Genomic DNA, 143,657 nt, shown 5'->3' on the forward strand with positions numbered 1-143,657 from the left:
TGATATGACCAAAAAATTGGTCAAATTCACAAGATATGCTGGTGTCGAATTGAATAGGAGACACTAACTGATCTTGATATCATCTCGGGCAAAGACAAATGTAATACTGATCACATTTTCTTCTATAATGATCTTTGTAGGAAGTAGAAACACATCAACTGTAGGATCAATGTACAGAAAGCTATCCGTGGAATTTTTGCAGCTGGGGATGAAATACAAATGATAAAACCAAAATAGATGAAAACTCAGTTCATCTTGGCTAGCAATGATGATCCCAAATAACAACGGGAATAACAGTGAGAGTCGAGTCTCCCTTTTCAATGTCATCAAGGAAGCAAAAACTGATGTGAAAACAGCTTCATAATCTCAATAGTATGGTTGAAACTATTGCTAGGAATCTCAAAGAAATATTTTTAATTATCACCGACACACAGAAGGCCAAATTCAATGCTGAGATCTTAAGGAACTGAACCCTGGATCAAGTAGTCTACCTGGGGATCATCTTTATTCATACAACCGTAATGTAGTTTATCAAAGAACACTGTCATGTGACATACGGTTAAGAAGATTAGGTATTTGAAAACATACTTGCTGAGTAAACATTTATTTAACATCATGATCATAATAATTGCCTGATGAACGAAGCAATTATGTATAGTCAGCTCGACTGTCACTGTTTCACCATTTTCATTCTTCATATCTTTCTGTCTCATTGGAAATATTTGTTCAAGTCAATGATCTTTACACAGGATATTGTGGGCCTTCAGCATGCCCCAACATTGGCTAATACAAGTGTTCAAAATGCATCAACAGTTCTGATTCTGATTGAAATGGGTTTTCAGCATGCCCCAACATTTTGCTGATAAATATTCAGAATATTTCAACATTTCTGATTCTGTTTGAAAAGGGTTTTCAGCATGCCCTAATATTTGCTTCTTGTTAATCTGAGTCTTCAAAATACCCCACATGGATCTATCTGAAGTGAGCTTTAAAATGTCCCAATATTTGCTGATACAGATGTTAAAAGTGTGCTCAACATTACTTCTTGTTGAGATGAGCCTCCAAGAATGCCCAAATATTCATATTGCTGTGAGCCTTCAAAATGCCCCAATATTCTATTTCTGGTTGAAATGGGCCCTCAAGATGTCCCTCTAGATTTATCTGATTCAATCTCAATCTCTGTTTGACTGGAATGTCATGATCCCCACGAGGTCCAATTTTGACAATGAATTGTTGTAGGTACTTGTAGCTTTATTCGTGCCCCAAATCTATTTATCTTGAATACTCTCATTCTGGTGTCACTAAACAGTAGTGTTATCAAGTAACTGAAATTCTTTTCATGTTATCACAAACTTAAGAAGTATTCAATCATTCTAACAGAAACGTCTGAGATATGTGTCTTCTGAATGAGGTGACCATTTTCTATATCTAGAGGGATTTAATCAGACAGTGAAGTAAAAATAGCTTGGTAATCCATTCCAGGTTGACATAGTGGCTTATCATCTTTCAGTGAAGGCCATCTCTGAAATATACTTTTCTGTGGGAGAGAAACCAATTTATGTGAACAGTAATTTGGTGCAATAGCAAGACTACATATACAGTGGTACATGCTCTTGAAAAATCCGCACCCATGCAACATGTTGATTCTGATAACAAACTCATCTGATTATGAAGCGATCTTTCAGGATGATTTCACAGATATTGATAGTTCTTTCTGATACCGAGGAAATCATGAATTCTGATTCTGATGAGGAAAGTAAAATGTTATACTTGACAAAAATGGGATTCTCAGAGGCTGAAGCTTCAATAACCATGGAGAGATGTGGTTCAGATTCATCAATTGCAGAATTGACAGATTTTATATGTGCTGATCAAATGGCTAAAGTTACTGACGCACTTCTTATGGTAGAAAATAGGAAGCCATTATGCAATGATCCCAATTACAAGCAAAGGCGAAACTTGAGCTATGATTTGTGGAAAGGAAGAAGCAAAGGAAGTTTGAAAAGAAGCTTCTTAATGAAGACAATCATGTAGTTCACCTTTCAATTCCAATGATTGGTTATGGGATTCATACCAAACCAGATCAGATAACTCAAAGAACACTTCCAGAAGATGCTATTGGGTCTCCTTATTTTTACTATGAGCAAATTCATCTTTCAAATCCAATGATTGGTTTTGGGGTTTATACCAAACCAGATCAGATAACTCAAAGAACACTTTCAAGAGATGCTATTGAGTCTCCTCTTCCAATTCAATGATTGATTTTACCAAATCAGATCAGATAACTCAAAGAACACTTCCAGAAGATGCTATGAGCACATTCATTTGTTCCAGTTAATGTTTGGACTGGATATCACAGTACTTGTTCGATGTAAAGCCAGAATTTATAGATTCGAAGCATTTTCATGCTACTACACTGAAAAGGGCTATATTCATAATTCTGCCAATTAAGAACAGATTCTCTCTTATTCTGCTTTCTCCATGTGTTAATGCTTTTCATTGACAAAGAAATGATGGCCTTCCTGGGATCCAAGAACAAAGTTGAACTGTTTATAACCATGTACAGGAAGTGCCAAATTGATAGAAAGGATCTGTAAGGCTCTTGAAGCTTATGACAATGAATCATATTCGAATGTCCAAAAGTATGTTCTTGATGAGTGCTGAAAATGGAATCTAGTATGGGTTGGAAGGAATAAAGTTGCTCCACTTGAATCTGATGAGGTGGAAATGCTTCTAGGTTTCCCTAAAAACCATACACAATGATCTGTATAGAGACATGTTACATGGTGGTATCAATGTCCTATCTCTTTTCTCTGGGATCAATGATACAGAAGTTGCCTTCTACTGTCTTGGCATATTTTTGAAAACAGATGTGCAAGAACTGAATGATGATCGGTTGGAGCAATTGATGAGTAGATTTGTCGAATTCGACCTTGTTGTCGGTGGCATCCAGCGTAACAACCTTACTTATATAAAAGGCCTATAAGGGTAGATTCTGTTCCAATGTCTTGTTCTGTGCCCTAAGTCCTCAAATTCAAATTTAGCAATCTTCTGAAGGACATAATGGATATCATCTTGACAAAGAAAATGATCAGCCTAGGAGAAGTAGCAATGATGTATCAAAATTTGAGCCAACATCACGGTATAACCAGAGTGCAAGTAGTGACTTGTTCATTCCCATAATACATCTTACTGGGACCTATATCTCTGTGATGTAATCTGCCAGAAACATGGATTAATGGCTGGGGAAAGTAATTTGTCTGGTGATGCTTATCGACCTCAACATGAGATAAACGATAATCTTTCTTGATGAGCTATTAATAATGTGATAGGGGAGTGTCACAAGTTCAATTCCCCAGACTTTCTGACTTCTCAAACCACTTGCTTTCAAAAATGTGAAGTGCTTTATTATTCTGGCCTCGTTCATTCTTTTTTTTCTACAACAGAGGTAGAATAAGCAACAATTGCTTAAAGGATCTTCCTCATTTGAGACTGTCCTGTTTGAAAATTGTTTTTTCTCTTTTCTTTCTGAAAGAATTTTGCAAAGTATTATCCCTTTCAGGTTCACAATATAATCAAATCATAAACAATAAGTTTAATGAATATCCAATAAATCAACTACACTTTTAAATCATTCAAAAATCATAGTCCTATGGCAAGTGTCAAAATTATTGACTGATTTGAGGTGTGGGTGGATTTTGGTAAAGTAGGTTCTTTCAAGTTGGTTTAGTATGTCGCTTCGGGTTTCAACTAACTTGAAGAAATGATTGTTATGCTCATCTTGTAGAGATACTTCTTGATTCCAGAATCTCAAGAACGTTTTTTTGGGATGTGCGGTGCTTCATTAAGAGCTTAAGATCGTCTCTTATGTCGTTGTTGCACCATTCAATATTCGAGCCGCCTTTTCAGGTTTTCAACTCGAATCCTCCTTTGGTTTCAAAGATGTTTTTTTTAAAAAAATTTATATCTTGAACCCTCCTTTTATCATTTTTCATATCATGCATTAAAGATTTTAAAAACCAATTTTTGCAAATAAAAATCAATCTTGGAAGGCGGAATGAATTCTAAAGATATCATCTTTTACTTAGAAATCCATGTATGATTAGAATGGACTTTTTAGGTACGTAACGTAGGCCATGGCTTATGGTTACGAAAGAAAGGGATAAAAAGGCCCAAATAAGTGTTTAAGGGTAATCAAACCAAGGATCAATTCATTCTGATGCCATCACCTTGCCTTGCTTAACTTGGATCTGCTTTGTTGGGGATTTTTCCATCATCTGGATCCCTCTAGACTGCCAAATTTTGGATTCATTTCCATTTTCTCATATCTTCAACATTTCTTGCTTTTCTTGTTTGTATTTGATCAACCTTGTAACTTGAGGCTCACCCATCTTGATTCAATTTTTTTTCTTTTTTTTTTCTTTTTTTTCCTTTTTTCCTTTTTTTTTTCTTCTTTCTTTGCTGGATGAGTATAATACTTCAATTGCTTTGAGCATCTCCTTTTCCTTTTGCATTTTGGAGGTTTTCCATTATTCTTGATTGGATTGATCTTCAAGCACTCTGTATTTGACATACTTTGTAATTCAAAACTTTCTTGACTTCATGGAAACTTGTCTTCGTAATAAAACTGTATTGACAATCTTCATTCTTGTGAGCAAATATCCTTCACCTTGCCCCCTAATGTGGAGGGTGATCCTTGATTAGGGTTGAATCAGAAGAAAAATTATTCAGGCTCAAGTGGGGACAAAAAATGATATATTTATATATATTAAAGGATAAATGAAACAATGTCGTTCATCATCTCATACACAGAAACCTTTGTAAAAAGAGGTATCCACAGGGGGATGAATATTCAAGATTAACTTTATTTACATGAAAAAATGTAATTAATGCATGATATATTTCTTTCAATCAATCACTTTCCCCTTCTTCTTTGAGTATGCCCTAATCACTCGAAATTATCATCAATGAGTTGGTCCCTGATGCCTCATCTCGTCTCTTCTTGCAGTAAAATTCACGAATAGTTGAAAGTTTGGTTCTTTTGAGGTCTTTTGGTTTATGATGGTTTTGTGTTTGAAAAGACAAATGTATGACTTTTAAAGTCATGTATATGGTGGAATGTAGTATCATCAATCAATCGACTCTACCCGAGAAGGTAAACATTTAGTGTTTGTGTCTCAAAAACAGGTAGAGACATTTCTTCAGAGTCTCAAATAAATGTAGTGTCAGGATTTGGTTTTGGTAAAGGTCGAGTAATTGGTGTTGGATGGGATATTGAAGATATAATTTTACCACTTGCCAATAAATCTATAACTCTTGAAAAATTAAAAGAATATTTAATCTACTTGATACTCAATAATTTCAAGATTAAAATTTGATTCCTTGCTCATAACCTTAATAAGCAACACATTTATTTATTGCACAAAAAGCGGAGAAAGAAACAAAAAACAAGTTCAAACAAGATGCTGAAAATAGAAAAGTACTACAGTGGTAGATAACACTTCCACTTATTTATTTTATTATGCCTCATTACTCCTATAATGGTATGTAATAGGATCAGGGTTCTTTTCTTCATTTGCCCCCCATTTCTTGATCATTTCTTGTGTCAAAACCCCTTTGTCAACAAGCATCTCAAATTCTTTTAACAGTGGCCTACAATTGCCTGTAGAATGCCCTTTTACCCCCAAGTGGAAATTACAAACACTATCTTGATCATAGCTATGAGCAGAAGGGTTTGATGTCACTTTAGTTGGTCTTGGTGTGATGTATTGACCTTTAACCAAATGAGGATACAAATCTGAAATGGACATTTGGAATACTTTCAAAGTTTTTCTTGATCGCCTGACTTTCTTTGGTCGATCCGAATAGTTACTTGCTCTTTTTCTTTTGTAATTACTAGGACTCTGGATGCAACATTCATTCACATGATCGACTTTTGCTTTTTGATCCCTCAGGCTCATGGATGTGACTTTTGAGTTTTCTTCACTGATTACATTCTCAATTAAATCTCCACTTGTCATAAGATTTTCGAATTCGTTTGTCGAATTTGCCTGCATTAATTCGAAGAAAGGCGCTGGAAGGGAATCACGAAACATACGTGATATCTCTTCTTCTAACATGGGAGGTTGAACTTGTGCTGCCACTCCTCTCCATCTTAGGGCATATTCTTGAAATCTTTCATTGGTTTTCTTCTTTACTCTTCGAAGATCCATACGTGTTGGAGCTAAACCTTTAACATACCGATATTGTCTCAAAAATGCATCAGCTAGATCTACCCATCTCTTAATCTGTTCTTGGGTCAACTGATTGTACCAGACTACTGTTGGGCCAACAAGACTATCGTGGAAAGAGTGAATTACAGGTCATCAGAATTTAAATATCCTCCCATTTTTCTGCAAAACATTCTCAGGTGGATTAGGGGACAACTTGTGCCATCATATTTCTCAAAATCAGGCATTTTGAATTCATGGGGAATAATCAAATCTGGAACCAAGCTAAGCTCTCTTGCTTCTAATTCTTTGTAGGAAGTATCAACACATTTCATATTTTTGATTGATTCATCCATCTTCTTGAGTCTTTCCTCATATTGCGAATAATGAACAAGGCTATTATTTGGGTTCAATTGGGATGCCCCAGAGGGTTTTACCATTTTTGACTCTTCAATCTGACAGCATGGTTGCTCTTTATCAATTATCTCTTCTTTATCAGATGTCACATACTGGATAATTTGATTTGATCCATCTGGTACTGAATCTGATGTTTCTTTTCTTATATCCGGAGGTAACCCTGTCAATTGTTCTGGCCATTGGTCTTGTAGTCCCTTATAAGATTGCTCCATTGTTTTCATGATGATAGTAAAGTAATATGAATGAATAGTCTTGGTTTTTACTGTTACAGAACCTTTCATGAATTATTTACATGTTTTTATAATCAAAGTACATAATAGTACTTAAATAAAAATTTGAAAAATGCATAACTGGAAAAATAAGAATGCAAAAATGTTCATTTCATAGGCAAACATAATAGTATGAATGAAAAATGAAAAATGCAAAGATGCAAAATGAAAATGCATGTATGAAAAGGTGTTTCTCAAGAGTGATCATCTTAGAACAGATTTCATTGAACACAAAAGTTTCGGTACATCAACAAAACTTTTACATGTAGGGGACAACTTTTATTCCTAACAAAACTTTACATATAGGGAATAACTTTCCCATTTTCTTCTCTAAAACCAAGTTAGTTTATCAGCTTATGGACCATATTGCTTGTCTGAACTGCAGCTTCTTCCATGACGTTCTGATGTTCTTTCATCTCCTATGTCAATTCTTGGAGTTGATCATTTTCCTTTGTGAGAGAACATTTGTGTTCAAAAAGTTTTGGACAAGATCTTCATGTATGTTGTAACTCTTTTTCAGTTTGGTGACCCCTGCTATCCACTTTTCTGGGGTGTTTCCTATACCAGCATTTTGAAAGGCTTGACTGACCTTCTGGAAGTCTTCATGTATGGTTTCCATTTTGGTGCTCAATTTATCGTTTTCAATCTTCAAATGACGTATTTGAGCTTCAAACCTCAGTAAATCTTCTTCTCTTTGGGCACCCCTACTGATATTCTTACCTTTGAAGACTTTTGGTATTAATCTATCAGGACCCTCGGTTACCAAACTAGGTCGATCATTTACCATAAATTGTAAGGTTCCATGATCTAAAAGACTTTGGACTCGGCGTTTGAAGGCAAGACAATTCTCGATGGTATGTCCTTGAGCTCCAGCATGATATTCACAATGAACGTTGATGTCATACCAATTTGGATACGGAGGTTGGAATGGTTTTATATAATATGGATCCACTTCTCGTGCTTCAAATAGCTTCTCATACAACTCTTTATATAATATGGGGATAGTATCAAGATGAGAGCCACCTTTTGTCTTGGATTGAACCTGAGTTTTAGACATCGGGAGCAGACCAAACTTTGATGATTTCTGATTACATGATTTCTTCTCTTCTCTGGGAGCTTGTACGGTTGTCACCATTTCTTGGTATCTCCATACGATTTGTGAATACGAATGATGACTGTCTATAATTTCTCAAATTGGTTAAGAATCGAAGTCCCTTGCGTATCTGAAACTGTAGAGTTAGGTTCATTGAGCTCTCTCTCTTTCTGTGCAGGAATCTCTTCTCTTTTGGCCAAAAGATATTTTATCCATCATTTGGACATCTGCTCTCTTATTTCTCGTATCTCCTTTTGCTCTTCAATGGGCATACAATCTTTGGGTGCATAGCTCTTCTATCCTCGGAGTTTCCTCAGAATGTCTTTCTTTGGCCGCATCATATTTTGTTTGATCATAAAACTTTTTGTCCATTTACGATTTCTTTCCAATATGATGAACAGTCTTTCAAGTAAACACCTTTTGTTTGGTTATGCTTCGATCATGCAATGCAAACACAAGAAATGAAAAAAAAATAGTTAGTACCAACTAATGAAAAAAATCTATCTATCAAGGTATAAATCTTAACCTCATGCTTTCTAGTTCCATGCTTTGTTTGGAAAATTTAACCTAACCGCATGATTTTTAGTTCGCATGCATTTATTCAGGAAAAGGAAATAAAATAAATTAAAAGCTAGAGCTTATTTCTCCTTTGTGTATACCTACTGACAAAATTTCGGCATGGTTTCAGATCGGAGAGTTTCTAAGGTTTATTATATGCAGGTTTTCAGTTCTAGGAGTAAAGGTACTCGAACTGTCCTTGTTGATGCCCCCTTGGGCTGTCAACCCTCAATCCTAGTCCATTACAGACTTAAGCGGATTGAGTTCAATTCGAGGGGATACATTTCTCTATACCTGACACGGAGGATAAATTCTCACGAAGACATAGAGCATATGAACCCCGAAAGTTACTTGCTAGGTCTGACACGGAGAATAAATTCTCACGAAGACGTCGCTTTCACTTCCACTTAAAAGGGACAAACTCAATTATAGAGCTTTATGTTATGCAATGCAAGTGTTGTGTGTGAGGAGAAATATTCAAACCTCTAACAGATAAATAAAATAATTAATACCTGAATAAAAAAACAATATTAATATAAAAATAATAAATAATAAAAATTTGAAAGAAATAATTAAAAATTAAATAAATGAATTTTTCATTTCTAATTAATAGAGACAATTTATAATTAATTTTGAAGTTTGACAATCCCCAGCAGAGTCGCCAAGCTGTCGTAACCGGTTTTCGTCCGGGCACGAAATATTTATTCTCGGCGGGAAAAGTAATGTGAATAAATGGTTTTTAAAATAATTTGGGAGTCGCCATCGGCCTTTTGGGTCAGGTAGGTCAAATACCTAAAAATCATCTTTTAAAAGAGTTTTTAAGAAAACATCAGTTAAAAGATAAACTGACCTGCGTTTAACCAAAAATTCATTCTTTTTATTAATAAAAATGGATTCGTGGTCGGTTACGTTTAGGGAAGGATTAGCACCCCTACAACGCCCAAAATTGGTACTTTATTAACTATAAATTGTCTCTATTATTAGAAGAAAAAATTTCAAATATATTTAATTCATAATCCTTTAATTTCAAATTTATAATTTTAAGAAAATATATTAATAAGATATTTATTTATTTAGAAATATCAGAAAATGGCTTCTAGGTACCTTAAGACAGCTCTTTTCTTCTATATTAATAAATAAAAATGTAATAAAACTAAATTATAATTTTTATAATAATTAGTTTTAAAATACCAGAATAGGACATCCAGTTGTATTAAGACTGCCCTTTTTTTTAATATGGAAAATAAATAAACATTATTAAATAAATAAAATATATATATTTATAATAGTAAAACAATAATTAAAGTAATGATTTAAAATATATTAAAATAATAAAAATTAAGTTAAAATGTAACTAAACAATGACTAAAAATAAATAAATATAATAAATGTAAAATTATTTAAAATAATGAACATAACTTGAATCATCATAAATAAAATTACTAATAGTGTAATTAACTCTTAATTAATTAATCAGTGATTAAAATAAAATTTCAAAGTTTAAAGGCTCTATCTCGAATAAATAAAACTCTAAGTGCTAAAAATGTAATTTAGCCTTATTTAATTAATCGGGTTAAATAATGTTAATAAAATTATAAGGTACTAAATCAGTTATTTACCCTAAATATATATAAACTGATAATGACTAAAATGTAATAAAATAAAATTGAATGACATAATTAAAAGAATCAAAACTTGCTTTCAGTGACTAATTTGTAATGTTACAAACTCGAAGTGACTGCGGAAAGGGTTTAACCTTTACCAAATTACACACAGGTCCTCCCTTAAACGACGTCGTTTAAGAGAGGGTATAAATACCCTATGCTGGCTGGCCCGAAGGGCCAGCATCTCATTTCTCCTTTTTTTCTTCTCTCTCAAATTGAGAGAGAGATTTCTCTCTCGCCTCTCTCTAGGTTTCCCTCACCGGAGGGAAACCAGACATCGGCCGGCAGCTGTGCTCCGGTGCCGACCACCGCCGCCGCCCACCGCCTTCGGTGGTCAGGAAATTTTATTTTTTTACCAAAACATAGATCGGGCCGTCCTAATGACGGATCCGGTGACCGTTTTTCTTAAAAAGCTCCTGATCGGAGCAAATCCATGAAAATACCTTCGGATTTTGGTTGTTTTCGGCGACGGTTGGGGTTCTTTGATGACAGAGTAAGCTTCTTTCCTCTCTTCTCTCCTTTTTTTTTTCTTTTTTTGTTCTGGTTGTTGGTTGCTGTTCGTATCTCTCCCTGTCTTTTTTTTTCTTTTCTGTTTTGTTTGTTGTCGTTCTCTGCCCTCTGTTCTTCTGGTTTTTCTTTGCAGGTTCAGTGGTGGCTTTTATAGCCACCACAGTGTACTCCTCGGACCGGTCCCATGGGTAGCATCTTTGGTGAGTCACCAAGCTATGGCGGTGACTCACCATAGAGCACTGATTTGGTGAGGCAGCTGGCTTCTGGAAAGCTCGACGAGGCCGGCGTCGTGGCAGTACTGAAGCGTCGACAACAACTGGTTGGACCATCTGGCATCAGAGAGTCGGTCGTCGGGGTGGCTTCAGGGGTGGCGCCGCGTCTGGAAGCTAGGGTTTAGAAAACCCTAGCTGAATGTTACAAACCCTAAAGGGTTTGGGTTCTGCTGGGCCGATTGTAATTGTAATCGAGCCCCAATTTTGGGCCTTGTAATATTTATTTTTTATTTATTTAATAATAATAATAATAATACTAATATTAATAATAATAATAATAATAAAACAAAAATAATAAAAAAAATTAATGTTTACAAATAGCATGTCACATTCAGAGCCTCTGAATCATTCAGCACTTAATCATTCTGAAGTAAACAAATAGTCCCTTACTCTTTTAAGTGTCTATGTCATAAATACCGTTAAAAATATTGTTTACTAACAAGTTTCATGTTATTTTTTTTTGAAATTTTTATTTTTAAAAAAATTAAATATATAATTATTTTTTAAAAAATACCCTTTTTAAAATTGCCAAAAAAATTTAAAATCCTAATTCCTTAATTTCATACCCTATTATCAATCGTTGTCGGGCATAATCAGTCACTGTCATCATCGTTGAACGATCATCTATCCGTCGTTGTTCATCTAATGATCGACCATCGTCCTTTTCGTCTCTTAAAAAATCTCAAATACTCAAATCCCTTATTCTAAACCCAAAATCTCAAATACTCAAATCCCTTATTCTAAACCCAAAATCTCAATTTATAAAACCCTCAGTTAAATGGATGGTCTGATGCAAAGGTTAGAGACAATTAGGGATTAAAAATGGGCGAGACTGATGCAAATACATCTTCCTTCATCCTCATACCTACTTAACGTTTTCGTATCCACTACCTACCCACTACTAAAACGGGTAAAAATTTTAAATCTATATCCGCTCACGTGGGTACATTCTCAAATCTAAGCCAACACCTACTATCTAACTGGATACCCATCACTCATCCCATACCTGTGCATACTCGCCTGGCGGCAACCTTCACATATTACATAAATAACAAAATTTAGAACAAACACATCGAAGCACAGTAAAATAAACCAATGATTAATTGAGTTTATACCCTAACAATTGGTTAAATTACAAGTCATGTCCTATTAAATCTTAAGATTTATAGAATAGTCTATGAAATTATACCTAAATTTATAATGGTCCAAAATCTATATTGTGAGTAATCAATGGACGGGTAAAGTCTCATCATCTACCTATTACTCATGACGGGTATAACTTTTTATATCTACATCTGCTCACTAATCACTAAACTTATATCCATCCCTGCCCTAATTGAAGAGAATAGGATGTGAAATTCACGAAATTGTACCCGTTTATCATCTTTAAAGACGAGGGAGGGGATTGCGCGCATGAATTGGGGATGACTGGGAGGAATTTGTGCAAGGGGGATTTACGCAAGCAAGGGGAAATTACGCAGGAGGGAAAAAATAGTTTTTTAATAAAAATAATGTTTTAATATATATATATATATATATATTTTTAAAATTAAAAAAAATTAAAAAAAATAAACAAAAATATGTTAGTTAATGATTTTCTTAACTACAGTTCCGGAATAAGTACTTAAAAATAATATTTAAAATATTAAACACATACTTTAAGTGAAAAAATTTTAAACATCTAAAATTAACAAATAATACTATTCGATGACTTAATTTTTTTCCATTAAGGCATTTCGCTTTCCTTAGTCATTATTGTTATTTATTTATCTTTTAATTTTCGAAAACTCTATTTCTATGCCAATATAACCTTTGGTAGATTGGAAACATAAGTATTGAAAATTAAATGTTGAATTTAATAAGTATTAAACTTGAAATATAATAATTGTTTGCAATTTTATTAAAAATTAAATGTTGAATTTAATAAGTATTTAATTGAATTATAATTATTGTTTGATATTTTTAATAAAATTAAATGGTGAATATAAATTGATGGTTCCGATTTCAACACCATTTAATTAGTACAGTAATAATAATACATTTAATCATCAATATTTATATATTTTTATTAATTTAATCATAATTTAAATAATTCAATAATTTTTATCTTTCTTATTTGAAGATTCATTTAATTTGGTCATGGTTTTAAATCTTTGAAAGTTATAGTATTTATAAAAGTTTTAAAAAATATATAAAAGAAACCATTTAAATTAAAAAAAATTATTATTCATTGATATAATCTTAAAACTCACATTAAATGCATAATGTAATGTATGAACTTTGATTTTATGTAATTATATATAACTTTTATTTGATTCAATTTTCACAAATTAATTTGCCATTGATATATTATTTTATATTAAATGCATAATGTAATGTATGAACTTTGATTTTATGTAATTATATATATAACTTTTATTTGATTCAATTTTCACAAATTAATTTGCAATTGATATATATTATTTTATATTTACATAGTGTATGCATGTAACATCCTAAATTTGATTGGGCCTAAAGTGTCACACTGGGCTACCGAGACAACCCCTGATCCTCAAAACTTGTTCATTTTCTTTTGAAATGTACTGAATGGTATCATAATAAAACATAAACAACTGTTATAAAAACATTTTACAAAACCGGAGCTCCGTGACGCATGATCTAAATCAAAACAATACATCTTGAAGTTTACAACTAAAATACATAAGTAAGATTCTATGAATACATATGCCCACTAAAGCTAAAGTACAATACTATGTCAAAGATGTTGGAAGTCCTACGGTGATGGTGCTCCACGAACTGCTTAAGCTATAGACTTGCCAACAGAAAACATCTGAAGGCTGAGCTTACAAAGCTCAGCAGTATAATCGCTAATCTAGAGCAATATAAGAATTCCATAAACTAAAGCATGTTAGAGACATAGTACTAAGCAGTAGGTACAAGCATGATCCTAATCAGAGTTACCTACGTAAAGTCCTCCAGTTCTTTCCCTCGAATCTACGTCTCATGGTTCCCTTAGTCTTCGCTAAGGGCCTCGCCGTGAGTATACAAATACTAAGTCTTCACTAAGGGCCCTTCCATGAGTATACAAATACTAAGTTTCTAACCTCATTATCATCCTATAATGCATCACCATGTCAAACACAATGACGATACCCGATATCATAGAGACGATGATACTATCATTCAACAATAAGTAAACATCGTGGTTTAGCTCAACGTCATATAGCATCACGGAACTCACCTCTGTTTACTTAATAGAGGTACCTCGTATAGATCTGGGTCACATAACATCAGCATCTCCCAGGTATCTCAGGCGAGGTCCGAGTCACATAGCATCGACACATCCCAATACCTTAGGCTAGGTTCGGGTCACACATCATTGACACCTTATCTGGCTAGTATACTCCTTTTGAGTACTCAGAACGTGTATGGGTCACATAGCATCAGCACCACGTTCAATTAGCGACTAAAGTGTATCTTGCACTGACTTGGATATATCCGGATATCCTATGCACACAAGACGATCTTCCTACCACTAAAGTAACTCGGGTGTCCTCACCGTTTCCTAAGCTACACACAAAGGCATAAGTCTTAAGGAATTCTACCTCATAAGGCTCTTATGGTTATCACAAAATTATTATTATCTCGTTATTATTACAAGGCTCTCATCTAGAGTTACGCCTTAAAACACGTCAACTATTATCACACTGTAGCATGTAAAGTAGCTCGATCACTCGCTACTAAACTTTTGAAGTGAGGTCATATCCTCTTCACCCGAGACTATCCCACTCGCCCTCTCACCTAGTACATTATAGGAGGGGTATTAACACTTATAGGGTATTTTACTCATTTCTACCTCCGGAGAGGTCTATAAGAGTTTCACAATTTCTTGGTGATTATGGTATTTGTAGTACACTGACTGATTCATAGGTTAGCCCGATATCTGACTCGATCTCGTTACTGGCAACAACACTTTTAACGCTCTTATCGTACTTCTCCATTTTTAGTTCACTAACATTCTCAAAGCACCTCGCTCTTCATCGATATTGAATCTAACATATTTATCGTACCACTCATCAGGTATCTAATGTACTGATCCTCAATCCCAACTATTTATATACGTTCTCGATTGAAGATACTTTATTGTATTATGTTTAATATGGTTACACCCTATGTAACCTACTCCTACGAGTGTTTTTAGGTATGTTGGGTCATTTATGTCCTTCACGAACTAAGTCTTACTATTATAGATCATCCGTAGATCTTACGTACCTTAAACGATTCAAAGGAACATTCAACAACACTTAGGACCTTTAATGAATGCAACTCCATCCTTTTTCATTGAGCAAAACATATAAGGGATCGATCCTTTTCTCTAAGGGATCGATCCCTTATCTTGAGAGATCGATCCTCTCAAAAGGGGATCGACCATTTGCTGAACAAAAACTTTGGGATAGATCTCTTTGGTCGAGAGATCAATCCTTTTTCTAGGAATAACTTGCTTAAGCCCGGGAATCACTCACAAATCACCCCAAATGACATGGGTTGGTTTTTAAACTTATTCAAAAGCTTTAGTAAGTTATTTAATGTCATTAGGCATCATTAAAACATGTTATTAACACCTAAACCATGTTTGGTTAAGAAATCAAAGAGGAACCCTAAAATGTTCAATCATCCAAATCTTAGCAAACGCCAAGAATTTATGAAACTCTAATACTCCAAAGGATTAGAAATACACTACTTTTATTTTAGAAATCCGAAATGAAGTTTCTTTTTACCATGAAACATTCTCCTCTTTGACTTAATTTTCCATCATTTTCAAACACTTGAACGAAGAAAACTTGGAGAGGAGAAGTAAGAGGAGAAAAGAAGATGATGAAGAGTTGTGTAAGAGGAACCCACATCCAAAACTTTTAAAAAAAAACCCTAAAATCTCAATTAAGCCTAACGATTTAAATTAAAATTACCCCAAGGTCCAATTACCTCTTGGGTTAACTCGGAACTACTAGCCCGAAATTTGGGTTGTTACAACTCTCTCATCCTTAAAAGAAATTTCGTCCTCGAAATTTACTCGGTCCAATTAATGACACAACCTTAGTCAAACACTTAAGAACCTCGAAGCACCTAAACTCATATCGAAACTGATCTGAAGTAAAAAGCCCTCACAACATAACATGTAGCTCAGAACTCGCAAAATTGGTCTACAAATTTTCTGAAGGAGCTATTAACGTCAAACTTTAAGCAAAAACCTTTGAGAAGCTCATAATTAAAGAAATTATATTCTTTCTATCTGACACTTCATGCTTGGAACGTCCACAAGGATAACGCTACTACTGCATTCACTACGATTGCTAAGATATTTTTTGACAAACCTTACTCAATCGAGTTAACCCACTGCATAATCCAACAATCTCTTTTACTTGTTGAACATAAGCAACTCAATGTGCTATACTTTAAGATCTTATGGCACTTGGCCATATTGTAGAGATCTCATAAGGTCAAACTCTGATTAAGGGGTTCTGAGATTCTATATCTTGGAGAGCATATCTAACTCTCTTGGAGAGCACACATCACAAAGTAGAGATCTCATAAGGTCGAACTCTGACTAAGGGGTTCTGAGATTCTATAACTTGCACACGCTAACACTTATCATCGTTGAGCTAAATGATGACAGTTGACGCTAGTCATATGATGCTTAACGAACTTAGTTTTCTATAACCCAATGTACCCAAAATATGTGGTACTAAGCAACAATGCATGCTAATGAGTATGATACATAGCTCACACTCACATACCATGCAAGTACGCTACTGTCGAGGCTTGACTCAGTTAGCTAACTCACTTATCGACCGTGCACGAATGTACACTGACGAAATCAGAGAAAATCTTAGAACTGTTGTATAGAAATATACATTTGACTAACTTACTCCTCGAGGGTACTTGGAGCATTTGCGCCCAGTTAGCAACCAAAGTGCTCTAGCACTGATTGAGGCATATCTTGAAGTTTTTTACGGCAAGGCAATTGATGTATTGGTTAGGGCGACTCGGGTGTTCTTAACACTTTCATGAAGATTCTTTACCTCCAACACCAAACCAGGGATTTTAAAATTTTCTACGAGTCATTCACACAAACCATCAAAGAATATATGAGATAACGTTGCTCGTTCTGCTAAGGTCGACCCACTCGACACTTGAGTCCTTATTCTAAGATCCTCAACATGAATATTTTTCTTACTTAGCTTACTGGTCACCACAGAAGAATGCGTGAACATATGTTTACTGAAGCAACACGAAAAGTTGGGTTGTCTGGAAACATACATAGCATCACATCCACGACCTTAGCATGTCGAGTCAACTCAGAAAATACCCTAGACAGGTTCGTTGCCAACTACTCATATACCTCGAATTGAAATCATTTAAAGAACCTCTTGCACCTTAATGACTCAATCGTAACTAACTCTAGGAAATAATGTCTCAACTAAAGGAAACCTCTCTCGTACTCAAATATTGAACTATCCCCCTAAACCATCTGAGAGAACTGCATCCTCAAATCATCTATGTGCGCCTTGTTGACATACTTACCTCTAAATTTCTTTATGAGTTGATATCATACAGACAACTATAAATGTAGAGCCATTTCTATGGTATCTTACAAATCAATAGTATCGCCCTTAAGCAAAGCGGTGATGCACTCTAACTTACCCTCCGTCGTAAGGTGCAACTGCCTCATAGTAATCATGGTCTCCCTCAACCACTGATCGGTTGAAATAAGTTCATTGATGCCTGGACCATAGAATTCGAATATGTTATACCACCTTAGTCTCTACTAGAGATTATATCAGCACTGATATACCCTAAGTGGTCAGCTACACGATTTGTGCTCTAGGAATGGCGTCCACTATCTCCCTGAGAGTGGAGGTCAAGCCTCTACGACTCTTGAGCTTAATGAGACCCCATGGTCCTCTACTCTATGAATGAACTCATTGTTAACATTCTCGGGATGAGAGCTCGACTCTTCATCTAATCCTCGAGACCGCTCTCGGAACTATCAACCATTACAAGTTTCTATAACATAAACCTAAAAAGGGAGACACCATCAAGATTCCATACTTATACATGTACGTTGAGCACCTAGTGGCATGTTTCACTGACATCTTACTAAAAATGACACTAGGTTCTAGGACCGACTAAACCTAACGCTTTGATACCACTAAATATAACACCCTAAACTCGATTGGGCTTAAAGTGTTACACTGGGCTGTTAAGGCAACCCGTGATCCTCAAAACCTATTCATTTTCTTTTAAAATGTACTGAATGATATCATAATAAAACATAAACAACTGTTATAAAAATAATTTACAAAATCAGAGCTCCAAGAAGCATGATTTAAATCAAAATAATACATCTTGAAGTTTACAACTCAAATATAAGTAAGGTTCTATGAATACACATTTCCACTAAAGCTACAGTACAATACTTTGTCAGAGATGCTAGAAGTCCTGTAGTGATGGTGCTCCATGAACTGTTCAAGCTACGGACCTGCCAATGGAAAACATCCGAAGGCTGAGCTTACAAAGCTTAGTAGTATAATCAATCATCTAGATAATCTAGAGCAGCATAAGAATTCCATAAACTAAATCATGCTAGAGACATAATACTAAGCAGTAGTTGCAAGCATGATCCCAATCAGTGCTACCTACATAAAGTCCTCTAGTTCTATCCCTCGAATCTACGTCTCATGATTCCTTTAGTCTTCGTTAAGGGCCCCGCCATGAGTATACGAGTGTTAAGTCTCTAACATCATTATCATCTTATAATGCATCAACATGCCAAACAAAATGACTGTACCTGGTATCACAGAGATGTCGATACTATTATTCAACAATAAGTAAACATCGTGGCGTAGCTCGGGGTCACATAGCATCACGAATCTCACACCTCTATTTTCTTAATTGATGTACCTCGGGTATACCTGGGTCACTCAACATCAATATCTCCCAAGTATCTTAAGCGAGGTCTGGGTCACATAGCATCAACACCTCCCAATAGGCTAGGTCTGGATCCCACAACATCAGCATCTTACCTGGCTAGTCTACTCCTTTTGAGTACTCGGAACATGTTTGGGTCACATAACATCAGTACCACGTTCAACTAGCGACTAAAGTGCATCTTGAACTTACTTGGATATATCTGGATATCCTATGCACACAAGATGATCGTCCTACTACTAAAGTAACTTGGGTGTCCTCACTGTTTCCCGAGCTGCACACAAGGGCATAAGTCTTATGGAATCTCACCTCATAAGGCTATTATGGTTATCACACAATTATTATTATCTTGTTATTATTACAAGGATCTCAACTAGAGCTACGCCTTAACAATTTCAACTAATGCGACATTGCAGTAGGCGAAGTAGCTCGATCACTCGCTATTGAACTTATTGAAGTAAGGTGAGGTCATATCCCTTTCACCCGAGACTATCCCGCTCATCCTCTCGCCTAGGACGTTATGGGATGTGTATTAACACTTATAGGGTATTTTACTCATTTCTACCTCCGGAGAGGTCTCTAAGCATTTCACAATTTCCCGGTGATTATAGTGCCTACAATACACTGACTGATTCACGGGTTCACTCGATACCTAACTCGGGTTTGTTATTGGGTAACACACTCCTAACGTTTTTATCATACTTCTCCCAATACCCTTTGAAGTACTAGAATTGTGTATCCATTTTTGGTTCACTGACGTTCTTGGAGCACCATGCTCTTCGTCGATACTGAATCTGACATGTTTATCATATTGCTCATCGGGTATCTCATGTCTTAATCCTCAATACCAACTATCCATATACGTCCTCAATTGAAGATACTTTAGTGTATTACGCTTAATATGGTTACACCTAATGTAACCTACTCCTACGAGTGATTTTAGGTATGTCCCTCACTGACTAAGTCTTACTATTGCGGATTGTCCTTAGATCTTACGGACCTTATACAGTTCAAAAGAACATTCAACAACACTTAGGACCTTTAATGACTGCAACTCCATCCTTTTTTATCGAGCAAAACAGAGAAGGGATCGATTCTTTCTCCAGAGGGATCGATCCCGATCGATCCTTTGCTGAACAAAAACTTTGGGATCGATCCCTTTGGTCTAGGGATCGATCATTTTTCTGGAAATGACTTGCTTAAGCTCGGGAATCATTCAAAAATCACCCCAAACGACATGGGTTGGTTTCCAAACTTATTCAAAAGCTTTAGTAAGTTATTTCGGGTCATTAGGCATCATTAAACCATGCCATTAACACCTAAAACATTATTTGGTTGAGAAATCAAAGAAAAACCCTAAAATACTCAATCATCCAAATCTTAGCAAACACCAATAATTTATGAAACTTTAATACTCCAAAGGATTAGAAATACACTACCTTGATTTTATAAATCCGAAATGAAGCTCCTTTTTGCTATGAAACACTCTCCTCTTTGACTTGGTTGATTTTTCATCCTTTTACAACACTTGAACTAAGGAAGCTTGGAGAGGAGAAGTAAGAAGAGAAAATAAGATGATGAATAGTTGTGTGGGAGGAACCCATGTGCAAAACATAATAAAACCCTAAAATCATATTCCATTTCACTCAAGGGTCTAATTGCACCTTTGGTCCTTTGTATTTTATCTCATATTAAAAAAATCCTCTTTTTATGACTAATTGGGCTCAAATTCGATTCCAATTAAGCCCGACGATTTAAATTGAAATTACCACGGGATTCAATTACCTCTTGGGTAAACCCGAAACTACTAACCCGAAATTTGAGGTGTTACAATATACAAATAGTTATATTAATTTAATTTTTATTCAATAATAAATAAATAAATGATTTTTCAAAAATAATTAATTAAATTAAAATTAAAATTTTATATAATTGAATTAAAATCAACATTTATTTGATAAAATCAAAATTTAAGTACCCATTATAGATTCTGTGATTTTATTTAATATCACACGTAGGACATGAAGGGTAATTAAATTTAGAAGCCACCTGTCCATGAATCCTTTCCTCCTCATTTAAGATTACAATTGTTGAGTTGTACACATTATTTTAATATTGAAAAATAGGGTTGATGTGGTGTTTTCTACCGATAATTACATGTTGGAACAAATTAAATAATACGAAGCCGATGGATTTTATTTTCTGCATAACCTAATCTTCTTTAAACATAAAATTAAAATTACTTCGGTAATAAAGAAATTGTTTATATTCATTGAAATATCGAGTTTGAGTACAAAAAATATTAGAGTATGAACGTTCAATGTCATATGATTAAGAGTTATATTGAACACATACTACTTTATCCTTATCCCAGATTATTTTCTTACATGGGATCATATTGCATCCAGGAAAAATTAAGGATTAAGTTGTAGTTTAAAGTTAATGTCAGAGATTAAAACATATACTAATTCTCTACGCAAGTGGAGAAAGATTTGGTTTTCAAATTTTAAGAAAACATATAGAAAAGCATATTTAGAATAAGGGTAATTTGAAAATTTATCCCTGAATTATTTTAGTTTTACAAAAATATCCATAATTAGTATTTTATCTAATTTTAAGAGTTTAAATAAGTATTATATATTTTATTAATGTTTCATGTCATCAAATTAACTATATTTAACGTCCCAATGATTAAAAATTAATAAAGCGATAATGTAAGAGACTAAAACTTAACTTTTTTGAATTTGGTGGGCATAAAAGTATAAATATAAAAGGCAATTGACCATTTCGGTAGTTTACCCTTCAACTTTTAAGGTACTATTTAGTTAAATTAGCAGCGAATTTTATCCAAATTCCATAAAAGTAGCGCGATGGCGAATCTGTCCATCATCACCAGCATCAGCTCAGTCCCTCTGCGTTCCCCGATCAGTCGGGCATCCTTCAGTCATCTACACGTGACTACACCGGCGGTCGGTGCATTCTCCGACCACCTATCTCACAGGAAAACGAGAGGGCTCCTTCTTTATCCCCCGATCGCAATTACATTCGTCAGGCATCTCCACACGCACATTCCGGCGTCTTTTGCATTCTTCGACGACCTAACTAAGTGGAAAAGGAGAGGATTACAAGTGGTGACACGTGCGGGTGCTAACGCCAACAGCTATGCGTTAGCGGCGGTGTTACCGCTCTCTCTCCTGGCCGTTACCATCTTCACTTCTATCAAGATTGCTGATAAGCTCGACAAGGACTTCCTTGAAGATGTAAGCATATAAAAAAACAATTTCCCCTGGTTATCTAAAGCATCTAAAAAACAATTTCCCCCTGGTTAGCATGTGGGTTTTTCGAATTATCCTACTTTATCTTTGAATTGAATGCTTACTTCTTCGGAAATTTTGAGTTTTTCTTAAAGCAGAAATATTAATTGGATTGCTTAAAATATGGATTCTTTTTATTCAATTTCGTTGGTTGGGGAAAACTGGATTTCTTAGGAGCATGTTATTGTGCTCACCAGGTGTTTGATAAAAGTGCGCAATGTATTGTTTTGGCATTAAAATCACAATCTTCTTGTATTTGGTATGATACATATTGTAATTATTAGCTCTACTCATAATAATATCCTTAAATCTTAATCTCGCATTTCATGGTTTTGTGTTGCAGCTCGCTGTAAATCAGGCTGTAAGGGAAGCAGAGGAAGATGATGAGGGTGATGATGCTATTTCATTGGACGAAATAGTGCAAGAACCTGTGTTTCCACGTAATCGAAACCGGCCCAAGAGGGAAGTATAGGCACCCAGTTCCTTAATTTGCTTCATTTATAATTTGTATCAGTTGTATAATTCTTTATGAGAGCGTAGATAAACTCATGGAAAGAGCCATCGAACAATGTAAATTTGCTTTTTGGAAGAAAAAAAAAGTAAAACAAAGAAGGGTCTCATTGAGCTGATTTTGTTTTGGTCTTGGGAATCATGTGGGATAGCTAGTGAATGAACCATGATAGAAAATTGTAACCATTTGGTGACAAAAATTACAACTCCTTGACTAAATGGTTGTGAGTGAAGAGAGGAATATTGCAATATATGATTTGGTTATGCTTGATAAGTGATGTACTCTATCTTCGAGAAAGGAGCATGAAGCTTTGGAGGTGGATGACGCCGATGAAGGGATTATGGTTGAATTTGTTGATCAAGTGGTGGAGGAACAGAACTGCCTCGCCATGAAGATTCTAGCTTGGAAGTACCATGGGCGTGGGAATCCACAAACAGTTCGGGCTATGAATTGTCTCATTGAAAAAAGAGATCCTAATGCCGTTTTCTTGTGTGAAAATATGGTTTCTCAGTGTGATAGAGTATGGATTGGAGACAATTTGTGATAAGATGCATGGCGGTAGACTGTGACGATCAAAATGGGTTTGTACAATGCTATGGAAGGAAGGCTTTCAGCCGAACTTGCTATCCTTCTCGTCTGATCATATAAATATGTAACTGATGTAGAATGGATTGGAAACGAGAAGGATTTCAAGTTTTTGTGGGAATTGTGATAATAGGTATGGGCAGGCATCCTAGGCATTAGTTTGGGACTAAAGTTATCTTGGATGGATTTTGGTGATTTCAATGAGATTAGGGAGAAGGGTGGGATGTCGGACCTTTAGGAGACCTTAGATGAAAACATGCTCATGGATTTAGGTTTGATTACGGGTTGTTTACCTAGGCACTAGTCTACGTAATACGTATAAGGGTGTGCTTGATGTGGTGATGTAAAGTCACTGAAAAATTTGTGGCTAACAGGGGGGATAGCTCAAAAGGTAATGCTAATGGAAGTTTTGATTGCTTATGTACCACTTAGAAAATGTTTTCAACTTTTATCTTAATCATTTCGCATGCTGTTTCTCATTATGTTTTAGCATTAAACTTCGTATTACTTTGATCCAAATTACCAAAGTTGAACCAACCTAATGTGTCTATACTAACGTTGCCTTTATGATGATGGTGACGAGTTTCCATAGCATAGCTGCCATGTTAATGATGTCATGTAGATGCTTGCCTGTCTGGCATGTAATTTTTGGTATCTGAAACTGAATATTTTGCCCTTTCTTGGCTTATCTTTTTAAATGTTCAGAAGCAGATAAAGCATGCACGTGAAATGTTCTCTTATGGTATATTACTATTATATTGGATCTTTTACTAGGTGGGGTTATCAAAGAAGGGGGGGAAATGCATAGTTGAAATTCAACTTCTCTTGCATTGCTGCAAATGTTGTGTTAGAGCATCGTGCTAATAACATGAATGTATTGTCCTTTCATTGTGCCGTTACATTGAATAGTGAGGCATTGGTAAGATTTTGTCCCTCGACTTCGGAGAAAGCCTGTAGGATGACTTAGTACCTGAATAGGAGAATCCATGACCGTTGAAGACCACTCTTTAACGGTCATGGTTTCGCCTATTGAGACGCTAAGATCGTCCCTAAGCTGTCCAATGGTCATGGTTCGTCTGTCGTCAATCACCGGCGACTCGTGTTACAGTTGAGCTTTCCTTGGGTTATGATCACTAAGATTGTTGCATTTACAATGGAGAACTAATCACTTGCATTGTTGGATTACAAAATGAAAAGATCCTCTGAGACTTTCTTTCTGTCAAACTTTCTAGGAAAATTACCTGAGGTGAGAAAGGACAAGGTACAATTGGGTTGGGGGAAAACGTTAGTCATGATAATTAATGCTGGGAAAGAATTGGTGATACTGAACAACACCATGTGAAACAATCTGAAATAAGTGCAAAGCACTGGCCTACATTTTGGGGATTGCCAAAGGTGTTTGTAAAAATTATAATTTCTCTTATAATTCGGTATAGTATATGATTTATTGGTCATCTAACCCGGATCGAGTACTATAATATCTACTAAAGAACAATTCTCCCAACTCATTTTTTTCCTTTATCATGCCAACGTTTTCTCATATCATTCAAGTTGGAGTATGGTCTTTGAACAAAGATTTACAAGGCCTAGATGGCCAAATTTTCATAGATAATATTAATCAACAAGAGAGAAACAGTAGTAAAGATGTTATTCACGTATATGGAATTTGGGTGAACTCATACATATGTGCATCTTGATTCACTTCATAAGAACTCTGGCTATTATATTGGTGAGGAGGTTGAGAAATGATAGTTAAAGTAATAATTTTTTTTGGGTGTGATTTGAAAGAAAATAACATTCACAAGGAAAGCATTGAGCCCTGGATTGCTTGGTAGGCCTTTCTTATTCCCCGTGATGGAAACCTAAACACTCAAAATAGCATCAATTAGTAACTCACATGCATTGTCACTCAATTCTTTATATCATTTATATATAGAGAGAGATGATCTACTTATATTGTATAAAACTCTTTTAATTTTACATCTTTTTAGGATCGTTGGATTGAAAGAATCAATGGTTGAGATTATCTCCTTGTTTTTTTCCATTAAACATCTTCTCATTTTCTACTCTTAATCTTAGCCTTTAATTTCTCTTATCCAATGAATCTAAAAAGATGTAAAAACTAAAAGAGTCTTACATAGTGTATTTAAATCTTGCCCCTATATATATATATATATATATATATGATACCATGATAAAATTATGATTAAATATTGAAGGAGATCGAATCATTAAATTCTAATTTAACAGAAGGGATAAGACTAATGTCTAAAATGATAGGGACTTAAAATAAATTAGACCCAAAAAGTTGAATGGCTAAGGTAGAGATACGATTACGGGATTGTCTCCGGAAAGATGGACTAATATACGGCTAATATACGACGTTACCGGATACATTAAAAGATATTTGACAAATTCGGTTTAGCGCTACCGGAAATATTGAGTAATAATAATGTAATAGGTGAAAATCATGAAGAAATATTAAAAAATTTGACAACCGACAAACTTAGTTTGTCAGTTTATGTCGATACTTTATAAAAATATATTGATTCATAATTATAACAAGTAAAAAAATGACAAAACCGGTCTATAAATGACAAAACAGGTAAAGCGCTACCGGATATATTGAAAGTGCCGATACTTTATAAAAATGTATTTATCCATAACAATATAACAGATAAAAAAATGACAAAACCAATCTATAAATGACAAAACAGGTAAAGCGCTACCGGATATATTGAAAGTGTTGATACTCTATAAAAATGTATCGATCCATAACAATATAACAGGTAAAAAAATGACAAACCGGTCTATAAATGACAAAACAGGTAAAGCGCTACCGGATATATTGAAAGTGCCGATACTTTATAAAAATGTATTTATCCATAACAATATAACAGATAAAAAAATGACAAAACCAATCTATAAATGACAAAACAGGTAAAGCGCTACCGGATATATTGAAAGTGTCGATATTCTATAAAAATGTATCGATCCATAACAATATAACAGGTAAAAAAATGACAAACCGGTCTATAAATGACAAAACAGGTAAAGCGCTACCGGATATGTTGATAGTGTCGATACTTTATAAAAATGTATCGATCCATAACAATAAAACAAGTAAAAAAATGACAAAACCGGTCTATAAATGACAAAACAGGTAAAGCGCTACCGGATATATTGAAAGTGCCGATACTTTATAAAAATGTATTTATCCATAACAATATAACAGATAAAAAAATGACAAAACCAATCTATAAATGACAAAACAGGTAAAGCGCTACCGGATATATTGAAAGTGTTGATACTCTATAAAAATGTATCGATCCATAACAATATAACAGGTAAAAAAATGACAAACCGGTCTATAAATGACAAAACAGGTAAAGCGCTACCGGATATGTTGATAGTGTCGATACTTTATAAAAATGTATCGATCCATAACAATAAAACAAGTAAAAAAATGACAAAACCGGTCTATAAATGACAAAACAGGTAAAGCGCTACCGGATATGTTGATAGTGTCGATACTTTATTATAAGTATCGACACTTTTGGAATTTAAAAGAGAATAAATTATAGTGCTAATAAAGTGTTGATACATGTGTAATTTGTGTCGATACATTTTTTCCATAATGAATGCCCAACGAGGTGCAAGAATAAAGTGTCGATACATTTAAAATTGTATCGATCCCAAAAACATCGAAACGAAAATTACAATGTTATAGGTAAATTTACAATGTACCCTGTATAAATATACCAGTTTTATGAGAAAATAAGTCTAAATAATGTATCGACACCTTTATAGTTTGTGTCGATACTTTTTTCCAGAATGAATTAGGAATGCCCAACGAGGTGCAAGTATAAAGTGTCGATACATTTAAAATTGTATCGATCCAAAAAACAACGAAACCAATAATTATAATGCAATAGGTAAATTTGCAATGCTACCGGTATAAATATACCGGTTAAATGTCTATTTAATTATATAAGCACTACCTATTACATTATATAAGTACTACCTAATATGTTATTGTGCTTGATAATATTTCCGGTTAAATGATATAACATAACCGGTCTAAATTTTAACCGATCACTTCTGGATATCAAACGGACGGTGATTGACGCGCCAAAAAGTTGGGGCAAGGCAACTTTTAGTCCTTAAATTTGATATTTTTTCTAATTTGGTCACGATACTTTTGTTTATATTACTCTAAACTTGATCTTTTAATCGTTTTGATGATGCAACATTTTGAGTATATATCATGTGCTACAATATTAGAATAGCATATTATCAAAATGAGTACAAATTATAAAAGTTAGGAATTAAATTGAAAATAATTATCAAATTCGATGATTAAAATTTTAAAATACTTACGAGATTTGTCTGACATTAGCTGGCCTATTATTTTATACTAAATCTTATGCACCGAGTGTGATGACACATACATAAGGACATGAAGTGAGGCAGGGGAATTTTATTCCCATATTATCATATTTCACTGAAAATATGAGTAAGCAGATGTCTACTCTTCATATGAATCTCCTACCAGCTTCTATAAAAAGAATCATTATAAAAGATGATTTTAAAAAAGTGGATTCTTAAGACATGGAGAGAGCTTCTGCCCCATTAGAGTCTCACATACCGACTCTGAAATTACAATGGCTTGGGATAACTCTCTACGTGCTCCTCATCGGGCGGTGGCACCGACAAGTTCATGGCCAAGGGAACAATAATGGAAGGAATTAAGGATCCTCAAATCATGCCCCAATCAAGCACCTTAAATTCTGTTCCCAAAATCCCTTCAATCTTGCAGAAGGGTGTTAATGTACAAGAGTCAGGAATGTTTTGCATCACAATTAAATGGGCAGAGCTACCCATTGGGCCTAATCTAGACCACAATACAGGTTTTGATACCCATATGTCATTTGTTGAAGAGGACAACAATTGCTAATGCTGAAGTTTCTAAGCATGCACGTGTGACAACTCCCTCACCTGGATTTCAAGTCATTACAGATTTGAATGGTGACTCTTCTAATACATCGGCCGGCCTATCTCAACAGGCCGCCGTCAACAGTGAAAATAATATGCTGAAGAGTATTCGTCCCCATGTTTTGCTTCTGATGGAAACAAAACTTTCTGGAACTAAAATGGCAACTATTCGTGGGAAACGTGGTTTTCTTCACGGGTTTGATGTAGGAGCAATTGGCTTGAAAGGAGGTTTATCATTTGCTTGGTCTCATGATGTTTCGGTCTCTCTCCGTAGCTTCTCTATCAATCACATTAGTGTAGATGTTTCTGATGCTCTAAATTCAATGGTCAGGCGGTTCACAGGCTTTTATGGTAATCCAGAAGAGAACCAACGCACAACTTGATGGAATTTGTTACGCTCCCTACATGCTAATCAGAAGTCACAGTGGATGGTAGCGGGAGATTTTTTTAATGTTTCTTCCATAAAAGGGCTCCAGTTAGGCCCTACCAAACCCATTAACCGTTAACCGACTAAACCCAAAATTAACCGACCAAAATTTCGGTTCTGTTGGTTAATTCGGTTTTAACAGAACAGTGAACTCCCCTACCAATTCAGGCCCATCTCTTTGTGCAACGTTCTCTACAAGTTTATAGCAAAGGCAATTGTTAATCGAATTTGCGGGTTATTGGATGCGTGTATCGACCAAACCCAAGGTGCATTTGTTCCAGGTAGGCACATTACTGACAATGTGCTTATTGCCTACGAGGTACTTCATATGCTAAAATTAAAGAGACTGGGACGTAAAGGCTCTTTTGCACTGAAGGAACATCAACCGGAAAAAGGGATCCTGCAAGCCTGCAACAGCATTATCCAACCTCGCACTTTACAGGGCTAACAAAACGAATGTCGTGGTTGCCGGGGCAGTTCCGTTGCTTATTGAACTGTTGGTGGATGACAAAGCAGGCATAACAGACGATGCCTTGGGAGTTTTGGCTCTGCTTTTGAGTTGTCATCAAGGGCTTGAATATACTAAAAAGAGGAGAGCTTTAGTGCCTCTTCTCATCGATCTCTTAAGATTCGGATCATCCTAATTGAAGGAGAATTCGATAACGCTTTTGCTGGGGCTGTGCAAAGACAGCGGAGAGGAAGTCGTGAGACGAATTTTGATAAATCCGTGAAGCATACCTTCGCTCCAAAGCTTGGCTGCCGACGGACCTCCGAAAGCTCAAAGAAAGGCTAATGCACTCCTCCATTACTTAACAGGTGCTGCTCACAGTCTCACAATCCCGTTGGATAACATGTAACGAACTTCTCGGAGTGTAAATTGTCGATTTCGGATGAACAACAGAGTGCAAAAGGAAGGAAACAAAAAAGAATACATCCTACTGTAAATGATTAGTTTGATTAAAATCACCTTGATTTTTCTATAAGCATAACGGCAAACCGGTTTGATTATACGATGGAAAACAATAGACTAAAACTATAGTCAAGTTTCTGAAATCTACAGATGCTAGAATAGAAGTCGATGCATCTAATTATTAATATTGTTATCTAACACGTGTTACACGTATAAAATTTCAAAATTTATTTTATTTAAAAAAAATTAATATTATAATTAAGAAAAACTCAAATTTTACATTTTCTATAGTCGATCGGCCACCGTTGGTCCATGACAGTCACCGTCACCGTTGACAGCATCAAAACCGTCTCACCGCCACAATCAACACCCAGTCCCCCACCCACCGTGTAACTGCGCCAATCGTTGTGAAAAACGCCGCCAAGGATTGACGAATTTTTAGGTTTTTCATTTATGTTTTCTGAAGATTTCGATGGCTACAGCCGTTCGTGCGTTACATGGCCGCCATCATTGTATTCCTCATCGTGCTCCGAATAAAATTCGACCGTTGGTGACCGTTCGTTGTCGGAGGTGGGACGACAGGAGGGAGAGGGTTGACGCGCGAGGGGGGAAAGGTTAGTAACCGTCCCATGTAATAATATTGTCGACAAAGTTCAAACATAATCTTAATATTATTTTTCATATATTTTTGTTCTTTCTAAAGTTTTCGTCTTCAGTAGATTAACTGTTGCGAGTTAAGTATAATTCTTTGGCGACTCACAACAGAACAATACAAAACCAAGGAAAATCATATGAGCAAAAACAAGGAAGAGTACAATTTATTCAAGAAACAGAACAATTCGCCAACACGTATGGATAAAAAAACATTGTTAAGACAAAAGAATCTTTCATTTAGAGTCGAAAGACAAATCAATAGTGTGTTGGGGCAGGGCAATGAGCCGATCGGAAAGCCAATGGCCCGGCAGCATAGATCACAACATCATAATCCTTCCTATACAGCCTCTTGCTCTCGTACCGCAGCGGCGAGCCATAGAGTCCATAGTTGACGTTCGACATCACGTTGCAGCTCTCGAGGGGCGATCCGACGAGCTTGACTACGCATGATTGGAGAGGGTGGTCCAGGAGAGAGTGACTCATTTCAAACCCTTCGAGGTCGGCGAAGAAGTAACCCTTGGCGTCCGTTTCAAACGCCCTGTAGAAGCTGACTTGGCCCCTTTGGTTCTTGCAGACGACGCTAACTTTAGCTGACGCGATGGGCTCGGCTTTCGACAATGACCATGACCCGTAGGCGTCGCAGCTTTGGCAGTACACCATCCCTTCGACGACTACCTCGGTTTTCTTCTCTTGCGGGACGGTTTCGTATGCGGCTAAGGCTAATGGGAGAAGCAGCAATGATGAGATCAAAAGTGCCAGGAGAGTGGTAGCCATTTTTGAAGGGAGACTTTGGGGAAAACAAGGTTGTAATGTAAGAAAATTTGGGTGGAGATGTACTTCATGAAATGGTATATATATATATATATATATATATTGAGGAATGTTTTGAAACATCGATAGACGTGGAGGCTACTGTGTTCCAAACATATATATATATTGACGAATGTTTTGAAACATCGATAGACGTGGAGGCTACTATGTTCCATCCATGCTCAACATGCGCTTGTGTATTCATTTACGTGAAGGCCGCTTTTGAATTAACAATGAACCTGGAATAATAAAAAAATATTGTGTACGGGGATTTGCTTTGTAGGATCCTTTGGCTTTCGATCATTCCATAGTCGTCTCGAACAATTTAAGGTATTGAGCGAAGCTAAAATATAAACCTTTATAAAACAAAAATATATTCTATTATTTTGAATAATTAATTTAATATTATATTAATAAATCGTAGAAAATGATTAAATTAAGTGCTTAAACTATAAAAGTAAAAAGTATGATTGAAAAAATTAAGAACCTCAATTATAAAGGTAAAAAGTGAGGTTAAAAAAATTAGGGCCGTTAATTTTAAAGGTAAAAAGTGAGATTTAAAAATTAGGGGGCTAAATTATATAAGTCAAAATGGGATTGAAAAATTAGGTGCATCAATTATAAAAGAAAAAAAGTGAGATTAAAACATTAGGGGCCTCAATTTTAAAAATAAAAAACGAGATTGAAAAAATTAGGAGTTCAATTATAAAGACACAAAGTGGGATTGAAAAACTTAGTGTTATCAATTATAAATGTAAAAAAGTGGGATTGAAAAAAAAGGTGCATCAGTTATAAATATAAAAATTAGAATTACAAAAAGTTAGGGGTCTCAATTATAAAGATAAAAATAAAATGGCTTAATATCAAAATAAGTGCCCAAACTATATCGCTTTTTCCAAATAGGTGCCTAACTAGTTTTTGACTCATCCAAGTGCCTAATTTTACAAATGTTACTCATTTAGGTCCTCAGATCGTCAACGGTTTTAAATTTCTTCCTTCAGTGACACGTGTCACAATCTGGTAATTTTAAATTTTATTTTTGAAAAATATTAAAAATATTATGATATTTATTAAATAACACTAACATTTGCTATATTATAAAACAACCCAAAATCCCAAATTCTAACCTTAATATGTCGATGTCACTCTTTATGATCACGACCCCTGCCATTGACGTAGTCCTTACCATCCTCCTACTCATACGCCGTCGTAGTTTTCAACGATTGGTCGTCGGAATCGCGTGGGATCACAATTTTAATCCTAGGGTTTGCAGGATATAGAATGTTGATTCGTCGTCGATAGATCGTCGATCGGTCACGATTTCATGGGGCTTTTGGTCGGCGGGGGGAGGGGAGGTCGGGTGGAGCTTCATCGACTGCAAAAGGCGGTAGTCGGCGTGGATTTAGAGGTTGAAATGAAGGTTTTCAAAATTTTGGGTTTATTTCAAAATTTGTGTTTTATGTTTTTAATATATATATATATATATATTAATTTCAAATAAAATTTTAAAATGATAAGGTTGTGACACGCGCCACTTAACGGGGAAATTAACACCGTTGACTGTCCGAGCACCTAAACGGGTAACGTTTGTAACGTTAGGTACCTAGATGAGTCAAAAAATAGTTTAGGCTCCTATTTGGGAAAAGAGATTTAGTTTGGACACTTATTTTAATACAAAGAGGTTTAGTTTGGACATTTTAGTATTAAGCCAAATAAAATTTAAAAATAAAATAAAAACACTCAATTATAAATATAAAAAAAAAAGATTACGAATCCTATAAAAGATGGGGGCTGAGTGGCTGCTCAGGTACACCCCTAATAGTTGGCCCTGCCATCAAACTTATTTAGGGTATGGTGAATTTAATTTGAAATTTTTAATTTTTTTATAATTTTTTTGAGTTAATTTAATTTTTGAGTTTGTATTTATAAAATTGAATAACCTAAAAACAGAAAATTAAAACGATGTCATTTTAGTTTATAGCTTAGTGTTTTGATTGTTTTACGATTTGGTTCATATTTCAATTCCATCTTAGTTTTTTTTTTTCAATTTCATCCATCAACTTTAAATTCAAGCTGATCCTCTGACTGTAACTCTTTGCAAATTCTTCTTTTCCGATCAATGAAAAACAATAACTCTTTTTTTTTCAAAATCTCTTGGAAATAAAAAAAAAAAACCTTCAATACAAGCATGAAAGATTGCAAAACTGTCAGCAATCAATTCAAAGTTGCATGAATGAATGTAACAATGAATAATCAGAATGGCAAGATTCCCCAGATTTTTGCTGGCCATCTCAAGTATATACGTTACTACGGCAGAGTTTCCATTAGCCTATTAATAAGTACAACCATTACTAGTTAAATACTTCCGAGAGTTGCCTTCCTGTGGCCGTTCACCGGTTAGTCTATGCTTAGACCGTTAAACGGATAAACAGAGACACTTGAGGTACACACCAATAAAGTACGACCATTACCGACCTGCATAAGATCGATAAAACGTTTAAAATCTCACCACCTCTTAGCTTGCTTCAGCAGACATAATCTCAAGCTCAGCCCACCAAAGAGGAGAAAGTTTTGGTGTGGCACCATCAGGTGTAATTGCAGTGATCTCTCTCAACCTATTACTAACTTCTCTCATATTCGGTCTTTGTCCAGGTTCAGGGTGAACACAAGCTTTTATGACCTCACCAATGTCCTCAACTTGCTTCTTGTCAAAAGATTTTAGGGTAGGATCGATCGTCTCCACGAGGGCTTGCTCGTTTCTCAAATAGTGTGACGCCCAGTCATCGAATGAGCCATTGTCCACCATGTAAGGCATCCTACCTGTGACCATTTCGAATAGTAATACACCAAATGTGTAGACATTGCTTCCTAGTGTAGCTGGTGGGGTATCAGACAGGTTGGTGAAACATGGGTCTGAGATTTTGGCTGCATAGTCCTCTGTTAGAACAACAGCTGAGGACGAGAGGTTTTTTTGCGGTATCGGTGGGTTCAGCTGGTGCATGTGCTCGAGGCAGTAAGCCATCCCCAATATGATTCTCAGCCTCATCATCCAGTCTAAGTGCTCAGATTCTTGAACTGCAATATCAAGGCTACAATGTTAACAAACACCAAAGGGAAAGGTAAATGGCAAATGCCTGCAACCATTAGGTACTTACTGTGTAAATGCTCAAAGAGAGTGCCACTAGGGGCGTATTCAAAGACCATCATCCTAGTAAAAGGCTCATTTTCCTCGCAATATCCGAGAAGGTTGACAAAATTTTTGTGGTTCACTTTCGACAATGTGTCAATCTGAGAACATTAACCAAGAAATAGTTAAATCAAACCATAAGAACACATCAATGGAGTGTATCTACATGGATTCTAGCAGTACGATACCTTGTTTCTGAACTGTGTTTCCAAGTTCTTTGACCAATCTTTGGCAGATTTCGCTGGGAAAGAGGCCACTGCTATTTCAACCCCATTGGACAGTGTCCCTTTGTAGACAGTGCCAATTGTTGAAGAACATATTACATTGCTGAAATCTTCACAGGCTGCTTCCAGCTCTGATCTCTTCAGCTTCGGTACACCTGAAAATGAGTGCAATTTGATCATACATAATAAGGTGCAATCAACCCTTGAAATAACGTTGTCTAGCTTATAGTTTTGCAACGGAGTAGAAGAATTACCAGTCACAAATGCTTTCTGAAGCTTTCCACTTAACCCTGTTTTCCAAGGTTTCACAGGAGACACCTTGGATGTTTTAAAGAGATAAGCAATGGCTATTAATATCAGAAGACATATGGTACCCCCTATGGCTCCAGCCAGTATTGCAGTTTGATGATGTGAATTTGAATGGGATGGAGCAGAAGCATCAGGTGATACTTTCTTATCTGAAGGAGAAGGAGACCGAGCCAGAGTAGTGGACCATTGTTTCTTCTGAGGACCTCTTGCCAATGTACGATTTGCAGAAGGCTTAGAAGTTGAGGGAGCATCTCTTGCCGATGTACGATTTGCGGAAGACTTCAAAGATGGAGGAGAATTTCGACCTCGACGTGCAGCAGAATGTTCATTGAATAAAAGGTGTGATTTTGGTGGCATTGCAGGAATTGCCGGCATTTTCTGCACTAGTTTCCTTTTTGCAACATATTTAGATTCGCCTAGCTCCCTATCAGATAAATCAACAAGGTTTAAACAAAATCGATACATACTATAATACGAACACGACACAAGTACACGAGTTATTCTCAAATATGATGGCACACCTTTGGTTGCAAGTGGATTTAGTAGCCTCCAATGGTTGATCTAGAAGCTCATTATTGTCTACTAAGCTGCAACAATATGCAGAAAAAGTCATTAAAACTGATTTTGGCTTAGAAAATCTCCTTGAATCGAGGATTGAATTGTTCGAAATCGCCGACTTACAGAACTGTTAGTGACAAAGTGGAACCAAGTTGAAGTGGAATTAGTCCACTCAAGTTATTATATCCCAAGTCTAACACCTCTAATTCCTTCAGTTCTCCAATTCCTTCTGGGATTTTCCCAGTAAAACGGTTGTTCCTTAAATTTCTGGGGAAAATAAAATCACACTTCTGAATTGAAGAAAGTAAAAGCATGGACCTTGTTTTTGGTATATGTTATTCGGAAATGCGAGTGTCGAATACAAGTATGTATCAAACATGGATATAGTTATATTTTTTCCAAAGTTTTTTCATGTATTCAGAGATATGAGTAAAAATGAAGTCATAGGTACTTACATAGACTTGATGTGAGCTAGGTTTCCAAGCTCAGGTGCTAATGTTCCTTCAAGATAAAGATCTTTCAAGTTCCTGCATTTCAATCCCATCCATCAATTTTTTTCCTTTCTTTTCTTAGTAACCAAACACGAAAAGGGAAAGAAATACTTACAAAACAACAACTTTGCCATCATCAGAGCATTGGACACCAAACCAGGAACAATGGTCAACTTCTCCTTCTTCTTTCTTCCAATCCCACAAAGCACCAAATGGATCATTCACCACTTTCTCTTTCAGTCTCAACAAAGCCAACCCTGCATCCATCAACAGAACATCTTTTTTTCAACCATTTTCTCGAGAAACAAACAAAACCCAGAACTTAAAAAGAAAATAAGAAGAAGAGCAAGAAGAAGAAGAAAAGTTACCATCTTCACTCAACGACCAGCAACCCAAAGTTTGACATAGGAAAAACAGCACGATAACAACTCCAAAATCTTGTTTTAATCTTACAAACTTCCAGGTCTTGTTCACAATCATCTTCTTTCCTTGTTGTTTTGATATGGAAGCTTAATTCAAACACTGAGATGGAAGATATTAACGCAACCGAGAGAGTAGAAAACGCGTGCTGGTACACTAAAAGACTGTAGTGAATTGAAAGCTTTTCTCTTTGAAATTTCCAAAGGTTTCCTATTAACAGAGGCAAAGGCAGAAGTGATTGCCGGAAGAGAAGCTGGTAAAAATGAAAGGAAAAGCTGGCAAATTATCAATGGACAGTTGGGTTAAGTCATGACTGGTGGTCCATGGATGACTTGACTTGTATTCTATTTTAAATTAAAGAATAAATAAATTGATAGGTTAAAATGAAATATACAATGAATCACTACGAACTGGAGTGTTAAAAATCTAAAAATAATAATAAAAACTTGGAATATTGATTGAATTAGACTAAAAGGTTAATTATTAAAATTTATTATATATTATTATTTAATTATAATCATTTATAATTTATAATAAAAAGGAATGTTATTTTTTTCTTATAATTATAATTTCTTATCATTAAAGTGTGATATTCATATACATGTATATATCTTAACTATATTCAATTATTTTATTTAATAAATTCAAACATTAAATATGTGTTAATAATGATTATTTTATAATTTATGCGATAAATTATGCTTTAGTTCCTAATTTTTTTATTTTATTTTAGTTAGACTACAAAAGTTATAACATTAAAATTTTAATTAACGGTAAACTTTGTTACATATCAACATTAATAATGATATTTTAATATTAAAATTATGCATTTTATTAAAGTAATATAAATTCATATACAATAAATTTCTTGTAGTCTTAAATAAAAAAATATTATATATTTAAATACATTCAAAATTATTATTTTTATAATAAAAGAGATAATAATAATTGAAGTAAGACTCAATTGGGTATAATTTTCATTAGAAAGAGACAGGAAGATTTTATTAACCAACGGGATTGGTTCAAGTGGTTAGTAGCTTGATATCACTTAAGTAATGTTTCGGGTTCGAGTTTTTGTGTATGCAGAAAATCTCCGCTGAGAGACTCACCCACTAAAACCAGGTGTATAACTCGATTCAATCTAGATTAGTTAAGGTAAAACCTTAGAACCAAAGGGAAACCTTTACTTGTAAATTGCTTCATTAAATGCATATATAATAATCTAACACCTTATTATTTGTTATCGTACGTATATTATCAACTACTTACTAATTTTGTGTTAATGCAGCGTCATGACTTTCATAAAACTGTAAAAGTTTATTAAATTAACCAGTAATGTTATTATATATATGACATTGTCATACGTTCATTCATTGCATATGTGTACATATTAAACGTGAAATTAGATTTATTCGTATTTTAAATGCATATATTTTAACTAAAATTTAAAAATTATATATTTTTATTACCTAAACTTTTTAAAAATAAAATAAATGGAGTGAAAAGAGGGAAACATTGAAGGATTGAATGAAATAGTTTGGTGGTGCTTGGCTGGAATCTTTACTAAATCACATGCATACTTGAGAGGTTCATGTTCAAGTCAATTAATAAAATAAAGGGTAAACTAAGCATTTATGAGAGGTTCATGTTCAAGTCAATTAATAAAATAAAGGGTAAACTAAGCATTTAGTACATAAATTATAAGCTTTGATCCTTTTTAATATCTAAATTTTTAAAATTTCCAAAACAATACTTAATGTTTAGTTTTTTCTCCAAAATAATATACAACAACAACAACAAAACCCAATTCCCATATGCAATGGGGTAAGGGGGAGGTAGGGTAGTAGGCTGCCCCCAACGCCAGGTTGAGAGTACCTTCCGTGGAAGACCTCCGGCAGTCAGAAAATTAAAAATATAGATAAAATGCAATGCATGTATAAATAAATACATAGTTAAACAGTATTCATATGCAGTCATTAATATCATTAATATCATATGCGCGTCTGTAATGGGAAGTAATCCCTGCAAATAAATCCCTGCGAAAAAATATCTGCATATAGACAGAAACATAAGACCCGACTAAATTTAATAGTGAAGAGAATGATACACAGAAGTCAACGATAGGAAGCCCAGTTCTAAGCCTTCATAAATACCGATACAGAAACGTATAAAAAATAGAAGTCATGGAAATTACTACAAAGGCATTAAAAAAAGACAGAGATGATACACCCTATAGATGTGACCCACACTACTCGACTACCCTAATCTTAAGTCTCCATACTTTCCTATCAGAGGTCATGTCCTCGGTAAGGGCTAAATCCATCAAATAAGATCTCAAGCAGTCTTCCCACTTCCGCCTTGGTCGTCATCTCCTTCTGGCACCGTCGACTGTAATCGACTCTACCCTCCTGACCGCATCCGACGGTAGTCGCCTAAGGACATGCCCAAACCACCGTAGTCTTCCCTCCCTCAATTTTTCGGAAACAGACACCACCCTTAAGGATATCCTAATAGCAGAGTTTGTTTCCATATCCCACAGAGTCCTACCACATGTCCATCGAAGCATTCTCATTTCTGCGGCCTCTATCCTCCTTACGTGATCCTTCTTGATTGCCCAACATTCTGATCCATACAACAGCGCTGGTCTTATTGCCATTCTATAAAATTTTCCCTTAAGTTTTAGAGGCACCTTCTTGTCACACAAAACTCCAGTTGCAGCCCTCCACTTTAGCTATCCCGCCTTTATACGGTGTGTAACGTCATCATCTACACCCCATCTTTATGTATCATAGACCCTAGGTACTTGAAACAATCGTTTGAGGGGAGAACGTGTCCTTCTATGCATACTTCTACATCTTCATCATTTTGGTCCCCACTGAAGTTTGAACATAAATACTTTGTCTTTTCAATATTGATCCTTAGACCTTTTTCTTCCAAAGCAGTCTTCCAGGTAGCCAGTCTACTATTCAACTCAGATTTTGTTTCAGCAACTAAGACAATGTCGTCAGCGAAAAGCATACACCATGGTACACCGTCTGGTGTCGCACAATAGATGTCGTCCATAATCAAGGCGAAGATGTAAGGGCTAAGAGCCGACCCCTGGTGGAGTCCGATTTCAACCAGGAATGCCTCGGTATCGCCAACTGTAGTCCTGACGTATGTAGTAGATCTACAGTCCATATCACGAATCGCCCGGATATAAGCAGTTGAGATTCGTCTCGTTTCCAAAGTCTTCCAGATCGTATCGCGGGGAACACTATCATAAGCCTTCTCAAGGTCAATGAACACCAAAATAATATGATTTTTCAAATATATATATATATATATATATAATATTATTAATTTATCAAAATTTCATTTTCAGGACCATTTATAATAATTCAGAAATTTTAATGACAATTTTATAATATTTTAAATTTAGATGACCGTTTTATAATTTGGGAGATTTATAATAAAGATAATTATCTTAATTTGATTTACTCTTCATAATATTAAGATACGAGCATATTATTTAAAAAATCTAATATTCCACCCGATTAAATTAACATGTAAAATGAGTTCATTTGAAACGAAGTGTGGATTAATATTATTTTCAATTCTATCTTAGGGAGAGGAAGAAAATATTTTCAAGTCCTTTATAAATATAGAATTACAGATTGATACAATGATAAAATTACATTTTAATTTCCTCCTAAAACGTATAATTGAGTTTGAGAATTGATATCCATTTTTAGACATGGTCTAGTGCCTTTGGGAATTAAAGTCCAACAGCTATCCCCAGTTTAAAAGGCCAATTTCAAAACAACAAAATGAACACATTTTAGCCAGAGATCGGTGACAGCCATGGGAGAGGTCAATTTCAACCGGAAAAACCCTCTCAGTTGAGCCATGGGAAAGATCAGCTTGATTCTATCCGATTTCTTGAATTTTTCGGATTGAATTTGTTTCGGTTCTCGATTTTTTCGTATTAACTCTTGGTTTTCACGTTAGGACAATGCTATCTTCAATCACATATAAGACTTTGACAAGTAAATGGTCATTTGCTCATTGACAATGTGCATTCATAGAAACTTCAAATGAACCCTACTTGTGATTAGGTTCTAGTCCTTCTCAATATTATTTCGAGCTATCGGATAACTCTGCAGAGCATTTAACAGAAGAAAACAGTCATTAATGTCGATAGATCGACACAAAGCTTCTAAACTACTCATAAAACTTGCAAGCAAAATCTCTCAAACGCTTATACTACGGGTACAGGCCCCTATAGATCGACCCTCTGATACCGAAAGCAAGCAGCGACTTTTATCTCGGATTTCATGCAGCAGCTCCCTCGTGGAGGAGCATCTGATCAAAGTGCCACACCCCTGAACATACAAATTATCCAATGACCAAATAAGTTTACCGAACAAGTAACAAATTGTGAGACGGCGACAACAACAACAAAGAGAAGTTCAGTTTCATACCATGTCCTTTGCCAACTCTTCTCAACTGAGCCACATATTCTGATATTTTCTTGATGGCCTCCACCTGCATAGAAAGCAAGATCATGACCATCTGTTCTGATTTCGGCGATCGTGAACGAAAAAGGTCGAGAGTTGCATGCATACCTGCTCGGCTAAGTACTCGCTTTCAACGAAATGCGTCAGCTGCACATCATGGTTCCTCTCAGCCACCTGTTTCAGCAATGTGTTGGCCAATCAGCTCATTGACTTCATACTCCAAATCAATTAGATCTTAGAGTTTATCAACAGGTTGAGAAATCAAAAAGCTCGACCGGAACCGGATGGTTAATAGCAAAAGAGGGAAAAGTCTTACACCGTGCAAGTTCAATAGCTTTTCATTCGTTAGTTTCTCCAGGGACAAGGCAAGCTCCATTGCTGAACCAAGTAATTGAAACCGACTTATTAGACGTTATCACAACAAAATCTACAGTTCTGAGGAAGTAACAACAGCCTAACGCATCGTTTCAGTTTCTAACATATGTAACAAACATCGAATATACAAATTTCCATACATATATGGTTGCAAACATGAATCCACAGTTCATTGTTTTGTTTATGTATGCATAACATCATAGAGTAACAGCAACCGAAATCGACTTATCAGACAGATAGACACTATCATGCAGTCCGATTAGGCATTAACAGTGCATGTTGACACGATGACTTATAATAAACACATCAGACATCCAAATTCAACTCACCATATAAGGCATCTCCTTTCTCTACATGATAAAACTCCGAGAAGGGCATCAGTATGGACTGCAGCTTCACTTTTCCGCCTCGCTTATTCTGTGAAAATAGAAGGAGAATAAGGAAATGATATTACATGATAAAGAATAACAACACCGACAACAGCATAGACAAATAACCTGGTATTCCATCAATTTCTCAGCATGTTCTCTCTCTTCTAGGCTAGATTCCTTAAAGAACCTATTCAAAGAAAACCTATAATTAGCTCAGTTCCACCAAAAAGGGTACCAAAACTGAGAAATTTCAGCAAGAATTACTTGGCAAGGCCTCTGAGCGCAACGTTGTCCCTGTCGAAGTAAGCGAACATAGCATGGTACACATAGGAAACATTGTACTCCACACTGTCATTTCATAAACAAATACAAATTGTGTAAGATTTAAGACCAAACATAAACGCGCATACCATAATCCACGATAAAAGAAACATGAATTGAAGATCAAATCATAAAAAAGAAAAAGAGAAGCCAACTTGATTTGTTCATTGATGGCGGCTTCACATTCATCCGAATACTTTTGACGAGCCAGGGACACTTGAGGCTGAGATGGGACCAGATCAAACTCCTTCTTCACTTCCTCAAAGGGCTCGAAAATGACACCGGTTAATGGGTTGCTGTTGGCTCCTTTGGTCGCACAAACAACGGAACCGAACCCAGACCCAGACCTGTTTTTTGGACAAGATAGAGAGGAAAACAGGAGTACCCGATTCTCCACAGTCGGATTCTTCAACAAAGAAAAAGCAGGGGAAGCTTTCAACAACATGGCTAACAGAAAAGGAAGCTTTTTGATGAAAAGGGTGAATAAAAACAGAGACTTTAAAACAAACAATTGAAGGAGAAGGAGATGGGTGCATGAGGGACGGCGGATCAGCAGAGGAATAAAAAGGATGGGTAGGGATGGTAACGCCATTGGATGGAAGACACGTGGACGATGAAGATGAGGAGGTGGAAGGTGGGAGTGTGGCAGGCTCGTGGAGATATCCCATTTGTGATCTTAATGGCTGCTTGTAACTATTTACCGTTTGATTCTTAGTCTGATTGTCCTTTTGCCCTCAAAAGTTAAAGAAAAGGACAAAGAAGATGGAATATTGTTAATGATGCAATTCTCTCTCTCTCTCTTTCATTTATAAATCATCCTTTTCAAAGAGATTGTTATTAAAAATTGCTCTTTTATTTATGCTATTGTGATCAATTTTAAAAAATAAGGATAGAATATGTCGAAAATGATTATTTAATTGTGTAGGAGTATTTGACAAATAGATGTCCCTTTTAAAAAAATTAAGGATGGAATAGATCTAATTTCTCTTACATTAATGTTCTTTATATGATAATTGAATAATCTTAACACATTGAAAGTTGTTTTCACTTAAATCAGAAAATTATCTAGCATCGTTTCCCCCTTTTCTGTTGCTGTTTTCAATGGATACCATAATTTAGGGGAGTAAAACTTGACTCAATTCGAAGATTTGAATTTTTTCGATTCGACTCGAATTGACTTCGAGTTGTAATTTCATAAAGTCGACTCGACTCGAAAATTTTCAAGTTCAAATTAAGTTGTAAAATAAAATTCGAATAATTCAAAATTTTTAGCAATTAGTTGACTAAATTTTAAGTTTAAATCGAGTCCTCAAATTTGTGATATGTATCGCATATGAAAAAAATGAAAAAAATACATGTGTATATATGGTTATAAAAACCCATTTAAATTGTAATAAAATAATATCATAATATTATAAATATTTACAATTAAATTTTAAATAGTAACTCAAAAACTTGACTCGATTTGAATTTTTTTTAAATCAACTTGAATTATTAAATAAAACTCATTAACTCGAATGACTTGACTCGACTCAACCATACCATGGTTAATTATTTGTTTTTTAAATGGTGAGATGTGTTGGAAAAGAAAGGCATCCCAAGAAAAGTGATGGGGAAAGTATCTTTCAGAAGTAGAGGGCGTGGCAAATGTCTATTAGACTAACATTTTCATTATGTTGATAAGTGGAGGCCTTTCACTTTTCACTAAGATGTGTGGATTTTTTGGGCTCCATAAATATTTATTTATTACAGATTTGACATCATAATTGAGGACTTACGACGGACTCCGGCTGTCCCGTATGCCAGAATAGTACACGGATAACCTATTACATTCTTCGGGATTGCTCCACCACCCGTATGGTGTCGGTGTGGACGCAAATCATCCCGCCTCATCTGACAGGGAGTTTCTTTTCCCTTAATTTTCTCCATTGGTTGAAATCTAATCTAAATCCTTCGTTGACTTTCAGGTTGATGTGTATTATTGGATTATGCTGTGGAGACTATGGAAGCAACGTCGCAGCTTTGTGTTCGAAGGCGAGATCTGGACCACCCAGGCCATTATCCGCTTCGTAAAGTCTAGGGTTCAATCCATCAAAGCGAGGCACTCGTCTACCCTTCCAGGTGCCAACCATAGGAACAATAATCAGGTCTGGAAGCCCCCCGGTTCATAGAACAGTCAAGCTTAACACCGACTGAACCGTGAACCAAGCCAAGATGGAAAAACCCGAAGGCGGCATATTTCTCAATTTGGATGGAGTTTGTCTCTCCGGATATTGTCCCAGCTTTGTCATTGTTCTATTCTCCACGCCGAGGGTTCAAACGTATAACAGTTGAGATGGACAACAAAGAAGTTGTCTGGATTCTGTCATCTCCCGTGTCCTCCTTCGCCATTGGCAGATCACCTTTAAATATATCCAGCGTGAAACGAACGACGCTGCTGACGATAGCTCATCTAAATCATATGTCCCCTCTTGACCGGTCGGACTTTGACTACCCGTTTGCCAATATTCATCGCCTACTCCACCTGGACATGGACTAGTGGAGAAGGAAGACTCTTTGCTATTAACTCAGCCTTCATTTGTAAAAAAATCATGTGTAGTCATAGACAAGTTGTAGAATCACATATTATGTATACAACAATAGATAAGTTGTATAATCCCAAATTAAGTATTTAGTAATAGACAAGTTTAACTCTAGCATATTGGCCTTGGTTCCCAAAGTACCTAATCCATGTATGTAGTCATATCTTGGTCGGCTAGCTTTTCGCAGATTATGCATATTGCTCATCTCTACTTTTTATTGTCGAATCAAATTGAAACCGATTGAATTCAAATCAAATATTCATCTTAACAAGAACTTCATTGTAAACACGCCAGTGTAGCCCATTTGATGCATAGACCTTGTCCAAAAGTTATCCTACAACCTTAGGAATGCTTCAAAGTTCCAATGATTGTCAAAAGTATTTGGGCTGCTTCCTTAACCTTTTGGTCTATTTTATTAGGGCTTCATTTGAGCCGACATTACTTTCACATTCAATTTGAGGCTTTATATGCCCAATTATGGCACATTTCCATTGTCATTTTGTCAAAATAATCAATTACTACACATTGAAATACCCCTTAGTTGCATAAATCAAGTAGCCTATGTGGTAAAAGAATTATTGTTATTATTTGAGAATTTAGGTTCAAGCACTATAAATGCCTTGTGTGTAAACGTTCAATCTCAAAAGGTTGCGAGTTATCTTTAAACAGATATTATCTTATATTTACTATAGATTAATTAAAAAAAATACTCTTTAGTTTTCTTATTTCTCTTCTATCTTATGAGGTTATTTTTCTTTATTGTTTAAAAGGTTGATATCATCAATCACTACACCAATGACTACTATGCTTTGCTATAACCTTTTTGTATTCTTTTAGTTTATTTTCTCTTTAAGATTGGATTAGTTATAGTCTCTTCGATAAATATTTATTAAATTTTATTCCTTATTTCTAAAAAGAATCCTATTTCTTTTCTAAAATCCTATTTTGATTGTATAAAATTCAAATTAAATTACAGAATAAATTAAAATATCTGTAATAATATTAATAATATAATAATTAATATATATTATATATAAATATATAAATAAAATATGCGTTATATCTATAACTAATTACATACTTCATAGTTATATCTATAACTAAGAATTATTTGATTTATTAGTGAACAAGGAAAATATCATCTAGGCAAGTAAATAGATTGATATTAAAACAACGATTAATTACTATTGCTATAAAACAAGCTCGTATTTTTATCTTCGTTACCCTTTCTTAATAATGAGAAACAATTTGAAAGAAGTGAGTCAACCGCTATAACTACTGCTCTTAGAACCATAAATAAATAGGCTTACCCCTTAAATTAATTCAAAAGTATAAACATAGGTTGATGCTTTATTCAAAAAATATGATAATCAAAATTGCTGTGTCTTAAGAAAAAATAAATAAATAAATAAATAAAAGAATCGAATCCGGTTAGAGAAGAAAAAGAAATCATTTTTTATTGAGCGTTTTCACTCATCTTGTTTTGATGACTTTATCAGAATTTTTTTTATCATATTAATTTATACTCTTCCTTCCCCGAGTTCATTCTCTAGGGAACCTATTTCATTTAAAGCATTTCGTTGGATTCCTTCTGATATCCTTATTTTATAATCTAGTTGGAAATCATATAAAGACAATTCCTATTTGAGATAGCTATTTGTGCAAGTATTTTACTATTAAGAAGCAATTGTTTCATGTACAAATTGTGTATCAATCTACTATAGCTATAGGATACCCATATTTCGCGAATTACTACATTTATTCGAGTAATCCACAAACACGAAAATCTCTTTTTTTTCTATCTCTATCCCGATGAGCTGAAACCAAAGCTCGTATTCTTTGTTGAGTAATAGTTCGAGTAAGTCTTGAATGAGCCCTCGAAAGCTTGATGCAAATTCAATTTTAACCATCTAATTTAATAAACTTGTAATTCAACCCCAATTCAATATTAAATTCCAAAAATCGGCAAACCAATACAAATTTCCAGCATTACCATAATTTACACAAATGATACTCTTACATTTAATAACTTGTAAACAAGTCCCCTATTTTCTTGGACTTTTTGAATTCCACCCCAAATTTTACCAAATTTTGAAATTTGATTCTAAATAACTTTCCAATCTTAATTTTCCAGCATCTCAATATTAAAAATTAACATTGAACACACCAAAACTCATATTTAAACAACCATGTCCCCCAATTCTTAAAACTTGTAAAATAGCCCTTTTACATTTTCAAGGTTCCAAATTGATCCAAATCAATCTCCAATTCACAAAGAATACTTCTAATATCATTTCTAACCGATCGGAAATTTTTCAATAACCCCCCCCAATTTCTTCCCTATGGTCGAATGCTTCATGTCACCTAAGGGGGGTTGTTTGTTCAATTTCAAGTATGAATTCAACCTCCTATGATTAAATTTGTGCATTTCCAATCATCACAACATCAAATTGAATCAAAATCCCATCATTCTCACAAACCCTAGTATGTCCAAACCTTATATATGCATGTACAAATAATTTTAATCATTATACATACTTTAAAAATAATCACCAAACCCTCCCTAAACCCTAATCATCTAATCTCAACACACAAGCGTCTTCACCTAACAATATTGGTACCAAATGATAGAGAATTTCATGTCAGTTAATTTTTTTGAAAGATGATACTTTGTATTAAGAAATGATACAAAGTACACCACCACCATGTCCTCATTAAAAAACCTCTCTATCCCTAAATGGAGGAAAAAGAGTAAACTATGGGGTGGTAAAGAAATTGACACACGAATACTTACAGTAAACAAACCAACCCCCTGCCTACCACAATCCTCAATCCAACATGATAGAAAATCAGACTTCACATCCCAAATAAAACATAACGACTACACGAACAAGGAACAACTTCCTGTACTTAATCACTAGCCAGCACTCAGAAATGGGAGTGCTCAGTTGCTGCAACATAACCGAATAAGAATGTTTGGCATCACGCACATCAATCCAAAAAGCATCCAGAATATAGGTTCGAATTCAACAGGATCACACAATGCATCCAAAGAAGATATCACCCTTACTACAGAAGGATCCTCCGGCCTCAAGCACGGACATAAACATAAACCAGGTAGTGGACTACTCGAGTCAAACAAGCTATCCCAATACCACCAGAATTGAAGTTTACTGAGACTGAAGACATATCATGAAGCATCAGCGCCGAACCAGTGAGAAGACAGTAGATTTTGGAGCGACCAAGCGAACTAAATCATGAAACTATCGAATCCAGTAAATACCACATGCATAGTCATAAATCTCGCCCACAGATACCAAAATCAGGACAGCTCACGAAATCAAGAACATTGGGAACCAGTGACGGCCATCAGAACTTAGCCCAAAACCCAACCACTACTGAAAACTCCTCGCATATCTAAAGAGAGCAGAATCGGCGAACATAGATATTCTGCATGAGAAATAAGGAGAAAGACAGCACTGAACTATCGAAACCAGACACAATACTGAAAATTGAATAAAATTAGCCCGAGATAATGGAATCTGGAGTACGCACAAAATCAATCACGTGAGGAACCAGAGACGGCCATAAAATCTTAGCCCAAAACCCGACCTGCAATAACACCAGATTGAAAATCCTATCAGCTGTGAAAGAATCGCCATTGAACCTAGACTTATTCCTACACATAGTGGAGGGATCAAAAGAATAATTTGACTAATTTTTAATCTACACAACAGAGAGAAGTTATGGAGAATGTTGTAAGACAAGATTAAGATGATATGGTCAACTCTAGCAATTGAGAAGTGAAGTAAACAAGAGTTTTCCTTAATTACACAACATTAATAAAATATATTCGAATTATAGAATTATATCGGCTTCAGCTCATGGCAGCAACACCACAAATCAATAAGCAGCGGCGGATGTAAATTGTTTTCGGGGTAAGTTTGTGTTTACCTTGAAATCTGAATTTTCTTCGATTACTTATTGTTTTTATTGAATATGCTCACCCTGAAATTTTATTTGTGTCCACTCTGTATAAAAATCTTGTAATATTAATATATGTATGTCACCCTAAAAAATATTTTTGTATCCACCCGTATCAATAAATCGTTGCTTTTATTTGTCATGACTGAGTTTTGTTCTATTACATCCATTTTAGCACACATTTCATTCTCTTAAAACGGATGTATTAGCCCAAATCTTTGACAAAGTATCATTCCATGATAAAAAAAAATTTAAACGTTTAGGGGGCGACTACCCCACATGCCCCCTCAGTTCATCCTTACTTTTATGATACCATATTTTCATTCTAATTTTTCATATAAAAATCACACATTACTATGAGTAATGCTATAGCTTTAAAATTCAAATTCATTCATTTTAAAATTATATTTGACACTCGTAAGGCATGGTAGGTTTAACAATAAGTTTGTTTTATTTAACGTTTCACACATGACAAACAACACGATGTATGCATTTTTATTGTGAAATCCCCTAACTAATTTTGTTCTATGTGACTACAGTTATTTTATCACGTGGCAAGAAGACTTTGCATTATACATAATATAAAATATTTATCGAATTATGTGGCCGTCCAATAAAATTTTGACACATTGACGGGTCATGGTGCAATGAGATTCCTATATAAGCGCATGGTTCTATAATGTTTCTCACCTCTCAAAACCATCAAAGCAAACTCATCGGCCGAATCATGTCTGTCCAGTCCGACGACCCCCACCCGCCCTTCGATCATCAAAGCCGTCCGTTCCCATCTCCTACCCAATCAAGACCCTTCAAGAACTTGACTCTCGCTCTTACTTCTCTTCTTTTCATTACCCTTTTAACAAGTCAAGTGTTCCTCTCGACCAAACTCAGCTTCGACTCAGAGGCCTAGGGTTTTGGTTTGCCATGACATGAAAGGCGGTTACTGGACGACAAGTGGGTCCAGGGTGGAGATAACGCCGATGCCTATGCTATAGCTTTAAAATTCAAATTCATTCATTTTAAAATTATATTTGACACTCGTAAGGCATGGTAGGTTTAACAATAAGTTTGTTTTATTTAACGTTTCACACATGACAAACAACACGATGTATGCATATTTTTATTGTGAAAAATCCCCTAACTAATTTTGTTCTTATGTGACTACAGTTATTTTATCACGTGGCAAGAAGACTTTGCATTATACATAATATAAAATATTTATCGAATTATGTGGCCGTCCAATAAAATTTTGACACATTGACGGGTCATGGTGCAATGAGATTCCTATATAAGCCGCATGGTTCTATAATGTTTCTCCACCTCTCAAAACCATCAAAGCAAACTCATCGGCCGAATCATGTCTGTCCAGTCCGACGACCCCACACCGCCCTTCGATCCATCAAAGCCGTCCGTTCCCATCTCCTACCCAATCAAGACCCTTCAAGAACTTGACTCTCGCTCTTACTTCTCTTCTTTTCATTACCCTTTTAACAAGTCAAGTGTTCCTCTCCGACCAAACTCAGCTTCGACTCAGAGGCCTAGGGTTTTGGTTTGCCATGACATGAAAGGCGGTTACCTGGACGACAAGTGGGTCCAGGGTGGAGATAACGCCGATGCCTATGCCATATGGCACTGGTTTTTGATGGATGTTTTTGTTTATTTCTCTCACTATTTGGTCACCTTGCCTCCGCCTTGTTGGACCAACGCTGCTCACAGGCATGGAGTTAAGGTCAGTTGCTAAATTACCTTTTTAATAATTCAAAAAACTAAGTTGGATGATGTATATGTGTGTGTATATATATATCAAATCTGGTTATTAATCTTTATGCTATTTTCACATTCAATTATTTAATTTCGTATTATTTGAATTTTAAAATTTTAGTTATGATTAAAACATAATGACCTAATCTAATCAACATGGAAAACGAAAATTAAATATACGACTTATGCATAGTACATGAACTAATAATGAAAATTGATTCACTTAACGACTATAGTTGAATCAAAGTTAAAGTTTGAAAAATATATAAGAATGACCAAATTAGTTATAGGGACTAAATTCATAAATTACCCAAAGTATAAGAGATGGTGAGAAAATTTAACCCTTTTTACATGTTACTATTAATGAATGACATGAACAGTGATGACACATAAAAAATGAAACTAAATTACCTTTATTTTTAAATTATATCTGGTTTATTTGAACTAAATAAAATTATGACATCAAATATAAATGGTACGAGAATAAATTTAACTTTTAACGTTTATGTTTTTTTTAACAAATTAGTTCTTATTATTTTTCTAAAGAAAAACGTTAACTACAACGTTAAATTTTTCATATTTTTGAAAGTGACAATCCACACAATTATTTATCTTATATATCACGCATTAAACAATTATAATATAAAATGTTAAAATTAAAAAAAATTTAAAATATTACAAGAAGAATATTTTTTTTAATGAGATTCATGGTATATAAATGCATTGTCATGTGAGTTCTAAGTCAATGACATTAAAATTTTAATTTTTTAATTAGTATTTTTATATGAAAAAAATGATGAAGTGGTTTATTATTAGAAAAATAATTAAAATTTGTTTTTGTCATTTCCTTTTTTATTGTATAATAAACTTTTTATAGAAATATATTTTAAATATTTTGAAATAATTTTAAATTATTCATATATAAGTTTTGAGATCAGTTCTTTTTCCCCCTTTTAATTATTTACTTTTGTATGTTAATAATTTATTTTACATAAAACCTTATAAATAATGGTGACTGATTAATTTTAAATAAAATCAATTTAATTTCAAGATATATATATATATATATATATATATATATATATATATAAAAGAATTACCAAGTTTAAAAATTATTAATTTTACTTGAAATTAATGTTTATATGTTAGTAAATTTATTTCTTGCATTATGATGTGTTGAAGACTAATGGAGCTTTCTATATATCACATTGCCTATGGCTCTGGAAACTAAGGTATTAGGGACGTTTATCACCGGAGATCCGGACGGGTATGCTATCTGCCACGAAATGCTGTCGACCAAGGAGTCTGCTCACAAGTATGCTGAGCGCTTGACAGAGCTTGCTGTTGCTTTGGGCTTTGATGGCTGGCTGGTATGCGAAACCCTAAACCTGAAGTCCTAAATCTTGAGCTCGTTAAATGCGAACCTCAAACATTTTGGACAACAGAAATGTTTAATGCTTTGTCCTATGTCACTAGATAATCTTGTAATGCTTACTTGCAGCTCAACATAGAGAATAACATTGACGTCAACCAAATCCCGAATCTGAAAGAATTTATCAGCCATTTAACTGAGACCATGCACTCCTCGGTTCCTGGTTCATTGGTTATATGGTTCGAGAATCCAAACTCAAATCATGCAAATATGTTTTGGAACATATGTTGTCACTTTTATTTGATTAATGTTGTTGGTTGCTCAGGTATGATACCGTTGCAATGGATGGTTACATTAGCTATCAGAATCAACTGAACGAAGTGAATAAACCTTTCTTTGATGTTTGTGATGGAATCTTTACCAACTATTGGTGGCAGGTATTGCTGTTTAAGCTATCGGAAACGTAAGTCTACTTGTTGCTGTATATATGAACTTTTCTGTAAATTGCAGGAGGACTATCCGGAGAAGTCCGCAAAGGTGGCCGGAGATAGAAAGTTCGATGTCTACATGGGGATCGACGTATTCGGAAGGGGAACGTATGGTGGGGGAGGATGGCATGTACGTTTCATGCGAATCTTACGCCATATTTTTTATGCCATTGTGAATTTGTGATGTATATATATATCTTCCTCCGACAGACAAATGATGCACTTGATGCAATAGTAAAGGGTGATGTCTCGGCTGCCATATTTGCTCCCGGATGGGTTTATGAAACAAACCAGCCCCCAAACTTTCAGACTGCACAAAACCAGTATGATTTTTTCCCCTACGTGTGCTTTGCTCATATGATGTTTTGGATTATCTTAACAGATATGGCTTTTCGCAGTTGGTGGGGTCTGGTAGAGCAATCGATGGGAAATGTTGTGCAGAAATATCCTGATGCACTACCATTCTTTTCGAACTTTGATCAGGTTGCAACCAACTCGAATTCATCTCGCTCGAATTCTGATCGCCTGCGTATTGACCATGTTTTGAATTGTTCAGGGCCGTAGTAATCATATTTCCGCCGACGGAGTACTAGTGTCAAGCACTAAGTGGAATAACATTTCTTCACAAACCTTTCAGCCTTTCGTGGTGTATGCAGATGATTCTACTCCGAATACTATTGATGTTCTTGTGGAGTAAGTTTACACGATCCATTGCATCGACACCATTTCTTCATGTATATATGAAGTTTGTACTTACGTATATAGATGATATAATGGTAGTTTCATGGAAGCGTCCTTCGGCGGAGGAGGAAACCTCACCTTTCGAGGAACTCTCAAAGCCGATGCCACGTTCTCGACTAGACTATTTTTGGGACAAGTTGTTATGGATGGCTTGCCGGTTCACTTCACATACTCTGTAAGCTATCTTCACTTATTGCTTTGCATTGTGACTAAATATTTTGATAATGGTATTGTTTTGTATTCCTCTGCGTCAGGTAAAATCACAAGGTAACTCTGTATTGGGGCTTTCTCTTACATTCTCTTCGGAAGCGGGAGGAGAAACGACTTTGGTTGTTGCATCCCGGGGAACGAACAGATTCTCGAGCGAATTTAGTGACATGATCGTGCCACATCGACTTACAAAGCCAGACAATGCTCTGGGATGGGACATAGAAGAGTTCACCATTGCAATGAACGGACACACTTTGAAAGAAATCCGGGCTGTATGCTTCACTGACCAGCCTGGAAACACGAATCCGGTCGAATACCTTGCGGTTCTCGGGCATATTAAGATTTCAACTTCGGACAAGCCTACTGAGTTCCCTCCGTCTACTTCCTGGATCGTCGACGGACAATACATCGAATGGGGAGGTTCTCCAGGTTCCAAAACACTTAGTCTGAAAATTAGTTGGAAACTGAAAGATGGAAAGAACCCTCCTTACCAGACATACAATATCTACGTCGAGAAACAACCGAAACAGTCGATCCGAGCTCCGGGAAGAAAGGTTGAAGGTGAACGAGAGTACATCGGAGTTGCACATGTAGAAGCCTTCTATGTATCTCAACTTGCCATCCCTTCAGGTACTTCCAGCCTCAAATTTATCATTCAAGTGTGCGATGTTGATGGTGGTAGCCAGAAGCTCGAAGATGCTCCATTTTTTCAACTCAATGTTTGAAGCTCAATAAAGGGTGCCACTTTGGCTTACCTATGAATGTAAGCAGCTGTATCCTTATAATAAACTATAAATAAATGGCTTACCTATGAATGTAAGCAGCTGTATCCTTATAATAAACTAAGAATAAATGGCTTACCTATGAATGTAAGCAGTTGTATCCTTATAATAAACTATAAATAAATGGCTTACCTATGAATGTAAGCCATTGGATCATAAATGTATTCTATTTATTAAGTAATTCTAAGACCTTTGAACATCACACACACGTACATATATGATCAGGTTTCTACAATGATTGTTTAGATATCATTATCATAAGTTAGAAGCTCAGGATTGATATATGTCTTCTCTCGATGGCGACTTCTCGGCGGTTAAGGGGTAAAAAGTCTCATTATTAGTAGATAACAGAGACATGCATCTTAACTCGTTTGATCAATTAATGTAGTGAAATTGTTTTTCACTTCAAAATATAGTTGATGCAACTCTTTGAGTGTGGTGGCATAGATGCTTGATAGAGGTGCTAACCAATTTTTCCGTTCATATGTTTGGGTCGTTGCTTTGACTTTGGTTGCTTCAAGTCTGAATTAGGGGTAAGTGAAGAGGGCATGCTTCGTGAAAGAAATGCCCTGAATGACAGCACCTTCCCGTCTCTAATGCTCGTTGGAAGAGTAATCCAATTGTGAGAAGAGCACATCATGTTGTTTGCACCGCCTTTTGAGGGGTCTTCGATCGTACATGTAAGCTCTACAACTCGATCTATAGGTTCCAAAAAGAGACTTGTTGAGAACATGGCATCGGCTTCGAGACTCCCTCGAAAGGTAATGGGATCGTTTTTCAGTAGTTTCACGGATGCATCATTCTGCGGCAGAGAATTACCCGTCCAGCTTAGTTGGTAAGAGCGCAAGGCTCTTAATCTTGTGGTCGTGGGCAATTCATAATTCTGATTGTCGGAGGTCTCCCACGAAAGTTGCTCTCAACCTGACGTAAGGGGCAGCCTACTATCCTACCTTCCCTTACCCCATTACATATGGGAATAGAGTCAGCTAATTTTTTTTATGGGTGGCTTGCCGGTTCACTTCACATACTTTGTAAGCTATCTTCTCTTATTGTTTTACTTCGTGACCAAATATTTCATAATGTAACCATTAATGGTATTGTTTGGTAATTCTTTGAGTCAGGTAAAATCATAAGGTAACTCTCAATTGGGGCTTTCTCTTACGTTCTCTTCCGAAGCGAAAGGAGAAAGAACTCTGCTTCTTACTTCCCGGGGAACGAACCGAATCTCGAGCTAATTTAGTGACGTGATCGTGCCACATCGACTTACAAAGCCGGACAATGCTCTGGGATGGGACATAGAAGAACTCACCATTGTAATGAACGGATACACATTGACAGAAATACGTGTTGTATGCTTCTCTTATCAGCCTGGAAACACGAATCCGGTCAAATGCCTTGTGGTGCTCGGCCATGTTAAGATTTCAACTTCGGACAAGCCTACTTAGTTCTTTCTATCTGCTTCCTGGATTGTTAACAGACAAGACATCGAATAGGGAGATTCTCAAGGTTCCAAAACACTTAGTCTGAAGATTAGTTTGAAACTGAAAGATGGAACCTTCCTTATGAGACATACAATATCTTAGTCGAGAAACAATTGAAACGTTCGATCCGAGCTACGGGAAGAGACGTAGAAGGCAAACGAGAATACATCGGAGTAGCACACGTAGAAGCCTTCTATGTATCTCAACTTGCCATCCCTTCGGGTCCTTGCTGCCCAATTTCCTCGTTTTGAACCGAGAATTAATGTTAAACATAATTTATATTATTCCGTTAATCAGAATTGATGAATTAGGATATTAACTCAACATCATATATTCCATGGCTTTTGATTGTAATACGTTCACGGAGTGGCTTCTTCTTCTTCGAGAGAAGATTAAATTGAAAATTTTAATTTAATTAATATTATTTTAATCATATATTGATATAATTATAATAATAATAAATTTCATATCATACATAAATATTAATAAAATAAGTCATGGTGATTAAAATAAGAGCAATTCAAAAGTTGAGTGATTAAATTGAAATCTTTTAAAATTTAGTGACAAAAATAGAATAGAGAATATAGCTGAGTGATGAATTTATTGACAAAAATAGAAAAGACATGATGGTTGAATGATTAATTGTATAATTTACCCAATTTATAACAGCATGAATTAACGAAGCCGTTGGTCAATGAAGGAAAACATTGGTCAAATGACCACTTTAGATTTTTTTTTGAATTGGAGAGCCACATTAGTTTTTTTGAAAGTATAGAGACTTTGCATGCCCTTTTGTCAACTTTGAATTGTTATTGTACCAACTCACACCGTTATTCTAATATACTCCATACTAAACAACCCAGGATCTATTTATAATAATATCATAATCGAGTGATTTAGAAGAAAAGCAATATGTCTGTTGTTGAACCGATAGTTAAGTGACCTTGAGTGTAATTTTTCCAAAGAGAAGAAAAACGTGTTTTTCCTGGCAAACTCGTGTGTCACACTTGCTATCGCCACTTGCATCATTATCTTGTTCTTCTTTATTGCACATCAGTTTCTGGTTGGTTTGCTATTTATTCGTTATATGTGAAATCATGGTTTTATCGGGGGACTTTTGCAGTAACCACAAAAATGAGCTGACCCTTATTTTTATATATAATGAGGTAAGGACAAATAGGATAGTAGACTGTCCTCAATGCCAGGTTAAAAGCAGTTTTCGTGGAAAACCTCCGATCTGTAGGACTCGATCCTACGACCACAAGATTAAAAACCTTGCGTGCTACCAACTGAGCTGGCCGATCATTTTAGCGGCAACCACACAAAACTAATATTTATTAATACACATGGCATTGAAACTATTGGTGGGGCATATAAAGAGGGATAGAAGATTTTGTTGTTAGCATGGTTTTCATAACCGAATCGGTTAACGAACCGATCATGCTATCGGTTAACGAACCGGTTATGTTATCGGTTTACTGGTTTAATCGATCGAACCGGTCCGACTGGTCGGAAGAACCGGACGACATCATAATTATTTAAAAAATTAAATAAAAATACCAAAAATATTTAATAAAATTTTTTTATATCACAAGTCATATTCAAAGCAAGTCATAACATATATAAGTTAAAAACCATAAAATCAAGTGAAACAAAATGATTCAAATTAACTACAACATAATATTTAAGGTAAAACATATTAAATAATAAATATAATTATATAACTATAATTAAAAAATAAATTTGGGGCTAAAAAAATCATAACAAAATGATATTATTTGGTTTAATTTTTTAAAAAAATAATCTCACATGGCTAAGAAACATAGAAGAGCATCCCAAAAGTCTAAAGAGTAAAAATATGAGAACAAAACAATCTCACATGGCTAAGAAACATAGAAGAGCATCCAAATTAACTTCAATAAATAATAGAGGTAATTTGACATTCAAAATCATGGAGCCTTTTGGTGAGCATTGAGTGAAATATTTTTTCACTTCAATCAAGCTCGAATTTTAGGTTTCAATCGAACTTCTAATTTTTTTTGAGTTCAAGCATTTTCGAGTTCAAGTTTCAATATTATATTTCGAGTTCGAGTTGAACTTGATAATTTTTAGCTCGTGAGTTTGAGTCGAGTTGAGCTTACTTTTAAAGTTTTCAAGTTCGAGTCGAGCTCAGCAATACTCAAGTTCGACTTGGCTCGTTTAACAAACGACGTTGTTTGGTTTAATTTTTTTTATAAAAAAACAAAATTGGCGGTTTTTTTTGGTTTTTTTCGATTTTTTCGGTTTTCAGCCAGTCCGGTTCGAACGGTTCAACGGTTCTGGCCGGTTCACTAGTAACGGTTCAATCGGTGTAGATTGAACCGGACTAGGCAGTGGTTCCCGGTTAAACCGGTTGAACCAGCCGGTACGGTCTGGTTTTCAAAACACTGGTTGTTAGGTTGTTATTAGGGTGAGTAAAACTAGACTACTCTAAAATTTAATTCTATTCAATTTAAAAATTCAACTCGAATTGATTTAGAGTTGTAATTTCATAAATTCGATTTGATTCGAAAAAATTTCAAATTCAAATCGAGTCGTACGATGCAACTCGAATAACTCAAAATTTTTAGTAATTAGTAGATCTATTTTCAAGTTTGAGTCGAGTTCTTAGATTTCGTATAATATATTTATATCACGTATGAAAAAATAAAGAAATATATTTATATTATATATATGATTATAAAAGTAGCTTAAATTATAATCAAATAATATTATAATATTATAAATATTTACAATTAAATTTAAACATAAACTTGAAAAATCAACTCAACTCGAAAAATTTAAAGTTAAATCTGAATTGTAAAATAAGATTTATAAACTCAAATAAATCAAAAAAATTTTACTCGACTATATCTGACACTCACCCACAGTTGTTATTAGACATTAAATGTAAACTCGACTCGACTCAAAAACTCGCGAGCCTAAAATTTTCAAACTCGACTCGAACTCGAAAGATAATATTGAAACTCGACTCAAACTCGAAAAGGCTCGAACTCAAAAAAAATTCAAGAGCTCAATTGAAGCTCAAGGCTCGAACTCGATTCATGCTCGAATTTGAGCTCGATTCAAGCTCGAGTTTGAGCTTAATTCAAGTTCGAGTTTGAGCTCGATTCAAGCTCAAGCTATTATGAAAGGTTCTCACCCTCAAAAATAAATTTCATATCGTATGAGCCATTAGCCTACGTATCAGATATTATGCTAATAAACACACACTACACTTATCTTAGCCAAAAGGCCGAGAAAGATATACTTAAGTTCTTAACATAGGCGTTAGTCCACTCCTTTTATAACTGCTCTCCAGCGCTCTAACTCTCTTCAACGTCCGGTGTAGGATATAAATTCAAAAGGCTTTAGACTAACAAGGAGCCTTTTTCTGCGCAATAATGCCACCTTGTCTTTCCAGCCATGGAGCATCTTTTACTTTTCCTTTCTTTCTCTCCTTTATGCTCTGTAAATATTTAAATTTATAAACTCCGAGTTGCATTCAAGATCAATCAATAAATCATATGCTTTTCTTGAAATTTTCTGTCAATAAGAGTATTTTGTTGCTCATTTCCTTTTTCTGCAATGACCGCTAAATCGATCGAGGAGGTGCTAAAGCTACAATCGAAACTGTAGATGATAATGTTAGAAGGTGCTAAAGCTACAACCGAAACTGTATATGCATTGAGAACTGGAGCAGCTGTAATGAAGGCAATACAGAAAGCAATGAACATAGATGATGTCGACAAAACAATGGACGAGATCAACGAACAAACCGAAAACATGAAAATTCAAGAAGCACTGTCAACCCCTATTGGAGCTGCAGCTGATTTTGACGAGGTTATTACTTTTAGTCGCATTCTCTCATCTTCTCTTATCATCTCCTACTATGTATCCATGTTTAAATATATCATGTCTACCATTTATACATATCGAGCAATGAGTCGAAAACTTTTGATGCTGTAGGATGAATTGGAGGTAGAACTGGAAGAACTCGAAGGTGCTGAGTTGGAAGAACAACTTCTCCAACTCACAACAGCTCCTGCAGCACCGGTGCAGGTGCCTGCTGGCAGGCAACCGGCTCGTCCCATTCCTCAAAAGCGCACGGTCGAGGAAGATGAACTTGCGACATTGCAGGCTGAGATGGCACTTTGAGGTAATCTTCTAATTCAGCCTGTTATATTTGTAATCTTCTAATTTCGTCATTAACCAAGGTTTACGTTTTTATGATTCGGGTTAATTTATTTTTATTTTATGTTTTGATCACCGTTTATTTTGATAATGGACCTATTGATTGATTTGACCAAGTGTGATTTATTAGTTTATCTAAATATAAACCCTTGTTAATTTCATTTTGCATAATTTGTATGTTACCTTCATGTGCATAACTTAACCCCTATAATATAATCAGATTAAGGGTTTAGGGCTTAGGGCTTAGGGTTTGGGATTAGTGTTTAGGGTGTAATCTAACATGCTTAATTAAATGAGATTTTATTTTTCTTTTAGTACACTATCACATAATTGGATTAAATGGTTTAGGGTTTAGAGTTTAGGGCGTATGATTTAGGGTTTAGGGTGTAATATAACATGTACTTAATTAAATGAGTTTTTATTTTTCTTTTAGTAATATACAATGTAACAATTGTACTTTGGTTGCTTAATTAAAAAAATTAAAATTTGAGGGTAGTTGTATTATAGAATTTTTAATATATTTTTAAAATTTTATAATTATCAATAATGTATTTTTAATAATTTTTTTATAATGTAATTTTAAAAAATATAAAATTATATTATAACATTTTTTCGAGCTACTCACGAGCTTTTCGAGTCGAGTATCGAGTAGCTCGTTTCGGCTCGTTAAGAACTCGAGTCGAGCTCGAGCTCGAGTCGAGTCCATTCGATCCGAGTATTTATCGAGCCTTAATCGAGTCGATCTCGAGTAGCTCGCGATCTGTCTCGTCTCATTTACAGCCCTAGTTGTTATGGTGAGTGGTGCCAGTTGTGCCAGCTGGAAGGAGGCATGGTCTTTTATATTTTCTTTATTATCACACCTTCTACTCGTCATAACAAAGTAACTACCCCTCAACAACCTCTTTACTCCAGCTTTTACTCCGATAATTTAAGACACGGTCTTCACAATAAGAGTAGAATACTATATATTCATCATCAATGTCCCGCACCACTCATCATACACAAAGTGACTACCCCTCAACAAATTCTTTACACCAGCTTTTACTCCAATCTAAATATCCCGCAGACGCGATCTCAGCCTGAAATGAATCCCTCCAGCGTGGAGAGCGTCGTCACCTTGAAACAGGAATGGCACAAGGCCGCCACTGATGGCGACGCCGAAGCACTCAAAAGTTTCCAAGGGCCACTCGATTCCTTGTTGACCCCAAACCGAAACACTCTTCTCCATGTTCATTTGGCCACCCCAATTATTACTTTCAAAACAATTGGCTGTGCCTGTGTTCCGTATTTGTATTCCCTTTTTTTAAAGAGAAAAATAGCCGCTAATCAGATATCCACCGAATTTGTACAACAAATGCTTGACAAGTGCCCATCACTACTAAAGAAACCCAATGCCAAAGGTGAAACCCCACTACACGTCGCTGCCAGGTTTGGGCATGATAACATAGTTCAACTTCTAGTCGAAACTGCAAAAGCCCAAGAGAAAGACCTAGAGAATGGTATCGACCCGGAAAAGCAGATGGTCGGACTTGTTGTGAAATTCGGGTTAATTTCCACCAATAACAGATTCACCTTGAAAACTATTATCTAGGTGACTAGTGTGAAAAAGATTGTACTAAAAATCACCCCAAGGTAGATTCCCAGGAAAGAGGAGGGGTCACAATGGTCCCTCTTAAAACCCACTTTCCTTAGACAGAACTACCAAGACAAGTAATTTTAATAGGACAATAATTGACAACAACTATACCCAACAATAGCTATTAAATAGACATAAAAGAGAACACCAAAATATTTCACTAATAGAGGAAATATTACAAAGAGAGAAAGAATACAAATAGCCTTTAAAATAGAAGAAGGCTTATATTTGTGGGATGATTAACTAAGGAGGAGGAGGGCTTTATTTATAACAAAAGAATTTCCCCTCCTCCTTATACACAACCAATGTGAGACTTTTGCCAAAAACCAACAAATCTCCATCTTGGCAAATTCCACACACATCTCTAAAAAAAACAATCTTTTAATTTGTAACAATATTGACCAAATCTAAACAATGTTTAAACTTGACCGCAGTTACCACTTTTGTCAACATATCAGCAGGATTCTCAGTGGTCCGAATCTTCTGGATTATGACTCCACCTTCTTCTAGAATCTCTCGTACAAAGTGATATCGAACATCGATGTGCTTCGTCCTTGCATGGTAAACATGGTTCTTTGCTAAATGAATAGCACTCTGACTGTCACAGTGCACTTTGATGTGCTTTTGTTCCATTCCCAATTCACCAAGCAACCCTTGAAGCCAAATTGCCTCCTTCACAGCCTCTGTAACTGCCATATACTCTGCCTCTGTAGTAGACAAAGCCACTGTTGACTGTAAGGTGGACTTCCAACTGACTGGTGCCTTTGTAAATGTAAACACATAACCAGTAGTTGATCGACGCTTGTCCAAATCACCTACATAGTCTGAATCACAATACCCAACTACACACTGACCATCTTGTTTGTCCTGCTGAAAGACCAAACCAACATCTACGGTGTTCAGAATATACCGTAGAATCCATTTCACAGCTTGCCAATGCCTTTCCAGGATCATGCATATACCTGCTCACAACCCAATTGCCTGTGAAATATCGGGTCTCGTACACACCATTGCATACATCAAGCTACCAACAGCACTTGCATACGGAACCTTTGACATGTATTCCCGTTCTGCATCATCCTTAGGTGACATGGATGCACCGAGCTTGAAATGAGGAGCAAGAGGTGTACTAACTGGTTTTGACATCTCATTTATGCCAAAACGTTTTAGTACCTTCCTCAGATATTCTTTCTGAGACAAACAAAGCCTCCCCAATTTCTTATCCCTTGATATCTCCATGACTAGAATCTTCTTCGCTTCACCAAGATCCTTCATCTCAAACTCCCTGTTCAATTGAGTCTTTAGTTTCGCAATTTCTGTCTGACTCCTGGAAGCTATCAGCATATCATCAACATAAAGAAGAAGATATATAGGATCCGTCTTCTAGCTCGCGTAAATACACACAATGATCATATTTGCTTCTTGTGTACTGCCCTATTATAACTTGTCAAATCGCTTGTACCACTGCCTTGGAGATTGCTTCAATCCGTACAGCGATTTTTCTAATTTGCACACCATCTCTTCTTTTTCAGCAACTTTGAATCCATCTGGCTGAGTCATGTAGATTTCCTCATCCAAGTCTCCATGTAAAAATGCAGTTTTTACATCCATCTGAACTAGTTCCAAATCCAACTGCGCTACCAAAGCCAACAAAATTCTGATGGAGGAATGTTTTACAACTGGAGAAAATACTTCATTATAATCAACTCTCTCCGTTTGAGCCTTTAGCCACCATTGCTTGTAGCGGATGTTATTCTTGTCAGGAAATCCATCTTTCTTTGCATATACCCACTTGCACCCAATTGCCTTCTTTCCCTTCGGAAGACTAGCTAGTTTCCACGTCTGATTCTTTTGAAGGGATTGCATTTCTTCATTCATGGCAATCCTCCACTTTTTATGTTCTAAACTTTGAATTGCTTCATTAAAAGTGGCAGGAATGTCATCAATTGCAATTGGTGATGCAAAAGAGACCATATCAGCATAACGAGCAGGTTGTCTAATGGTCCTCTTTCCCTTTCTGAGTGCAATTGATTCATGTTGCTGTGAAGGTTCTTGGGTCTGAACCTCTTCTTCATCTGACTCTTCTTCTACCATAGGAGAGTCAACATCATTTTCTTTACTGGTTGGGACAAATTTGCTTCCTTCAAACTCCACCTTTTTGGGAGTTCCATCTATCTGCTCCAATTTTTCTGAAGTCACCTTTCTCAACATGGTAGATTCATCAAAGGTAACATCCCTGCTGAAGATTATTTTCTTTGTTTCTGGACACCAAAGACGATAGCCTTTCACACCAGAGGTGATCCCCATAAAAATCACCTTCTTTGCTCTTGGATCCAGCTTTGACTCCTTAACATGGTAGTATGCAGTGGAACCAAAACATGTAAGGAATCATAATCTAGCAGGTACTCCAAACCATTCTCTAATGGTGTTTTACCACCAATAGCAGTCGATGGTAAGCGGTTGACAAGGTGACAAGCATAGACCAAAGCCTCAGCCCAAAATTCTTTGCCTAACCCAGCATTAGACAACATACACCGAACCTTCTCCACTAATGTCCGGTTCATACGCTCTGCCACTCCATTCTGTTGTGGTGTACCTCTGACAGTGAAGTGCCTAACAATACCTTCTTCACAGACTTTCAGAAATGGATCATTTTTATACTCTCCACCATTGTCTGTACGGAGACGTTTGATTTTTCTGCCTGTTTGAGTCTCCATCATCTTTTTCCATTTAGGAAAAATCCTAGCACCTCATCCTTTGTCTTCATTGGATACACCCAAACTCTCCGGGAAAATCATCAACAAAGGTGACATAATAGTGTGTTCCTCCCAATGAAGTTGTCTTGGAAGGCCCCCATACATGAATGAACATAATCCAAAATACCTTTAGTATCATGGATTGCTGTTCCAAATTTCACCCTCGTCGTCTTTTCCTTTGATGCAATGCTCACAAAAAGCTAATTTGCAAGCCCGAGCACCCTTCAATAATCCTTGATCTATCAGTAATTTCAAGGATTTTTCACCAACATGCCCCAAGCGCATATGCCATAACCTGGTTGCTTCTGACTCCTGTTCATCAGTAGAAGCTGCCACTGCTGCTGTCCCAACAATTGTACTACCCAGAAAGTAATACACATTGTTTCTTTTTCGGATTCCCTTCATCACCAGTGCACCAGAGATATCCTCATATCCCATCTTTTGCCCTCACTTCTAAACCTTTTGACTCTAAGGTTCCCACAGAGATGGGATTTCTCATTAAATCTGGTACATAATGGACACCTGTTAAGGTTCTGATTGATCCATCCTGATTCCTCAAGCGAATTGAACCAATCCCAAGTGTGTCAAGAGGGGAATTATTTGCTGTGTAGACAATTCCACCTTTTAGTTCTTTAAAATCAAAGAACCATTCTCTATTGGGGGTCATATGGTGGCTACAAGCTGAATCTAACAGCCATGAACTGGAACAGCTGGTTGATGGCGTAGCAGCGAATGCGAAATCTGAATCTCCATCATCATACTCGACCACATTTGATTCTGAGACAGCCTTCCCCCTTTCAGGTTTGCCTTTATTCTTTAGCCTGTGACATTCTTTCTTCCAGTGCCCTTTTTCTCGACAAAAGGCACATTCATCTTTGCTCAATCTGGACTTTGACTTCGATCTCCCTCTGCTTCCTTTATTCTGACTCTTGGAACGGCCCTCTAACAAGAGCTTCTGCTTCGACACTTGTGTTTTCTTGTTTGTCTTTCTTTCTCAATTCATAACTATACAAGGCAGCAGTTACTTCACTGAGAGACACATCAACCTTCCCAGAAGTAGAGTAGTTTCAAGATACTCAAACTCATCAGGAAGTGATCCCATCAACATCAGAGCCAGATCTTCGTCTTCAAAAGTCACGTCCATATTCATCAGATCAGTCACCAGCTGATTAAAGGTACATAGTTGAAGCGGAACAGTCTCTTTTTCATGTAGAGTTTGTTCTGACCGCTTTTCTTCAAAAATTTCTCCTCCAGTGCCTTCCACAATTTACTTGCAGAAGTTTCCTTAGAAAATGCATACTCTGCTCTCTAGAAAGACACGATCAAATAGTACCACATGCCATTCTATTGATCCTCTTCCATTCTTTCTCCTCAACATCATCTGGTTTCTCTCCTTCAATAGCAATGTCTAGACCCTGCTGAAATAGGGCATCTAGAACCTCGCTTTGTCACATGCCGAAATGACCGGTGCCATCAAAATCTCCACTGCAAATAATATTTGTCACAGCATTTCTTGCCAAAATTGAAGATGAAGAAGCGTCTGCCATTTCTGCTACAAATTCTATTTAATAGCTGCCAATGCAGAATGTCAATTATCCCAAGGAAATTTTTTCTGATGTGGAAGATCAGCCTAAGCCGCAACCACAGAGCATACTAAAATAAACCAAGAGCTCTGATACCAATTGTTGTGAAATTCGGGTTAATTTCCACCAATAACAGATTCACCTTGAAAACTATTATCTATGTGACTAGTGTGAAAACGATTGTACTAAAAATCACCCCAAGGTAGATTCCCAGGAAAGAGGAGGGGTCACAATGGTCCCTCTTAAAACCCACTTTCCTTAGACAGAACTACCAAGACAAGTAATTTTAATAGGACAATAATTGACAACAACTATACCCGACAATAGCTATTAAATAGACATAAAAGAGAACACCAAAATATTTCACTAATAGAGGAAATATTACAAAGAGAGAAAGAATACAAATAGCCTTTAAAATAGAAGAAGGCTTATATTTGTGGGATGATTAACTAAGGAGGAGGAGGGCTTTATTTATAACAAAAGAATTTCCCCTCCTCCTTATACACAACCAATGTGGGACTTTTGCCAAAAACCAACAGGACTGACGGACAACGAGGGAGATACGGCCCTGCACATAGCAGTTCGATACGGTCATGTTGATGTGGTCCATGAATTGCTTCGAGCAGACCCTCAACTCTCTCATATTGCGTCAATAGTAGCCAAGAGACGCCAATGTACATTTCAGCTAGGAGAGGATATCATATCTTGGTGGCCATCGTATTAGATAAATCCGTCGTGGCGGATCATATTCATCGAGGCCCCTGTGGTAGAACTGCTCTGCACGCTGCAGCTTTGGCTGCCACTGGTAAACCATGAAAGTTAAATTTATATAATTTTAATGCTTTACTCATTTTTCTACTTTTCCCACACAAACCCTACTTTTATATGAATCTTATTCATATCAATAACATATATTTATCATGCCACATGAAGGGAAATCTCGAACTACAAGGGTAATATTAAGGAAGGGAAAGAATTTGGTAAAATCTAGAGATGAGAATGGACGGACTCCCCTCCACTATGCTGCACATTTGGGTTGCACTCGAATGGTAGAGCTGTTGTTGGAATGCGATGAATCAGCGGCCTTTGAAATTGATGAAGATGAAATGACAGCCCTTCATATGGCTGCTAGGCAAGGCCATTTACAGGTAATGTGGAAGATTATCAGATATTGTCCACAATGCTGCGAAATTGTGGACAAAAGAGGATGGAACTTTCTTCACTTTGCGGTTACTTCTTTACCTCTGTTAACTCTACCACGATTCCTCGGAGTTGACCGTTTTAGAAAACTTTTACATGAAAAATACAACTATGGAAACACCCCTCTCCAGGTGTTGGCTGTTTCTCGCAAATTTTATTCTGATATGGCACTTATCTTTAACGATGATGGAGAAACGGTTAGATTGGAGAACTTGGATTCCAAGAAAGAGGTACCTATATGACTACATCATACTATACACATTCCATATTCGTTCGTTTTAAGATCTATGTTGGTAGGTTTTTATTATATATACAAATGAATGCTTCTGTGCATTATTTATTCAAAGGACATAGAATTTGATGTAGGAACAAATCTTAAAATTATTAGAGAAAGTGGGACATGGAGAAGTAGCTGGTTTACCGGTTAATCCCGCTCGTCAGAACAATTTTGACGAAGAGAAATTTGATAAAGCAATAGAAAATCGTGTAGTGGTGGCAGGACTCGTCGCCACCGTAGCATTTGCTGCAGGACTTACCCTACCCGGTGGTTACAAGAGTGATAAAAGCGATCAAGACCGGGGCTCGGCAATTCTGAGTAATGAGCAGGCTTTCGTAGCATTTGTTATTGCAGATAGCGTTGCCATGATCTCCGCCTTGTTAGCTATCAACTTCAACTATCTGTCCACTTTGGCAACCGCAATTGGAGCACGAAGAACAGTCAAAATCAGAATGAATTATTTAACGCTGACGTTCAACCTTCTTGCACAGGTAGCGTTGGTGGTGGCTTTCATCACTGGCTTATATGCGGTGTTAAAACCTGCTCACACACTTGCTATCGCCATTTGCATCACTGTGGTGCTTCTTTATATCTTTTTTCAGGTGTTTTCCCTTGTACATTATTTCAACATACGTAATGTGTTTCAGTAATGTGTTTCAACATTGAAACACATTACGTTACACGCTGGGCTGGAAGTTTAAATGAATTTTAAGGTTATTTTGTTTCTCAAATATTTTTCGGAAAATATTTTTCGTAAAACGAATTATATTTAAAAAAAAATATTTTCTGGAAAATATTTTACTGTATTTGAACAAGGTTATGATAAATCATTTCCACTAGTTGATAAATTTTTTAGAAATTATTTATTACAAATATTAAATACAATAAATCATATTATTTATCATAAAAACTTAATATAATAATTTTTAAAATATTAGAACAATTTATTCATTATTAATAAAATATTATTTATATAATTTTTAAATAAAAATAGTAATATTTGTACATTCTACTGAAATAAAAATATTATAAATTATATTAATTATTTATAAAAGTAAGAGTAACATATTATACTTTGAAAATTATTAATTAATATATTTTAAATATCTATACTAAATATTATTATACTATTATATTATTATTAAATACATAAATAATATTATTCATTATTAACAATTTAATAATATTATTTCTATGAAATTAATAAATAATATTTAATTTTTTATATAATATTAAAATAAAAATATAATATCTTATATTATTATAATATAATTAAGTATATTATTATAATATCAAAAAATATTATATTATTAGAAATATTAAAAATATATTTTAAATATTTTGATAATTAACATTTTGATTAAAATGATATTAAAATATTATATTAATATTAAATACATAAAATAAATTTATTTTGAAAAATTATTCTTTAAAGTGAAAAGTTTGGAAAATAACTTACGAAAAATTAGACCGTAAGTCATTTTCCAAAAAATGCAAAGGAAATTTTGTTAACCAGGAAAATGTTTTGCATTAGCCAATCAATTTTCCTCTAACGAAACACTGAAAATTGAGGAAAACGTTTTCCAGAAAATATTTTATGTAAATGTGAAGATCTTAGAAGTACAAAGGTAGAAGATAAATGAGAAGAGGAAAAAACAAGAGGAGAGGCAAAACTTTCTCTTTCATTTATTAAAACTTGTGTAACATCTCCAAAGGGAACCAACCCTTACACACAATGAATCTCTTGAGTTAGTTAGAAAACGGTCTAACAACTATAACCGTTTCTTACTTCATTTGAGGGTACATACTCTAACATTCGCCTTGCAACATCAATTTCTTCTTGAAAACAAAAACAACACTAAAACAATCAAGAAATACAATAAAACTATGTAAATGTGAAGATCTTAGAAGTACAAAGGTAGAAGATAAATGAGAAGAGGAAAAAACAAGAGGAGAGGCAAAACTTTCTCTTTCATTTATTAAAACTTGTGTAACATCTCCAAAGGGAACCAACCCTTACACACAATGAATCTCTTGAGTTAGTTAGAAAACGGTCTAACAACTATAACCGTTTCTTACTTCATTTGAGGGTACATACTCTAACATTCGCCTTGCAACATCAATTTCTTCTTGAAAACAAAAACAACACTAAAACAATCAAGAAATAACAATAAAAAACAGTGGTAAAAGTGTGAGGCCTACAAAACTGGTGAACATACAATTGATTTTTCTTCAGCAAGTGGCACATGAACAACATACAATTTTTCTCGATGCATATGAAATGAAGTAGATGACAATGACTTGGTGAAAACATCTACCACTTGCTCATATGCAGGGATCTCATTCACTTGTAGCTTTTTGGCATCAACCTGTTCATGAAAAAAAAACATATTCAATTTCCACATGTTTAAACTTCGAGTACAGAATTGGATTGGATGACACTGCTACCGCACTAGTATTGCCACACTATGGAACATGTACCCTTTCAGACTTTACTCCTAGCTCACTCGACAAAGACTGAAGCCAGATTATTTCTGTCGCAACACATGCAACACTATGATACTCAGCTTCTGCTGTCGACCTAGCAACTTATTGTTTACAGGACCCTCATGAAACATGATTACCACAAAAGAAAATGCAGTATCCTCTTGTAGACATATGTCGTCTGGGTCACTTCCCCAATTAGCATCAGCAAAGCCTGTAATAGTTGAACATTGATGAGGTAAAAACTTACAACAAATGTTATTTTCAGGTCGAGTGATTACAGTGTAGTGAAGAGTCCCCCAACAATACTTCTGAACTCCATAGCATCCTCAATTGGACTTCCATCATTCAAAGACAACATGCAACTGGTGATCATGGGTTTAGGAAGACTCTTAGCATTGTCAAACCCGTATATTCTTAACAAGTCAAGAATATATTTCCTGTGACTTATGTGCAACCCCACATTAGGCTTATACTAAGATCTTTGAGTGTGAAAGCTTTATTCAACTTAGTGATAACATGTTGAAATTCAATAATTTTATCTTTAGTAACGATGATATCATCCTGATTAGTGCTTGGATTTGATTTCTTTAAAACGCTAATTCATTCATTTTACAAACTTATCACTATTGAATTGGGATGTTTTTATTTATTTTATGTGCAGTGATCAGCTTACTAGAATTAGAAGAAAAATGATGTAGTCTGCACTTTTTTTTTATTTTTTGGTCATAGCTGGAGATATGGGCATGACGCAGAGCTGATGTAACAGTGTCTGGAAGGCGTTGGAAGATTCTGAAAACATGTTCATTGAGCACGACTCTGGAGAGAGTTTTTAGGATTTTCAATTTCTTTGAAATGAATTTAAAACATTTGAATTGTAATTATACTTAGGATTATTTACATTTTTTATTTTGAGAAATCAATCATTACTTTTGTTTTTGCCTTTTTTTTACTTTCAATTGAAGTTTCTTTTTCTTACTCTCTTTATCTTCAAAATTATTTTTATTTTGCAAAATATGCCAATTCTGATCAATTATATCATGTTTAGCTAATTTCTTTTAAGTCAAGAGCTAGTAATGAATCAATTCTATGCATTAGAATTGAAAATTACTTAATTCCCTTAGGGATACATTCTATTTCTTCTGGTTTATTATTTTGGCAAACGATCTTACAAATTTTAAAAGCTTTCAAACCAAAAAGAACTCGTTGGTATAGACGTTTAAATATATAGTTGGGAGGAAGAATCATCTTTCCCAGGCCATTATCCGCTTTGTAAAGTCTTGGGCTAAATCCATCAAAGCGAGGCACTCGTCTACCCTTCCAAGTGCCAACCATAGAAACAATAATCAGGTCTGGAAGCCCTCGGTTCATGTAACAGTCAAGCTTAACACCGACTGAACCATGAACCAAGCCAAGATAGAAAAACCGAAGGTGGCATATTTCACAATTTGGATGGAGTTTGGCTCTCCGGATATTGTCCCAGCTTTGTCATTGTTCTATTCTCCACGCCGAGTTATGGGAGCTCATTGACGGTTTAAATGTCGCTTGGAACCAAGGGTTCAAACGTATAACAGTTGAGATGGATAACAAAGAAGTTGTCTGGATTCTGTCATCTCCCGTGTTCTCTTTCGAACTAACCTTGATCTATAGTATCCGGGAACTCCTCCTTCGCCATTGGCAGATCACCTTTAAACATATCCAGCGTGAAACGAACGACGCTGCTGATGCGATAGCTCATCTAAATCGTATGTCCCCTCTTGACCGGTCGGACTTTGACTACCCGTTTGCCAATATTCATCGCCTACTCCACCTGGACATGCACAAGTGGAGAAGGAGGACTCTTTGCTATTAACACAACCCTTCGTTTGTAAAAAAATCATGTGTAGTCATAGACAAGTTGTAGAATCACATATTATGTATACAACAATAGATAAGTTGTATAATCCCATATTAAGTATTTAGTAATAGACAAGTTTAACTCTAGCATATTGGCCTTGGTTCCCAAAGTACCTAATCCATGTATGTAGTCATATCTTGGTCGGCTAGTGATAACTCCGTAAAAAGGTCATATTTGAGTCATTTTCGCTTAAGTTATTGACTGTCTAAAAACTCATTTATGATCATATAGATGCATTTAGGAGCATATAGTTGCATGTGGTGAAATTCTGTTTGCCACGATATTTTATTTTGTAATCAGTAGTGCGTTTTGGGGAAGGTGTTTTGTTTAATGATGTGCAGAATTTGGGAGCAAGGAAAAGCAAAAGGGAAATACCATGACATAAGGAGACTGCTGAGCAGAATGCAAATGCCGAACCAGTTGGCATTTCGAGAATGATCAAAACGAAAGAAAAATATTTTTAGTAAGAGCCAGTTGTCATGGCATAAAAAGTGATTTTTGTAATCAGCATTAAAGGAGGGGCCAATTATCATCTTTGCACCAAATCTCACATAAAAGGAATGAACTTTAAGGTGCAAGTATAATTTTAACACAAAACCCTAGGTTCATTCTCCCCTATAAATAGAAGATGAAGCATGACTTTTTAAGGAGACTTGGAGATTTTTAGACAGCCTCCAAGAGCCTAAAAATTCGGAGAAAAAGTTCTCTCTTTTTCCGTCAATCGTTTTTACCGTGGCATTTCTCCGCTGACAAACTATAGGGAGTGATGAACTACGAGTCCGAGAGGAGCTAGATCGCTGGGACTATTCGTGGTGGCTGAGGGAAGCTCCGACAATGCACATCGAAGGCTTTTCCTCATTCTTTTTGCTCTTTGCTTTCATATTTTATCTTTTGGGTTGTAAGGAACAAATTAACTTACTTTGTGCTTGCTTATTTCGAACCCTACCATGAACTAATCCTATTTGGTGGGAGTTTATTTTGGATATTTAAGATTTGCTTTAATGAATGGTTATTTTTCTATGTTATATTCTATTTTGTTTATGAAGCTTAACGCCTTAAGGTTGTAGGAGCTACGAGAGTAGACGTTCCTTAGGAGATTACTTAGTGTTCGAGAGAATGCCTTATTAGCATATCCTTAGTATTCGAAAGAAACTAGGGAGGAACCACATAAGCAAGGGGTTCTAGATAGTAACTAGGCCTAATCCACATTAGAGATAAGACTAGGATTTCATTCGACTAAAAAGAGTTGTATATGAGCGATAGGTTAGATGATAATGCTGCCGCAAAAAGGTATTGCCGAGACATATCCTGTTATCTGGACCAATAGGATCACTGCAGTAGCTAACGCCAATCAGTTTTTTCAAGGCATCTTCAATCTGTCGAGTCCCTTAACTAGAGATAGCATAGGGCACCCTTAGTAAACTCTGTCGGGCAGATAAGGCATAGAAGTAAGACCATTCTGAGAAGTAGACTTAGATTTTCCTTAGTGACTCCCATCACTCATTCCCATAGTAGCTTGTCGTGTGAGGAGTCTAAAGTCCTTATAATCAAATCCAGTATTTACAATTTATTTTGCCTTTATATTTTTATTTGATTGCACTACACACAATCTATTTTGCCACAACATATCCATTTGCTACCACATTGCCATCGTTCCATTTCCATACCATCCATTCACATTCATTTTGCCACAACATTATCATTTGTATATATACCATCTCTAACTTTACTTAGGTGACAGAGTAAAGTGCCGTGACAAACTTATTTGATTTCCCCCAATCCCTGTGGAGAACGATACTCACTCATCACTTTATTACTTGTTCGATTGTGTATACTTACATACATATCTGCACCATTTATAGTACTCACAAAGAGCGGACAAGTTTTTGGCGTCGTTGTCGGGGATTGGCAACTGGAAGTTAATTTGTTTTGTCATAGCATTTTTATTTTACGTGTTTATTGTTCTTTTTTTAGATAGCTTTACTTTTTATTTTCTTATCTTTTTCAGGTTATTATCGGTGTATGACTAGAAGACACTCGAACGAGCCATTAAAACCGGTTGAACCTGAGATCGAGAGGCTTTTTAGACAAAGAAGACGTGCTCAACGTGCAAATATGTATCAAATCAGAAATCAAGCCATTGGTCATGAGGAAGATTAGAATGTAGGGGCAATTCCAAATGCTGAGAATGCAGTCAGACCTCGAGCCATTCGTGATGTAATACCCCAAAATTTTAGATAATGACCAAAATGAAAATTTTGAAAGTTTGAAGGTCAAAGTAGAAAATTGGGAAAAAAGTTTAGGGAATTAAGTTATAAATTTTCTAAAAAGAATTTTATTCCATAAATATATGGTTTACTCTTGAGATTGGAGTTTTATGGAAATCATATTGTTGGATTTGGAATTTAGTAAAGAAAGGGTTAAAGCTGGTAAGGAATCGGTATTTTCCGATCGAATTGGAATTTTAAAAAAATTTGAAGGATGTTATAAAATGGTTGGAAATATTATTGTAATATTTTAGATCAGAGAAAGTTGGTTTGGAAATGTGCAATTTTTCAGATTTAACCGAAACAGTGGAATTTAGTGACTAAACCGCAAGATTTGAAAATTTAGGGGAAATTTCGGATATAAAAGTCAAAATAATTTATATTTGACTTTGTAATAGGTTAATAATCAGATGGCTTGGTTTGATGGTGAATAAGAAGATTCATTAAGGGTGTTTTGCTCTTATCACAATTAAATGAATAATATATTCATTTAAAGTGGAATGAAATGTAAATTAAGATGACATTTCAACTAAATGTGTTCATCTTATCCTCCAAAAGCTGCGTGGGTTTCTTCAAAGGTAAGAGATCTTCAACTCATTTTCAAGCAATTTCTTTAGGATTATGAGTATGATGAAAATAGAAAATAGTTATTTACGAAAAACGCTATCATTTGGTATCAATATTGCATGATAATATAGCTTGATTTCAAATATCCCAAAATTTGGAAATTTGGGTTTATACTATGGTTGTTGAAATTGATGATGATTATTGATGATTTTTGTGTTCGTTGTCGACCGATGAACAAAACCCCTTAAACCTTTCGTCATGAATCGTCTTCGTTCGTCATTAATTTTAGTCGGAAGTATCGTCGGTTTTAACTTAATTTTCGTTGGTTTTTTGTCGATTCACATTGATCAGGCCACCCGTTTTCGACACCTCCCACACCATCGTGTTCCTTGCATCGTTCCAGGACCACCGGTGATCTTCGTGTCTCCGTCATCACTGGCTCGTTAAGGGGTAAGAAAGTCAAAGTTTTCGATCTTTTAGAATCGAGCTATCCGCCGTTCAAAATTGTAAACCGAGCTTGGTAAGTGTTTTAAAATGTCATAAAATAATTTTTTCAAATTTTTTCCAGGATTTTTAGGGGCTCCGAGGATGCCGCACGCGCCGCCCCTGCGCAGTAAAGAAGAAAAAAAACTCGGGTGCTAGTTTTGTAAATATTTTTGAAATGGTGCCTAATTTGTAATTAATTTCTGTTAGGGTGATATTTGTGTAAAACCGTTGACCGACCTTGACCAGAACTTTGATCGGCGTTGATTGGGCGTTAACTTTAACTTGATGTTTTTCGACGTCCTGAGTTTGATTTCGCAGTCCGATTTTTGAAATTTGGACCCGAAGGCCTCGAAATTCTAGTCAAACCGTTTGACTTTGAGCGAAAAGTCAAAATTTTTGAAAGTCATATTTTATGTTTTTCGAAGTCCTAAATCCGAATCCGAAGTCCGTTTCGCCAAATTTGAAACCAGTAAGCTGGTTTTCACTGATTTATCATTGATTCGATCCGTTTTTCAGAAATTAAGCTCCGTTTTTATATAATTTCTGTTGATATGTATCTAAGGAATTATTGGAAGTTGATTTCAAGATCGAGGGTGTTCGAATGGAATTTTATGGTCAATCAGTATGGCACAGAAATCGAGGTAATACTTTACTACCTCTTTATGCTTTATGGAACATGTTGATATTGTAAATGCATGAATAAGTTATTGTTTGGTCTCGTTTATGTAGTTAATTAATTTCTACACTCAATCCGAAAACGGTAAAAATTCGGTAGCTGAATATAGTTCAGATGACTTATATAAGAAATTAAGGGATTGTAAGAATTAAAATTACAAGTTCTGTGTTTAGTGATAAAGGAATCAGCTTGGATCTGTATCATATAATTTATTTCATCAAAGGTACTTGGATGGAAAATTATGATAATACTCTAGTATGGTAAAATTACGAAAATACCCTTATGATGTAAGATGACAAGAATTGACCCTGGAAGTTGGTTAATAACTCTGAAAAGACATATTGATCTGGTAAAATTTTAGATGTGCATAAGAAATGCTAGTTTGCTTAGAAGATTTGGATAACTGCTTTTTAACCCCTTGAGGGTTTGTGCAAGATACTAGAAGTCTGTTAAGGGAATCATTTCAAGATCAGAGTGTTCGGGAAATCAATTAACCATAGGATCTATAAATTATATTATTTTCGTTAAGAGATAATATCAAAATTATTTGGTTAAAAAATTACAAAAATGCCCTTGAGAGGTAAAAATAGTATGAGTTAACCCTGAATGAGAAAGTACTTTGAGGATTCGTACTTAACTCGATAAATTATAGATTTAATGGTTAAGATCCGTCTTTGTACAGAAAATTCCTTATAACATGTTTGTAAAATCTGAGAAGGCACTTGACCCGAAAATATCCGAGTTATGAGTAAATACTTGAAGAATAATTTATCGTGGGTGTTCTTTTGTCAGAATTGTTCGAAAGGACTGAAATAAATGATAAGTTTGAATTTAATAATAAGATCGGACGGAAGGAAATGATTGAAATACACTGGATTTGTAAAATGAACAAAATACCCCTGAAATAGAAATGACTCAGGAATATCACCAAGCCCAAGAATGAATGAATATCCTCAAGCTTTGAAATAAATAAAAAAACATTGAGCACCAAAATAACCAAAATACCTTTATGGTCTAGACTAAGTAAATGTCTTGGATTAATTAAGGAAATCCAAATAAACATGGGTATGGTACTACTCATAAAAGTTATGGATCACATATTAAGCCGAGCAACCAATGCTAGTGTAATATCAGTACAAGAACGACATAGATGTCCCTTGAATACATGTTCGACTTTTTAAGTTTAGCTCAATTATAATTTTGGAAGTATTTAGCTCAGCTAAACTCTAGAGCATATTCGGTACTAAGAAGTGGATATTCGTGAGACAAATCAACCACGAATACCAGAAAGACTTTATTATATGACTAAATTAAACTGAAAGGAAGTACAAAATATAGCTGAAATTCAAAAATGTTGGAATTAATCTGGAAAACTCTGAAGTAACTGCATATACTTGATTGCTAAACGAATTGAGTAACCTCAATGAATGAGGATTAAATAGGTGATTGGATGAGTTTGGAAACACGGTTGAACTTACATGACAAATTGTCCTTATGGGTCATGAACTATGAATCAAGTATGTCAGTAATTCCTGATATCGTTGAGACATGGAAATGAAATAAAGATCATTGGAAGATTTATTCAGTGGTGATTACGAAGATGATTTATGGATAAGAATTGTTAGTATTTAAGAGTGAATACCCTTAAAAGGCAATAAATTGATGAATCGACATGCATTAGTTCTGAGAGTTGTTCAGTTCGATAAACCGATTGATCAACATAGATGGTAAATGTCTTGAATCTCCGTTCCTCCTTTAATAGCTCAAATCACTTCAGACATTTGTGAACATTTTCTTGATGCATATGAAAACATAGTGGGTTCTAAAGTATCAACCTTAAATATCTGATTAGAACGGTTAGTAATCGATTCTCTTCAATAAGACCTCGTTATTGGAATTTGATCAAATTGCATAAGTTTTCTGTTATCCATACTGATGACTTCAAAATGTCTCTGAAAAATACTTGGATTCTCTAGTGTGTTCCCTATATATTAATAAATTATTTTAACATGTGGTACACTAAAATCTATGGTTACTATTTTATGGATGCACTGACTTAATGGTGATTGCTTATGGATTTGTATCACTCAATAAATTGTATCTTAGAGATACTGATTTGTAAAGTACAACTCTGATCAAGATGGAAAATTTTTATGGACCTAATGTGCTCTTAGGTAGGCTCTGTGGCCTTGAGATCATTCTCGGGTAGGCCCTGCATTCCTAAGATATGTTCTTAGGTAGGCCCCGTGGCCCCAAACTTTCTTGGGTAGGCTCTCAAGCCCTAAGATATTCCCTTAGGTTAACTCTTTATACGATGGTTTTAAAATACAAGTTTAAAAAGCTCCACTACAATATGATTTCTGAGATTTACTGAACTGTCATTTGATTAATGTACCTATTATGATTTTATCGTACTGTTGGAACACACTAGACATCCTATTCGATCTTATGAAAACGTGATACCATGAATGCTTCTTATGAACTGAGATCTTTATAGCTTCTATTTGATGAACCACCAGTAGAACCTTTGATTATCCCGAAAATTTGTATACGTCTGATTGAATAAGGAAATTATGGCTTTCCATTTATCTGCATGTCATGTAGCATCATCTGGTAGTTCTGTGTTACTGAGCTTTCCGAAGCTCACTCTATTACTCACCATGGCAGGTTAAAAGAATTGTACCAGTACAACTATCGACATCAATAAGGGAGTTCTTCCAGCGTTGCTTGCAGAGTGGTACATGTGATTAGGGGCATGTAATTGTATTTTGTTTTATATTTGTGTCTGAAAATCTGTTTTATTTCTGAATATGAATAAATCATTTTATGATTTTACATGTTTTAATAAAAGTTTTAAATTTTCCGCTATTTTTACGGTGAGTTACTCTAGTGGCCCTAATGTGACATGTCAGATCAGATCGGGCTATCCGCATCGATCTGAGGGGATTACATTTAGTTGCAGCAAAGGGCAGATGCGATGAGCATTTTGGTGTATGAAGCAAAGGCAAGGGCGAGAGACCCGGTTTATGGATGTGTAGGGGCCATATCTTATTTACATAATCAAGTTTCTGAGCTTCAAATGCAGCTAATGGTGGCTCAAGATACTCATAACTTTAATTGAAATACCAACAAATCAATCATTATCCTATACAAACTAAATCCCATAGAACTACCCAAACATTGTGCCAAAATATAAACCCTGCAGACCGCAACCCAAACTTATATCAACAAAAAACCAATGCCTGCAAAACACACTCAATACTGACGCTTAATTCTCATTTGCAACTGCTGAAATCAAATTCAAAATGGATGATTAGTAGTAGAACCAGACTTGACAGATGGTTTGGTGAAGCAAAAAGATTCGTTAAACCACGTTGGATTGTAACTTTGCTATATAACTGTACTATCCTTTAACACCCCCTATAATTCCACCAGCGTTTCCATCACAATTTCGTATCCCCTTCGACATTAAATTTCCAAATTGATATCTTTAACCTATTTTTCACAGCCCGTCCAGATTAAATTTCTAAATTGATATGTCTAACCTACTTTTCATAGCCCCATCGAGATTAAATTTCAAAATTGATATGATCTTTAATCTACTTTTCATTGCCCCGTCGACATTAAATTTCAAAATTGATATGATCTTTTAGTCATTGTTTGGGATGAAATTAGAATATTCAAAAGTTTATTGACCAATTTAAAATAAGGATAATAGTTTGGGGATATATGATGCAATTAACTTCAAAAAAATTAGATCCTTACCTTAACATACTTGAAAATTTTAGTCTCTTGTTGGATTTTTTTTTGAATTGTTAGATTTTTATTTAAAGCAAATTTAAAATCTTTAGACCTTTTTCCATTATCTTAAAAGATTAAACACATAAGCATTGTTTAAAAAGTTACACTTATTTAAACTTCACAATCTCAATTTAAACTTCTACCCATTTTAATTGGGATCGTTTAGAGTGAATGCATCGATATCCTTGCCGTGGGATTTCAAAATTTTCTATAAACCATTTTATCGAGGGACAAATGCAGGATTTTATGTTAGAGAATGAACTTAAACTTGGGAGTTAACTAAAATTTCAGGGGTCGAAACAGATTTTCAATAGAAATTATATAAAAAAAATATAAAATATATGATAATTTTAAATGTTTAGGGTAACTACCCCACACGCTCCCAGACCATCTTTGCTTTTATCATACCATATTTTCATTCTAATTTTTCATATAAAAATCACACATTACTATGAGTAATGCTATAACTTTAAAATTCAAATTCATTCATTTTAAACTTATATTTGACACTCGTAAGACAAGGTAGGTTTAACAATAAGTTTGTTTTATTTAATGTTTCACACATAACAAACAACACGATGCATGCATATTTTTATTGTGAAAATTCCCCTAACTAATTTTGTTCTTATGTGACTACATTTATTTTATCACGTGGCAAGAAGACTTTGCATTATACATAATATAAAATATTTATCAAATTATGTGTTCGTCCAATAAAATTTTGACACATGGACGTGTCATGGTGCAATGCTATTCCTATATAAGCGGCATGGTTCTAAAATGTTTCTCCACCACTCAAAACCATCAAAGCAAACTCATCGGCCGAATCATGTCTGCCCAGTCCGACGACCCCACTCCCCCCTTCGATCCATCAAAGCCGTCCGTTCCCATCTCCTACCCAATCAAGACCCTTCAAGAACTTGACTCTCGCTCTTGCTTCTCTTCTTTTCATTACCCTTTTAACAAGTCAAGTGTTCCTCTCCGACCAAACTCAGCTTCGACTCAGAGGTCTAGGTTTTGGTTTGCCATGACATGAAAGGCGGTTACGTGGACGACAAGTGGGTCCAGGGTGGTTTTTGATGGATATTTTTGTTTATTTCTCTCACAATTTGGTCACCTTTCCTCCGCCTTGTTGGACCAACGCTGCTCACAGGCATGGAGTTAAGGTCAGTTGCTAAATTACCTTTTTAATAATTCAAAGAACTAAGTTGGATGATATATATGTGTGTGTATATATATATATATATCAAATCTGGTTATTAATCCTTATGCTATTTTCACGTTCAATTATTTAATTTTTTATTATTTGAATTTTAAAATTTTAGTTATGATTAAAACATACATAATGACCTAATCTAATCAACATGGAAAACGAAAATTAAGTATACGAGTTATGCATAGTACATGAACTAATAATGAAAATTGAATCACTTAAAGACTATAGTTTGAATCAAAGTTAAAGTTTGAAAAATATATAAGAATGACCAAATTAGTTATAGGGACTAAATTCATAATTTACCCAAAGTTTAAGAGATAGTGAGAAAAATTAACCCTTTTTACATGTTACTAAAGAAAAACATTAACTACAACGTTAAATTTTTCATATTTTTGAAGTGACAATCCACACAAAATTATTTATCTTATATATCACGCATTAAACAATTATAATATAAAATGTTAAAATTTAAAAAAAAATTAAAATATTACAAGAAGAATATATTTTTTTAAAGAGATCCATGGTGTATAGATGCATTGTCATGTGAGTTCTAAGTCAATGACATTAAAATTTTATTTTTTTAATTAGTATTTTTATATGAAAAAAATGATGACGTGGTCCCTTTTAAACAAACTAATGGTCAGATAACAATATGTAAAATTTGAGGGATGATTTTATTATTGTACTAATATAAACCTATAAGATAATCACATATTAGACACTTAACTATATTGGATTATATTAGATCCATTGTTTTTGTTATATTTCTTTATTTTTTTATTAGTCTAGAGTGAATACAATTTAAGGGTGCTTAATGAGTTGAGCAACTCAAACTTGACTCGGTCAAAATTCGGTAAAAGCTCTACTCAGGTTGACTCGACTTGAACTCAACTCGAGACCTTAATGAGTTGAGTCGAGCAAAGTCCAACTCGACTCGATAAGTTCGCGAGCAGCTTGTTAATTTTTTATAATTTTTTAGTAGTTATTTTAAAAACTATTTCATTCAAAAACTACTAATTTACTAATAGATAATGAAAACATGATAAATGACTAATATATTATTTTATAGCATTAGTAGATTTTAACTATAGTTAAAAAATAAGATAGAAATTTCAATGAGCTTAACGAGCAACAAGCAAAGCAACAAACTTAACGAGCAACAAGCAAAACAACAAACTTAACGAGCAACGAGCTTAACAAGAACGAGTCGAGCAATAAATTTTTTCAACGAGCACGAGTAGAGCAAAATTTTAACGACCTCAGCGAGTAACGAGTGGAGTTGAGCAACAAAATTATTTTAACGAGCATAAGTCGAGCAACAAGTTTTTTTTAACGAGCACGAGTAAAACAAAATTTTAACAAGCTCAATGAGTAACGAGTCAAGACGAGCAACAAAATTTTTTTAATGATAATGAGTCGAGCACTACCCAACTCGCGATCGACTTGCTCGATAAGCACCCCTAATACATTATAATATATATTCAAAAATTCAACCATTTGACAATGAATGCTCATAAAACCTATATATGTCGTACTTGAATTCAAGACCTCAAAGCATAATAATAATCTCATAATCACTAAGATCATTTTGTTTTTATCATTAAAATATATTTTTAAACTAAGTATATATTAAATATAATGCATATTTTCAATTAATACAAGTTTATTATTAGAAAAATAATTAAATTTTCTTTTTTGTTATTTCCTTTTTTATTGTTTAATAGAAATATAGTTTAAATATTTTGAAATAATTTTAATTTATTCATATATAAGTTTTGAGATCAGTTCTTTTTTCTCCTTTTAATTATTTACTTTTGTATGTTAATAATTTATTTTACATAAAAACCTAATAAATAATGGTGACTGATTAATTTTAAATAAAATCAATTTAATTTCAAGGTATATATATATATATATATATATATATATAAAAGAATTACCAAGTTTAAAAATTATTAATTTTACTGGAAATTAATGTTTATATGTTAGTACTTTTATTTCTTGGATTATGATGTGTTGAAGACTAATGGAGCTTTCTATATATCACATTACCTATGGCTCTGGAAACTAAGGTATTAGGGACGTTTATCACCGAAGGATCGGACGGGTATGCTATCTGCCACGAAATGCTGTCGACCAAGGAGTCTGCTCACAACTATGCTGAGCGCTTGACAGAGCTTGCTGTTGCTTTGGGCTTTGATGGCTGGCTGGTATGATAAACCCTAAACCTTAAGTCCTCAATCTTGAACTCGTTAAATGCGAACCTCAAACATTTTGGACAACAGAAATGTTTAATGCTTTGTCCTATGTCACTATATAATCTTGTAATGCTTACTTGCAGCTCAACATAGAGAATGACATTGACGTCAACCAAATCCCGAATCTGAAAGAATTTATCAGCCATTTAACTGAGACCATGCACTCCTCGGTTCCTGGTTCTTTGGTTATATGGTTCGAGAATCCAAAAAGTCAAATCATGCAAATATGTTTTGGAACATATGTTGTCACTTTTATTTGATTAACGTTGTTGGTTGCTCAGGTATGATAGCGTTACAATTAATGGTTACATTAGCTATCAGAATCAACTGAACGAAGTGAATAAACCTTTCTTTGATGTTTGTGATGGAATCTTTACCAACTATTGGTGGCAGGTATTGCTGTTTAAGCTATCGGAAACGTAAGTCTACTTGTTGCTGTATATATGAACTTTTCTGTAAATTGCAGGAGGACTATCCGGAGAAGTCAGCAAAGGTGGCCGGAGATAGAAAGTTCGATGTCTACATGGGGATCGACGTATTCGGAAGGGGAACGTATGGTGAGGGAGGATGGAAAGTACGTTTCATACTAATCTTATGCCATATTTTTTATGCCATTGTGAATTTGTGATGTATATATATCATCTTCCTCCGACAGACAAATGTTGCACTTGATGCAATAGTAAAGGGTGATGTCTCGGCTGCCATATTTGCTCCCGGATGGGTTTATGAAACAAACCAACCCCCAAACTTTCAGACTGCACAAAACCAGTAATGATTTTTTCCCTACGTGTGCTTTGCTCATATGATGTTTTGGATTATCTTAACCGAATGGCTTTTCGCAGTTGGTGGGGTCTGGTAGAGCAATCGATGGGAAATGTTGTGCAGAAGTATCCTGATGCACTACCATTCTTTTCGAACTTTGATCAGGTTACAACCAACTCGAATTCATCTCGCTCGAATTCTGATCGCCTGCGTATTGACCGTGTTTTTTGAATTGTTCAGGGCCGTGGTAATCATATTTCCGTCGACGGAGTACGAGTGTCTAGCACTAAGTGGAATAACATTTCTTCACAAACCTTTCAGCCTTTCGTGGTGTATGCAGATGATTCTACTCCGAATACTATTGATGTTCTTGTGGAGTAAGTTTACACGATCCATTGCATTGACACCATTTCTTCATGTATATTTGAAGTTTGTACTTATATATATAGATGATATAATGGTAGTTTCATGGAAGGGTCCTTCGGCGGAGGAGGAAACCTCACCTTTCGAGGAACTCTCAAAGCCGATGCCACGTTCTCGACTAGACTATTTTTGGGACAAGTTGTTATGGATGGCTTGCCGGTTCACTTCACATACTCTGTAAGCTATCTTCACTTATTGCTTTGCATTGTGACTAAATATTTTTGATAATGGTATTGTTTTGTATTCCTCTCCGTCAGGTAAAATCACAAGGTAACTCTGTATTGGGGCTTTCTCTTACATTCTCTTCGGAAGCGGGAGGAGAAACGACTTTGGTTGTTGCATCCCGGGGAACGAACAGATTCTCGAGCGAATTTAGTGACGTGATCGTGCCACATAGACTTACAAAGCCAGACAATGCTCCGGGATGGGACATAGAAGAGTTCACCATTGCAATGAACGGATACACTTTGAAAGAAATCCGGGCTGTATGCTTCACTGACCAGCCTGGAAACACGAATCCGGTCGAATACCTTGCGGTTCTCGGGCATATTAAGATTTCAACTTCGGACAAGCCTACTGAGTTCCCTCCGTCTACTTCCTGGATCGTCGACGGACAATACATCGAATGGGGAGGTTCTCCAGGTTCCAAAACACTTAGTCTGAAAATTAGTTGGAAACTGAAAGATGGAAAGAACCCTCCTTACCAGACATACAATATCTACGTCGAGAAACAACCAAAACAGTCGATCCGAGCTCCGGGAAGAAAGGTAGAAGGTGAACGAGAGTACATCGGAGTTGCACATGTAGAAGCCTTCTATGTATCTCAACTTGCCATCCCTTCAGGTACTTCCAGCCTCAAATTTATCATTCAAGTGTGCGATGTTGATGGTGCTAGCCAGAAGCTCGAAGATGCTCCGTTTTTTCAACTCAATGTTTGAAGCTCAATGAAGGGTTCCACTTTGGTTCCTTTGCCTTGGTCTTTAGGCAAACAAATCATAATAGCTTACATATGAATATAAGCATGCAGCTGAATCCTTATAATAAACTACAAATAAATGGCTTACCTATGAATGTAAGCAGCTGTATCCTTTATAATAAACTATAAATAAATGGCTTACCTATGAATGTAAGCCATTGGATCATAAATGTATTCTATTTATTAAGTAATTCTAAGACCTTTGAACATCACACACACGTACATATATGATCAGGTTTCTACAATGATTGTTTAGATATCATTATAATTAAAGAAAAATTGACAAATATAACCGAGACATCTTCGTCTTAGTAGAAGCGTTAAGGTAGCCTTTCTTTTGTTAGGACAACATAATCGCGATTCTCATTAAGATACAGAGAAGAAACACAAATTGCAAGAGCGGAGGCAACTCAACCCCTTAAGTAAATTCATAAGTTAGAAGCTCAGGATTGATATATGTCTTCTCTCGATGGAAACATCTCGACGGTTACGGGGTAAAAAGTCTGATTATTAGTAGATAACAGAGGCATGCATCTTAACTCGTTTGATCAATTAATGTAGTGAAATTGTTTTTCACTTCAAAATTATAGTTGATGCAACTCTTTGAGTGTGGTGGCATAGATGCTTGATAGAGGTGCTAACCAATTTTTCCGTTCATATGTTTGGGTCGTTGCTTTGACTTTGGTTGCTTCAAGTCTGAATTAGGGGTAAGTGAAGAGGGCATGCTTCGTGAAAGCAATGCCCTGAATGACATCACCTTCCCGTCTCTAATGCTCGTTGGAAGAGTAATCCAATTGTGAGAAGAGCACATCATGTTGTTTGCACTGCCTTTTGAGGGGTCTTCGGTCGTACATGTAAGCTCTACAACTCGATCTATAGGTTCTAGCTAGCCAAAAGTAACCAAGTACGTCAGTGAGGATTTTAGGAAGAGGTTGAGGTGATATTGGCTATTTTAGTTTTAGGGGTGCATGTCGACTGATTCACTTTCTCTCTGTATTTCACGTTTGTACATTAATTGTTAATGGAAACAAATGAGTTGTCAATTATTGACCTCTTATGATTTGAACTGAGAATCGTAATTGATAGTGATAGAACTTTTGGTCCGTGTTTGGATCCTCTGTCTCCATTAGGAGAGAGGAGGAATCCGTAAGAACGAGTTCCATATCTTTCTCTCAGTATTGTTCAAGAAGTTCTAAAAATTGGGGATTTTGGATCAATTTAAATTAAAATGAAAAGGGAGTCGCCATCGACCTTTGGGTTAGGTAGGTCGAATACCTAAAAACGTCTTTTAAAATTTTTTTTAAGAAAAATCGTTTTTAAGAAGAAAAAAAACTGATATGCGTTTACAAAGATTCGATTAAAACGGGTTCGGGAGTCGGTTACGCATGGGGAAAGATTAGCACCCCACATCGCCCAAAATTGGTACTGTGTCGCTTACACATTGTTATAATGGTGGAAATTATAAATCGAATATAAAGTTAAATTACGATTAATTTATTGAAATATAATTAATTTACTTCAAAATTAATTAATTAATTAAAGAAAATCCTTTAACTTGATAAAAAATCTTGAAATTAACAATCCTTCGTTGGAAAAGCTATTTCAACTATTTTTCATTGTTAAAGAATATTTCGTCCTCGAATATGTAAAAGATGCATATCAAATATAAATAGCAATTTGACAGTTACGAAAAATAAAATAAAATACATAACTTGCATTGTTCAGTGTAAAATAAAAATGAATTAACAATTAAAAAAAACTAAAAATTGATTTATTTCAAGTTCCATTTAGTTCAAACATCGTATTAGATTGTACCACTTCGATCAAGTGATACTTTCTACGTCCGTTCTATAAATACGAGTTCTTAACAATCTTCGAATAAGTTACTAAAATATTGGCAAATAGAAAATTTTATAAATTAAAATAAATCACATTGAATAAAATAGAATAAACATTAATAATACATTTTCATTCATGAATATACAAAGGCAGAAAATTAAACTTAATAAATAAGTATATAATTACATATGATACAACATGTGCATGAAATAAAATAAAAATAAATTAGTATATGCATAAATACATTTGAAACATGATATATGTACATAAATATTATAACATAGGTTAAAATGTAAACATGCAAATATGACATACCATAACACAAATAACATAAAATAAATAATCTTTATACACAAGTGACTAAAATGCATAAATCGAAAATACAGTATCAGAGTCAAAAAATAAAAAACAGAATCAATCAGTGGCTAAAATGAAAAAGAATAAAATCGGTAGTCAATTTCAGAACAGGCAGAATATCATACATAGTGACCAAATTGAAACAAGATAAAACAGAATGTCAAAATTAGAACAAACAAAGAAAACAAGCCTCTTGTTGACTATAATATAAAACATGGTAAAGATATAGGTATCTAAATCATTATTAACCCATAAACCAGTGCCCAAAATGCAATAACAGAAAAATGACTAAAATAAATTAATATAAACATGTATTGCATAAATATAAATAATCTAAAATACAATGATCTAGGCCCAAATATAAACATAAAAGCATTCAAAGGCAATAAAGGATAAAATTACAATAAAAATAAAATAAGAACTCGAAATACAAAGAAATAAAATTTTCATTGACTGATGAAAATGGAAATCTTACTAACTATAGGGATCAAATGTGGTATTAACCTCGAACACCCAGAACACGCGAGGTAAGATTACACAATCACAAGGACCAAATATGCCATTATCCCCTTTCACGGACGCACAAACTCCCTTGATATAAAGTGACGCCGTTTCACACGTGGATTATAAGACCCAATAAGTGTTTTGAAACCCTATTTTCATTTTGTTTTCCTCTCTCAGCCACTCTCCTCTCTCTCTCTATAATCTCCCATTTCACTCTTAAATCCTCCCCACCGAGAAGAACATAACACCAAGGGATCCCTGGCCACCGTAGATCGGTGGCCATAGAGAGCATACAAACCCCAAAGCTCAACAGTTCATGACCCTAACGATGTAAAATCTCACCCCTCCTCTCTCTATCTTTTTTTCTTTTTTTTTGTTCTCACTGAGTGCCTCCCCCCCCCCCTTTTTGGTTTGCTTGCATGTGATTTTAATGGATTTTCTGGTGAGATGATGAAGTCTATGATAGAGGGTATGGGCTTCACTAATCAGGATAGGTTGAATCCCGAATTTTCGGGATTCAAGTATGGTTTTCTGAATTTGGTTGGTTGAATCATTGTTTTGGGTATATTTGAATTGTAGATGATATTTTTGGGGCTGATTTGTTCCGTTTAGTTCACTATAAATGATGATGGTGGCATGGGAATGTATGGGGGACAAAAATTGGTTATTACAGCTGCCTCTCTTTGCTCATTGCTGTGAAAACAGGAATAGAGCAAAGACATAAAACATCAATTTTTGGACCGTCAACAAGTCTCAAGCTCCGAATTCTTCTTATTATGAACTCTTCTCTCTCTTTTTAAAGGTATCGGTTAAGGTTAAAAATGACGCTGCTCATTTATATTGAAGAGATCTGACCACTTTCAAAATTATTTGTTGAAGATAACACTGTTCCTTCTTGTGGAGAAATTCTGGTCAATTTGGAGATAATTTAGGAACAATACGATTCCTTCATGATGAGGAAGTCTAATTGTCTGAAGATGACACTGCTCCTTCGCATTGAGGAGATCGGGTCAATTTGATGTTGAAGACGACACTGCTCATCCGTGTTGAAGAGATCGGGTCGTCTTTAGGAAGTATGATAACACGGTTCCACTCTGCTGGAGACGACTGGTTATCTGAGGTTGACACGGTTCCACTCTGCTGGGGAAATCTGGTCAGGGGATGACACTGCTCATACATGATGAAGAGTTCTTGGACATCTTTAGGAATGATGATAACACGATTCCACTTTGCTGGGGACGGTTGGTTATCTAAGATTGACACGGTTATACTTTGTTGGGGAAATCTGGTCGGGGGATGACACTGCTCATACGTGATGAAGAGTTCTGATCGTCTAAGGGTGACACGACTCCTACGTGAAGAGGAGGTCTGGTCGAGGGATGACACTGCTCATACACGATGAAGAGTTCTTGGCCATCTTTAGGAATGATGATAACTCGGTTCCTACGCGATGAGGATGACTGGTTATCTATAGGTGACACGGCTCCTACGTGATGAGGAGGTCTGGTCGGGGAATGGCACGGCTCATACATGATGAAGAGTTTTGACCATGTTTAGGGATTATGGTTACAAGAGAAACTAACTCAAAGATTTGTTTTAAAAGAAATAGACTCAAAGATAATGGCGTTTCAAAAGAAGCGACTTAAATATGGATTTGTTTCAAGAGAAACAGACTCAATGATATTATGTTTATAAAGAAACTGCCTCAAGGGAGACAAAATTTGTTTAAATAGAAATGATCTCAAAGATAGGTGTTTTCAAAAGAAATTTTCTTGAGAGACAAAATTTTGTTTCAAAAGAAACAAACTCAAAGATTTTTTTCCACAGAAATTGTCTCAAGAGACAAAAATTTTGTTTTCAGAGAAACGGACTCAAATATTTTTGTTCTTATAGAAATGACTCAAAGATTTTTTTACAAAAAATTATCTCAAGAGAGACAAAACTTTGTTTCAAAAGAAAAACACTCAAAGATGGGTTTTGTTTCAAGGGAAACATACTCACAGATGATAAATGTTGTTCCAAATAAACATACTCAAAGGTTTTTCAAAAGAAACTTTCTCAAAAGAGAAAAAAAATTTGTTTCCAAAGAAACATACTCAAAGATGGGTTACGTCTTAAGTGAGAAGGAATTTATTTCAAAGGAAACAATCTTCAAGGTTGGTTTTTTCATTAGAAATTGTCTTAAGAGAGACAAAATTTATTTTTAAAGATATAGACTCAAAGATGATTTTGTTAGTAGAATTAAAAAGGAACAAACTCAAAGATTTGTTTCAAGAGAAACTATCTCAAGAGAGACAAAATCCATTTTAAGAGAAAAAGATTAAAAGATTATCGATTTCGTTTCTAGGGAAACAATCCCAAATGTGTTTGTTCATAGGAGAAATTGAATCATACGAGAAGAATAGATTTTGAAAAACTCAAGTGAGATTAATTTTGTTTCAAGTACAACAAAATTAAATTTGTATCTTAGAGAAAAATGTCTCAAACGAGACGAAATTTGTTTTGAGAGAAATTGTCTCCAGCGAGACAAAATTTGTTTTTAGAAAAGTTGTCTCAAGCGAGATAAAGGTTGTTTTTGAGAAAGCGATCTCAAGTGAAATCAACTTTGTTTAATGTGAAGCAAATTCAAAATTTGTATCTCAAAGGGAAAATGTCTCAAGCGAGACAAAATTTTATTTCAAAGGAAACAAACACAAATATTTTTTTCTAAAGAAATTATCTCAAGAGAGACAAAAATTTGTTTCCAGAAAAATGACTCAAAGGACACTGATAATCTTATTGTTCCTGCTGGTGGAGGAAATGTCTTAAGTTTGACTTTAGGAAGTCAAATCATTGCTTCTTCAAGTTAGAGACATCTGGTAATTTCCGAGCTTTGATTTCGTGAGAGATTAAAATGATGTATTTTTGACTGACTATCTTGGATGTTATGATGTATGTCAAGATGAAAATTATTTGATCTTTTTATTGAATTTGTCCTCAAGTGAAGAGAAAAATGTCTTTAATGCACATGATGATAAATGTTTGATGCAAAATTTATGTATCATGTATGTATATATGTGTATGTATGTATATATGTTTGTATGTATGTATATATATATGTTTTCTTGATCTGGAAGAAGAATAGTTGCGAGATCAGTCTTCACTCTATCATTGATTTAGCTTGTCTTTATTTCCACCAGAGTGTACTCTTGCAAACCTCGACCTGAGAAAATTTGTTTTCATTGCCCCATCAAATTTTTGCCCCAAAAAATTTAACTTCTCTTGCCCCAGCTTCGATTTTGAGCTTCGGAGAGATATTTGTTGAATTCCAAGATATGCCTCCAATATTCGATGTTGAATCTCCAAAGATGCCCCAACATTCATCATTTATTGCTTCAGCACTGATTCTAAGAGTGAGCTTGGTGTATGAGAGTCACATGTCAACTATCCATATCCATTCCAGAGAGATTGTCTTTTTTGAAAAACGTTTTTCTTCTTTTATTTTCAAAAAGTATGAAAATATCAATTAAAAGAGTTTTGAAAAATATTTAATCAAAAATATTTCCCCTTTTGAGGTTTCACATGTGACAAATCATAAAACAAGAGTTCACTGGATATCAAATAATTAATTACACTGTTAATCCTTCAATAAATTATAGTTATTTGACAAGTGTCAAGATTAATGCTATCTTTGAGAAATGGTTAAGTAAGGAGGTATAAAAAAGTCTCAAGGGGTTATTTTTAGTCAAAGGTATGGTGTTCTCATTTATTTGTTGTTCACTGATCTGATAGAGTAGCTTCTGTACTCATTTATTGGAAGTGTTCTCTGACTCCCAGCTCTCACGTTCTCATTCATGTTGTGCGATGCCTCATCAAGGGATTTGTGTGATCGCCTCTATGCAATAATTGCACTGTCTTCATATTCGAGCCACCTTTTCAGGTTTTCGACTCGAATCCTCCTTTGGTTTCAAGGCGTTATTCAGAATTTATGTCTTGAACCCTCCTTTGTTATTTTTTTCTCTATCATACATGAAAGATTTTAGAAAACCTTTTTTTGTAAATAAAAGATTAATCCTGATGGGCGGGATGAAATCTGAAGATAGTCTCTTCTGTTTAGAAATCCATGTATGATTAAAATGGACTTTTAAGGAACGTAATGTAGGCCATGGTTCATAGTTATGAAAGAAATGGATAAATATGCTCAAACAAGTGTTTAAGGGTAGTTAAAGCAATGATCAATTCGTTCTGATGCCTTCAATCTTGTCTTGCTCAATTTGAATTTGCTCGTATGAGTTCTTTATTTTCTCTTGATGTTCCATGATATTTGAGTGAAGTGATTCTGCTTGATTAATTTCACGGTTTAAAGCTCGATGCGTCATTTGAGTCGAGAGGCTCATTGCCTGTGCTCTTTGTCATCTTTTTGTTCTTTGCTCTTTCTTTGTTTTTGCTTTTCTTTTTTTTTTTGCTCTTTTGTTTTTTCTTTGCTTCTTTTCTCTTTGTTTTTCTGTTCTCTTCGCTTTGATATGATCTTTGCACTCGGTATTTGGTTCACCTTTTGGTATCTTTTGAATTATGTTTCGATATAACAAATTTAAAGGCAAAATGTTTTTTGGACTTGAATTTAATTTATTCAAGGTTTTAAAAATGTTTTAAAAATAATTCAAAGTCCATGCACTCCATTTCGAATGCAATTAGTGCATCGATGCATCCTGCTGTGCATCGATGCATTTTGCTGTGCATCCATGCACCAAGGCTGCAACGACTAGTAACGACTAGTTTATTTGAATTTAATGAAGGGGTATCAATGTACCTTGATAGTGCACCAATGCACCATGTTATGGGCAGCATTTTTGAGTAAAACAAATCATCCCCAAACGGCTCCAAAACATCCCCAATGGTTATATACAACATCAAACACATTCCAAGCTATAGATACAAGCTAAAGACACTTGAAGAAGTATGAGAACAACTATCCAAGCAATCAAACACAAGAGAAGAGTTTTTCAATCTTATTTCATCTTTCTCTTGTAAATATTTTGTTCTTATGAGCTTAATCTTGTAAACACCTACCTTAGAGAGGTTTTCTTGTTTACTTATTTTATCCTTTTGTAAAGGGGAAAGGTTCTAGCTTATCCCGCGTAAAAGCTAGGGAAAGGTTATAGTTTAGCCCAAAAATTAGGGAGTTGTAAGGTTATCTCTTTGTCCTCAAAAGAAAGAACAAATTAGTGAATTTGTTGGAAAATGCTTGGTGAGGAGCTAAGGTAGTGGACGTAGACTTTGGTTTAGAAAGTCGAACCACACTAAATCGCTATGCAATTTTCTATCTTTCAATCTTCTTACTCCCTAAACTCAAAAATCGTTCTGACCCCTCTTTGAAAACCATTCCGGTTATCGAATTGAGCTTCCGAAAATCCCAACAGTATCTCATCTGAATCAATGTTTTCACTCATGCGAGCAGATTTCCTCCAACTTTCCCCCCAATGTGTGGAGCGTGATCCTTGGTTAGGGTTGAATTAGAAGAAAATATCATTTAGGATCAAATGGGGACACAAGGTATATATTTTCTCTTTTTACGAAGGGACAAAGAAAGAATGCCATTCATCATTTCATACACAAAAAGACTTTACAGAAGAGATATCCCCAGGGGGTAGATTTTCAGGATTAATTTTATTTATATGAAAAAATGTAATTAATGCATGATAGAATTATTTTGAACTAATTTCTTTTTTCTTCTTCTTGCTTTCAGCATGTCTCAATTGCTCAGGCTCGTCCTCAGAAGATTGCTTCGGGATGGCCCACATTGTTTCTTCTTGTAGGAAATTTCATGTTCAACTGAACAGTGTACTCAATGTCTGTAGGTCTTATTGGTATAAAAAGTTAGTTTGACGTTTAAGAAGACGATGGTATGAATTTATTGGCTCAATGAAAGATAAGGGTATGACTTTTTATGTCTCGAAAAAAAATAAAGGCAATGTTTAAAAGTCTCAAAGAAAAGGAATGTCAAAATTTGGTTCTTTGGCAGTGGCCATGAATTATTTTGGGTAAAGAATCGAGAGATTTTATTTTGGGGTTGGACATGAGAAGAAAGGTATAATCTTGTCATATATAAAAAATATATAATTCTTGAAGAATTAAAAGAATCCGTAATTCATTTTATATTAAAAGAACTCAAGATTAAAACTCGTTCAATTATTTAAACTTAGAAGGTAGCATAAATTCAGTCATCAAAGATTAAAAATATTTAATCAAATATTAAAGAAAGAACAAAAACGATTTCAAACAAAATAATCTCTATGGATGCAAATGATAGATGTAATGCCCCGAATCGATCAGATCTTGGACCTTGCACTTTAATGCCCTACAGTTCTTAGTGGTGTGCCCTGAGCTCCCATTGTGATAGTTGCATATGGCGTTTATATCATGACCTTTAGGATATGGGGCCTCTCTTCATTTAGATTGAACCGGAGTCACAAGGTTTTTCTCAACTAGCGTTTGGAGCAATTTCTCATACGTCATTGGGATTGGATTGATACGAGTCTTTTCACGAAAGACATTATGAGGCCTAGTCCCCAGACTAGCTAGATGAGATCCTACGATGTTAATATCAGCTTTTTACTCATAGTCGGTATGGCTAGTGCCACCTATCTGGCCATTCTTGACTGCTCTTTTTATCATTTCTCCACACATGACGATATCAGAGAAACTCTTGGTGGCAGCTCCTATCAAGTAGTCGATATATGGAGACTTCAATGTGTCAATAAATAGAGTGATGAATTCTCTTTCAGTCATCAGTGGATGCACTTGAGATGCAATATCCCTCCATCGTTGTGCGTATTTTCGGAAGCTTTCATCACTCCTCATCTCCATATTCTGAAGTGTTGTTCGATCTGGGGCCATATCAGTCATGTATTTGTATTGGTCCAGAAATGCACGAGCCAAATCTTTCCAAGAGCGAATATGAGCATGAATCAGTTGATTATACCACTTAGAAGCATGTCCAATCAAACTATCTTGGAAGCAGTGAATCAACATTTGATCGTTGTTAGTGTATCCAATCATCATTCGAATAAACATCGTGAGATGAGCATTAGGGTAACTGGTTCCTTTGTACTTCTCAAAATAGGTCATCTTAAATTTAAGTGGGAGCACCAAGTCGGGAACTAAGACTAGTTATGTTGCATCCATTTCATTGTGAGAGCTATGTCCTCTCGTTCCCTTGAATGTCTCTCTGCACCACTTTTTCAAGTTCTCATGGATCTCATTGTTGGCTCTTTTCATTTGTTGACTTGGAAGCTTATGGGACGAAATGAGTAGTTGTGAATTATCATGTGCCATCACACATTCAGAGGCTTCTTTGGTCGAGGAAATCTTCTATTTTCCTCTTTCTTGGTTGAGCCCAGTCAATTTTTTCTACCATTTGATCCATTAGGTTGCTTTGATTTTGCAAGATACGATCCATAGTGGCCTTTTTTTCTCTTGCTCCATTTCGGCTTCCCACTCTGCTTGCATCTTTTGCAAATTCTCTTCAAATTCTTTCTTTAGTTGCTCAAATTTTGCATCCATTCTCAGTACTGTATAAATGCAGTATCACAGTTAGAACTACTTCCGCAGAGTTCCCCACAAGATATGATATATGCATGTAAAATGCTTAAATGAATGCTATGCAAAATGCAATGATGCAAATGCAAATGCAGAAATGTTGATCCCAACGTTGGATATTTAAGAATAATTTTCACCAGAGATAAAAGCTTTCACATTACAAGATAGTCAACTTTACAGACATGCCTTTGCTTAGATGTTGAGTCTGAAGTGGATCAATACTTCATCTATGATTTTTTTCCTCGAAAATGATGCCCCTCAAGCGTTCTGTAACCTAACTCGGTTGATGCCCCTGTGGTGGTAAAGTCGGTGCGTCGCTCCTTGATAAATAGCGATGAAATAATTGTAGATGAGAATCTACTGCTGGATTACTCTTCGGCTTAATAAACCCTCCTTTCAGTCTCGAATGTTGCACAATCTTCGAGTAATTCTCGTTCTTGCACTCTAGACTCCTTTTAGCCTTCGGCGCATGTCTGTGTATGTGACTGCTTGATTGAAAACTTTCACCTCTTCTTGTAAAAATTTCTCTCGAATATCAACTTGATGATCAACATTTTCGCATTATATTATGACGATTCAATGCAATGTAAAGAATGATGAAAAAATGATACAAAAAAAAAGTTAGTGTACATAAACAAAAGAGAAAAACAAGTTAGTACATATAAAATAATTAATACAGATAAAAATGTTATTCAGAGATGAATATAACACCTACCCCGTCATGATATCTACCCGAAGATGCTTTCAATAGATAGCAATCCTACCCGAACACATGCTTTCTACCCATAATGATCTATTTTCAAGAAATTGGTCCTAACCGCATGATATCTAGTTCGCATGTTGTTATTCAACAGAAATTAAAGCAAAAAAAGGAAAGGTTCAAAAACGTTCCTCCTTTGTGTACACTTAATTTGGGTACCTACTGAATGACAGAGGTTTGGTATATCTATACCTAGGGTGACCGCTCTACGGTTCACTATATGCATGGCTTCGGCTCTAACTGGAAAAGGGAACTCGAATTGTCCTTAATGTCGGTGTCCCCTTGGGCTGCCAGACCCTCGATCCTCACCCATTACAGGTTTCGAACGAAACAAGTTCAATTCGAGGGGATTCACTGCCTTATACACATACGAGGAATAAATCCCTACGAAGGTATAAGGTATGTATCCCATGGGTTAATTGCTAAAACTCATACGAAGAATAAATTCTTACAAGAGTAAAGCAATCACCCTGACTAATTTGGATCGAAGCTCATGTCTAGAACTCATGTTATGCAGATGCACGTGATGTGTGTGAGGAGAAGCGTATACACCTTTAACTCAAAAGATGAACAAACAAATAAAAACTCTCAAAAAAACTTGGATAGAACTGAAAGTAAAAATTAAAATGTTAGTATGACAATAAAAAAATGAAGCAATTAAAAACTTCAATAAAAAGATCATAGATTAACTAAAGACTCGAAATCATAAATTTGACCACAACGACAATGTGTAAGTGACCTACAACTTTACTCTCTAAAAGTCATCCTCAGCGGAGTCGCCAAGCTGTCATAGCCATTTTTCGTAAAAACAATTAAACATTATTTTAAAAACAGTTATGACTTTTATTTTGAAAAATTGAGGATTTTGGATTAATTTCAATTAAAATGAAAAGGGAGTCTCCATCGACCTTTGGGTTAGGTAGGTCGAATACCTAAAAACGTCTTTTAAAAACAATTTTAAGAAAAATTGTTTTTAAGAAAAAAAACTGATATACGCTTACAAAGATTCGATTAAAACGGGTTCGGGTGTCGGTTAGGTGGGGGTCGGTTACGCGTGGGATAGGATTAGCACCCCCACATCGCCCAAAATTAGTACTGTGTCGCTTACACATTGTTATAATGGTAGAAATTATAAATAGAATATAAAGTTAAATTACGATTCATTTATTGAAATATAATTAATTTACTTCAAAATTAATTAATTAAAGAAAATCCTTTAACTTGATAAAAAATCTTGAAATTAACAATCCTTCGTTGGGAAAACTATTTCAACTATTTTTCATTGTTAAAGAATATTTCGTCCTCGAATATGTAAAAGATGCATATCGAATATAAATATCAATTTGACAGTTGCGAAAAATAAAATAAAATACATAACTTGCATTGTTCAGTGTAAAATAAAAATGAATTAACAATTAAAAAACTAAAAATTGATTTATTTCAAGTTCCATTTAGTTCAAACATCGTATTAGATTGTACCACTTCGATCAAGTGATACTTTCTACGCCCGTTCTATAAATACGAGTTCTTAACAATCTTCGAATAAGTTATTAAAAATATTGGCAAATAGAAAATTTTATAAATTAAAATAAATCACATTGAATAAAATATAATAAACATTAATAATACATTTTCATTCATGAATATACAAAGACAAAAAATTAAACTTAATAAATAAGTATATAATTACATATGATACAACATGTGCATGAAATAAAATAAAAATAAATTAGTATATGCATAAATACATTTGAAACATGATATATGTACATAAATATTTTAACATAGGTTAAAATGTAAACATGCAAATATGACATACCATAACACAAATAACATAAAATAAATAATCTTTATACACAAGTGACTAAAATGCATAAATCGAAAATACAGTATCAGAGTCAAAAAATAAAAAACAGAATCAATCAGTGGCTAAAATGAAAAAGAATAAAATCGGTAGTCAATTTCAGAACAAGCAGAATAGCTTACATAGTGACCAAATTGAAACAAGATAAAACAGAATGTCAAAATCAGAACAAACAAAAAAAACAAGCCTCCTGATGACTATAATATAAAACATGGTAAAGATATAGGTATCTAAATCATTATTAACCCATAAGCCAGTGGCAAAATGCAATAACAGAAAGAATGACAAATAAATTAATATAAACATGTACTGCATAAATATAAATAATCTAAAATACAATTATAGAGGGTATGGGCTTCTCTAATTAGGATAGGTTTTCGGGATTCAAGCATGGTTTTCTGACTTTGGTTGGTTGAATCACTGTTTTGGGTACATTTGAACTGTAGATGATATTTTTGGGGCTGATTTGTTCGGTTTAGTTCACTGTAGATGATGATGGTGGCGTGGGAATGTGTATGGGGGACAAAAATTGGTTATTTCACTTGTGGAGTAAGTTTACATGAATTCAAATGCATTTGAAACCATTGTTCATATACACATGAAATTCAGATAGTGGTAGTTTCACGGAAGCATCGTTCGGCTGCAGAGGAAACCTTACCTTTCGAGGGACTCTCGAAGCTGATGCCATGTTCTCGACAAGACTCTTTTTTGGGACAACTTATTATGGGTGGCTTGCCGGTTCACTTCACATACTCTGTAACCTATCTTCTCTTATTGTTTTACTTCGTGACCAAATATTTCATAATGTAACCACTAATGGTATTGTTTGGTAATTCTTTGCGTCAGGTAAAATCAGAATGTAACTCTCAATTGGGCTTTCTCTTACATTCAATTCTGAAGCGAAAGGAGAAAAGACTGCTTCTTACATCCCGGAGAACGAACTGAATCTCGAGCGAATTTAGTGACGTGATCGTGCCGCATCGACTTACAAAGACGGACAATGCTCTGGGATGGGACATAGAAGAACTCACCATTGTAATGAACGGATACACATTGACAGAAATATGTGTTGTATGTTTCCCTTATCAGCCTGGAAACACGAATCCGGTCAAATGCCATGTGGTGCTCGGGCATGTTAAGATTACAACTTCGGACAAGCCTACTTAGTTCTTTCTATCTACTTCCTGGATTGTTGTCGGACAAGGCATCGAATAGGGAGATTCTCAAGGTTCCAAAACACCTAGTCTGAAGATTAGTTGGAAACTGAAAGATGGAACCCTTCTTATGAGACATTCAATATCTTAGTCGAGAAACAATCGAAACGTTCGATCCGAGCTCCAGGAAGAGACGTAGAAGGCAAACGAGAATACATCGGAGTAGCACATGTAGAAGCCTTCTATATTTCTCAACTTACCATCCCTCCGGGTACTTGCTGCTCAATTTCCTCGTTTTGAACCGATAATTAATATTAAACATCATTTATATTATTCTGTTATTTAGAATTGATGAATTAGGATATTAACTCAACATCATATATTCCATGGCTTTTGATTGTAAAAACTTTTAGAATTTAGTGACAAAAATAGAATAGAGAATATAGTTGAGTGATGAATTTAGTGACAAAAGTAGAAAAGAAATGATGGTTGAGTGATGAATTGTATAATTTACCTAATTTATAACAGCATGAATTAACGAAGTCGTTGGTCAATGACGAAAAACGTTGGTCAAATGATCACTTTAGATTTTTTTTTTGGAATTGGATGGCCACATTGATTTTTTTGAAAGTATAGAGACTTTGTGTGCCCTTTTGTCAACTTTGAATTGTTATTGTACCAACTCACACCATTATTCTAATATACTCCAGATTAGACAACCCATGATCTATTTATAATAATATCTTAATCGAGTGATATGTTTATAACATTTAGAAGAAAAGCAATCTGTTTGTTGTTGAACCCATAGTTAAGTGACCTTGAGTGTAATTTTCCAAAAGAGAAGAAAAACGTGTTTTTCCTCGCAATCTCGTGTGTCACACTCCTATATATAAGCCCTTTATCTACAGAACAAAGGTGTAGGCATAGATTATTTGCTTGTGTGTTTAAAAAATGCAGGAATCTCAAATTTATTAAAGAAAAGAGAGTGAATAAGTCCTTTAAAGAAGCTCAAGGAAGGAATTACTTATGGCATGGCTCTTTGGTCCTTCAACTATATAAGTTGGACAACACAGTGATGATGAATAGTAAAATACTCCCAACTTTTATTGCCAAACTTGTCTTGAAATATCCTCAAATGAACCCTCAAGCGTGGAGAGCGTCGTCACCTTGAAACAGAAATGGCACAAGGCCGCCACTGATGGTGACGCCGAAGCATTCAATAGTTTCCAAGGGCCACTCGATTCCTTGTTGACCCCAAACCGAAACACTCTTCTCCATGTTCATTTGGCCACCCCAATTTTTACTTTCAAAACCATTGGCTGTGTTCCATTTGTATTACGTTTTTTTAAAGAGAAAAAAAGCCGCTAATCAGATATCCACCGAATTTGTACAACAAATTCTTGACAAGTGCCCATCACTACTAAAGAAACCCAATGCCAAAGGTGAAATCCCACTACACGTCGCTGCCAGGTTTGGTCATGGTAACATAGTTCAACTTCTTATCGAAACTGCAAAAGCCGAAGAGAAAGGCCTAGAGAATGGTATCGACCCGGAAAAGCAGATGGTGAGACTGACGGACAACGAGGGGGATACGGCCCTGCACAAAGCAGTTCGATACGGTCATGTTGATGTGGTCCGTGAATTGCTTCGAGCAGACCCTCAACCCTCATCTTGCGTCAATAGTGACCAAGACGCCACTGTACATTGCAGCTAGGCGAGGAAATCATAAGTTGGTGGCTTTGGTATTAGATAAATCCGACGCGGCAGTTCATATTCATCGAGGCCCCTGTGGGAGAACTGCTCTGCATGCTGCAGCTATGGCTCTTAAAAGTAATTTTGTTTATATAAATTTTTAATGCTTTACTCTCTCTTTTTTTCTTCTATTTTTCCCACACAAACCCTATTTTTATATGAAGCTTATTCATATCAATAACATATATTTATCATGCCAGATGAATGGATTTCTCGAACTACAAGGGTAATATTAAGGAAGGGAAAGAATTTGGTAAAATCGAGAGATGAGAATGGACGGACTCCCCTCCACTATGCTGCACATTTGGGTTGCACTCGAATGGTAGAGCTGTTGTTGGAATGCGATGAATCAGCGGCCTGTGAAATTGATGAAGATGAAATGACAGCCCTTCATATGGCAGCCAGGAAAGGCCATTTACAGGTAATGTGGAAGATTATCAGTTATTGTCCAGAATGCTGCGAAATTGTGGACAAAAGAGGATGGAACTTTCTTCACTTTGCGGTTGTTTCTTTACCTCGGGTAACTCTACCCCGATTCCTAAGAGCTGACCGTTTTAGAAGATTTTTACATGAAAAAGACATCCGTGGAAACACCCCTCTCCAGGTGTTGGCTGCTTCTCGCCAATTTAATTCTAAAATGGCACTCATCTTTAACGATGATAGAGAAACGGTTAGATCGGAGAACTTGGATTCCAAGAAAAAGGTACCTATATGATTATATCATATTATACGCATCCTATATTCGTTCGTTTTAGGATCTAAGTTGGTTGGTTACTTGGTTTTATATTATGTATACAAATGAATGCTTATGCGTATTGTTTATTGAAAGGATAAGGAATTTGATGTAGGAACATATCTTAGAATTATTAAAAGAAGTGGGCCATGGAGAAGTAGCTGGTTCATCGGTTCATCCCGTCCGTCAGAATAAGTTTGACGACGAGTCAACTGTTAAAGCAAGAGAGGTTCATGCAGTGGTGTCAGCACTCGTCGCCACCACAGCATTCGCAGCAGCATTTGCCCTACCCGGTGGTTACAAGAGTGATAAAGGTGATCATGACCGGGGCTCGGCAACTCTGAGTCATGAGCGGGCTTTCGTAGCATTTGTTATTGCAGATAGCGTTGCCATGATCTCCGCCTTGTTAGCTATGAGCTTCAACTATTTTCTCCGCAATTGCTAAGGCAAAGGGAGCAGAAACAACTTACAAATGGTTAACATTTAGGCTCATGGTGTACTCTGGCTTGCTGGGACAGGTAGCGTTGGTGGTGGCTTTCGTCACTGGCTTATATGCGGTGTTAAAGTCTCCTCTCACACTTGCTATCGCCACTTGCATCATTGTCTTGTTCTTCTTTATTGCTCATTATTTTTTGGGTTTTTTCCTATTTAACCGTTATGGGATTTAGCCGCGGGGGGACTTTAGGGGCAACCGAAAGAAAACTAATATTTATGGTTAAATAATATTTATTAATACACATGGCATTGAAACTATTGGTGGGGCATATACAGGGGCAGAAGATTTTGTTATGGTGTTATTAGTGGAGAGTAAAATTAGACTCAATTTTAAAATTTGATTCGATTTGGCTTAAAAAAATCGACTCAAATTGATTTCGAGTTACAATTTTAGAAACTTGATTTGACACGAAATTTTTTTAAATTCAAATCGAGTTGTAAAATACAACTCGAATAACTCAATTTTTTTAGTAATTACTGGATGATGATTTGTATGATATATTATATCACGAATGAAAAAATAAAGAAATATATTTGTATTGTATATATGATCAATGTTATTAAAACTTGACCGGACCGGCCGATTCAATCGGTTGAACCGTAAACCAGTGGCCTGTCTGGTCCGATTAACCCCCAAAATCGGATGAGCACAAAACCGGCTGAAAACCGGTAGAATCGGCTGAAAACCGGTAAAATCTGGGTGAACCGGCTGAAAACTGGAAAAACCGGTTTGAACCGCCGGTTCACTTTTTTTTTTTAATTAAACTAAACGACGTCGTTTGTTCAACGAGCCAAGTCAAATTCGAGTATTGTTGAGCTCGACTCGAACTCAAAAACTTTAAAAGTAAGCTCAACTCAACTAAAAAACTCACGAGCTAAAAATTATCAAGTTCTACTCGAACTCAAAATATAATATTAAAATTTGAACTCGAAAAGGCTCGAATTTAAAAAAAAATTAGAAGTTCGATTGAAGCCTAAAATTTGAGCTCAATTGAAGCGAAAGAATAGTTCGCTATGTGCTCACCAAAAGGCTCCATGATTATGAATGTCAAATTACCTCTATTATTTATAGGAGTAAGTTGGGATGCTCTTCTATGTTTCTTAGCTATGTAGGATTGTTTTATTCTCATATTTTTACTCTTTAAATTTTTGTGATGCTCTTCTATGTTTCTTAGCCATGTGTGATTGTTTTTAAAAAAAAATTAAACCAAATGACATCATTTGTTATGATTTTTTTAAGCCCAAATTTATTTTTTATTATAATTATATAATTATATTTATTATTTAATATGTTTTACCTTAAATATTATGTTGTAGTTGATTTGAATCATTTTGTTTCACTTGATTTTATGGTTTTTAATTATATATGTTATGACTTTGATTTATAATTTTTACATTGTAAACTTAAAAAAAGTGTTACATATATATTAATATTGCTTTGAATATTATGTAAAATTAAAAAAATATTATTTTATATAAAATCCGGTTCAACCGCGGTTGAATCCGGTTGAATCAGTGAATCAGTACCTTCACCGGTTCAATGTTCGATCCGATTTTAAAAACATTGTATATGATTATAGAAAATCACTTAAATTATAATTAAATAATTTTATAATATTATAAATATTTATAATTAAATTTAAACATAAACTCGAAAAATCGATTCGACTCAACTTAAAAAACTTTCAAGTTAAATATGAGTTGTAAAATATGACTTATCAATTCGAATAACTTAAAAAAAATTTTGTGACTATACTCAATCTATCAACTCTAGTTATTTCGGTGAGTGATGCCAGCTGTGCCAGCTGGAAGGAGGCATGGTCTTTTATATTTTCTATTGTCACACCTTCCACCCGTCATAACAAAGTAACTACCCCTCAACAAATTCTTTACACCAGCTTTTACTCCGATCTAAATATCCCGCAGACGCGATCTCAGCCTGAAATGAATCCCTCAAGTGTGGAGAGCGTCGTCACCTTGAAACAGGAATGGCACAAGGCCGCCACTGATGGCGACGCCGATGCATTCAATAGTTTTCAAGGGCCACTCGATTCCTTGTTGACCCCAAACCGAAACACTCTTCTGTTACGAAAGACGGCTATCGAATAGAGTAAAATCACAACTGATAATTTTAGAAAATAAAAATGAAGATAAAATAGACACAAAATTTACGTGGAAAACCCCTAAATAATATAAGATAAAAATTACGGGCAACGGTAGAAGAATTTCACTATGAGAAAATAGGAATTACAACTTCTCTCGATCTACCAAGGAGAAAACAATGATAATTCTCTCTTGATAAAAAAAAGAAAATAACTCTCAAGAAACTCTCTAAATTCTCTAGTATTGGAAGAAAGCTAGAATGTTTTGGGATGGTTTTGAAGCTAAATGAGTTAGGGTATTTATAATTAAAACTTAAGGACTAATCTTGTAAATACCCTAAAGTCTAATGACTAAAATTAATTTTTCCATTCAAAATATTCAACACCTAATTCATGTCTACCATTCCTTTTTTCAAAGTAAATTTATCAGCGTTGATCGCATTCTTCATGAAATCTGTTATGTTGTCTTTGGTATGAATATTCTGCATATCTATCGTCCATTCTTCCACCTTTTCACGAATGAAATGGTTCTGAACTCGTATGTGCTTTGTCATTGAATGAAATGTAAGGCACTTTGACTATCACAAAACAGAGAGACATACTCTCTTGATTGTGCCCAAGCTCCTCTAATAGCATCTTCAACCAAATTGCTTCTTTACTAGCTTGTGTAACTGCTACATATTCTGCCTCTGTTGTTGATGTTGCCACAACTGACTGCAATTTTGAAACCCAGCTTACAACTCCACCAGCAACTTTGAACGCATACCCTGTAGTAGATTTGCTTTTATCTAAATCCCCTGCATAGTCAGAATCGACATACCCATTTATAAGTAAGTTTGATCCTTCGTAATATAATGCAACATTTGAGGTCCCTTTGATGTATCTCAGGATCCTGTTTACTGTATTCCAATGCTCTTTGCCTGGATTCTCCATGTACAGACTAACCACTCCCACTGCTTGTGCAATGTTTGGTCTTGTGCATATTATAGCGAACATTAAACTTCCCACTGCTGATGCATACGATACTCGAGACATCTCCATCCTCTCTTCTTCACTGCTAGGACTCATACTGGATGATAATTTGAAGTTAATAGGAACAGGGATAGAAATTGGCTTACAATCTTGCATGTTGAATCGTGACAAGATCTTTTCAAGTAATTCTTTTGTGAAAGCTAAATCTTCCTATTACTTCTGTCTCGGTGAATTTGCATTCCTAAAATCTTGTTTGCTGATCCCAAGTCCTTTATTTCAAATTCCCTAGCCAGTTGTGCCTTCAATTCTTCAATATGATCTTTGTTTGGTCCTACAACCAACATGTCATTCACATACAATAGCAATATAACAAAATCGTTATCGCCAGTCCTCTTGAAATAAGCACAAGGGTCTTCATTAAGTCTGTTGTATCCAAGGCACATAATGAAGGAATCAAATCTCTCTTATACCAACACCTTGGCGCCTGCTTTAGACCGTACAGAGATTTATTCAACTTGCAAACCAAGTTCGTCTTTTCTTTTTCTTCAAAACCTTCAGGCTTGAGCATGAAAATTTCTTCTTCAAGATTTTTATGAAGAAAAGTTGTTTTAACATCTAGTTGCTCTAGGTGTAAGTTCAATGTAGCACACATTGCCAAAACTTCTTTTTGAGCATATCCTTTGACCACCAGTCTTGCACGATACTTCTCCACTTGATAATCACTATTTTGCTTAATTTTGAAGACCCATTTGTTACCAATTGACTTCCTTCATTGTGATAGTGGCACAAGGTCCCATGTATTATTTTTATGAAGGGATTCAATTTCTTCTTGCATCGCCATCATCCACAGTGAAGCATCTGAGCTGTTATTGCCTGGTATGTTGATGGCTCACCGTCATCTGTTAAAAGGCAATATGCAATATTAACTTCTATAACATAATCTGAGTGCCAATTGGGATGTCTTCTCACACGATCTGATTGGTGAGTTGTTGGAGCTTCAGAACTCTCTGGTTCTTGTTCATCATGTGTTGGTTCTGCTTTAGAAGAATCTCCTTGTTCAACCTCCTTGTCTACATGTATCTTTGTAGTATCTGACTTTTCAGCGCTATCATCGTCTTCTTTTCTTTGTAGTTTATCTTCTACAAAGATAACATCCCTGCTAATGATCACTTTGCAGGCAGTGGGATCCTACAAGCGATACCCCTTTACTCCATCAACATACCCCAAGAATTTTTATTTCCTGGGTTTTGGATCCAACTTTGAAATTTCTTGGGAGTTGTACATTACGTACACAATACTTCCAAATACATGGAGGTTTGAATAATCAGCTGGTTTACCATTCCACATCTCCATTGGTGTCTTCAGCTTTATTGCAGTTGATGGAGCTCGACAGGCGGTATTGAATGTTTCTACCCAGAATGATTTTTCTAGGCTTGCATCCCTCAACATTGCTCTTGTTCTTTCTAAAAAGGTTATGTTCATCCGCTCTGCCACTCCATTTTGTTGAGGAGTGTTCGCTACTGTGAACTGTCTTTTGATGCATTCTTTCCTGCAAAAGTCATCAAATTCTTCGCTTGTGTATTCTCCTCCATTATCTGTTCTGAAACACTTGATCTTATTTCCAGAATCAAGTTCCACCCGCGCTTTGAAGTTTTTGAAAGTTGAAAACACGTCTGACTTCTTCTTAATAGGGTACACCCAACATCTCTAGGAGTAGTCATCAATAAATGAGACAAAGTATTTTGCTCCGCCTAGGGATATAACTGGTGCTTTCCATACGTCAGAGTGAACCAAATCTAGATCACTTTTGCCTCTAGAATTTGACGTTTTGAATTTCAACCGGTGCTGCTTACTTGTTATGCAATGCTCACACAAAGTAGCGATACTTTTGTTAAGTCTGGAAGTAGTTTTTTTCTCCACAAAGACTTTCATTACTTGTTCTGACATGTGTCCAAGTTTCTGATGTCATAGCATTGCAGAATCTGAACTACATGAGGCAACAGAAGCTTCTGTTTCTAGCAAAGTCTCTCCCTTCAGCATGTACAAGTTTGCAGTTATATTTTAGCCTTTCAGCACCACAAGCGCTCCACGGAACACCTTCATGATTCTTTTTCGTGTTTCAATCTTGCTTGCATTATTATCCAACAATCCATAGGATAATAAATTTTTCTTCAGTCATTTCACGTCCTGCACATCTCGAACAATTTTAATTGTTCCATCATACATCTTCAATTTGATGGTTCCCACGCCAACGATCTCTAAGGTATGATCATTACAACTATACACAGATCCTCCTGAGACAGGTTCATAATGATGGAACCATTCTCTTCTTGAGGTCATGTGATATGTTGCTCCCGAATCAATGAGCCATATATCTGCATATCTCTTTCTACCTTCCACGGTGGTTGACGCTTCACAGCATAGAGCATCTCCATCATCTGAAGTGTTTGCGGTATTGCCTTGTGGATTGGAGTTTTTATTTAGACTCCAACAATCCTTCTTCAAGTGACCCTTTTTTCCACAGTTATAGCACTTTAAATTTTTCTTGCTTCTTGACTTTGATCTACCATGTTTATGACTGCTGCTTTGGCCACGTTCCGTTGATCTCCCTCTCATCGTTGTCAATGCTTCTGCTTGTTGCAGATTTACTTGTTTGTCTTCCTTGTTTTTGCGCTGATTTTCTTCTTATAGAACAGCAACTGCAACGTCATCGAAGACTAGACTGGTGACATTACTGTTTGTCAAGTTGATGATGAGTTGATCATACGAATCAGGTAGACTGAAGTAGAAGTTCAGCAGTTGTCCTATTGTACATCTTAAAGATGTAAGATGAGAAAATAACGTGTTCAGTGTGTTTAAGTGCTCCGTCACTGAAGTAGGTTCTGACATACAGAGAGTATACAATTTCCTCTTAAGGAAAATTTTATTGTGCAACGATGTGGCCTCGTACAATTTGGTGAGATGATCCCATATCTCCTTAACTGTCTTCTTTTCCTCGATGCTTGACAATACTTCATATGCTAATGCTAGATAAAAGTTTGCCATAGCATTCCCATCCATCTCGATCAATTTGTTGTCATCTGTGAAATCTACCAGCCTTTCACTGATAGCCGCTAGACACCCGTCTTTCCTCAGGATAACCTTCATCTTCAATTTCCACAATGAGAAATTTCTCCCATTGAATTTTTCAATATCAAATTTCGTTGCAATAGCTTCTATTACGGATAGCTCCCACTATTTCACTACCGTGAATAGTTCTCTAGAACCTTCAAAGAATGTGTAATAACTTCTTATTTTCTTATGTTGGAGGATCCACCTTTTGGTGGCAACCACAAAGACAATAAGCAGATATTACACACTCAAATCTGGCTCGAATACTAATTGTTGCGGAAGACGGCTATCGAATAGAGCAAAATCACAACTGATAATTTTAGAAAATAAAAATGAAGATAAAAGAGACACATAATTTACGTAGAAAACCCCTAAATAATATAGGGTAAAAACCACGGGCAACGGTAGAAGAATTTCACTATGAGAAAATAGGAATTACAACTTCTCTCGATCTACCAAGGAGAAAACAATGATAATTATCTCTTGATAAAAAGGAGAAAACAACTCTCAATAAACTTTCTAAATTCTCTAGTATTAAAAGAAAGCTAAAATACTTTGGGATGATTTTGAAACTAAATGAGCTAATGTATTTATAGTTAAAACTTAAGGACTAATCTTGTAAATATTCTAAAATCTAATGACTAAAATTAATTTTTCCATTCAAAATATTCAACACCTAATTTATGCCTACCATTCTCTTTTTTAAAGTTTTAGGTGGAATTGATTTTTCCAATTCCAACTTTCGGTGAAAATTTTGGACACCCCAATTTTTACTTTCCAAACCATTGGCTGTGTTCCGTATTTGTATTGCGGTTTTTCAAAGAGAAAAAAAAGCCGCTAATCAGATATCCACCGAATTTGTACAACAAATTCTTGGCAAGTGCCCATCACTACTAAAGAAACCCAATGCCAAAGGTGAAATTCCACTACACATTGCTGCCAGGTTTGGGCATGGTAACATAGTTCAACTTCTTGTCCAAACTGCAGAAGCCCAAGAGAAAGACCTAGAGAATGGTATCGACCCGGCAAAGCAGATGGTCGGACTGACGGACAACGAGGGAGATACGGCCCTGCACATAGCAGTTCGATACGGTCATGTTGATGTGGTCCGTGAATTGCTTCGAGCAGATCCTCAACTCTCATATTGCGTCAATAGTAGCCAAGAGACGCCAATGATTGCAGCTAGGAGAGGAATCATATCTTGGTGGCCATCATATTAGATAAATCCGTCGTGGCGGATCATATTCATCGAGGCCCCTGTGGTAGAACTGCTCTGCATGCTGCAGCTTTGGCTGCCGCTACTTACCCATGTAAGTTAAATTTATATAAGTTTTAATGCTTTACTCATTTTTTTCTACTTTTCCCACACAAAACCTATTTTTATACGAAGCTTATTCAAATCTATAACATATATTTATCATGCCAGAGGAAGTGGGTTCTCGAACTACAGAGGTAATCTTGAGGAAGGGAAAGAATTTGGTAAAAGCGAGAGATGAGAATGGACGGACTCCCCTCCACTATGCTGCACATTTTGGTCGCCCTCGAATGGTAGAGGTGTTGTTGGAATGCGATGAATCAGCAGCCTGTGAAATTGATGAAGATGAAATGACAGCCATTAGATTGGAAAAGACATCCATGGAAACACCCCTCTCCAGGTGTTGGCTGCTTCTCGCGAATCTGATTCTGATATGGTACTCATTTTTAACGATGATAGAGTAACCGTTAGATTGGAGAACTTGGATTCCAAGAAAGAGGTACCTATAGAATTTAAAATCTAATTGCTTTGGGTTATTGAATCAACCGAAACTCCTCTCAGCAATCATGAGCCATGAGTGGGCTTTCGTAGCATTTGTTATTGCAGATAGCGTTGCCATGATCTCCACCTTGTTAGCTGTCAACTTCAACTATTTGTCCTACGGTAACCGGAGCACGAAGAGTATACAAGCTTTCCGCATTTAACCTCATGATTATGCTCGGCCTTCTTGCAGAGGCAGCGTTGGTGGTGGCTTTCGTCACTGGCTTGTATGCGGTGTTAAACCCTGCTCTCACACTTGCTATCGCCACTTGCATCATTATCTTGTGCTTCTTTATAGCTTTTTTTTTCTTTAAACCTAACGATTATGTTGTGTGTCACTGCATCACTAAATGAACATGTTTTAACACTGGTAGCGAATGGACAGACCCCATGATATGGTATATGATGACTGTGAGATGATGATATGGTATATGCATGTTGCTTATATGATAACTATAGCTGAAGGTGTGCTAAATTTTTAAAGATGAGTGACCAAAACATAAATTAAGTGTGATTTAATATAAATAATAGTTATATGATCAAAATAAAAAGTAAATAATTTATGAGTGACTCAATAAGTAATTTCCCCTTTTTTGGGCATGGTGTCCCCTGAACTGAACCAAATGAATAAACCTTTCTTTGATCTTTGTCATAGGATCTTTATCAACTATTACCGATCAGTTTCAAAGAAAGATTTTTCTCTTAATTATTATTATATCCCATTCATTGGATTATCATAGATAAGGCAGGCAAAGAAACAAAAGTGATAATGTTCATTGAGCTTCAAACATTGAGTTGAAAAAATGGAGCGTCATCGAGCTTCTGGCTAGCACCATCGACATCACAAACTTGAACGATAAATTTGATGCCGGAAGTACCTGAAGGGACGGCGAGTTTAGATACATAGAAGGCTTCTACGTGTGCTACCCCGACATACTCTCCTACGCTGTCTACCTTTCTTCCCGGACTTCGGATCGATTGTTTGCTTAATTTCTCCACATAGATGTTGTACCTCGGGTAAGGGGGGTTCTTTCCATCTTTCAGTTTCCAGCTGATCTTCAGACTAAGGGTTTTGGAACCTTGCGAACCTCCCCATTCGACGTCTTGGCCGTCGATGATCCAGGAAGTAGATGGAGGGAACTCCGTATTCTTGTCCGAAGTTGAAATCTTAATATGTCCAAGCACGGCAAAGTATTCTGTTGCGTTTGTATTTCCAGGCTGTTCAATGTAGCATACAACATGGATTTCTGTTAATGTGTATCCATGCATTGCTATGCTAACCTCTTGTACGACCCATCCCGGGGCATCCTCCGGTGTCGTAAGTTGATGCGGCACGATCACTTCACTAGATTCGCTCAAGAATGCGACTGTTCCTTGTGATGCAAGAAACAAATTCTTTTTTCCTTCCATTTCAGAAGAGAATTCAAGATACAGGCCCACTCTAGAGCTCCCTTTTGATTTGACCTGCAGCAAGGGTTACCGAACACTATGATTGAAGATCGCATTCTCGGACTTGTAGGATATTCCATTCTGGAAATATTCGGTTACAATGTAAAGCACTAAGTCAAGACAGCTTACAGAGTATATGAAGTGAAGTGGTAAGCTACCCATCAGAAGCTGTCCTGAAAAGAGTCTGGTCGAGAAAGTGGCCTTGGCTTCAAGAGTTCCACGAAAGGTGAGGTTTCCCCCTCCGCTATACGATGCTTCCTTGAAACTACCATTTATCGACCGATTCTAAGATCATTGAACAGTATATATGTATGACTGAATTGTTTCAAATACAATTATTCATGCGAACTTACTCAACACGGACATCAATGGTTTTCGAAGCGGAATCATTGGCATACTCCAGGAAAGGCTGAAACAACCAGGGACCATGACATGTAAGTATATGCATTCTTCTCTAGGAAAAAAAAGCAACTTAGAATGAAACTGACAAGCTTGAAAACCTGAAAATTTTGTAATGAAATGTTGTTCCATTGAATGCTTAATATTTGCGCTCCGTCGACGGAAATATGATTACCATGGCCCTGAACAGTTATGCAGACATGGAATGCAAATATACATACTATGAATGGACATATAATAAGTATAGCAAAACAAAGAATTCGAGGTGGTTGCAACCTGATCGAAATTTGAAAAGAATGGTAATGCTTTCGGATAATTTTGATCGAATCCCCATGATTTCTCGACCAGTCCCCACCAACTGCAAAATCCAGACTGTATTATCCTACTGTTTGTAATTATGGTTATGCTTCTCTGTTTAATAAGCAGAGGAACCTACGGCATCCGAATCATAAGGGGAAATCAGGGCATGTTATCGGTAACGAAAGAAGTCCATTACCGGTTTTGAGCAGTCTGAAAGTCGGGGGGTTGTTTCGTTTCATAGACCCATCCGGGAGCGTATATGGCAGCCGAGACATCACCCTTTATAATCACATCAAGTGCTACATTTGTCTGTCAAGGAAAGAATTGTTATATTACGCCACTACGACGTAAAAATCATCATAAGATTAGTATGAATCGTACATTCCATCCTCCACCACCGTATGTTCCCCTTCCGAATACGTCTATCCCCATGTAGACATCAAACTTTCTATCGCCGGCGACCTCTGCCGATTGTTTCGGATAGTTGTCCTGCGCAACGTACATAAAAGTTTATATATACAACAACAAAAAAGGTAAACTTAGGTTCTTGAAATGAATCAAATGGCAATACCTCCCACCAATAGTTGGCAAAGATTCCATCACTAATATCAAAGAAAGGTTTATTTTGTTCATTCAATTGATTCTGATAGCTAATTGTTCCGTCGACCGTAACGCTATCGTACCTGAGCAACCGGCACCGACAATCAGATAAATGTTACAAAACATGCTTCAAATGTATGTTTGCTTAATCAGAGGATGGCCTCTTCTTTTACGAACCATATAACTAAAGAACCAGGGACCGAGGAGTGCATTGTTTGAGTTAAATGGCTGATAAATTCTTTCAGATTCGGGATTTGGCCGATGTCGAGGTTGACCTCCATATTGAGCTGCAGGTAAGCATTACAAGGTTACGGTGACCGGAGACAAAACATGAAACATTGTTTTAACTAGTTTTATATAATGAAGTACCAGCCAGCCATCAAAGCCCAAAGCAACAGCTAGCTCTGCCAAGAGATCGGCATACTTGTGAGCAGACTCCTTTGTGGACAGCAGCTTATTGCAAATAGTTGTTCCTTGATCCCCTTCAGTGATAAATGTCCCCAATACCTGCATTCACAACCAGAAAAAATCATCATACTTTGGGTTTCAATAATTAAAAGGGACAAGCTTTACTACACTAAAATATTCGGAAACTAACCTTAACTCCATGTCTATGAGCAGTATTGGTCCAGCAAGGAGGAGGCAAGGTGACCAAATAGTGAGAGAAATAAACAAAAACATCGATCAAATACCAGTGCCAGATGGCATAAGCGCCGGCGTTATCTCCACCCTGGACCCACTTATCGTCCACGTAACCACCTTGCATGTCATGGCAAACCAAAACCCTAGGCCTCTGAGCCAAACCCGAGTCTGGTGGGAGAGGAACACTGGACCTGTTAAAAGGGTAATGAAAAGAAGAGAAGTAGGAGCGGGAGTCAAGGTCTTCAAGGGTCTGGATTGGGTAGGAGATGGGAATGGACGGCTTTGATGGATCGGAGGGTGGTGTCGGGTCGTTGGATCGGTCTGACATCATTCTATTTTCCGAGGAGTTCGCTTGTGATGATTTCGAGGATGGAGAAACATGTTAAGAGATTGGTGGGGTTATAAAGGAACGGAGAAAGCTACGAGTAAGAAGAAGTCAAGCAATGAGTCATGAAACCACACTTGGAAGTTGTTTAACTTGTTTTTTGCCTTGGATTGTCTGTTAACTACCGGTACCATTTTTAAACAATGAAATAAGATTCTTCTTGACGCTGATGACAGGTAAAACCAAACAAAGATTGAGCTCGTCAAGTTTTGCTATAATGTATTATACGCAAATATCATGTGAGGATCATGTCTTGTCCAGACTTATCTAGGTCTAAAATTAAGTACAGACAGGGTATGCATCCGCCTGTTTATGTATTATAATAATTGATTTTAATAAAAATTATTTGATTGAATTTACCATACACAATATATTGATTTATTCCATTTTTCCAATCCGTAGAAAAAGGTTCATGCAGACTTGACTTGACTTGATTTTTATATTTATTTATTGGGTCGCTGAATAAAGCACATGCGAAGTTGGAATTTTATTTCCAATTTCCAGAATCGACCATTTTTTGGTCTTTGTATTATTAAATTATTATTATTATTATTATTATTATTATTATTTTCAGAAGTTTAAGTTTAAGCATTAGAATATGAAACTGTAAAGGTTATCAAATTATTGATGATTTTTATAACATATGATATCTTGTTATCGGAAAATTATTAGATGGACCTAGTTCACTGCATCATCTGTGGTTCCAACCAATAAGGTTCATCTACATCATTTTTTTAAGTTAAATCTTTACATCTTTCGTACATATAAAAAAAGAGTAGGTAGTTATTTAGAAGTTACCTTGAGATGGATGAACCTTATTGGTTGAGATCACGGATAACGTAGTGAGTCGGGTCCATCAAATAATTTCTCCTCATTATCACCCTATATTAATAAAAAGAAGGGTAAATTATAAAATCTGGTAACTGAACTTTATTCTTTATCCTATTTCATTCGATGTACTTTAAATATTTTCAATTTGTTCACTGAACTTAATAAATTTAATTTTTTTAGTCGTTCATCATTCTTTAGAATTTTATATATTAAAGGTTTTGGTAAGTAAGATGAGGGAATTGAACCTAATTTATTAAGTATAGTGAGGGAATTGAAAATAATTAAAGTTCAGTGAATAGAGAGCAAATTTTAGCAAAGAAATTTTTAATTTTCTGATGTAATTTACCCGCAAAGCTGCGTGAAAAACTTTGGCGGGGTATCACACCACAGCTATAAAACTAATCAAATTATAATTATTGAAAATACAAGATGTGATTGTGCAATTAATTCAAAGTTTAAATTTTCTCTCTTGGATGCACGAAGAAGCTTATTATTTCTGCTTGTCCCTCTCGGTCCAGCTTTGTATTCGGATTACTCTTTAGCCTTTAGTGTTTCAAAGAAATTAGAGAATTATTAATAGTTTTTTGAGCTAATAAAAATGATAATGGGAAATGAATCTCGGAGATTGCTTCTTCTCGTAATTTTTCTCTTGGCGATTCAACTCCGAGTTAACCCAGTTGTCGGGATCTGCGAACACAGCTTCATTGACCGCAACAAGCTCTACAACTTCACCTTGGCTTCTCCACTGCCTAGTTTCCCATGGCGTCCTCAGCGAAGACGGGTAACACACTCAACTTCGTTTTTTTCCCTGATCTAACTATCTCTGATTTCTTCTAAATTACTTTTTTTTTTAAAATTGAAGTCAGGTATAAAATGATGTATTATATACACACATGTAGGTATATGTTGTTAGATTTTAGTAAACGAGGTTGTTGAAAATTTATATAATTCCTTTTTTCATGTATATACTATACTAATTTAGAATGTTGCAACTCGGTAGAATTAACTTATCAAGGAGTGAAATTCATATTTTCTGCGATTGGATTACTTACAAACAAGTTCGGTGTTCTATTTAAAGAGAATTTATTACGAATTTGGTTGAGAAGAAAACGGTGTGTGTTAGATTTGCTTCCTGTTCGATTAGTTTAGTTCTGTAGTTGAACTTTAGACCTGTTTGGAGTGTTAAAATTTTGTTGTTTTGAAAATTGTGTTGTATTGCACATTATATTCATATGATTGGAAGCCTTCATATCTCAGTTGGGTAACTTGGGTTATTTTTTTCTTCCTTAATCGAAATGCCTTTTATTTTGTTTAACTGTGTTGGGTTTTATAAGGTGGCTGTGAATGAGACTGCTTTGGTTTCAGGTTGGCTCTATCAGGTTACAGTTTATTACTTTGTTTTAAGTAATTCTGTTTTCTTTAGGTTTTCTTTTGAAGCATGAACTTCTTATGCGGATTCTGATGTGGTTAATTACTACTCAAGTATGCTTTTAAATTCTTGCTTGTTGTTTTTCCTCTCAATAAAATGTATGGGTTTAATTACTGAACTTGTAACCAATAAGAAGAAGCTATAGTCTTTAGAAGCAAGTTTATATGACTTCTTTACCTATAAACTTAGCTTATTTTCTTGTTGGCTTTCTGTTCATTGATACAATGGAGCAGCTTTGCGGTGGAATGATTTTTAGCCACGATCCACCTGGATGTGCTGAGTGCTCGGTAATTGCTTGCGGAATTTATCCATGTTTTATTGTTTACATGCTAACTATGAAAGGATCCAGAATACGATGCAAGTCATCATTGACGAATTTTTCCTCTTTTATTTGATTGTCTTATGATACTTCAGGATTGTGGAGACCCATCACGCAGTGGAATGGAATGTAGTGCATTAGTGGCTAAAAGTTCTGGAGGTAAACATTTTTGCTGATTTTCTTGCTTTTAGTTAGTATTTCCTTTGTTTACTAGTTTATAACCGGTGCTATTCTTCAATATGATAAATTTTCAACATCATAATTACTGGTTATTGACAAGTAACTATTCAATCATGATCAGATGTAATTGCATTTTTATTATTGAGTTCTTTAAATAAGGTATCCTTGTTTATTGTTTAGTTTCTGTGTTTTGACATTCTCACTTAATTCCCAATTGTCTTTTTTTATACTTTAGCCTATTAGAGTCTGACAAAAAAGTGTTAGAAATATGTGTAAATTTTTCTCTTTGTAGCACATTGCTTCTTCACATTTGCATTACTTGAAATTTAAAATATAACTTTTCCTCATTCATGCAAGTGGTTATAAAGTTGTAGTATTTTTCTACATGTGCATTATTAGCAGCATGGTACAGACTTTCATATGCATATAGTTGGAAAGGAAAATAAATGCAGTACGTTGAATTATCAAATTCTATATGAATCTATGTGGTTTATGCAGGTTATCACGTATGCACTAAGCCACTACTATTGGACAAGTTTCAAGTACAGATGTTAGAATCCTTGGTAAGTCAAAAATGCATTTTATTTCTAAGGGACTTTCTAGTATGACCTAGACATTAGTAAATAAGAGAAACACTCCAACTCCGCCTCTCAAAGTGGCAATTCTTTCTGATGGTAAGCCTTGGATGCTTCACATTTATTGAACATAGCTTTTAGTGGCAGTTTCCCTTTGTGTGTTTGATTGCTTTCTTTTTCCGTGGTGCCATGCTGTGAGGAGACAGTCGATTTCGCTCTTTTTTTGTATAAATGCAGTTTGGTGATAGTGTCTGTTATACTACGTTATACATGACAGACGAGCTGAATCCTTTCAAAGGTGTCATTGTTAGAATGTCAAGCAGTGGAAAAGGGCACAATTGTTCACTGTCTCAATCCTTTGCGATTCAACTGGAGCTCAAGTAAGAGCATTTACCACAATGTTTAATATGCTAGATATGATCAAATAAAAATTCTCTGGAGTTGCAAAATATCTAATTATGATATAAACCTAATATACCATTCTTCTGAACAGGGGCCAGATTCAATGGAGAAACTGGGGACTTGTGACTATGTAAGTTTCAGTCTGTTTCTTACATTGATATCCTTGAAAACATTTTTAACCAAACATCATGTATATGTTGAGTATGCTTATGCCTGAATACACATGCATGTGCATTACAGGATGTCCGTTATGTTGATAACTTTTCTGTTTTCTCATATTTGACAAGTGGATTATCTTGGTGTTTCAAAGTTCCTTTTGTTAATTTTGATAGGCCACAACGCTACGACATCCTTCTGAGTGTGCAACAATCATATCCATTCATGGGAAAGGTTTTGGTTGGTTTGGTACCTTGCTGATCCTGTAAGGGTTTTAACATCTTAGGTCATAATGATGATGATGATAAAATATCTGTAACAGCTCTTGATTGACGGGTTTTTTTTCCTCTAGTATCATATGCCTCCTTGGAGCCTATATGTTTGCTGGTACTGTTTATCGATATTTTTTCCTCGGAGTTCACGGTATAGAAGTAAGTTTTTCTCTGAAGTTATCCTTTCTTTCTATGTGAAAGTTGTGATTTTGGCTTGCCTCGACTGACAGACCATTCTCTTACCTTTTTTTATGTCCTTGCTATGCTTTCTTCAGGCAGTTCCGAACTTGGATTTCTGGGTCAGCTTACCGCATAGAACGCAGGTACCCTGTTGTTAGTCGGTAATGAAATGAGGCAAAACCTACTAATCACACAATCATATATGTTACCATTTTTGCAGATGTATGTATCTTCTTTGGTGCGGCAGTTTAGGGGACCTTCAGCCAGTCAAGGAGGCTCCTATTCTCAAGTAAATTTTTGAGCAGCTGCAATTTTGTTCTATGGCAGTCTGTAGCATGCAAAACCGCGAATGGTTGTGCCGGGAACGATTTTCCGATGATCCGTTCTTCCATATAACACTGCCTCTCTCCCACTTCATCATTCTGATTCCATTTTACATTTTTTCATCAAAACTAAGTAGAAAAGGTCTTATTGGCGATAAATATTTATATCAACTCAAGTATTCCATGAGTACTTAACTAATTAGGTAGAAAATGAACATCTGTATGTATATGGGACCTGTTTTAGTTGACCCATTCCAATTGTGTTGCTCATCATCAGCTGAATAACACTAAACACCTAATTTATTGGCGAGGATTGGAGTAAGAAACAAACCATTGAAATCCCAACAAAATGGAGGTTGAAATGCTACCAAATCTTCACCAAGATCGAATCCATTTTTTACCCTTCCCAAGTCATTGTAATAATGGGGCAGTTTTAGCTTACAAGCCAAGGCAAATGTTATCCACTTTCCTTACAAAAACAAAATATTAACTAATGCTACGTTTATTAAATATTTGTTCACTCAAATAATTACAAAAACAAAATTATAAACAAAGCCTCCAAAACTGCAAACTCAGAAGTCAGAAAGTAACAATCGAATCAGAAAGATATGACCCGGTGATTATATGCAACCAATCGTGTTTATCATGTCAATCGACCCCTTAGTTCAACGAATTGATACGTTAAATCTCTTAAATAAGATCGAGAATTTAATTTATAATGTTTATAAATAAAGCAAACCGAGTTAAAAGGATCGTTTCCATAATGAGTCCTCAGAGAATCCAATATGAAATAGCTGATCAATAAATCAAATACTAACAAAAAAAAATATAAAAAATAAAATATTATAATAAAGGGACTAAAACAATAATTTTCCAATTTGTTTTAACAATTCAACCTTTTTATGCATAGTTCCCAACAATATTTAATTATTGGCGAATACGAAAACCTCGACCTTCCTATAAACTTTTAAACCTTTTGAAGATTATTTAGAATCTTGGAAGAAATCCTAAAGGGAAAGAAAAGAGTTTCTTCTTCTGATGTAATTTTATAAGAGAAAAAGATGGGGAACATGAAGGCACCGCCACTTTCTTCTTCTTCGTCTTCATCTGGCGTTCTTCGGAAAGGTCGTCTCTCTACTTATCTCTACACCCTCTTAGCTTTCATTCTTCTTGTAGCTATCGTCCATGGAGAATATTTCGCTTACATTTTTGGCGGGCTTGAACCGACCCGGCCCACCCGAGTTGCCTCCCCAAAACCAGGTGAGTTTGACCCTATCATTGACTCGGTCACTCAATTCGATTCGACCTCTCTCTTTTGACTCGGTTTTGGTCTGGTTGCGGGGTTAGTGAAGAAAAGGGAGGATTACAAGGTGCCGCCGTTTGCAGTGGGGAAGGGACAAGAGGGGTGCGATGTATTCAGCGGGAGGTGGGTTAGGGACGAGTTGACTCGGCCTCAGTATGAAGAATCGGAGTGCCCCTACATACAGCCGCAGTTGACGTGTCAAGAACATGGGAGACCGGACACCGAGTATCAGAAATGGCGATGGCAACCACATGGCTGCGATCTTCCCAGGTATCTCCCGAAACTCCTTTGATTTTTTTTTTAAATTTTTTATGATTTTACGGCCTTTTATTTGTCTGTTTCCGACCGATGAAAAATGTCGGAATCTTACGACCAATTTTGTATTTGCAATGATGATGTCCCTTAATATCTTACCTAATCACACTGTCTGAGCATCTTAATGAGTTTTATGATTCAAAGATTAATCATTTATGAGATTAATTAAATGTGATTAAAAATAATGACGTTTGGTTTAGTAGTCGGTAAATATGAGCTAAAAATAACGGTTCGGGTGGGGTAAAAGGTCACGGGCCGGCGGTCCACTATGTGTGGTTGTACCAAACCGAATGGATCCTTTCGGCCATAGGAATAAGCAAATTGTCGGTGTTGTGTTACTATGAAATAATATTGAGTAGCTGGGACCCCTTGCTCTCTTTAATTCCACGTGTCTGCTGATGTGGTCGGACTGTGTCGCTCGTCATTATGCCACGTAGTACTACTCAGGTGTTGAGTTGGGAACACGTGCAAATAATATTTTGCAAACGTAGTTGTTCCGGTTTAAGACTTCTAAGGATAATAACACTCTTTTTACCGTTAAGTTTGTTTGATGGGTTCTGTCGTTTTGTCTTTAAATATATATATATATATATATATATATATAATAGAGATTTATTAATATTTTATATGAACAAAAAAATCATTATGACTAATTTTATTGTGGAAATCATTTTATTTATTGTGAAAATAATATAAATTATGAGATTAGATTTTGGCATTCAACAGATTCAATGCCACATTAATGCTAGAGAGTCTAAGAGGGAAGAGAATGATGTTTGTGGGTGACTCATTGAACCGTGGCCAGTATGTATCCATGATCTGCCTTCTTCATAGACTCATCCCTCAACACAAAAAATCTATGGAGACCTACAACAATGATGCCCTCACTGTCTTCCGAGCCAAGGTAATTTATGATCTCACCCGAAAAGAACTCTAGCCTCAACCTCGTGATCTAATTTAAGAAACCCGAATCTAGGGACGAAGTTAGAATCCAACTCGGGTTATTAATATTTGTATCGTGTTGCGTAGGATTACAATGCCACCATCGAGTTCTACTGGGCTCCGTTCCTTTTGGAATCGAACTCGGACAATGCTGTAGTTCACAGAGTATCGGATAGGATAGTGAGGAAAGGTTCGATAAACAAGCACGGGAAGCATTGGAAGGGCGTCGACATTTTGGTTTTCAATACGTATCTGTGGTGGGTGACCGGGCAGGACATGAAGATCTTGTACGTATCCCGATTCCATGTTGTATTTTTGTTTCGGGAGGAACATATGTGTGAGGAGATGTGTGTGCTTTGTTTGGACAGGAAAGGGTCGTTCGAGGACGTTGAGAAAGAAATAATAGAGTTGTCGACGGAGGATGCATATCGTATGGCGATGAAGAGCATGTTGAAATGGGTGACTCGAAATATGGACCGCACCAAGACGATGGTTTTTTTCACCAGCATGTCCCCCACACATTCTAAGTAAGTTCAAAACAATAGAGATTTATTGGTAAATTAGGACAAGTGTAACACTGCACGAATTGGCAGGGGCGACTGGGGTGGAGAGCCTGGGGGGAACTGCTACAACCAAACAACATTGATCCAAGATCCAAGCTACTGGGGTACCGATAGCAGGAAAAGCATAATGAAGGTGATCGGGGAAGAGTTTGGTAAATCCGAGTTCCCGATCACGTTCCTCAACATCACTCAGCTCTCGAGTTATCGGAAAGACGCCCACACGTCGATCTACAAGAAGCAATGGAATCCGTTGTCGCCAGAGCAGCTAGCCAACCCCGCTAGCTATGCCGATTGCACGCATTGGTGCTTGCCTGGACTTCAAGATACTTGGAATGAGCTTCTCTTTGCCAAGCTCTTCTATCCTAATTCAGCCTAACTTCCATACCATGAATTCTTACGTACCAAATTAATCTTCTTTCTAATTGGTTTTGGTTATGGCGTCTAATTTAATATTTTTTTACCATTAATACGCAAAATCCATAAACTATAAATATCATAATAATTAATTTCTTTCATCGGTTAAAATCATCAATTTAAGCATTATGTGTCCGTTTGGACTAAATTATAATCCTACATGCACTTATCACATAGAGAACATGAAATTAATGTCAAAATAAATAAATGCTATCCTTAATTTTTTATAAAAAATATTATTTTTTATTTTTAACATGTTAAACTCAAATTTGTTCATATATTAAGTGTACATGTATTAATGAAAGTGCTTAATTAATATTAAAATCAATAGTGGTGGAACATAAGTAGGGCTAGTGGGGGTCATGGCCCCCAAAATTTTAAAAAAATTATAATTTAGGCCCTTTGAATTTTCAAAAAATTTAATTTGGTCCCCAAAATTTTTAACTTTAAAATTATTTATTGACATAATATATGTGAAGTATTATTTAAATTGTTATATTAATATTATAAAAGACTGAGTAAACTATATCATTGATCACTCAATTATTTAGTTCTTTTACTTTTGCCATCGATCATTCAATTTTGTCAATCAGGCCACTTGCCGTTAACAATTGACGGAAGTGTTGATGTAGCGGTTAAAAAAATTTGTATAACTATACATTTAGTCCTCAAAACTTATATATTATGTGAATTTAATCCTAATTTTAATTTAATTAATTTAATCCTCTAATCAACACATGTCACAACAAGAATGGAAGGCATTTTATATTTTAAGTATTTTATTTTTTAGGGTTTGAACATATGCAATATTGGTTCTCAAACCAACGCCTAAACCACCAAAGCTAGGTAGAAAGATTTGTGTTGAAGTGCAACACAAAATATATAACGTTAACATATATATATATATATATATATATATATATATATATCATTAAATTTATTTTTGTAACTTAAGTAATAATTTTAATTTTCTTACTAATAATTTCATATATATAAATTGATTTAATTGTATTAAAATGTTTATGAAATTATTTAAAAAATAAATTATTTGATAGAGTTAACAATAATTGTTGTCAATTTGTAAAATTATACATTTAGTCCTCAATACTTATATATTATGTGGCCTAATTGACAACAATTAAATAGTTAAGTGGTCTGATTGATAAAATCGAAATATCGATTGGAAAAGTAAAAGGATTAAATAGTTGAGTGGTCGATAGTATAGTTTACCCTAAAAGATTTAACAGTAATTTTCAAATAAATGGTTGGCCCAACTTTTAGAAGCTCGGCTCTCACCAAATAGGTAATAAAGTGGAAGGGTCGGTTTCGAGAAATACTGACCCCATAATTCCGTGTTGAAAGGTGACTGTAACATTGATTATTATGTATTAAATAGCGTTGCATTTATTCATGATTTTACTCACCTTATTATGAAAAGGAAAAAGTTTTATTTTATTTAATTAATATTTTTTATTTGATCCTTTTCTTTTAGTATTTATTTATTTCACCAAGTTGCTGAACATGAAAGCTGTAACGTCCTAATCCAGTAAGGTGCACCATTGGATTTCCAAGTAACTTTCGTATTTTCTTAAGGAGTTTTCACTTTGATAACTGAATTTTTAGAATTTTTATTGTGATCATTAAATATTTAATTTATTTTTGTTATAGTTGGTATCTCGAGTTGTCGTTAAAAATGCTGATATAGTATGTCAAAATATTCTTTCTCAGAAAATCATGAGATTTTTAATTGGCTACCAATGTAAAGATCAAGTTTTCGATGAATGAAACGGTCAACTGTCAATTTTGACAACGAAAAAAATTTCATTTAGTCAAGAAATTAATATAGTTATCTTTCAAAGCTAATCCAACGATTGACACTGACGAGTTGAAAGAAAGAAATAGAAAATGAATAGTTAGACGATTTTTTTTTAAAATAAACCGTCGAACGATGATAGAAATAAGGATGGAAAGAGTGGATTATGTCCTTTTTAAAAAGTTTTACGTGCTAGGTTAACTGTCGTTAATGGTTCCCATTGATTTAAATGAAATAATGACTCTAATAAAAGTTTTTCGATTTTGATGACCAAAATAAAAGTGTTCTAAAATTTCAGTCACCATTAGTATAATTTACCCATTGAAAGGAGTACTTTAATTAAATAATTAAATTTTAGGTGGGACTAAAATATTTTTTTCTCTTTAGCCAAAGGTTCAATGAAATTTATCCATCAATCGAGTGGGGTAAGATGTTAGGGTTTATCCTAGTCCTTGATATCGCCCCATCAACAAAACGATGATACAAGTCAAGCAGATATTTGCACAGAATAGCCATGAAGGTGTTTTTTTAGAAAATGATATCGTTTGAGACGTTCTAATGTTTATTGGTGTTATATTTTTTAATTTTTAGCTCTTTAAAGAAAAATGATTAATGTCGATCTCCACCATATCTCATTTTAAACTAGCGTGTGGAGTTATTATGGTGTACGCGACCTTTTCTTATACTCATGTGGGACTTGTGCAAACATTGAGACCAAGTAGATGGTATAATATCTCTATAGGAGAAATATCGAAGGATAGTTTGATGCCTATGGGTCCCACACTATGCTCATGGTTTAGAAGTGAGATTCGATTCTAACTTTTGTTAGGTCCCGTGAGATCTTTTATTTAAGAGTGTTTGTGGCTTTGAGATCATATTATGGTTTGTAGACTAATACATGACTTGTTTATTTGGACATGTTACTTTAAATTTGACAAGAAAATTAAAGAAATGTCTCTTTATCAAGTATCACATAGCTTTATGAAGGGGTAGATCATGACATAAATTACTAACGATAAGATTAACTTATTTAAAAAGGGTTTCATTCAAATGACGTATGAGATAACAACTGTGTCAAGATGTTATATTTGTGATACAAGATATTTGCATTTTTTCAGGGATGGATGGAGAGAGTATTGAGGGATGTGGTCGTTCACTTAAAAATTTTAAATTTCCTTATATTATTTTTTTATTTTATATTTATTATTTAATTTCGCAACTTTAAATTTTTAATATAATTTTTTAAGTTTGTACTTCCTAACATAATGTTCCGTATCTGTCTCTACCTACTTCATGGCTTCGGTTCAGGCGTATTTCACCATACAAATTCATTTAAAAATATGTTTAGAGCTTATAATAATTTGAATACTATATGAAAGAGATTATGAACCACAAAATCATATTAAATAAAATTCAATTTTATGAACCACATGATTATATTGAAAGAAATTTATGATCATATATCAACCAATATCACCAATATTTTAGAACTTAATTAACATTTATGGAAACAGTATTTATATTAGTTTCTTTGGGGTTTGATATTTTATGCTTTTTTTAAAATTATAATTGAATTATGTATTTATATTTATTGTAAATAATAATATATAGTTCTACATACAATTGATTAAATCGATCGATTTATTCAATTTTTAATTTAATTAATCATTTCATATGGTAATTGTAATAATTTTTTTTTTGCTCAGCAAAAAACCAGAAATTTTATTACTCTTAGCACAAGCAATCTCATCCTCAACTAAGAGCCTCATTAAAAAACCCCCTAATCCTATATGGGGGAAAAGAGTGCTCCATAGTTAAGGGATATTACAACCGACCTGCAGAAAACATGAACAAACAAGGACCTAAATTACAACTCCTACTAAACAATCAAGCATAAACCAAACCAGTCCACAACACAAACAATAAAGTTCAACCTGCTAATTTACCAAGTAGCTTTAAACATAACATTTCTACTCAATCCAACTTTGGCAAGTTGATCAGCCATGTTGTTTCTTAACCTCGGCGTGAAGTAAAACTTAACATCTTTAATCTTTAATACCATCGCATCAATTTCTTCAAAGGTAGCTCCCCACCTCCAAGGACGACAGGAGCAAGAATGTATCCAATTTAATACTACAGAAGAATCGGATTCAATAATCAAATTAACCTTCCTCAGCCACTTAGATCCACAAAATAATTCTAATGCAAATTTTACTGCAACCAGCTTAGCAAATTCAACATTAACCAGTGAAACAGGCCAGAAAAACATAGCCACCACATGTCCTTCAGAATTCCTTAACACTCCACCGCACCCCGCTGCCTCTTTGTTAGCCGATCCATCCACATTAAACTTCATAATCCCCAATCCTGGAGGCTGCCAAATCAAATTCTGCCTTCTCAGTTATTCACAGGTATCCACACTAGACCCCGGACACACCCACCAACGATTTTCATCCAGATCATTAAACTCCTTGAGTGCCTTACACCAAACCAAAGCACGCATTTTGACTATACATACAACATCTTTAAGTTTTGTTTTTTTCTCCCTGAAAACGAAATCGTTTCTGACCATCCAAATGCTCCACAAAGCTGTCGCAAAGCTAACTTGCCATGCTAAAATTCTTGGCACAGACCAACGAACCTGGAACCCAAATTCAAGCAGCTCACCTATAGTTGACGCGCTACTCCCTCCTATTTGCCACCACCTGCAAAAAGACATCCAGAAAGACGCCATATATATGCAAGAAACAAACATGATTCGAATCTTCTTCAGCATCGCCACACCATGGACATAAGCATTGATTCTCATTTAGCTTAATTCCTCTACCTATGAGAAACGCTTTTGTTGGTACTCTATTTTGTATTAGCATCCATAAGAAGCATTTCACCTTCGGGGGAACCTTGAGGCTCCATATTTTATCATATTTAGGCTGATCTACTTCAATGATATTATCATTCCTAAGCAACAAATCAGTCAATTTTTTGACCGAGAACTTCCCATCCTTCTCGTGAATCCAAATAATACGATCAGCTACGCCCGGTTTGATTTGAGCTTCACCTACTTCTCTTTTAATTACATTGAGTATGCTTCTTTCTCTATCCAAGAGCTATCTATCAAATATAACTGAAGAATCTCGCCACTCACTTTCCTTTAACACCTCTGAAAATGTCCTAAATTTTATTGAAACTAGCCTGTAAATTCGAGGGAACCTATTCATAAATGATTTCTCACCCGGTAATTGTAATAATTAAAGGGTAACCTATGCATTTGGTATCTAAACTATAAGTTTTAGTCTATTTTACTACCTAAACTTTCAATTTTTTTAAAATCATATCTAAAGTTTAGTTTTTGTTTCATTTTAATACTCTGCCGTTAAAAGCTTAAAGCATTTAGTTCCTAAACTATCAGTTATGATCCGTTTTAATACCTAAACTTTCAATTTTTTTCCAAAAAGTTAACACTAAATTTTAAACAGGGGTATTAAAATGAAACAAAAACTAAACTTTAGATATAATTTTGAAAAAATTAAAAATTTATGTACTAAACATACCAAAACTAATAGTTTGAATAATAAACGCATAATTTACCCTTATTAAACCTAACTCAAACCTAACTCAGCTTGCAATAAAAGGGTAATGAAATAAAAGAACATTAGAGAGGCGTTAAGGGTCAAATCAACAGGTAGGGAAGAGAAAAGAAAGAAATGGGTGACGTTTGTTCCGTTTTGTTTATGTAGACAACGTGAAAACATTAGAAGCCAACTTGCATTCCAACTTGCTTAAACAACACATACATACTGTAATAATAGACATATGGGACAATATACTTAATTAGACCACGACTAACATCAACTTGCTTTCATTTTCTACATCAACTTGCAGGTTATTAAAATTCTGATCCAACTTCCAATTTGCATCGATTCTTCTTCTCTCTGGAAACATCTAGATCTCTTCTTTTTACACATGTATATATTTTCATACTTATAAGATAATTCTAAACCTTTGACATTAAACGTTCACATTCCTGACATATATAGTGCTTAAACTCGAGTCTTTGAGAAATAATAAAAAATTCTTTATCACATAGACCACTTAGTTTGTGCAATATACTTATCACACTTAATGTTGTTCAATATTCTTTGTTGTTATGTATAAATTGTATTTATCCACGTATACTTGCATTGGTTAATAAATTGGGATCTCATTTGTGATATATTCATTATAGTGTGAATGATGTTGGGTGAGATACTTGTTCCATGGTTGATAAAGAAAAGCATATAATAAGAAGGAATCAAGGACAAACAAAGAAGATAAACTAGGTAGAATTCACAAGATTAATTACTATAGATGATACACTTTTGTGAAACACATTCATAATTACAGGGAGAAAGGAAGAGAAAAAAAAAAGAAAATGGGGTGATATCGTCAAAGCTAGAATCTTCAACTTCACCGAGGCCTCTATTTGATCTATGGATTCCCACATCGAAAACGAAAGAGTTAAAGAGAAATAGATTGAATGATTAAGGGGATGAGGAGTTCTGTGTTTTAGCCATATTTGCAGTCATTTGAGCCAAAGATTGAAGGTTGCAACGTACAATTGTATCAACAAAACTACACGTATCCTCTCTAGTATTACCCGGCGGTACATCGACGACGAATGATTCGACGGCAACCGTGCCTTTACCATCCGGGGAAGCATGTAAGGTTGTGACCGACCTGTAGTTTCTCAACCGGTGATCGCCTCCCACCACGCTAAAGCTAAGCACGTGACGCTCATCGTCAAGGATCTCCAGCCTCTCCGTGCTTGAGCCTGCTGGGAGGCCGGACACCACGTGGACTTCACGAAGACTACCCACGTTTCCGTCGCCGGCGATCACGTTGCAGCTCTTGAGGAAGTGTTTGTAAGCTTGGGGGTTATCAAAGCGACGAACGAAAGACCAGACTGTCTCCACGGGGGCTTCGATGGCTTGGACCACCGCGGAACAACACTGGTTCGGTCTCAGGGTGTGGACGTGGTACGGAGGGACCGTTTCCGGCAGCAAGACACAGTGAGGAAGAGGGAGACACCGCGTGAGTGTTTGTTGTTTGTGGTGGCAGCCGCCGCTGAAGGTGGTGGTGGTGGAGCGGTGGAGGTGCAAGGAGGAAGGCATGTTGTTTTGTGGGTTAGCTAAGGAGGTGATGAATATTTTGGGTTTTGGTTAGAAAATATAAAACAAGAATTGCGCTCTAGAGTTGGAATAGCTTTCCATTTTTCATATGCAAATGCAACGACCTACGCTGTACACTGCAAGTGGATGGCCAAGTTGCACATCTTTTGGACTTAGTTATTGTAAGATTATCCAATTATTTTATACAAACTACGACATTGCCACTTTCTCTCTTAATTAATTATTTCCCTTTACTTTCCCTAATAATTAATACTCAATTATGAGTCGGATTTACGGGTTTTGAAGCTCTCACTATTATATTTTTCATTGCTTTCAACAATTTGACTAACGTTTATGTTTTTAGTATTAAAGTTGAAATTGTTAGAAATTACAATAATCTTTAAGGTAATTTGGTTTGTGTATTATATATATATATATAATAATTTTTTATAGAAATAATTAATTTTATTCAAAATATGAAATATCCTAAATTATAATAAAGATTTATAATCACAATCGTAACTTAAACACATAATTAGAAAAATTTTCTATAATCATTGAAATAAAATTAACAACTTAAGATCATATAAAGACCATACAAAAAAAATTAAATCTAACAAAGAAACTCAAACAAATATAAATACAAACAAATTTAAGTGTGTCGGTAAATGAACAACACAAGAGGAACATGCTATTGAAAAACCACCTACTTAAGATTCAGGGTTTTCCTATATGTTTTCTCGTCTCTTTTCTCGAACATAAGTCCATTGGAAACATGTCTTGAAATCTCTACTGTTGCTGAAAACCACGCAGAACGCAAATGCAATGGACGCTCCCCCTGCAGTTTGTGTTCATTTTGAATAAAACCCAGAGCTACAATGCCATCTTCCCCAACCCAAACCATTCAGACACCGTCCTTTCCACCTTAATGCTTCAAATAATCTTATCTGTCGTCCTCACTCGGGCTCTCCATGTTATTCTCAGATCGTTAAACCAATCTAAAATTGTCTGCAGTATCTTGGTAGGTTTCTATTTTGTTCTTAACATGCACAGACATGGAGATTCTTAATTTCTCATCCTTACTTTCGTTGTTTTACTGGCCGGAGTGATCCTCGGGCCTTCGGTTCTGGGACGGAACAAAATATACACAGATAAAATGTTCGGACCAAAAGAGATGCTGGTGTTTTACACCGTGTCAACCCTGGCGGCATATTAGTATGTCTTCATCGTACGTATCAAAATGGATGTAGCAATGATAACCAGAGCAGCCCGACATACTCGGAAACTCGCCCTCTTTTCTCTAATTCTTCCTTTTGCATTCGTTGTGTTATTAACGAACGGGGTAGGAAAATTCATGCCCGGAAGAGGTGCCGGTAGTGGCTTGCCGATCCATTTCTGTTTCGTTTATTCGATAAGTTACTTCATCGTTGTTACTCAAGCCCTGGACGAACTCAATCTCTTAAGTTCCGAGTTAGGACAACTGTTCTCATCCTTCACCATGATCAATGAATTCGTCCCGCCGTCTTTATAATTATCGGAGTTGCTACGGAGCAGAAAGGAACGAGAAATGCGATTTATTTTGCCCTTTCTCTTTGTTCATTAATTCTGGTTACGGTCTTTCTTATACGACCGATATTACGTCGGATTATCAACAGGACACCGAAAGGGAAACCTATGCAGGAACCTTATGTTATAGCCGTAATACTTATGACATTCATCATGGGATTCATCACCGACTTTATAGGAGCGTCCTATGGAACTGCATTTATGATCATGGGATTCACTGTACCGGACGGACCACTAGGAACGACAATCGTACGGAAATACGAACTGATTGTCTTCAATGTCTTACTTCCATTGTTCTTCTTTTGAATTGGTTATCACACCGATTTTTCGGCGATACGAGATTAGAAGGAGTTAGTGATCTTTGGAGCACTAGTTGTGGTGGAGTACTTGGGGAGGCTAATAGCATGTCTCTTGTTTTCCTCCTCTTTGAAGATGAAGAAACGTAAAGCCGTCTTGCTTAGCCTTATTTTAAGTTTACAGGGCATTGTTCAAATGTTTCAAGCCATTCGCTGGAACCAACAAAAGCTCATAGATGACAAGACATATGCGTCAACTGTGGTGGGAATCGTTGTGGTGAATGCCATTATAACCCCGATAATAAAGGTGTTCTACAAGCCTGTGGTACAAGATTTCGATTAGTCTACCACCGTGAGACATCGCAGTAGGTCGCTCGGGATGATTTCGATCTTCGGAGAGTTACCTATCATTACTTGCATCCAAGATGAAGACAACGTCCCAAGTATTATTAACCTTGTCGAAGCAATGAACCCCGAAAAGGTAGCCCCGTCTGCGCCTACATCATCCATCTGCTTGCCATCACTAGCAAAAGTGTTCCCACATTAGCCCCTTACAAGAATCACTTGAAGAAGTTTAGCAATCCGAGCAGCTCTGATGACATCATTCGAGCATTTCTCAACTACGCAGAGCAATCACAGGGTCAGGTTCAAATCGAGCCCTTCACAATGTTTTCGCCCTATAAGTACATGCATGAAACCATTTTCAGGTTTGGTGAAAAGATGCATACACCACTTATTATAGTGCCGTTTTTCAATTCCGAAGAAGCTCATGGCGCGGATGGAACCCTGCGGATTTTCAACACTAACATCCAAGCCTTTGCAAAGTGCACGGTCGGTCTTCTAGTCGATAGAGGGTTCCGGAACCCCGTCAATTCGACTAAGTCCTTCTCTTACAACATGACGGTAATCTTCCTCGGAGGAGCCGACGACTGCGAGGCGTTAGCTTTGGCAACTCGTGCTTCGCGCTATCCTAACATTACAATCATGGTGTCGAGGATCAATATGAAAGGGCGACTCTCCTAATCTAATTTACTATTAAATTAATATATTAATGTTTGAAAAGACAATTACTTATACTATTAAATTAATAACAATACTTAATGTATTACCAATATGTTTTATGTAGGGATATATGTTTAACTAGTGATATAAATTCTTATTTAATATTTAATTTAATTTAAAAGATTAAGTTGATAAAATTATAAAGTTAAGGGATAAAATAATCTAAAAACGGATAATTTTTATGGGGATGTAACATTATCTAACAATTAAGAGACAATGAGATTACCTGCTGTATTCTCAAACAATGTCAAATGTTGAGAATCTTATATTATCACAGTCAAATAATGTTACTAAATCAAATAATATAATTTTATTTAGTCAAAAAATAATAGGATAAATTACACGTTTAGTACTTAAACTATCAGTTTTGGTCCGTTTTAATATCTAAATTTTTAATTTTTTCAAAATCATATTTGAAGTTTAGTTATTGTTTTATTTTAGTGCTATGCCGTTAAAAAAATTTAATTTTTGTTTCATTTTAGAACCCCCGTTCAAAATTTAACGTTAAGTTTTGAAAAGATTGAAAGTTTAGGTATTAAAACGGATCAAAATTGATAGTTTAGATACTTTGACGGTGGGGTACTAAAATAAAATGAAAACTAAACATTAGGTATGGTTTTGAAAATATTGAAAATTTATATATTAAAACGGACCAAAACTGATAGTTTAGGTACTAAATGTGCACTTTACCCAAATATTTATTCGTATGTTACATTATCGGAGGATAATTAATTACCCAAACCAAATATACTTTTAGGGTTAAATTGCTTAGTGGGGAAGAAAGAAATCAAATTTAAAGATTAGGGTTTATTGATGTATAAAAAAGGTATGAGGACTTTTGGTGGTAAAGTGATAAAGTTCAAGGACTTTTTGAATTTAGCCTTTTGACTATAACCATTAAATATTCTATTTATAATAAATACTCATACTCTATCCATTTTTTACTTTTAAAATGATACAACAGAAAGGTAAAAAGAATAGAATATTTGTTGGATTGTGTTATTTGACACAACTGATTATTTTCTTAATTAGTTGGTGTTTTGGTTTTTTGCTTTTAGAAACACAAAAAAAGGAGAAACTAATCGAAGCGAAATCATTACAGGGTAACATAATTGAAACTGCTTAAACCTCCAGGTAAATCAACGAATTACAAGATAACCATCTTTTTACTTTCTTCGTCTTGATGGATATCTAGGTGAAACCTGTCGGAAATCGGACTGGATGCAGCTGAAAACCCTCGAATTGCCCCCACCGTGAAAGCCATCGGTTTCCACCCAAGAAATGGATTTAGCTAGAAATCCAAATGCAATGCTGGTGAGGCCCCCAATAGTTTGTGTTTTATTGAACAAGAACCTGCATTACAATTTCATGTTTTGGAAAAACCACCCTTTGGACTACGTCGTTCCTGCCTTCATACTTCAACTCGTCTTGTCTGTCGTCATCTCGCATACCCTCTACTTTGTTCTAAGGCCATTAAGACAGCCTAAGCTTGTCTTTAATATCTTGGTAAGTTGTAGTTTTTTTTTTCCTTTTTATGTTAATTATGTTTATCTGCTTTATCCTTGACATAAGCATGGCGTGATGGATTGCTTTGTTTTGCAGGCTGGAATTATCCTAGAACCTTCGGTTCTCGGACAAGACAAAACATAAATGGAAAAAATGTTTGCACCGAAAGAAATGGCGGTGCTGGGCACTATGTCGAACATGGCGGTTAACTTATTCATCTTCATCTTATGTATCAAAACGGATGGCTCAATGTTAACCAAAGCAGACAAGAACACATGGAAACTGGGTCTGTGTAACTTCATCATTCCAAGTGTGTATTCACTCTTTCTGTAACTTTATGGCTACAGAATTTCCTCCCCGGAATGAGAGGCGGCAACGCCTTTACTTTCCAATTCAGCCTGGTTATGGCGGTGAGTTATTTCGTGGTCTTTACTCATGCGCTGGATGAACTCAACCTCTTGTGTTCGGAATTGGGACAAATGTCGTCGTCCATCACGATGCTCCATCAGGTCATAACCAGCATATTTGTGATAATGGGGGAAGAAAGAAACGGGCCCGTGCAAGTTGAAAGAAGAAGATTCAAGCATTGAGGAGGAAATTTCCGAATTAGAAGGTCTATATCAGACTCTGATAATCTAGCCAGAAGGTCGATATTGTTAAGGGAAGCAAAAAAAAACGCTGGAATTAGGCAAATGTTTGGGAATACAATTTCTAGGCCCAGAAGAGGAAGTGGTGCGAGAGTTAGCTTTGTTGGAAGTTTCGGATGAAGAGTCGTTGGCTTTTTAAAGGAGAACAATAGACACACTTTTGCAGCGTGGAGGCTGAGGAAGGATTTGAGAATTTCGTCATGGATTATTAACCGGGGGGGGTGTCGGAGATGGTGCCTCTTTAAGATTCGTAAAAGGAAGTGTTTGAGGAGAAGGATAAACGAAAGGTCTGGGTCGTTGATAACTTTGATTTCAGAGTTTCAATCGCAGTGGGTTCTGCTGGGGGTTTGGAACAAAGAAAATTTCGTGGTGGATGTCTCAATTTCCATTAAGAGATTTTTTCTATGTCAAAGGAAAGTGGCTCAAACCATATTTGAAGATCTCAATTGTATGTTTTTATGGTTCTAGTGTGTTGCCAAACAAACTGCTTTGTGGATCGAATTGTTTTTCCGAGGAGCTGTTTCAATTTTGTCTCTCCTTTTGTTAGTCTTCCATACTGCAAAGTGCTTGATTAGCTTTGTGTTCTGCTGCACTGTGGAGCATATGGGGGTCTTGGTTTTGATATGAGTTTTTGAGCAATTTCAAGCATTTGAATATTTCATTGGCAGTAGCCTTGTGTTGGTGAAAGTGAAATGGCTAGGGTTCTCAAGGAAACTTAATGCCATGGTGATTCATTTGTTTTAGCGGGACAATAAAGAAATTCTTACTTGCGTTGTGTTTTGGCAAGGATGTGGGGAGATCGGTTCTACAGAATTTGCATTTTTGTTCGCTGTCTTATTACTATGGTTTTCTGGGTCTGGTTTGTGGCTGGTTTAGGTTTCGGTTGAGTTTGCTAAGTTTACTTGGAATTAATCTTTGGGTCTGCTTTTATGTATTAGTGGATTAGAATGATTTCTTGGGGTATTTCACTTTGCTTTGTTCGTGTGGGTGAAAAGGTTTTGATGGGTTTAGCCGTTGCAATCTGTATTTTGGCATTGGTGTCAACTCTTTCGGATGTTCAAAGCGTTGTTTTATTGAAGGAGTTAGTTCAGTTGCAAATGTCCTTAGTGTTGTGTTCTGTCAGGCGTGGCTTCACCTTTTGAATTTCAACTAAGAAATGTCCATGTTGGTGTTGTTCGTGATTGTGCCAAGAGAGGGAGGTGGGTTGCGGAGCAATTAGCAAAGCAAGAATTACTTCAGTCGGTTCTGTTTTACTTGGCGGGAATAGATGTTGCTGTTCGTGTTTCAAGTGTGCTTCTGAGGAGTTTTGTTGGCCAGCAGACCCCTTATTTGTTTGGTTCGATGACCTACGCATCTGCAGGTCTGCTTAAATTTGGATGTTTCAGTGTCAAAGGGTAATTGCAGTTGCTATAGTTGGTATCGGTAGGTGTTCGTTTGCTGTTATGTGGCTTCTACCTGGGTGCACTTTGGTCTGAATGTCATCCTTCGTTGTATCTTGTGGTTCCGTTTTAGCCTACTGGTTGAATGTACTATTTTCATCAATCTAAGTTTAAGAAGGTTTTTAACGAGGCATTCTTTTCGATTAATTTCGTTGACGGCGTTCTCAACCTTCGTTAGAAGACCGATATTACGTCGAATCATCAAGAGTACACCTTAGGGGAAAGCAGTGAAGGAATCATGTGTTGTAGCAGTAATACTCGTGACATTTACAATGGGAGTCCTCACTGATGCTATAGGCTTTCGTTCCTGCAGCTATTATCATGGAATTGGTAATACCAGACGGACCGCCTCTCGGTGACACGATCGTACGCAAATGCGAATCGATTCTCTTTGAGTTTTTCATGCCGTTGTTCTTCGTTCGGATCGGATATTTCACGGATTTGACAACGTAGAGGATTGGAGGGAGCTTTTGGTGTTTGGAATAGTTGTTGGATTAAAATCTATAATTATGGGCACATATTTTTTTTTGGATAAGTAGAATTGCATTTATCCAAAAGAATGCAGCCAAGCTGCTACAAACAAAACAAGCCACTATATCAGACCCCAATCTATACACAATTGCCTATTTACATTATCAATTCTATTCATGGGGCTCCTATACAATTTAATTCTCACAGATTCTTTAACACAACTAACAACAGTATCAACCGAGCGATGCACCCCTCGAAACTGCCTACGATTCCGCTCCTCCCAAATGCAGTAGATAAAACCAGTCCAGGCCAACTTGAGAATATGCACCAGCAAGGATTTGCCTTTAAGATTCAGCAGCAACCATTGCAGAAGATCATTCCATCCAAGAGACGCCTGGTTAAGGCCACACAGAAGCAAGATAGCACACCAAGTTTCATTTGCAAAGGTACACTCAGAGAATATATGATTACGAGTTTCCAGACCAAAACTACACAGACCACAAACACCATCTGAAGCTATACCAAATCTAGCTAATCCGCCATTTGTAGGCAATCTATCCAAGATTGCCATCCATGTAGTCACAGAAAATTTTGGAACATGGCCAGGGAACCATACAAGGCGATGCTAGCAAACCTTTTCACCCCTACTTCGAATCCTATCCCATATCCAGCTGGCTTTGATTTGATCCCAATTACTGTTGGAGCAGAATAAACTCGCAGCTTCATTCCTCATCTTAAGCAACCTAGCTATGATCCAGCTAAAGTGAGCCTTGTATTCAACATTCCAGAAATCAACAGTTCTGAAACAGTAGGCATATAACCAAGCAATCCAGAGAGAACCATCACCTACCAATATTTTTTTGATAAGTAGGAGGCAACAAGCTTTACTCCAGTCAGTCAGACTTCTCAACCCCAAGCCTCCCTCAGATTTCAGGGAGCAAATCTGGTTCTAGCTGACCCGGGCACCTCTAGCTGAGGAATCACTGCCTTTCCAAAAGAATCTCATGCACAATCTTTCCACATCTCTTATGACCCTTTTAGGCAAAATGAGCTACCTACTCCAGTAGCTAAAGACACTAAATAGGACAGATTTGATGAGCTGAAGCCTGCCCCCATAGCTCAGTTTCCTATCAGACCATTTGCCAAGTTTCTCTTTAATCTTAGTCAATAGAGCAGAGCAGTCCTTACAAGAAAGCTTTCTAGTGACTAGAGGTACCCCAAGATACTTAACAGGAAGCATCCCAACTTTAAATCCATTACCAGATTGAATTAGCTGGAGAACAGGGTCAGTTAAGCCACAAGCAAAGAGCTCAGTTTTCTGGGCATTAAGCCTAAGACCAGATAGATCATAGAAAGCCTCTAGAGTACTTAAAACCCCCAACACAGAGTCCAAAGAGCCATGGTAGAACACCAAAAGATCATCAACAAAAAACAGATGTGTAAGAGAAACCCTCTTACATTTAGGGTGATATCTAAAAATTCCCTTTTTTACAGAAGCATCCAACAAATAAGAGAGAACATTCATAACCATGACAAAGAGATAAGGGGATAGTGGGTCTCCCTGCCTAACCCCCTAGCCCCCTTAAAGAAGCCCACAAGACTACCATTCAAGGAAACTGAAAATTGAGATGAAGTAACACAAGCCCTTATCCAACAACAGAATCTCAAAGGCAAACCAATAGCCTCAAGCACAACCATTAGAAAATTTCAATCCACAGAGTCAAATGCCTTTTGCAAGTCAATCTTAATGGCACATCTAGGAGAAAGACTCTTCCTAGAATAACCTTTGACTATTTCCTGAGCTAGTAAGGTATTATCAACAATGTTCCTACCCTTTACAAAAGTAGTCTGACTAGGAGAGATCATACAAGGAAAAATAAGAGACAATCTAGTAGTGATGATTCTAGTGATGGTTTTGTACACTACAGTGCAACAAGAAATGGGCCTGAACTCCTTGGCCATACAAGCATTCAGGGCCTTAGGGACTAAGACTATAGTTGTTGCATTAAATGCAGGCAGTAAGGAAGAGGAAAGAAAGAAGAACCTTATTGCAGCTAAGAAGTCACAACCCACCACATCCCAGGCAGCCTTGAAAAACCAAGAAGAGTACCCATCAAGGCCCGGGCTTTTACCATTGCATTGTCTGAATAAGGCTTCCTTAATTTCCTTGTCCTCCACCTCCTTAGTAAGCATAGCTTCAGCACCATCAGGCAAAGAGAAGTTAAGCAACTCCTTCAGACACTCCATAGGGGGGCTTTTAACCATTGGATCTGCAGTACCAATGAGATTAGTGAAGAAACTCACCAACTCATCATCCATGTCATCAAAAGAGTCCAGGAACTGTCCATTTTGAGTTACTAAAACCTTGATAGTATTTTTCTTTTTATTTGATTCAACTCTTTGATGAAAAAACTTAGTGTTGAGGTCACCTTCTTTCAACCAATGCACCTTAGCCCTCTGTCTATAGAATTCAAATTCTGCAACCTCCAAATCAACCAATTCAGCATGGATCCTCCTCTCCTCCTCAATGTTCCTATGATCAGTATGACTTAGGTTGATCAATTGAATTCTTTCCAAGTTAGCCCTTTTACTAAGTACCCTGTTTGAAAAATCAGAAAACTGCTCCTTGTTGAGATTCTTCAATTTGGGCTTTAGTCTTTTCAGTTTTAGGAATAGCCTTTGCATAGGGTTCCCATCACACTGCACTGTCCAAGACTCTTTGACAATACCCAAAAAATCAGCATTTGAGGATCAGCAGTTGAAAAATTTGAAAGGTTTAGGCCTTCTAGCCAAGGCACCCCTCTGAGTCCAAATCACACCAGGGCAATGATCAGAAACACCGTGTGCCTTAAATTCTACAAACGAATCAGGGTAAACAGACAGCCAAGGATGGTTGACCAAAATTCTGTCCTGTTTACGAGCTAAGAAACCATCATCCTGCCTATTAGACCAGGTGAAAGAAGGGCCTAAGAATGGGTGATACAAGAGGTCCAGGTCCTCCAAACAACCTTGAAAATCCTCCATATCAGGGGAATTATGAACACCCAGAATCTCAAAATCAGAGCTCTCATCAGCTCGAAGGGTAACATTAAAATCCCCTCCAACCACCCATGGAGAGGAACCAACCTCACTATCCAAATCCTTTAGATGATCCCAAAGCCCTCTCCTGGCAACCCTGCTGTTACTGCCATAAACAACAGTGATCAAAGTCCTGTGGCCATTAACAACTCCAACAATAGTTAAAGACTGGTCATTAGCCCTCAAGGTAGAGAATGACCATTGTTTCCTCCACATAACCCATATTCTACCACCCTCAGAATAAGCATAGTTATCTATCATATTCCATTCATCAAAAAAAGCAGAATAGAACTTATCAGCATTGATTCTTCTAATTCTAGTTTCTAAAAGACACACAACATCAGCTCCCAGGTTAATTAATCTGCTCAGAACCTTATGTTGCTTAAGAGGGTTATTAATCCCTCTTACATTCCAAAAGCAAACCAACATCAATTAACAGCAGGGCCAGCTCCAACCCCAACCCCCTCAATCACACTACCTTTGGTTTTATAATTATGGGCACATATTTATAATGTATATTGTTATCATAAAATATGACATAAATTAAGTGATCAATTATTTTATAAGTCATAGAGTAGTAAAAGTATCATGAAAATAAAATTATAGATACTATTAAAGTTGTATTTATAACTTGATGAGAGTTAGAGTTATAAGTATACACAATAATTAATTCTTAAATCAGCTATATAAAAGAGTTATGGTCCGCAAGAAATAGACACTCTCGTATTTACTCTTATCCCATAAGAGAGTTTATACTTAAGAGAATTTTATCTTCTTGGAAGATCACAACCAAAGAAAGATTCAAATATTTCAACCTATTAATTAATTCATGTATGCTTCCGCGTTTAATATTTTATTCTTGATGATTTAACATGATTAGATCATATTAATTTTATATTTATTTATGGATTGATTCTAACAGTAAGTAATCACTATTGTGCGGTGCTTACGAAGGATGGTTACATGTCTCTTGGTTTCCTCCTCAATGAACATAGGAACAACTGATGCCATCTTCCTTGGCCTTATTTTGAGTTTAAAGGGTATTGTTGTAGTAGTTCAATTCCTTCGATGGAAACATCTACAGGTCATATTTTCTTTTTATAGTTTAAATTGATTTCTAAATCTCAAAATTTCGTATCAATCAATCAGTCTGGTGTTGTACAGCTCATAGATGATCATACTTTTTCCTCAAGTGTGATCGGCGTCTTTGCTCTAAATGCCATTATAACCCCCATGCTAGAGCTTATATACAAGCCCATGCTGGAAAATTTAGATTTGCCCGCCGCCGTTAGACTAACCAATAGGTCCCTGGGGTGACTTCCATCGTCGGAGAATTACGAGTCATTACATGCATTCAAGAGGAAGACAATGTCCCCAGCATCATTAGCCTTCTCGCAGCGATGCACCCAGAACGTGTCACTCCCATCTGCGCCTATGTCATCCACCTTATCGCCGTCCCTAGCCATATTGTTCCGACCTTAGCTCCTTACAAGAACCAATTGAGGAAGTTCAACCAGCCGAGTGGCTCCAATAACATCGTTCGAGCTTTCCTCAACTATGCCGATCATTCGCAGGGTCTGGTCCAAATTCAGCCCTTTCGAATGATGTCGCCCTATAAGTACATGCATCAACCCATTTACCGGCTGAGCGAGACGATACATGCGCCTCTTATTATAGTGCCGTTTTTCAATGCCCAACAAGGACACGACACCGACGGTGGCTTGCGGATTTTCAATACCAACATCCAAGCTGTTACGAAGTGCACGGTGGGGCTACTGGTCGACTGAGGGCTAAGAAGCCCTATTAGTTTAACTACCTTATCTTACAACATGGCCGTGATCTTCATCGGCGGGATCGATGACCACGAGGCATTGCCTTTGGCGACTCTCGCTTCACGACAGCCAAACGTTAGAATCACGGTGTTGAAGATTATCATGATAGCAAACAAAATAGGTTGGAGGCTCAAATAGACAGAGAGGGGGACAACACCCTTTTTGGAGACTTCAAGGCTATGAACGTCGACAATGGTCGTGTCACTTGTCTTGAGGTGGTTGCACATGACATTGAGGATGTGATGAAAGCATTTTGGTCTTTATCAAATACCTATGACCTTGTCGTTGTGGGAAAACGACATACCATACCGGAACTACAAGCAATGTTGGGTTGGACACAGTATCCGGAACTTGGGGCTAGTGTTACAACAACATCAAGGTGGTGCAAGCCAACGGGGATCCCACCGGTGTAGTTAAATTTCTTGTTTAGTAGGAGATACATTATATTTTATCTTTGGATAAATTAGATGGTAGGGCCCTAAACTATTGGATTTTGAGCAAACTAGTCTCTCTCGTAAAAATGAGCAATTTAAAACCTTCTTTTATTTGATTTAATTATTAGTATTCGATTTATTAATTAATTAATTTAGATCGGATATTACAAAAAATTATTATAAAAACTATCTTCTTATTTAATATTTAAACTATTGATATTGTTTATGAGCATAAATAAATGGAAAAAGTTTTTTTTGTATTTGATTTATTCAATAAACATGCCTAAAATCATGTTGAAGTTTGATTTGATTATTTAACTTGATATGTAAATATAAAGAAACTGTTCATTTTGTTTATACTATTGGTTTTTGAGCAAACTAGTCTCTCTCTTGTAAACTGAGTAATTTAAAACTCTTTTTTATTTGGTTTAATTATTAATACCTGATTTATTAGTTGATTGATTCGAATAAGATATTATAAAAAATTTATTATTGGGTGACACTCTTCATCAAGATTTAAATTATTGATTTTGTTTAAAAGATTTAACGTCTCGTTCTGTTAAATCAAGTGAGAGTCGATAAATACATTGTATTGAATTTTAGGGTTATATGTACAAATGGTCCCCTGATTATAGGGTGTTGCTTTATTAAGTCTATCGACTATTAAAAGTTACAAAATAGTCCTTTGACTATAGAGTGTTGCTTTGTTGAGTCCCTTGACTATTAAAAGTTACAAAATGATCACTTGATTATTCATTATGTTCCAAACTCACCATTTTCTGTTAAAAAATTGAAGGTATTCTTAGATAAACGTTAACCTACTGACTGTGATATGATAAAATCTGACCCCCAGAATCTCAAATGACTATCATATCTCAGTCATCATGTTAACGTCCAGCTTAAACAATCACCAATTTTTTAACAGAAAATGACGAGTCTGAAACATAATGAATAGTTTAGTAATTATTTTTGTAACTTTTAACAGTTGATGGACTAAATAAAGTAACATTCCATAGTTAGAAGATTATTTTATAATTTTTAATAGTTAAGGAACTTAATAAAACAATATCATATAATCGAGAGACCATATGTATATTTTATCCTTAATTTTAATGCAAAGTTGTTATACCCAAATTGACTAATCCTTGAATTTTTTTAACAAAGGGGTTAAAAAACATCAAACAGCAGCTGCATCGACCCCAGAGGAGTCCAACTGAAGAATCGGCAGAATACATGCAGGGGGGTCGTGAAACTCATGTGCTTCAACACCACCAACGTCAACCATCTTCGCCAGCTTATCAACTGCCTGGTTCGCATCTCTTCCTATATGACGAATTTCCTCGATACAATCTCTCTCCAATAGAGCAGCAATCCGATCATAAAGCGTGAAAGAAACCCCTGCACCTCGCTTCTGATCAAGAACTCGAGATGTTTCTAGGCTATCGATTTCCAATGAAATAATGAAAACAGGGGTTGAATATTAAACTATTTAAAAAAATATAAAGATTTTTTTAAGTATTTAAAATCGAAATTCAACATGAACCAAACGACCTTAGTAATTAAGGGATTGGCGTTCATTGTTAAATAGTTGAAAGTCTTTGTACATGTTGAAATGTCAAAGCTTGGAAAATTGGTTCAAGTTAGGCACCTAATATTGCAATGTCAAAATTAGGTGCAACAATGTCAAAATTAGGTGCAATAATGTTTGAAAATTAAATGGGTAAATTATAAACTTTAGTTACTAAACTTTAGGGTATTTATAAGATTAGTCCTTAAGTTTCAACTATAAATACCCTAGCTCATTTAGCTTCAAAACCATCCCAAAGCATTCTAGCTTTCTTCCAATACTAGAGAGAATTTAGAGAGTTTCTTGAGAGTTGTTTTCTCCTTTTTATCTAGAGAGAATTATCATTGTTTTCTCCTTGGTAGATTGAGAGAGAGGTTGTAATTCCTATTTTCTCATAGTGAAATTCTTCTACCGTTGCCCGTGGTTTTTACCCTATTTTTTTAGGGGTTTTCCACATAAATTTTGTGTCTCTTTTATCTTCAATTTTATTTTCTCAAATTATCAGTTGCAATTTTGCTCTATACGATAGCCGTCTTCCGCAACAATTGGTATCAGAGCTAGATTAGAGTGTGTAATATCTGCTTATTGTCTTTGTGGTTGCCACCAAAAGGTGGACCCTCCAACATAAGAAAGTAAGAAGTTATTACCCATTCTTTGAATGTTCCAGAGAACTATTCACGATAGTGAAATAGTGGGAGCTATCCGTAAACGGAGCAATGGCAACAAAATTTGATATTGAAAAGTTCAATGGGAGAAATTTCTCATTGTGGAAATTGAAGATGAAGGCCATCCTGAGGAAAGACGGTTGTCTAGCAGCTATCAGCGAAAGGCCAGTAGATTTCACAGACGACAACAAATGGATCGAAATGGACGGAAATGCTATGGCAAACTTTCATCTAGCATTAGCAGATGAAGTATTGTCAAGTATCGAGGAGAAGAAGACAGCTAAGGAGATATGGGATCATCTCACCAAACTGTACGAGG

At 35.7% G+C, this 143,657-nt stretch overlaps 14 protein-coding genes, 1 non-coding gene and 3 pseudogenes across 15 annotated transcripts; 11 read left to right on the forward strand and 7 right to left on the reverse strand.

Moving 5' to 3' along the window:
- Nucleotides 1–21,807: 21,807 nt before the first annotated feature.
- LOC120176672 lies at nt 21,808–22,880 on the forward strand. Its single transcript, XM_039183054.1, has 2 exons — nt 21,808–22,241; nt 22,639–22,880. Exons 1-2 carry the CDS (start codon nt 21,852–21,854, stop codon nt 22,765–22,767), a joined length of 519 nt encoding a protein of 172 aa, XP_039038985.1. The 5' UTR covers nt 21,808–21,851; the 3' UTR covers nt 22,768–22,880.
- Nucleotides 22,881–30,627: 7,747 nt separating this feature from the next.
- LOC120176673 (non-classical arabinogalactan protein 30-like) lies at nt 30,628–31,170 on the reverse strand. Its single transcript, XM_039183055.1, has one exon. The coding sequence runs from the start codon at nt 31,149–31,151 to the stop codon at nt 30,633–30,635; it is 519 nt and encodes a 172-aa protein (XP_039038986.1). The 5' UTR covers nt 31,152–31,170; the 3' UTR covers nt 30,628–30,632.
- A 2,276-nt stretch (nt 31,171–33,446) lies between these two features.
- On the reverse strand, nt 33,447–36,613 carry LOC120176671 (inactive receptor-like serine/threonine-protein kinase At2g40270). Its single transcript, XM_039183053.1, has 9 exons — nt 36,325–36,613; nt 36,072–36,213; nt 35,921–35,992; nt 35,589–35,732; nt 35,429–35,494; nt 34,853–35,331; nt 34,563–34,753; nt 34,343–34,475; nt 33,447–34,262 (listed from the first exon to the last, which is right to left on the reverse strand). Exons 1-9 carry the CDS (start codon nt 36,434–36,436, stop codon nt 33,703–33,705), a joined length of 1,899 nt encoding a protein of 632 aa, XP_039038984.1. The 5' UTR covers nt 36,437–36,613; the 3' UTR covers nt 33,447–33,702.
- Nucleotides 36,614–40,450: 3,837 nt separating this feature from the next.
- LOC120176500 (ferritin-3, chloroplastic-like) lies at nt 40,451–42,549 on the reverse strand. Its single transcript, XM_039182929.1, has 8 exons — nt 42,098–42,549; nt 41,886–41,969; nt 41,748–41,808; nt 41,580–41,667; nt 41,192–41,253; nt 40,984–41,049; nt 40,840–40,903; nt 40,451–40,740 (listed from the first exon to the last, which is right to left on the reverse strand). The coding sequence occupies exons 1-8, from the start codon at nt 42,532–42,534 to the stop codon at nt 40,691–40,693; spliced, it is 912 nt and encodes a 303-aa protein (XP_039038860.1). The 5' UTR covers nt 42,535–42,549; the 3' UTR covers nt 40,451–40,690.
- A 7,289-nt stretch (nt 42,550–49,838) lies between these two features.
- LOC120176452 (cytosolic endo-beta-N-acetylglucosaminidase 1-like) lies at nt 49,839–53,900 on the forward strand. Its single transcript, XM_039182881.1, has 10 exons — nt 49,839–50,237; nt 51,502–51,639; nt 51,771–51,880; nt 51,967–52,078; nt 52,152–52,259; nt 52,340–52,452; nt 52,528–52,612; nt 52,686–52,822; nt 52,910–53,045; nt 53,125–53,900. The coding sequence occupies exons 1-10, from the start codon at nt 49,866–49,868 to the stop codon at nt 53,803–53,805; spliced, it is 1,992 nt and encodes a 663-aa protein (XP_039038812.1). The 5' UTR covers nt 49,839–49,865; the 3' UTR covers nt 53,806–53,900.
- Nucleotides 53,901–58,433: 4,533 nt separating this feature from the next.
- On the reverse strand, nt 58,434–58,630 carry LOC120176697. The gene has a single exon (XR_005521346.1). It is a non-coding gene; the product is annotated as a U2 spliceosomal RNA (small nuclear RNA).
- Nucleotides 58,631–59,000: 370 nt separating this feature from the next.
- On the forward strand, nt 59,001–59,519 carry LOC120176454 (vacuolar protein sorting-associated protein 32 homolog 2-like). Its single transcript, XM_039182882.1, has 2 exons — nt 59,001–59,204; nt 59,331–59,519. Exons 1-2 carry the CDS (start codon nt 59,001–59,003, stop codon nt 59,517–59,519), a joined length of 393 nt encoding a protein of 130 aa, XP_039038813.1.
- A 1,120-nt stretch (nt 59,520–60,639) lies between these two features.
- On the forward strand, nt 60,640–67,657 carry LOC120176639 (annotated as a pseudogene).
- Nucleotides 67,658–80,001: 12,344 nt separating this feature from the next.
- LOC120176453 lies at nt 80,002–84,881 on the forward strand (annotated as a pseudogene).
- A 13,657-nt stretch (nt 84,882–98,538) lies between these two features.
- Nucleotides 98,539–107,737, forward strand: LOC120176640 (protein ACCELERATED CELL DEATH 6-like; the record flags this gene model as incomplete). Its single annotated transcript, XM_039183033.1, has 6 exons — nt 98,539–98,568; nt 100,228–100,440; nt 100,532–100,706; nt 100,829–101,331; nt 101,477–101,766; nt 107,719–107,737. Coding segments are annotated over exons 1-6 (1,230 nt in total), but the record flags the coding sequence as incomplete, so codon positions are not given.
- A 987-nt stretch (nt 107,738–108,724) lies between these two features.
- LOC120176642 lies at nt 108,725–109,917 on the forward strand (annotated as a pseudogene).
- Nucleotides 109,918–110,590: 673 nt separating this feature from the next.
- On the reverse strand, nt 110,591–113,590 carry LOC120176663 (cytosolic endo-beta-N-acetylglucosaminidase 1-like). The gene is made up of 11 exons (XM_039183047.1): nt 113,183–113,590; nt 112,954–113,091; nt 112,762–112,871; nt 112,556–112,667; nt 112,366–112,473; nt 112,181–112,293; nt 111,961–112,042; nt 111,786–111,866; nt 111,639–111,694; nt 111,415–111,550; nt 110,591–111,300 (listed from the first exon to the last, which is right to left on the reverse strand). Exons 1-11 carry the CDS (start codon nt 113,555–113,557, stop codon nt 110,620–110,622), a joined length of 1,992 nt encoding a protein of 663 aa, XP_039038978.1. The 5' UTR covers nt 113,558–113,590; the 3' UTR covers nt 110,591–110,619.
- A 1,456-nt stretch (nt 113,591–115,046) lies between these two features.
- On the forward strand, nt 115,047–117,329 carry LOC120176643. Its single transcript, XM_039183034.1, has 7 exons — nt 115,047–115,223; nt 115,777–115,807; nt 115,866–115,924; nt 116,105–116,158; nt 116,286–116,349; nt 116,869–116,933; nt 117,183–117,329. The coding sequence occupies exons 1-7, from the start codon at nt 115,047–115,049 to the stop codon at nt 117,327–117,329; spliced, it is 597 nt and encodes a 198-aa protein (XP_039038965.1).
- Nucleotides 116,050–118,394, forward strand: LOC120176665. Its single transcript, XM_039183049.1, has 9 exons — nt 116,050–116,158; nt 116,286–116,349; nt 116,869–116,933; nt 117,223–117,325; nt 117,439–117,477; nt 117,680–117,768; nt 117,856–117,934; nt 118,051–118,098; nt 118,176–118,394. The coding sequence occupies exons 5-9, from the start codon at nt 117,451–117,453 to the stop codon at nt 118,254–118,256; spliced, it is 324 nt and encodes a 107-aa protein (XP_039038980.1). The 5' UTR covers nt 116,050–116,158; nt 116,286–116,349; nt 116,869–116,933; nt 117,223–117,325; nt 117,439–117,450; the 3' UTR covers nt 118,257–118,394.
- An 849-nt stretch (nt 118,395–119,243) lies between these two features.
- On the forward strand, nt 119,244–121,820 carry LOC120176664 (protein trichome birefringence-like 33). The gene is made up of 6 exons (XM_039183048.1): nt 119,244–119,538; nt 119,626–119,851; nt 120,623–120,800; nt 120,926–121,125; nt 121,207–121,365; nt 121,432–121,820. The coding sequence occupies exons 1-6, from the start codon at nt 119,340–119,342 to the stop codon at nt 121,775–121,777; spliced, it is 1,308 nt and encodes a 435-aa protein (XP_039038979.1). The 5' UTR covers nt 119,244–119,339; the 3' UTR covers nt 121,778–121,820.
- Nucleotides 121,821–127,945: 6,125 nt separating this feature from the next.
- Nucleotides 127,946–128,861, reverse strand: LOC120176528 (abscisic acid receptor PYL4-like). Its single transcript, XM_039182950.1, has one exon. It carries the CDS (start codon nt 128,776–128,778, stop codon nt 128,149–128,151), a length of 630 nt encoding a protein of 209 aa, XP_039038881.1. The 5' UTR covers nt 128,779–128,861; the 3' UTR covers nt 127,946–128,148.
- A 4,119-nt stretch (nt 128,862–132,980) lies between these two features.
- Nucleotides 132,981–135,744, forward strand: LOC120176644 (cation/H(+) antiporter 18-like). The gene is made up of 7 exons (XM_039183035.1): nt 132,981–133,205; nt 133,302–133,325; nt 133,553–133,714; nt 134,321–134,467; nt 134,791–134,875; nt 134,976–135,212; nt 135,605–135,744. The coding sequence occupies exons 1-7, from the start codon at nt 132,981–132,983 to the stop codon at nt 135,742–135,744; spliced, it is 1,020 nt and encodes a 339-aa protein (XP_039038966.1).
- A 1,725-nt stretch (nt 135,745–137,469) lies between these two features.
- On the reverse strand, nt 137,470–140,306 carry LOC120176645. Its single transcript, XM_039183037.1, has 3 exons — nt 140,189–140,306; nt 138,582–139,241; nt 137,470–138,479 (listed from the first exon to the last, which is right to left on the reverse strand). Exons 1-3 carry the CDS (start codon nt 140,304–140,306, stop codon nt 137,470–137,472), a joined length of 1,788 nt encoding a protein of 595 aa, XP_039038968.1.
- Between the last annotated feature and the right edge of the window lie 3,351 nt (nt 140,307–143,657).

Source organism: Hibiscus syriacus, unplaced genomic scaffold, assembly GCF_006381635.1.
Source record: "Hibiscus syriacus cultivar Baekdansim isolate YM2019G1 unplaced genomic scaffold, ASM638163v2 tig00112249_pilon, whole genome shotgun sequence".
Taxonomy (NCBI): domain Eukaryota; kingdom Viridiplantae; phylum Streptophyta; class Magnoliopsida; order Malvales; family Malvaceae; genus Hibiscus; species Hibiscus syriacus.

Coding starts and splice junctions, on each gene's coding strand:
- LOC120176672 (XM_039183054.1), top strand. CDS start 21,852: ATGGCGAATCTGTCCATCATCACCAGCATCAGCTCAGTCCCTCTGCGT. Junction 22,242..22,638: donor ACAAGGACTTCCTTGAAGAT/GTAAGCATATAA, acceptor TTTGTGTTGCAG/CTCGCTGTAAATCAGGCTGT.
- LOC120176673 (XM_039183055.1), bottom strand. CDS start 31,151: ATGGCTACCACTCTCCTGGCACTTTTGATCTCATCATTGCTGCTTCTC.
- LOC120176671 (XM_039183053.1), bottom strand. CDS start 36,436: ATGATTGTGAACAAGACCTGGAAGTTTGTAAGATTAAAACAAGATTTT. Junction 36,214..36,324: donor CTGGTCGTTGAGTGAAGATG/GTAACTTTTCTT, acceptor TGATGGATGCAG/GGTTGGCTTTGTTGAGACTG. Junction 35,495..35,588: donor ACTTTGTCACTAACAGTTCT/GTAAGTCGGCGA, acceptor ATATTGTTGCAG/CTTAGTAGACAATAATGAGC.
- LOC120176500 (XM_039182929.1), bottom strand. CDS start 42,534: ATGGCGTTACCATCCCTACCCATCCTTTTTATTCCTCTGCTGATCCGC. Junction 41,970..42,097: donor GCCATCAATGAACAAATCAA/GTTGGCTTCTCT, acceptor ATGAAATGACAG/TGTGGAGTACAATGTTTCCT. Junction 41,254..41,579: donor GAAAGGAGATGCCTTATATG/GTGAGTTGAATT, acceptor TACTTGGTTCAG/CAATGGAGCTTGCCTTGTCC.
- LOC120176452 (XM_039182881.1), top strand. CDS start 49,866: ATGTCTGTCCAGTCCGACGACCCCACACCGCCCTTCGATCCATCAAAG. Junction 50,238..51,501: donor CTCACAGGCATGGAGTTAAG/GTCAGTTGCTAA, acceptor CTGGAAACTAAG/GTATTAGGGACGTTTATCAC. Junction 52,823..52,909: donor ACTATTGATGTTCTTGTGGA/GTAAGTTTACAC, acceptor ATATAATGGTAG/TTTCATGGAAGCGTCCTTCG.
- LOC120176454 (XM_039182882.1), top strand. CDS start 59,001: ATGATAATGTTAGAAGGTGCTAAAGCTACAACCGAAACTGTATATGCA. Junction 59,205..59,330: donor CTGCAGCTGATTTTGACGAG/GTTATTACTTTT, acceptor TTGATGCTGTAG/GATGAATTGGAGGTAGAACT.
- LOC120176663 (XM_039183047.1), bottom strand. CDS start 113,557: ATGATGTCAGACCGATCCAACGACCCGACACCACCCTCCGATCCATCA. Junction 112,668..112,761: donor CCTGGTTCTTTAGTTATATG/GTTCGTAAAAGA, acceptor CCGGTTGCTCAG/GTACGATAGCGTTACGGTCG. Junction 111,551..111,638: donor ACCATTGATGTCCGTGTTGA/GTAAGTTCGCAT, acceptor GATAAATGGTAG/TTTCAAGGAAGCATCGTATA.
- LOC120176643 (XM_039183034.1), top strand. CDS start 115,047: ATGGGAAATGAATCTCGGAGATTGCTTCTTCTCGTAATTTTTCTCTTG. Junction 115,224..115,776: donor GGCGTCCTCAGCGAAGACGG/GTAACACACTCA, acceptor GGGTTTTATAAG/GTGGCTGTGAATGAGACTGC. Junction 115,925..116,104: donor TGTGGTTAATTACTACTCAA/GTATGCTTTTAA, acceptor ACAATGGAGCAG/CTTTGCGGTGGAATGATTTT.
- LOC120176665 (XM_039183049.1), top strand. CDS start 117,451: ATGGAGAAACTGGGGACTTGTGACTAT. Junction 117,935..118,050: donor TCGGAGTTCACGGTATAGAA/GTAAGTTTTTCT, acceptor TGCTTTCTTCAG/GCAGTTCCGAACTTGGATTT. Junction 118,099..118,175: donor GCTTACCGCATAGAACGCAG/GTACCCTGTTGT, acceptor CCATTTTTGCAG/ATGTATGTATCTTCTTTGGT.
- LOC120176664 (XM_039183048.1), top strand. CDS start 119,340: ATGGGGAACATGAAGGCACCGCCACTTTCTTCTTCTTCGTCTTCATCT. Junction 119,852..120,622: donor CATGGCTGCGATCTTCCCAG/GTATCTCCCGAA, acceptor GGCATTCAACAG/ATTCAATGCCACATTAATGC. Junction 120,801..120,925: donor TCACTGTCTTCCGAGCCAAG/GTAATTTATGAT, acceptor CGTGTTGCGTAG/GATTACAATGCCACCATCGA.
- LOC120176528 (XM_039182950.1), bottom strand. CDS start 128,778: ATGCCTTCCTCCTTGCACCTCCACCGCTCCACCACCACCACCTTCAGC.
- LOC120176644 (XM_039183035.1), top strand. CDS start 132,981: ATGGATTTAGCTAGAAATCCAAATGCAATGCTGGTGAGGCCCCCAATA. Junction 133,206..133,301: donor AGCTTGTCTTTAATATCTTG/GTAAGTTGTAGT, acceptor TTTGTTTTGCAG/GCTGGAATTATCCTAGAACC. Junction 134,468..134,790: donor TGGAGCATATGGGGGTCTTG/GTTTTGATATGA, acceptor TTTATGTATTAG/TGGATTAGAATGATTTCTTG.
- LOC120176645 (XM_039183037.1), bottom strand. CDS start 140,306: ATGGCTAGGGACGGCGATAAGGTGGATGACATAGGCGCAGATGGGAGT. Junction 139,242..140,188: donor TGTCTTCCTCTTGAATGCAT/GTAATGACTCGT, acceptor GGAATGTAAGAG/GGATTAATAACCCTCTTAAG. Junction 138,480..138,581: donor TGTTTCTGATCATTGCCCTG/GTGTGATTTGGA, acceptor GTATTGTCAAAG/AGTCTTGGACAGTGCAGTGT.